We start from the raw sequence: 144179 nt of genomic DNA, 5'->3' as shown, positions 1-144179 counted from the left end.
TAAACCAAAGAGATGAAACCAAAGACTTCCAATAATATGGAGAACGATATTGAAGAAAAAGACAAACATAAATCAGGCAACAAGACGAGTAAGTAACCGCATCGACAGGGAGAGTCAGTATCCTTCAAGCACCAGCAAGAATCGTGACTACCTGACTTGAAAATGACAAGTAAAGCCTTCTGAAACAACGCCAAACAAATGGTTTTTCGCAAAACCAAAATTATTCAAGGCGAAATCAAACCAGGAAACCACAACAAGCACATTATAGATTCCGCGGAAATTTCAAATGTCTGGTAAATGAGCCTCTAATTTGTATTAAAAGAATCTGTTTATTCCTATTTCTATTAAATATTCACTTCCAGAGCTTTTGATGAAGGCTACTGGAATTTCACAGATATACGCGAAAAAAATTAGACATTGTTTAGTTACTAATATATTTATTAGCGTCAATAACATCTGGTGAATCATGTCATTTCCCTGAACTAGTTGACAAAATATGTTTTTAAATTGATCTAGCAAATCTAGGAAATTATACATATGTAATAATGTATCTTCGTTGTATCTTGTGAACATTTCTTTTTTTGTGTATACAATTGCGATGCATTAGAAAAATGCTAATTTTCATGAGCAACCTAAATGCCAAATACAAGAAGATACCTCATTACTAATACAAATACTTAAAAATCATTTAAAATAGAAGAAAATTTCAAGAGAACAATAAATAGGCAAAAAAATTATAACAGACTTCGATTTTTTCAACTAGCATGAAAAAGCGGAGCAAAAAATATGAACTTTGTAGCATCCAGAATTAAACACAAAGTCTCGTGGAAGAACCTTACTAAAACGGTTAAAACCAAATGGACCACTTTTTGCGATAAAGAACGTAGATAAAAACATTAATTTCTACCAGAAGAAGTAACGAGATTAATGCGGAAACAGACCATTGTATTTTTATAATAAAGTTACGAAACTTGCAATTAACCTTCTTCTTCTTTATGTGCCGTCTTCTACCGAAGGTTGGCGACCATCAAACGATAGGTTTCTCTGTTTTGTGCCGCATGTATTATGTTCGCAGCTTCTGGTATTTGAAACCATTCTCTCAAGTTTCTCAGCCAGGATTTCTTCTTTCTGCCCAAACCTCTTCTACCTTCAATCTTGCCTTCCACGATAAGTTGTAGCAGACTGTACTTATCATTACGGAACACATGGCCCAGCTATGACGCTTTCCTCCTTTTAACAGTTGTTACAATTCCACCTCTTTACCCATTCGTCTCAATACCTCTGTGTTGGTCATTCTGTCTGTCCAAGGTGTTCTCAGTATGCGTCGATACAGTTAGAGCCGCTTACTTCTTTAAAGTTGCTGCTGTTAACGTCCACCCTTCTACTCCGTAAAGTAGCGTAGAGAGTACGTAGCATTTCGTGGCGCGCCATCGGAGGTTAACGCTTAGGTTGCGGTTGCTTAAGAGCTTTCTCATTTTCATGAATTTGGATATTGCTATTTCAATTCGGATCCTAATCTCTACGTCTGGATCCCACTTATCATTTACTGTATATCCCAGATATTTAAATCGGTGTACTCTTTCAACACGTTCGGCTTCAATATTCAGGTCGATATGTTGAATGTTCTTTTTACTGATCACCATAAATTTAGTTTCTTTCTATTGATCTTCAGTCCAAATCGGTTGCCAGTTGTATTTACTCTATTTAGGATCATCTGTAAATCTTCGATGTTATCGGCTAGTATAACAGTATCATCTGCATATCGAAAATTACTTATTGGTACGCCATTAATCTTGATGCCCTCAGTGTACTCTTCCAGTGCCTCTAGAAATATTTGTTCCGTGTTGAAAACAGTTGAAAACAGGTTGAAAAGCAGTGGCGAAAGAATACAGCCCTGTCTAACCCCTCTAGAAATGGTTATGTTTTCACTCACCATATGTCCATTCTTTATATGGGCTGTTTGATTCCAATATAGATTTTTTATAATCTGGATGTCCTTATTGTCAAGTCCTGAAAGATGTAATAGTTTAATTGTGCAATTGACCAAAAGACTAAAAAAAGAAAATGGTGGGATGGAACATAGATGAACTTAATAACATTGCAGGGCAATGTTGCCCCACTGAAGACGTCTGGAGAGACAGAAACGTACGTATGGGGATAATGAATCACCTCTGAACTGAAATGAAACATAAGGTCTTTTTAATTTTTCAGTTTTTAATTAAATAACTCTTTTAAGTTTAATTATTGGTTGAAATAAATTAAATATACAAAGAAAAAATGTTCAAAAAATAGTAGTCCCAAGAGGATGTAGATCAAAAATAGGGTAAAACGGGACCAACTAAAGGAAATAATAAAAAACACTGCAGGAGAAGTTCTTGATAAAATTATGCTCCGTTTAAAAATTAATAATAACATAGTTTTTATGGCATATTATGCACATTTCATTTGCATTTTATGTTCTTACATGGAATAGTTTTGTTACCAGCATGCAAATATTAGAATCAGACAAATCTCAACTAAACCGAGTAGGTTCAACAAGGAACCAAGGAATATAGGATAGAATATAAAATGACGAAACAGTGCGAAGTTTGTAAACAAGATATACAATAACGACTGTTTAAAAACTTAAGAAATATAACAAAATGGACCAAATTCACAACTTAAAGCAGTTTTATAAAAATATAAAGACTTTGACACATCACACAAGGATTATCTAGTTTAAGAAAAATAAGAGATAAGCTAGAAAGAATTGAACCGGATCCCACACAAGTAGACAAAGAGAAAGGAGTATATCAGCAAAACCTTTAACCAGCAGCATCGAAAGGAGCTCGGAGCTGGGGAATAGTCTTAAAGCTGAAGAGGATGACAAACTTATAGCAGAACTACTAACTAATGTATGACTATATTCACTAGCAAAACAAATACGGCAGGGGAAAAATGCCAATATAGAAAGGATAACTTAATGAATGACAGCGATCCGCAAAAAAGGAGATAAGGAGAGATTTTTTTAGTATCAGGCCATATCATCTCTGAATACATATTAGATGTTAGTATACATATGTACTGAATAGAAACAAAGTTTAAATAATATGTAATTTGGTCATTGGAACACAAAATATAGATATCCATAAAATATATCATCAATATTCACATCACTTAATGATTGAAGAAACACTTTCGATACGATAGATTAGTTTAAAATGAAAAAGAAGTTAATAAAGTAGGAAACAGGGCGAAGTTCGTAAACAAGATATACAGTAACGACTGGGTAAAAACATAAGAAATATACCAAAATGGACCAAATCCACAACTTAAAAAAGCAGTTAGAGAGTAAAAATATAAAAACCTTGAAACACATCACACAAGGATTACCTACTTTAAGAAAAATAAGAGATAAGCTAGAAAGAATTAAACCTGATCCCACAAAGGTAGACAAAGGAAAAGTAGTATATTAGCAGCAAAACTTTTAACCAGCAGCATCGAAAGGAGCTCGGAGCTGGGGAATAGTCTTAAAGCTGAAGAGGATGACAAACTTATAGCAGAACTACTAACTAATGTATGACTATATTCACTAGCAAAACAAATACGGGAGGGGAAAAATACCAATATAGAAAGTCTGACTAAACGAATTACAGCGATCCATAAAAAAGTAGATAAGGAGAGGTTTTTTTATTATCAGACCATAGCATTTCTGAATACATATTAAATGTTAGTATACATATATTCTGAATATAATCAAAGTTTAAATAGTATGTAATTTGGACATTGGAACACAAAATATAGATATCCAGAAAATATATCATCAATATTGACATCACTTTCAATGATTTCAGAAACGCTTTCGATACAATAAATAAGTTTAAAATGAAAAAGAAGCTAATAAAGTAGGAAACAGTGCGAAATTGGTAAACAAGATATACAGTAACGACTGGGTAAAAACGTAAGAAATATACCAAAATGGACCAAATTCACAACTTAAAGCAGTTAAATAGTAAAAATATAAATACCTTGAAACACATCACACAAGGATTATCTTCTCCTTCTTAAAGTGCCTATCTCTTCTGGATGTTGGCGATCATCATGGCTATCTTGACTTTGTTTACCGCAGCGCGGAACAGTTCAATGGTAGTCGTGTTATACCACTTTCGTAAATTTTGGAGCCAGGAAATGCGTTTTCTTCCCGGTCATCTTTTACCATTTACCTTCCCTTGGAGAATCAGTTGGAGAAGGCCGTAACGTTCTTGATTTCTCATTACATGTCCTGGATGTTCTAATTTTTTTGTTCTGATGGTTATGAGTAGGGAGCGGATTTTATGCTAAATGCATATTGCATGCATATTTCGCATATTTGAACACTTTACTAAATTTTGCATATTTTTAAAGAAACATGCATATTTTGTGCATATTTAAAAACATTTAAGTCAAAAAAAATATAATTTTTTCATTCGACACAAAATATTTTCCCGCACAGGCTGTCGTATCTATTAATTCGAGAACTACCTGAAGAGAGACGGTTCATTCATTGCCTCCTCATTTTTTCTTAGAAAATACCCGATCTTTACACAAAGTACTTATAGTGCCTATAGAACGCCGTTATAAAATGATTGTAGGATGTTAAAATGATGAAGGATGGTTTACCGGGAAATCCGAATTTTATTTACTTTTATTATATTTAGTACAATTTGTATCCCAATTTAGTAGGTACCTATAATTCTGGTGATTCTTTTAAATCCCCTATTGTTAAGAGAATTTACACATTTAACCATTAGTCGAGGAAATGAAGCATTTTGGCTCGCAATTTTTTCGTCCAGAATGGATTTACTTGAAATTTTCACAGAAGGTAGGAAATAGTCCAAGGATCATTTTCTATATCATGCCGCTGTACGCTAAAACCTTGGGGGTGGTTGCCACCCCATCTCGGGGGCGGGAATTTTTTATTACATTTTAACTACCTATGTAAATCGATGTAAAAAGTAATTCTAAGAAAAAAATGTTTTTTAAATTTTCTTCGTAAAACTAATATTTTTCGAGTTATTCGCGCTTGAAAGTAATAGTTTTCGATGAAAAAATCGACTTTTTTAGATGATTTTTTGAGAATACCTCGAAAAATATGCATTTAATCAAAAAAACTGTAGATATCAAAATTGTATCCTTTAGTAACACAAACCAAATTGTTTTTCTGTAATATCGCTAAGACCAACACAAACTGAGATACGGCATGTTAAATGTTAGCTTTTTTCGTCAAATGCATAATTTGAAATATTCAAAGTAAAATAACGGAAAAACTTTGCATTTTTCGAGGAAAACTTAAATAATCTTTTTTCAAGTATACAGTTAGGTCTTTCAAAAAAAAATAACAAAAAGTTTCTAGTCTGAAAAGAAAGCGACTTATGATCAAGAAAAGGTCGGTACCTGCTATTCTTTATGAAAAAATCAGAGAAAACAACCCCTTAACTACCCCCCTGATTAAAAGTTGGTCTTCTGCTTTCTGTAATTCCTCTTAAATTTGTATTATCAATACATCCAAGAAGTTTGACCTATTTAAAAGGGCTAATTTTAGAAAAATTTGAGTTTAAAAGAAAATTAATTTTTTGGAATTTCCCATTTTTCACCTTTTACTTCAAAATATCTCCGAAAATACTGGAGATACGAAAAAAATGATTGACTACTAAATTGTAGCTTCTTTAATAGCTAAAATCTTCTTGTGTATAAATTTTCATTATAGTGAACAGTTAGCGACATATAGCTGTTTAAATCCGCTATTTACGAGCAAACACCCCCTTATTCGAGCCATTTAAACCCACCCTAATTAAAAACTGAGGGATCTTACGGAATTTAGCTTACACACTCTTATAACTCTTTAAAAATCCTACAAAGTCATTTTTGAAAAAACTTTTCACCGCCAAAAATAAAGGAGCTATGTTTATAAAACGAATTTTTTTTTTCGAAAAATTCGGATAGTCCGCTTATGGATAATTTTCAATGTATGTATAATACCACAGAACCGGTTCGTATACTGGAAGATGACTAAAAAACTATTTTTGTTTGTATTTGTACATATTTGTAAAGTCGTATTTTGGTGTAAATAAATGTTTTTCTAATTCTTTAATTCTACTCTTTTTTTCTGTATCGACCTATTAAAATATCTACTTATAAAAACTGTAATGTTATTAAGGGTGGTTTTTAAGGCTTGAAATATTATGATATTATACCCTAAAGTATAAAACAATCATTATTTAACCAATCAAAACCAAATTTTACCCATATTAAAGTTTACAATGTTTTTATATAATTTTTGACAATAAGGGGTAGTTTACACCCCTAAAAATAATCAACGCCTTAAGCATGATATAGAATATGAAGTAAAGGGTGAGATGATCCTAATCACAAATTGTTATGTAAATCGATGCAAGCCGAAATTATTCTTTTAGGATAAGTAAATTTTTTATATATAGCTCAAACAAGGGTGGTTTTAAGGGTTGAAATATTATGATAGTATATCTTAAAGCATTAAATATTCATTATGTAACTAATAGGAACCAAATGTTGATAATATTAAAGTTAAAAATGTTATTTTATAATTTTTTAAAACTAGGGATAGTTTTCACCCTTCCAAAACCAAAAGCGTACAACGGCTCAATATAGAAAATGAACTAGAGGGTGTAATGAGCCTAATCCCAAATTTTTGTACAAATAGATGCTGGACGAAAAAATTGCGAGGTTTTACCATTTTTTCAGCTTCATTTCCTCGACTACATAGATTTACGATTTTCTAACGGAAATTGAAATATTCATGCTTTAGATCAGATCCCGTCTTTAAACGGCTTTAAAACTTTGGAGGACATATATGCGAAATTTTTAATGGAAATTTTGAAATTGATTTTGGTGCAGAATTTTCGTCTTTAACAAGGTATTTTAATGCGCCCCAATTACTTCTGTTGATATTGAAAGGAGTTTTTCAGGTTATAAAAATATTTTATCTGATCAAAGAAAATGTTTCCTCGTGAAAAATTTGGAAAAACACATCGTAGTGAATTATAATCGAAGATATATATAGTGATATTGTTGTTTTATTTTAAATAGGTAACTATTGGTATCAGTTTTTGTAAAAATTGTGAATAAATTGCATTGTATAAAAAATAACGATTTTATTTGAAAGATAATAAATAACATTGCCGCCCCCTGTAAAAGAACCCCCTAGAATAGAATAGAACAGAAAATTTGTGGTTTCTCGAAATGCGCATTTTTTGAATTTTTGTGCATATCTTGCGCATATTTCGTAATTTTTTACTGCATATATATGCGCATATTTCATCAAAATTGATCGCATAAAAATCCGCTCCCTAGTTATGAGAATTCCACACTCTTTCTCCATTCCACTAAGGACTTATTAGTAATTCGGTCAACCCAGGATATAAGTAAGATGCGGCCATAACACCACATTTCGAATGCTTCGAGCCGATTCATGGATCCAACAGTTAGTGTCCACGCTTCCATTCCGTAGAGCAGAACTGTGAATATGTAGCATTTCAACAGACGGTATTTTGTTTTTAATGATATGTGTCGACTGTTGAATATGGGTCTCATTCTAACGTATGCTGTTTTCGCTTTTATTATTCGTTGTTTAATTTCTGTTGAGTGGTCCCATTGGCTATTTAAAATCGTACCCAGATATGTATATTGCTTAACTCTTTCGATATTCTGTTGGTTGATTGTAAGTTGAGCGTTTAGTATTGGTTTATTACTAATTGTCATAAATTTGGTCTTCTTTAGCTGTCATCTGTTGCTGACTTCTGTTATACGATTTGTTAATATCTGTAAATCATTCAGATTATCGGCAAAAACTATGGTGTCTACTTTAAGAAAAATAAGAGATAAGCTAAAAAGAATAATTAAACCTGATCCCACACAGGTAGACAAAGGAAAAGGAGTATATCAGCAAAACTTTTAACCAGCATAATCAAAGGAGCTCGAAGCTGTGGAATAATCCTAAAGCTGAAGAGGATGATAGAGTTATAGCAGAACTACTAATGTATGACATTTATATGCAATGGTAAAACAAATACGGGAGGGGAAAATGTCAATATAGAAAGGATGACTGAAAGAATGACAGCGATTCACAAAAAAGTAGATAAGGAGAGGTTGTTTTACTATCAGGCGATAGCATTTCTGAATACATACTAGATGTTCTTCTTCTTATTCTTCGTCTAGCCATTTACGTCCACATCTGAACATAAGCTTCTTCAAGTATTCCTTTCCATTGTTTTTTATTGTACGCTACTTGTAGCCAGTTTTTCCGGCAGTCCATTTCAGATCATCTGTCCATCTCATAGGAGGTCTGCCTCTGGGTATTTTGTATTGATATGGTCTCCAGGTTGGAATTGTTCTGTACCATTTGCTTAGATCGCTCCTAGCTATATGTCCAGCATATTCCCATTTCAATTTTAATGGTGACATCGGTAACTTTTGCTCTTTCCATCGCGTGTTGAGTGACTCTGAGTATTTCATACTCTTTTTTTTGTAATTGTCCATGTTTGTGCCCCATATGTTAATATCAAAAACTTTAGATCAAAGATGTATCTGAATTTGTTGAGTTCTGTATATAGTTCAGTTTGCCGAATGCTGCTAAAAATCAAATAAAAATCTAGGAAAAGATGGTCACCAGACCGAAGAGGAAATAAAGATAATAAAAATATCAGACTAGAAACATATCAGAATTGAAAATGCACAACCAATGCTGCATAAACAATAATAATTACAGCATACTATATTATAATAACTAAATTAAAGAGGAGTAGTTGACCTCAAAAAACGACTGGTATTGCTATATTCTAACATAATTGAACGTCTGCAATAACAATATTGATGAAGAGATGCCTAAATGTATTTTTGTATTTATACTGTCTACATTACCAGCAATTCATAATGTAGACAGTACCTACTTATTGTACTTATTCTACTTATTGATGCTGTTTTATAATATGAAATAAACTAAACAACCTGACTTAATATCATGAACTGTAAATGATTAAACATATTATCTTCCATCTCTACATTTTTATGGATGACAAATTCCTTGTATGTATACCATATTATTATACGACCAGCAATCAGTTCCTTACAAATGGATCCTTAAATTTAACTCTATACTCCGCAGGTATAGTTATAAATTAACGTATTAAGTTGTATTACAAGATTATAAAAATAGCCGAAGGTTGGGAAGATTCACGTCTTTTTTAAAAAATGTTTTCAATGCCACCACAAAACTGAATATTAACTTTACATTATACAAGGTATGTTCTATATATTTGCTACTACTTGTTTGACAATAAAGATTTATTTTATAACATATAAGATGAATAATTTTAACATGAAGACTTATTCCTAAATTACTTTCATATGAACAGATGCTCATACTGGTGTGGACATCTAGAATATATAAACTGCTCGTCAAAAGCTAGGGATATAGAAAATTATGCTCATTTTCATAGCTGATTTTTTCGAGAGCAGATTAACGGATTCCGCTAATTTTTTTTATTATTTTAGATTTTTCTTGGCAGTTAAATGTTGGTAAGGAGTCTCAGAGGCTGTATGGAATGCTGATATCTATATAGCAATAAAACTCAGAAATGTTCACTGGTACCTGACATGAGTCAGGGGTTTGAGAAATCAAACTCAGCTCTGCCAACGAATCCTACTCTCACGTCCTCGAAGATCCCTTTATGGGTCGCGTAATTGCTGGGGGCATGGTGCTGCAGACGAGGGAGGGTGATGAGCGAGTATCCAGCGCTCGAAATCTGGATCACATCAGCTAAGGGTAGAAGACCCCGACAGAAATTCTTGCTGGTTCTCCAGGTTGGGGATTGTGACAATGAGCCTGCTCCTCATTTCACGTAAAAACGATAAAATGCAAAAAAGCCTAATGGTTGCCTCGGAAGTAAGGACGGACAAAATGGAAAAAACAACGGCATAGAAAAAGGATGATGAATTTTGGAACTATCAATACGCAAGGTTGCAGAGGAAAACTAACAGAAGTAGTACACGAAATTGATAAACACAAGTTAGAAATAGTGTCACTAACTGAAACAAAGAAGAAAGGAAGCGGTATCGAAATAATTGGCAGTTACCTTTATCTTTACAGTGGCGTCACAAAAGATAAACATGCAAGTAGAGGTGTATCGGTATTAATTAGAAAGACATTAGAGAATAAAATAACAGATTGGGATGCAATAAATGAAAATATCATACGAGTAAACATAAACATCTTGCATCATCAACTCACTGTTTTTGCAGTATACGGTGTGTCAAATGATGGTGTCGTTAGTGAAAAAGAAATATTCTTTCAAACGTTACATCAAGAGATATCGAAAATTGGTGACACTAGAGAAATAATTATATTAGGAGACATCAATAGTCGAAGGGGAAAATGGAAAACAACAACATAATAGGACCTTTTGGTGAAGATATAGTCAACGACAATGGCGAAAAACTTATAGACTTATGCGACCAACTTCAGTTAAGAATTAACAACGGCTATTTTAACCACAAAGAGGTACATAAGTATACATGGACACAGCCGACAAGAAATTTAAGATCAATAATTGACTACGCAATACTAAAACAACAAACCTTATTAAAAGTTGAAGATATACGAGTATGCAGAGGAATATGTAACATATCAGATCATCATTTCCTAAAAGCTAAAATATTCTTCCCGATAAGACACACAATAACGAAGACGAAAACAATCCCGGATGCAGACAAAAATACTTCAAATATAACGGACGAGAAATATAACTTAGAGAGCCTATTACATGAAAGTGTTAAATATCTCTATCAAACGAGACTCGACAATTACATACTAAGCCCGAATAATCTAACAACAGAAGAGGTTTATAATAATATAGTATACAGCATAAAAGCAGCTGCAAAGGAAGCCCTTGGTATCAGAGAAATTAGAAAAAGTAACAAATACTGGTGGAATTCAGAGACAGAGAGACTAGTCAAGGAAAAAAGATACTATACCAAAAATGGCTTAACACAAAAAATGAAGAAGACTACAACAGATATAGAGAAAAGAAAAGAGAATCAAGACATAAAATCATTCAAAGTAAGAGAGAGACCTGGGATCGAAAGTGCCAAGAAATCGAAGCACACATAGGAGGACGAAAATGCAGTGAATCATGTAAATTTCTGAACAAGATCAAGAATAACGAAACACGCAACGACAAACTACAATTAATACCAACAGATAAATGGGTTCAACATTATAAGGACTTATTAACTGAACAAAGGCCCGAATACTCACAACCAACAGAGACGGAAACACAAATTGTAGGGGAAGAAATAAACATAAACACTGTAGTAGATAAACATGCAATTAAACAACTAAAAAATGGAAGATCTCCTGGTCCAGGTGGAATCAATGCCGAACTACTGAAAAATGGACCTAAAAAACTTTTCGAATCTCTGGCATATGTATTTACAAAGTACATCAATGGCGAAAATGTACCCAGTGACTGGAAAATAGCTTATATATCATCGATTCATAAAAAGGGCAATAAACTAAAATGTAGCAATTATCGCGGAATATCAGTAACAAATACAATAAGCAGAGTATATACAAAAATTTTAAGAGAACTGATTGAACAAGAATACTCAGAATACGAAGAAGAAGAACAATGCGGGTTTAGAGCTGGAAGGTCCTGTACGGATAATGTATTTTCGTTAAAGCAAATCATCGAAAAAAAATTAGAACGGAATAGGCCGATAGACCTAGTTTTTGTAGATTTACAAAAAGCGTATGACAATATACCGATACCGAAACTATGGGAAGTACTGCAAAACTCCAACATTAACTTTACTCTCATAAAAGCTGTCCAAAATGTATACAGTGACATGAAATCTGCAGTAAAATTAGGAAAGAAAATAACAGATTTGTTTACAGTCAACAAAGGTCTACGACAAGGATGTTGCATATCACCGAGTCTGTTTAAGATTTATATCGCCAAAGCCCTTGCAATATGGAAAAGAAAATGCAGTGGAATGGGCATCCAAATCGACGACAACACCTGCCTGTACACCCTTCAGTTTGCAGACGATCAGGTAATATGTGCAAACGATAAAGAAGATTTGGAATATATGACTCGCAAATTGAAGGAAGAATACGAAAAATGGGGATTGCAGATAAATGTAGAAAAAACACAATGTTTATGCCTAGGTGAGGATTCAACTGATATGATATTGGACAATAATCAGAAAATAACTAGCTGTGATAAATATAAGTATTTGAGCATTAATTTCAACAAGGAAGGTACTGACGATGCAAAAATTAAGAGCAGAATAAATAAAGCAAGAACGATAATTAAATCATTGAACGGAGTTTTATGGAGTACCGAGATAGGGAAACAAAGAAAAATGCAAATATACAACACCATGATTAAGAGCACATTGGTATACGGATCCGAAACATGGAGAATAAAGGAACACCTAAAACGAAAATTAGAAGCTACTGAGATGGACGCCCTAAGAAGAGCAAGTAGAACATCGAGATTGGACCGGGTTAGAAATGAGGAAGTAAAGCGAAGAATGAATTTACAAGAAACGGTTGTAGAATGCATTGAGAAGAAACAATTAACGTGGTACGGACATGTTCAGATAATGGGGGAGGAAAGACTGCCAAAGAAAATTATGAAATGGATACCCACAGAAAACAGAAAAAGAGGAAGGCCAAGAACGACATGGATACAAGGAGTAAGACGATCAATGAGTGTACGAGGATTAGAAGATGAAAACTTCAATGATAGAAGATATTGGCAACAAGGCATCGGACAACGTCGGAGGACGTTTTGAACCCGAATTATTATATATATAATGATGTTTTCTCACTTGTATTTATTTAAAAAAAAGCTTTATTTCTGAATTTTACACTGAACTTATACAATAACTATAATTAAATGATTCAAACTAAAAGTTGACTGTTACAAGTTGAACTCTAACGTAAGAATGTTTGCATTTTTTCCTAGTTCCCTATTTTATAACATTCTAACTAATAAATTAAAAACTAATGGGTTCATTGCGTCTTTGCTGCGTCTTCCGTCCAGGTGGTCCAGGCGGGAGTCGTATCGCGTTGGTATCCATGAAGGGTGATATGGTTACATTTCTCCTCCTTCCTTGGGACTAAATTCCGACCTCGGAATTTCGAGAAGTTCTTGTAGAGCTGCTACTTGGTGTTGTGGCATTCTAGGTCCAAATAACAACTTGTAGATTCTCTTTTTCTTGCGAATTACAATGTATGAGATGAGTGCTAGAACAGCCATAATTATTATTATGAAGGTGAGGCTGATGCTAGTGGTCATCAATGGTTGCAGATTTGGTAGTTCAATGGGCTCAAGTCTGTGATGGGTCTTTGGAATTTGCAATTTTTCCAATATAAGTGAATGTCTTGGATTAAGTTTCATTTGTATGATGTTGGGCATCTGTAGTTCTTGAATCGTTTGTGGGTTTATCTTTTGTCCCATAATAAATAGCGTTTCGTTTGTGGAAATCACGCTAGAGTGGTTGACAGTTGTTTCACCAATTCTGAGTGGGTTTGCTAATCCTAGCAGAACGACGTGGTCAGTCTCTATGATGAAATTTTCGGTGACGTGTGCAGTAAGGCATCTTTGGACGTCTGGTATTTGGCATTTTGAATATACTCTGTTTTGGCAAATAATAATGTTGGATTTTGGCGTGCAATCTTCGTACCATGTGTTGTTTGCGTAGTATTTCACAGGTGGTATTACCATTGCTTGTTCGTCGTTAGGTATTGAATATATTTTGGAAGTTGGATAAGAATGGATGTGGAGAATAGGAATTTTAAGGATTATAAGCATTTTTGTCTGAGTTATACATACTACTGAATGTGAAGCTTCTAAGAGTTCATAGGGATGTTCTTCACTAAGTATTAGAGCGTCTCGAGAATAAATTTCAAGTAATTTATTCTGAAGATGGAATATCTCATGTAGAGTGAAAAGTTCAATATTTGGAATATTGGATTGTGAAATTGTTACTGTTCTTATTAATTTTTTGATATATTCGTTTATACTTTGTATTTCGAATATTTCATTAATTATGGCTAGCTGTTTGGAAAGGTGATCTAGTCCATTTGACAATAAGACATTGTTATCATTCAGCTTTTTAAGAAGTAGGTCGAATCTAGTATTAAAGGTTTCGCCATAAGAGATTTGATTATTATATTTTTTAATAATTTCATTTTGTTTAAGTTCGATTGCGGCGAGATGAGATTTGAGAAGTTCTAAGTCTGAGTCGTCAGGATTTCCAGTAATATATTTGATAGTTGTACCTAAGAAGTTGAAAAGACCTCGTTTTTGTATTCTTTTTCGGGTAATTTTGTGCAAATTATCTTCTGCTTCTTTGAGTAGGTGTGTGAATTGGTTGTTAAGAAGTTGTATCATAGGTACGTTAGGTATGACGTTGTGGAAGTTGTTAGTGCAGTTTGTTAATGTTTGTTCAAGTTTGTCTAGGTCAATTTGTAGTATGTGTTTATGATAGTGAGTTATGATTTTTGAGTCGCCTATGGGTTCTGTATAGTAGCCGTTATTGGGTATCTCTTGGATTTTGACTAGTGCTTGCAGATGTTGAAGGGCCATCCTGCAAAAAGGGTTTGTTGTAATGTTTTCGTTGTCTTTTAACGTATTTTAAGTGTGTGCTAGTTTTGTTATTTTTTGTTGTTAAACCAGTAATTTTTGTTTTATTTTGTGAAGTGGGAGTTATTGTCTGGTACAAAGGGTCTAATTTGGGTTGAATTTTCTTTTTTTTTTGCGTAAATTTTTTGTGTTATTGTGGGTATTTCTTCTGCGTCTTTATTTATTTTTTCTAGTGCTTTGTCTCTTTTTTCTTTTGTTTTTGTGTAAATGTGTTCAATGAATGGGAGTAATTCGTTTTTGTGTTGTTCATTGTAAGTGTCGTAAATAGGTAAGTCAAAGCAAGCAAGCAAGCAATTTGATTTAACCCGACCTGTGGGATTTGTTCACCCTCTCGAAGGAGTACATTCGGGTGTAACAAGTCATTGGGGCGAGGTGTTTTGACCCGAGTTATACAGGGATCACCCCACCTCGCTCCAATGCCCCAGGCCATCCCTTTCCCCCCCATAGCACGCTGATGCGCGATGGGGGCACAACTATCGTAGCCAAATGCTCTTCACAATGGAACCCTGGGTAATAAGATTCCACTGTGGTATCCTAATCGAATGCAAAAAACTAGGCCCAGCGTGATGCGCTCTATGCCTTTATCTTCTTAATAACTTATCCGCGGTACTAAAAATTGCTTGCTTGGGCCCCGAGTCATCGTGCCGAGCCCCACTGAGCCCTGTTGGGCCCTGCTGGGCCCCGCCCGATGACTCGATGCTCTAATTTTTTTGTGTTTTTTGGTTTTTTTAATTTTTTTGGGGGCTTTCGCCATTTTTTTTATTTTATATGAATTTTTTTGGGGGCTTAAGGCCCTTCTAATTTTCTAATATTTGCTTACCTTGGAGGTGGTCGTGGTACTTGGACTTCGTGGGTAACGCTATCTTCGGCACTTGTTTCGAGCTACGAACACACTACTATCACTTATCACTTTTAGTTTATCCTATAATTTGTTGTTTCGGGCGTCTGTGCTTCCATCGGTGGAACTCGTCGTATCTTAGCGTCTCTCGCAGTATGTAATTTGGGTGATGTTCTAATTCTGCGAATTTGACCCTTGCCTTGTCTGTCATGGTTTCTGTGACTCTCACCTGTTGGAGTTCTCTGAACAGGAATCTTTCAGCTACATATCTTGGGACTCTGACGGCCTCCCTCAAGCTGTTGTTATGGACTGCTTGGATCTTCTTCTTGTGTGTATTACATACGTGTCCCCATGCGAGAGACGCATAAGTTAATACCGGTAGGATTATACTATTTATCAATCTTAACCTTGTTTTGAGTGTTAGTTTACTTTTTCTGCCTGTGAGTCCTCTTAGATTCGCTCTTGCTATGTTGGCCTTCTGAACTGTGGCTTCTACGTGTTTTTGGAAGGTTAATCCTTTATCCATAATGACTCCTAGGTATTTGGCTTCGTTTTTCCACTCGATGGGCCTGTTCTGCACCCTCAATTGTTCCTCTGGCTGCTGTCTCCCTTTCTTGTATAGAACCGCTTGTGTTTTCTCTGAATTTATGGCTATCTTCCATTTGATACACCATGCTTCAATTTCTTCTAGTGCAGTTTGTAGGTTGGTCACTGCTATATCTGCGTTTCTATGCTTGGCCGCTATTGCTGTATCGTCGGCGTAGAGGCTCATGAGGGTACCTGGTGTTCTAGGTACATCTGCGGTGTATATCGTGTACAGCAGGGGTGACAAGACCGCTCCCTGTGGTACTCCAGCCTCCGGGATTCCGAGTTCGGACAGGACTTGTCCTATCCGAATCCTGAACCTCCGGCCGCCCAAGTACGACGAGATTAGCCTCGTCATCGCTCCGCTGTACCCGTAATCCCGCATTTTGAATAGGAGCCCCTTGTGCCAGACTCTGTCGAATGCCTTGCTTACATCCAGGAACGCTGCTCCAGTGTACTGCTTATCATTGAAACCGGCTGCTATGTACTCGGTTAGCCTGAGGACTTGTAGTTCGCTGGAGTGCTCTGCTCTAAATCCGAATTGAGCCTCTGGGATGATATTTAGTCGGGTTGTTTCCGCTTGCAGTCTGCTGAGGATGACTCTTTCCACTATCTTGCTGATCGCTGGAAGTAAGCTGATTGGCCTGTAGTTCTGTGGGAATGTGTGATTCTTGCCAGGTTTTGGAATCATGATGACACGGGCCTCTTTCCATCTGTTTGGGAATGTCTTGAATCTTAATATTGCGTTTATAATATTTGTGAAATACACTATAGCTTTTCTGGGCAAATATTTTAGGGCTCTGTTGGTTATTTCGTCGAGGCCAGGCGCTTTTCTCGGTGAACTATTTTTGATATGTTCATTGATTTCTTCCGGTGATGTTGGGGGGATGAAGTCCTCTGGGTCTTCTGGTCCTTCTTCTTGTTCTTCGACTTCTTCCAGGAAGTCGTCGTCTTCATCTTGGTGGAAGTTCAGTCTGCATTCATCTTCGAGTGTAGTCCTCATTGCCTCTGCTTTATCTTCTATGGTGTATACCATGCCGTATCTTCCATGTAGTGGGGGGATGGGTTTCCTGTCGCTTCTCAACATTTTCTGGAGCTTCCAGACATTTCTCATGTTTGAGTCTTGTTCTTCCATCTCTTGTACAAAGTTGTCCCATTTTTCGCTACGGTGGAGTTTTAGGGCCGTTTGGACCTCCCTATTTAAAATATTTGCCCAGGATTTATCTACTCTGTTTCTTGTTCTTTTTGCTGTTTTCTTTGCTCTATTTTTTTCCCTTATCAACTCTTGCGTTTCTTGTGGTATGTCTTTGAACCTTCCCATGAATATCTCGACATCTTCCTCTGTTGTGCTGTTTCTAATTGCCTCTTGGATGATATTTTCGAACTCTAGGACTTTTCCTTCTATTTCTTCTGGATTGTTTATTACTGGCACTATGTTTATTCCTTCACTTACTAACCTTTTGTAGTTAGTCCACTTTATTTTCTTTTTTGTTCTTTTTGGCGGGTTTGTCTCTTCCCATGTTCCGATTTCTAATAGGATGGGGTGGTGGTCAGTTGATCCTTCGTCCAGCGTGATTAATTCTGATTGCAGTCCTAGGTTTTTGGCTACAACTAAGTCGATGTGTGTCGGAAGTGCGTTTCCTGGGTAGTGGGTAGGTTCTTCTGGGCCCATTGCCATTGTGTCTTCGTTGTTTTCTATGTATCTGTTTAGTAGTCGTCCATTCCTGTTCGTAGCTCTGTCGTTCCAGTTGGGGGATCTTGCATTCAGGTCTCCTATTATGATCGATGGTTCGGCGATGTTTAGGAACGCATCTAGGTCATCGTCCATTAAAGGGTCTTGTGGTCTTACGTAGGCTGATGTAATCCTTATTGCGCCTTGCCTCATGTTAACTTCTATTGTTGTGGCTTCCATGTTGACCAGTGGTGGAGTAGTGTAACTGGTGTGTCTAATACCCTTCTTTACGAGGATGGCCGTTCCTCCTGATCTTCTAGTGAGGTCGTTCCTATATACGTCGTATCCAGGAAACTTTAGGTTGAAGTTGTTGGTCAGTTTTGTTTCCTGAATTGCTACGATGTCCATCTCGTATCTGTTGGCGAGTTCATCTAGTATGTTCTGATTTGTGGTTATGCCGCCCGGGTTCCAGGAGCCTATCCTCAAGTATCCCCTCTCTGCCATTAATTCTGTGCCTGCCTGGTGCTGAGTATCACCTCTTGGACTACCTTAGTCACGATGTTTGTGACCATCCTGACTAGGTACTCTTCATCTGGGAGGGTTGGTCGGTTGGACGGTGTGTTGTTCTGCGCTGGTTGGTCTCCCTGCGTGGCTTGCGCGTAGGATACCCCGGTTGCCTGCTGTCTTCGGTTTGGTGGTGGTCGCTGTTGTGACCTCTGTGGTGGAGGCCTCCCCCAGGTTGGGCACCTAGGACATCCTCTGTAGTTGGCTGGGTGGCTTCCATTGCAGTTGGCACACGTTGCCTTGACTTCTCTGGCTCTCTGGCACTGCTTTGAGTGGTGTTCTTCGCCGCACTTCACACATCTCGGGTCCTTGTGACACGAGTTCTGGGCGTGATGGTACCCTTGGCAGTTGAAGCACTGCGTCGGTCCTGCTGCCTTGTGTAGGTCCTCTACCACAACTTTCATGTGGCACAGGTTCGTTACCCGCTTTGCTTTTTCCACGTCTTCCTGATCCAGTGTCATGACAAACATGGGTAGTGGCCTCCTTTTCCCTACTCTCGTAGACATGTTACGTGCTGTGTGGCAGGTTATTCCATATTGGTTTGCCATGTCTTCTTGGATTGCCTTCTCGGTGGTATTCGTGGGCAATCCTCGTAACACTAATTTTGGTTTCCTGTCTTCGTCGAGTGGAAAGGCTATCCATTGTAGCCTCTTTTTCTCTTTGGCGGCGTATGCTTCTGCATATTCCTCCACTATCCTTGTCATCTTTCTGTAGTCATCCGGGCTTTTAGCCTGGATGAGCGTCTCTCTGCCACTTCTGGAGATTTTGTTTGTGGTGATGATGCCTTTGCCCTGGGCTATGGTAAGAATAGCCCCTGTCTCGCTGACACTCTGTAACTTAATTACAGGCGGTTTTCTGTATGGTGTTACCTGGTTTTCAGGTAACACGGCTTCTTCTTCGTTTTGGTTTGTTTCCATTGACACTGTATCAGTTTGACTGGAAGCGGCAAGCGCGTCCCTATCTGTGCTCGTGGATGGCACTGGTTCTTCGGGGAGGGGTAGCTGTACCTGGGGAGCTAGTTTCATGGCTTTTTCTTGGTTGGACGTCCATGTGGCGTCTTCCTCGTCGGTTAGTGTCACCAGGGGTGGAAACTCTTCCTTTCTCTTTTTCCTCTGTTGGGTGGACGCCTCCTTCGTCGAGGTGGTAGCCTTCTGGCTGGGTGGTCGAGTCTGCTCGGTGGTCATCTTTTTGGTGGCAGGCTGCTCTACTGGTGGTTTTTTGTCCGTCTTTTCGGGGTTTTTCTTCTCCGGTTTCTTTGCGAGTTGTTTCTGGAGAGCTATCAACTCGTCGAATCTGGCATCCATCTTTTCGCTCATTCGTCGAATCTCCGTATTCAGCTCTTTGATCTCTGCCTTCTGTTGTGCGATCACCTCTTCATATTTTTTGTTGTTTGCATCAACGTTTGCTGCAAATTCTTTCATCAGGGTTCTGAGTCGGTTGATTTCTTCGTTGGCCCTTGTCAGCTCGTCTTCGCTGGCGGCATCCTCTTCAACCCGCTGACGTTTGGTAGTGCCCCCGCCTTCGGCGCCTGGGACGTCTTCGTCCATGTCCTCAACTTCCTGGGTGGCCTCGATGTTCTGGGAATCCTCGACTTCCTGGGTGGCTTCGGTGACGTTCTCGGTGGTCTCGACGTTCTGCGTGGAGTCCTTGCCTTTTGACTTCTTTTTCTTTTTTCTTATTCTACGATTTTGGATCGTAAAACCGTCTTTTCCATCTTCCTGGTCGCTCGAGTGGTCATCACTGCTCTCTTCAGGGTGCTGTAACAGGAGGGACTCTTTAGAGTCTGCATATCTTGGCGAGGAAAGCGCCTTGGATCTGGGGGGTGACCGAGATCTGACTCGTGTCATCTTTGGTTGGGAGCGGTAACCTAACTTTTAGAAGAAGCCTTTTTTTCAGCCGATTGGCCCGACACCACATCGACTTCAGGGTTGGCTCCCTGCACAACAGCGCGGTAGTTCTCGTACCTAGACAGAACTAGGTACGGGATCCTCTTGATTTTCTCAACTCTCTGACCTTAGGGGCCGGGGCTGCAAGATGTATTCTAAATAACTACACCTTGCAGTGTCGAGGCACAGTGTTTTAAACTGTACCCATTCCTAACGGAGGCACAGAGAGTATCCCGTAGCGGGCTCACGTCGAGCCCGCTATTGCTTATTCTGCTTTCCAACCCTTGTTTGCAATGTCTCAGAAAATTCAATGAAATCAAACTTCCTGAGTTTCACCACATCCAAGAGGTTGGCTTTTGCCTCTGCTTCCACGTCTTCGCGTCTAGCGAGAGCGAGCGCTCTAGTGTTGCTGTGCTTACATTCACAGCCGTACTAAGAAGTACGTTACACCAAAGCACTTCCCTCTCCTCGACTTGTTGCGCTGCTACTGCTGCTCGTCCGCACTCTGCACGTCTTGTCTCTTCGGCGGCTACCGAGAGACTCTAGGTAAGTCAAAGTCAAAGTTGATTTCATTTAAATAGGGTCCGTAGAGGATTGAGAATGGTGAATAGCCGGTAGAGCTATGAAGAGATTGATTGTACACAAGGACAGCTTGCGTAAAGGTATCGTCTAAGGAATTTTGTGGGTTTTGCGCTTTTAATGTGCGAATTTTTTCTAATAAAGTAGAGTGGAAACGTTCGACTGGGGAATTAGAAGAAGAGTTGTTAACGGTGGTTGTATGTGTCTCAATCTTATGTAGATTTAAGAATTCTTTTATAACTGAGGAGTTGAATTCTTTTCCACTGTCGAATACAATTTTCTTAGGGTGGTTATGATGTGAAAAGTAGTGTCTAAGTTTGCTTAAAATTGATACGGATGCTTTATCTGGAAGTTTGTAACATTGGGCGTATTTTGAAAAGGAGTCAACTAATGTTAGGAAATAAGATTTGTTACATTGTAAGATGTCTATATGTAAAATATCGAATGGTTTTTGTCCTAATAGTGGGCCTAGTTGGGGTAGTTTGTAAGGTTGACGTTCGTATTTGTTTTGTAAACATATGTCGCATTTATTAATAAAATTTGCTATCGTGGTTTGCATTGAGGGCCAATAAAATTTTTGTTTTAAATGTTTATAAGTTTCAATTATACCGTTGTGATTCATAATGTGGTAAGTTTTTGTACATTCTATTTGTCTGTCTTCGGTTTCTATGTCTTGTAAGAGCTTTTCGCAAAAGTTTGCTTTAACACTGTTATCTATATGTGTTCTAAAGAAATTACATATAAAAGGTTGGAAATCGTGCGGAGCTTTTATGCCGAATTTTTGACTTGGCTTTAAAATAGCTTTAAATGCGTCGACGAGACAGTCTTGCCAATTTTCAGTAACTTTAACCGTATATCTGTATTTTTTAAATATTCTCTTGTAATTTACATCGTATTTTTCGCTATTAGGTATAATTATTATTTGGTTGGTTGATAAATTTAGAGGTTCTTCAGATATGGGTATGCCATTAATGGGGTCTTCTAAAGAAGTATGTTGTGTTTGAGTTTCATCGCAATTATTTTGGATGTTATCGAATGTTTCTAGAAATTCGTCTGCGTCAAAGTCATTGGTATTAGGTGGTTCAGCTATAACTGAAGATTTGGTGAGTGCATTTATTTGAATTCTAGATAGAGCGTCGCTAACTTGGTTATCACGACCTCGGCGATATTTGACTTCGAAGTCGTAGTCTTCTAATTTTAATCGCCATCTGGCTAAGCGAGATGTGGGGTCTTTTATTTTGTAAATCCATACTAAGGGATTATGGTCTGTTTCGACTATAAATCGGGATCCATAAAGGTAAGGTCGAAAATGTTTGCATGAATCTATGATCGCGAGTAATTCACGTTCTGTCGTGCTATAGTTTTGCTCGGCTGAATTTAGAGTACGAGAGTGATATGCAACGGGGTGACCGTCTTGAGTTAGGACAGAGCCTAATGCAACATTAGAAGCATCGGTTGTTAGTGTGAATTGTTTGGTAAAGTCAGGGTATTGCAGAACGGGGGAGTTTGAAAGTAATTCTTTGCATTTAGCAAAAGCTTCTAAATAATTGGAATTGGATGGGTCGATAGTTGCATTTTTTCTTGTGCATCGTGTTAGGGGAGAAGTGATTTTTGCGAAATTTGGGATGAAGCGTCTGTAATATCCGATTAGACCTAAGAAGGATTTTATTTCTTTCACTGTTTTGGGAAGTGGATATTCTCTTATTGCTTTAAGTTTCGCTGGATTTGGTTTTACTCCTTCGGGGGTAACAACGTGGCCTAAGAAGGTGACTTCTTTTGTTAAGAATTCGGATTTATCAAGTTGGACTTTTAAATTGGTTTCTTGGAATTTTTGGAAAATTTGTGAAATGTGAAGAAGGTGCTCATGTAGTGACTTGGAAAATATGATTACGTCATCCATGTAGACGAAACAAAATTTATTTAGAAAGGGGCGTAGGATGTTATCCATTAATTTTTGGAAAGTTGCTGGACTACATTTTAGACCGAAAGGCATTCGAAGAAATTCGAAATGACCATGGGGTACTGTGAATGCGGTTTTTTCTATAGAGTCGGGGTGGACTTCTATTTGATGGAATCCTTGGGCTAAATCTAGGGTTGTGAAATATATGGCTTTACCTAAGTTATCAAGAATTTCGTCAATTTTTGGAAGAGGGTAGTGATGTGAGTTGTAAAATTACATAACTTACGTTACATAAATTACACGTAACTTACGGTAATATTACATGATACCCGTAACTTAATGTAATTTATGTAATTTTTGGAATTTACGTAATTTATGAAATTTAACGTAACTTATGATAAATTTACATAAATTACCGTAATTTATGTAATTACTGGTAAAATTACATATATTATGGCAACTTATGCGCGCGCAATTGTCGTAAGTGCGGTGCGCCGGTGCCGGCGCGCGCGAACCAGTGGGTGCTATTACGCTCGTCGCTCGTTAGTCGTTCCTTAGTCTGAGTCAGGCAGGTTATGTTTACATTTCTGTTATTGTATGTGTAATGTGTATGTATAAGTTAGTTTTCGACTGTTCTTTCTCTATTCATTCACGCAGCGTTGGTTACTTTACATTTATTTATAAGGAAGCACAGAAACTATAAGGTAAGAAATATATTATTTCTACAAACAGCAAAACACGTGCCGGTGATGTCCATAGCAACCTTAGATTGGGAAACACAGGGGCGGGCCTATCGCATATCGACTGTACGTTAAATCTAACGCGCGTCATTTTATATGTGGCTACAGTACTTAATTCTGAATTCGGTTTACCAAGTTTTATTCGATTTTTTAGATTAGTTTACTGTACAATAACTATAAGAATGATAGGAGCAACGGGGTACTTGTGCATGTAGCATGTGTAATTGAATTACACTGACATAACTTACTAAATAAAAAATTTTGATAACGTTGAGGGCAAAATAATGTAGTTGTCCGATCCAGTATTCTGCTTATTCGAATTTCATTAAATTGTTACACAGATTCAATTTTAATCTTTCTTCTATTTAAGGATGCCTAACAATTTTTTATGCCCTCGTGCCCATCAAATACTTTGAAAAATAATGTTTTTTCCCTTCTTAATGTTTAAGTCTACCTGAATATTTTTTTTAGGTCATAAAACATGGTGAAACGTAAGACAGATATCTGGCTTTATTTTGAAGTGTTACCTGCGGGTTCTTCTAATCAAAAGACCATAAATGTGAGGTGTAAATTTTGCAAGAGTGTACATGCAAAAAATGCTACAAGAATGAAATCTCATCTTCAACAATGCACTTATGTGCCGCATATGATAAAACTTAAATTCAATATTTTAACTCCAAAGTCAAAGGGGAATCACTCTAAATTTCCATTTGAAACATCCATGAAAAAGATCACATCGGCAAAATTGGATAACGATAACACTGATGCTGCTTGTACATCATCAACGGTTTCCACAGCATCAACATCTGCTTCTGATAACATTCATGTGGAAACACCTGTTTGCACAAAAATCAACAGAATACAATCATTTTGTGATCGAATGACACACGAACAAAATAACGAATTGAATATTTTGCTTGCTAGAGCTATTTACACCAGTTCAGCACCACATTCAATTACCGAGAATGAAGATTGGAAATTGTTTTTTAAAAAAATTAGACCTTCATACACCTTACCATCGAGATATATGTTATCAAATCGTCTCCTGACCGAAGAGTACGAGCGAGTTGAAGTTCAAGTTAATGATAAAATTAAGCAAGCTGACAATTTATCATTGCAATGCGATGGTTGGTCCAACTTGCGAAATGAAAGTGTAATTAATTTCATTGTTACAACACCCGAACCGTTATTTGTCAAATCAGTACTAACAAAAGCAGAGAAGCATACCGCAGAATATATAACAAAATTAATGGTTGAAGTTCTGGAGGAGTATGGACCTAAAAAATTTTTCGCTATTGTGACTGATAACGCAAAGAATATGAGGAAGGCTGTGAGACAATGTGAAGAGATGTATCCCCATCTTGTATCATACGGCTGTTTAGCGCACACATTACATTTATTGTGCAGCGATATTTTGAAATTATCTTCAATAGAGACACATTTGTCACATATTATACATATCGTTAAAACTATTAACCAGTGTCAAGTACTGAGAGCTCAATTCACAGAAATAAGAAATGAGATGAAGTGTGGAGTGTCTCTTAGCCTACCTGTAAAAACAAGATGGGGTTCACATGTAAAATGTCTTCAAGATCTGACTAAATGCAAGTCCGTCCTACAACGTCTAGCAATATCTCCAGATAAAACAATTCAAGATAGAATACGCAGCGCAAAAGCAAATTTACTTGATGAAGGATTCTGGATAAATTCTAGCGCTCTTGTTGAATTGCTTAAGCCAATTACTGAAGCAATAACACGTCTTGAAGGAGATTCTTCGTCAATTCATTTGGTTTGTGAAACTTTCGCGAAAATCGGTAGTAACATATCTACTCATTTAGAATGCGTGAAACTAACGGATTGCGAAAAAACAGAAGCGATGGATAAATTTATATCAAGGAAGGAATACGCCCTTCAACCGATCCATTTTGCCGCAGACTTACTAAACCCTCGGTCTGTTGGTGCAAATTTATCATCAGCCGAAAGGATTGAAGCGATGAAATACATTACTACTATGTCAACCACGACCACGATAGAGATTGGTGATGAAGGAGTGTCAAAGATTACTGAGGATTTAGGAAACTATTTAGCTAAAACAGACTTTTTTGGCGAAACATTTTTATGGAACATACTCGATAATGTCTCTTTGGTTACATGGTGGAAAGGATTTTGTGGACATTCATGCCTCTCCAAAGTTGCAGTCAGGATATTGACAATGCCGTGCACTTCTGCGGCAACAGAGAGAAGCTTTAGCTCCCAGAGCAGCATTCATACGAAGAGAAGAAATCGCCTAACAACTCAAAGGGCAGCAAATTTAAATTATATACAATATAATTCAAAATTGCTGAAACGTTCACGACAACATCACATACAAAGTCAATATCCTATAGAAGAGACTGTACAGAACAACGTTTCGATAGAAGGTAGAAACTTACAGAAGGAGATAGAAGTAATTGAAAACCATATTTCCGAAGAGGAAGAATTAGACGAGGTAATTTTAAATTTAGGCATTTTTTAGATATGTGATATGTGCATGTGATATATGCAGTTTGCTTCTTTTCCGATTTTCCAATGCATTCCACCGTTTTCGAATAAAAAATTATAAATCTTATGTTTTCAGACAATATCATCATGGCATTCAAATACAACAGGAAATGGAAATTCCGACGATGATTTTAATTTTGCTGACTTTGCAATGACCGATGATGAAATTGATCAAAGAATGGAAACTAGGGAACAGAGACCAGCACGCATTTTGAGACAAAGCAAAGTGAACATTTTAGAAAACGTCTTAATGAAATCGGTAAATTAGTGTAAACACATACATATTTATTGTTTATATTCCAAAATTATCAATTTCAGGGTAAAGGCACAGAACAACCCCAAAAAAAAACGGAAGTCGAGAAGGATACTTCAGATGCCGAAAACAAGGTAGTTAGATCTGTATATATTATATTATAAACCCATTATTTTTACTCTCTATGTTTACACTTTCCTATTTAATTTCAGGATGCAGTTCTGGATTTGCCGGAGATAAAAAAAATTACACAAGGCTCATTGGAAGAGCAAACAATTGAAACTTCGACGTTTTATAACAAGAAGGTCTCCAGTTGTCTGCGAAAAAGGAAGTTGTGATTTATAAAAGCCGCTTAAAACAAAACTAAAGAACCTATGTTTTCATTTCTTTATTATTTGTATGTATTTCTTATCCACTTTTCTTTATTTCATAAGTATGTAGTTACTTTGTGTTTATTATATTCAATATGAATGCAAACAATTGATTTTTTAATACAATGAACATAAATTACATAAGTTACATAAATTACATCTGGTTTGTAATTTTTGGGTAATTTTACACGTGTAACTTACAATTTCTGAAATTACACGTAATTTCACATCGCTAGAAGAGGGTATTTGTCTTCAATTGTATTTTCATTTAACTTTCTGTAATCAATTACCATGCGAAATTTCTTTTTACCGGAAGCGTCAGTTTTCTTTGGTACAATCCAAACTGATGCAGAGAATGGCGATATACTTGGACGTATAATATTATTATCTAATAATTTGTTTATCTGACGTGTAATTTCTTCTTGCATTGCTTTGGGGTGTCTAAAATTTCGGGAATAAATGGGATTTTCGTCTTTAGTTCTAATGTGATGTTTAATTTGGGATGTAAATGTTAGTTTGTCTTTTTCGTCGTAAAATATGTCTTTGTATTTGTGGCATAGTTTTAATATTTTTTCTTTTTCCTCTGGGTTTAAGTGTTCTGTGCGAATTATACTGGGGTCAAAATTGGAAGGTATGTTATTAGTTATTTCGTAGTTATTTAAATTTTCTACGTGTATGGGTTTCATTTGAATTGGATAGTCGAGAGTGATATTATCAATGTATCCGTTAGTGACGTGGTGAATGGATTCTGGGAAGATTTCATTATTAATTGTTGTCTCGGGAAATAGTACTTCGCCTTGTTCTATGTCAACGGGTATTTTAAAGGAAAGGGTTTGAAATGGTATCTCAATATTATAACGTAATAATGTTAATGTCTTATTGGTATAATTTAGAATGGCTTGAAAAGAATCTAAATCGTAATTTCCTAAAAGAATGTCGAAATCTTTGCTCCAGTCAGCGATGCGTGCGTCGATAAAATCGGGGATATTTAATTCTTTGAAAAGGGGAGTTTTGATATTGTCGGAATATTTAGTCGTTTTTTTCATTGATGTGAGCGTAAAATCTTTTTTGTAAATATGACGGGGATTGAAAAATTTGGAAGCTTTAGGTGAGATGATTGTATCAGATCCACCGGTATCAATTAGGATTTTTAGTCTGCTTTTGGGTAATGTGAAAAAGGGGAGTCTTGGATGATTTTTAATATTATTTAGATCGATTGAGGAGGAGGTTGTTCTTCTAATAAAGTGTCGTGAAAATTTTCGTCTTGGGGGAGCTCTTGGGTATTATCAATGTCATAATATTCGGTCTCTTGGGGGTCGAAATATTCTAATTCGTTATAATTATTTTCGAAAGGTTCAAGACAATTTTCGGATTCAACATTAAAATTTTGGGTCCATCTAGTAGATGTTGTCATGGGTTGAGCTTCTGTTTGAATGGTTTCTACACCGCTCATGGGTCTAGGGTAGTTTTGAGGGGTTTGTGGTTTTCTAATTGGATTCGGGTTTTGATATTTATTTGTTGGATTTCTATAGAAATTTTGATTGGGTGTAGGTCTTGAGTTAAACCTATTATTGTTGTTGTGCGTGAAAGTATTTCGATTGAAATTCGCGTTATTTTGTTGGGGGATTTGTCTATGTGGATTTGTGTTAGTATTTTGAGGAATTTGCCTGTTAGAATAATTTACGTTAGTGTTTTGAGGAGTTTGTCGAGTAAAGTTTGTGTTGTTATTATGTGGTCTAGGTTGAAAATTTGGTTTTGATTTCACTTGTTGGTTTTTCAAAAAGGTCATATAAGAAACTTGGTTCCTATGGTTATCGTAAGCTATACATTTTTGTAGAGCTGAATCGAGTGTATCTATTTGAAAATGTGAAAGGTATTCACAACAAGGGTTATTTATACCTGTACAAAATGTCTTAAGTGCTAAATTCTTAAAATAAGGTGACTTAAATTGTAATGTTTCCGCATTGTTATGCAGACAAATATGTTGCAATAAATCGTTTAGATGGGTTGTAATTCTTTGATAGTAATCATCATAATTTTCGTGTGGTTTTTGAACTGTTGTAGTTAGTTGTGTGACTAGGATTTCCTCGGATCTCCTGTCGCCGTATTTAGCTAATAATGCGGGCCGAACATCGGTCCAAATGTGTTTATTTGAAAAATTCAAAAAATCTCTAGGTTCTCCTTTAATTCTAGAAAGGATATTTGCGTTTAATATGAAAGCTTGAACTTCGCTAGGATTTTGTCCTGCTAAAAATTCTATAAGTGCATCTACTGATCTAATAAAAGTCGATAAATTATAACCTGTGGTATATTCAGGGAGGGTAGCACATAGGCTGGAAATATCGCTATTTGAAATAGGCATTTTATCTTTCGGAATCTGAGAAATTTCTTTGACAATAGGAAGTCTACGTAAAGGGCTTCTATCGCGAAGATGATTTCGTGGGGATTCAGAGAGGATAATATTTAATTCAGTTTCAGTTAACTCAGAAAGGTTGCTCATAAAAACAAGTAAAATTAAAGATAATTGTAAAGGATAAAAGACTTACAGGAATACAAGCAGCTTCTGCATGTCTCGGTCCGTCGAATCTCGCTACCAAACAACTGAAGTTGACCAGGAATTATCGGCAATTCTGTGTAGGGATCCTGTTCGCAGCGCCAATGATGTTTTCTCACTTGTATTTATTTAAAAAAAAGCTTTATTTCTGAATTTTACACTGAACTTATACAATAACTATAATTAAATGATTCAAACTAAAAGTTGACTGTTACAAGTTGAACTCTAACGTAAGAATGTTTGCATTTTTTCCTAGTTCCCTATTTTATAACATTCTAACTAATAAATTAAAAACTAATGGGTTCATTGCGTCTTTGCTGCGTCTTCCGTCCAGGTGGTCCAGGCGGGAGTCGTATCGCGTTGGTATCCATGAAGGGTGATATGGTTACATTTCTATATAGATTTTTCTTTAGTATTTACACAATTGTGCAAAAGTTTTCTCAAACTTCTTTTTTGTACCTATACCGGGTGGAAGAAAGCTGATTTTCTTATGTTAAGTTTGAGACGCCCTGTAGGGAGGACAAGGTGCAAATGTGAGTATTCATCAGAATCGTACTGTACCCTTATGTTTTGTGGACATTTTGTTTTTCTAATGTCCGCGTTATCTTTAAAAACAAATAAAATAGACGCTTTTGTAGTTAAACATGTGTTTTAACCAAAACAAAAGTTTGAGACGCCTTGTAGGGAGGAAAAACACAAAGGTGGGGATACATTCATATTATGTTGTAGTCTCATATTTTGCGAATATTTTATATTTTTAATTTCTCTGATATATTTAATAACAAAGAAACTAGACGGTTTTATTCTTTAGTATGTGTTTTAACTGACGACATACGGTACGTGAAAAGGCCATGTCTTGTCATGCCACTAAGAAGAAAAAATTTTCTACATAATATACTTAGTATGAAAGGAACAGAGTGTTAAAAGAAAAAATATGTGTAATGTACCTCTTGCTATTTAAAGAGTCTCCAAGTAGACACCAAATCCGTACTTATTCTCAAGGAAATTCTGCCCCAAAACATCACAGGGTCTCCATTAAACAATATCGTCTCTCTTGTATTGCGCTGTGCATACCGCTTACCTGATCGACAAATAGCTCTTATAAGTGTGATAAGAATTGTTTACCTTATGTGCCTTTCTATTTTTAAAGTTTTGTTAACTTTTATTTTTTATTGCTAATTTAGTTTTGTTTCAGTTAAAACATCTTTTAAAGAGTAAAACCACCTATCTTCTTTGTTTCTAAAGATATCAAGGACATTCAAAAAAGAAAATCTTCACAAAACATAAGACTATAATACGATTTCGATGTATACTAACATTTTTACCTCATTTTTACTACAGGGTGGCACAAACCTAACAGAAGAAAAACATTTCTTTAACAGAAGAAAAACATTCCTTTTCTTCCACCCGGTTTAAGTACAAAAAAGTAGTTTGAGTAAACCTCTGTACAACTGTGTAAATACTAAAGAAAAATCTAAAATAATAAAAAAATTAGCGGAATCTGTTAATCTGTTCATGAAAAAATCAACTATGAAAATGAGTATAATATTCCATTTCCCTAACTTTTGACGCAGTTTATATCGAAATGACATTAAAATCATTATTACTATAAACAAGAATAATACCAAATAAAGTTTCAATGAACTTTGTAAATCTTTTGTAAAGTGTCTTGTTATTTCGAAACGAAATAATCTTATAAAGGTTTAGATGGATGCAACTGAGCAAAGTATTTAATACTGCCAGATTAAGCAACCTTTCCTTAGTGACCAACGGCTTCTGATGGATGAGTTAGTAAGTAGTAGGGCACCCCCTCTTGTCCTGGGGTTGAGAAATCTGACCCGAAGATGGATGAACCAAAAATTACTGGTATAAGGCTTTGGAAGGCAAGGGTAAACCAATACCAGAAAGTTGTTCTGAAGCTATTTCCTTGTGGCATTTTTATAATTACGTATTTTTTATGGGAAATAAGCCACAATTTTACTAAAAAATGAATTTATTAACGTTTCGAAGCCCAAATCGGGTTTCGTTGTCAAAATACAAAATACTATTAAAATAAACAAACATGTTGTTGCTAAGTAAAAAAATTCTTTTAATAATTTATGTAATTTGACTCATTTATATTGGCAATTCAGGCGTATATTATACATTTTAAAGTAGAAGACTTTAAAATTATATCGCCAATATTTATGAGTTGCGTTCCTGGGACGACTTTACTAAAAGATAGTTCATTCGATTACATGAAATCAATCCCAACTCAAGAATATCCGTCGCAAAAAAATCATAGCATGTGATCTGTCTTTAAAAAGATAACCAAATGCAACGATGACAGTAAAATTCTCGCGTTAGAGGTTTCATAGTAAATCACGAGGGAAAACCAGGAAAAAAACTCGTGATACTATCCCGACATCGTAAGAATTTGGTCTTACATTTAATCTACCTTCAAAAAACTAATACCAAATTCTGACTTTAATATGTTTAAATTATAAATAATATTAATATTACATAGATATACAATAAGAAGTATTATATTATTATATTATATTATATACACGATTAGAAGTCAATAACATATCGAGTTAATACAAATTTTATATTTTAGTATTACTTATTGTATATCTATGTAATATTAATATTATTTATAATTTAAACATATTAAAGTCAGAATTTGGTATTAGTTTTTTGAAGGTAGATTAAATGTAAGACGAAATACTTACGATGTCGGGATAGTATCACGAGTTTTTTCCTGGTTTTCGCTCGTGATTTACTATGGAATCTCTAACGCGAGAATTTTACTGTCATCGTTGCGTTTGGTTGTCTTTTTAAAGGCAGATCACATGCTATGATTTTTTTGCGACGGATATTCTTGAGTTGGGATTGATTTCATGTAATCGAATGAACTATCTTTTAGTAAAGTCGTCCCAGGAACGCAACTCATAAATATTGGCGATATCATTTTAAAGTATTCTACTTTAAAATGTATAATATACGTCTAAATTGCCAATATAAATGAGTCAGATTACATAAATTATTAGAAGAATTTTTTTACTTAGCAACAACATGTTTGTTTATTTTAATAGTATTTTGTATTTTGACAACGAAACCCGATTTGGGCTTCGAAACGTTAATAAATTCATTTTTTAGTAAAATTTTGGCTTATTTCCCATAAAAAATACGTAACAATACCAGAAACTATTCAAAATTTGAACAAAATTTATGCTCCTACGCTACGGCGAATGAAGATGAAAAATAAATTGAAGTATTTTATCAAAATACTGAAGAGGCACTAAAAATAACGAAAACTCGAGAAATCACGATAGTGCTAGAGGATCTGAATGCAAAGGTTGGAAATAAGCAATATGGAAAGTATGTAGGAAACTTTAGTTTGGAAAATCGCAATAAGAAAATGAAACGACTATTACAATAATGAATTTTAGCTGAAGTTATATTTTGCGATGACCATGTGTTTTAGATAAGGAACTCCGTAGATTTTCTTAGAATTACGTTTGACAAGTATATAAAATGGAATGAAGTAAAAAGAATTGAACTTCGTCATTACTCAAATTTCTAAAGAGTGATGTGAACTTGAAAGTAAGGAAGATGGCTTATTTTACAAATCTTCAATTGTTAGTTGGGTGTGAGATTATCTATTTTTTTGGATAATGCTTTCTACAGCAAAGCGATCTTTCTCATACAAAAGTAGGCACACAGAATTATTCTGAATTTCAAACACAGGAAAAGTTGTAGAGGTCATTTCAAAGCATTAGGGATTTTAATGCGTACACCCAGGACTTTATACTTACAGATTATTCTTGGTCCATTACAAATGTCTTCTTTTCGGAAATTTATTGATAAAAGTATTATTGATATTGATGAAAACTAGCCAAATGATCTACTACTACTTTCTTCCAATGCATTCCAAAAAAACTATTTGTAAAGAGTAAACTGCCACAGACGTCTAAAGGTGAGAAACTTTGACCTCTCCTGTATGTGTGTTTTTTGTTTAAATGTTGTTATTATGTTGCAGATCTTCCCTGTGCTTTTTAATTTGTCTGATAAGTTCTTTACATGGTATTGTTGTCAACCTTGGATCCCTTTTTTTTGGTATAGCTGGAATGCTTGTCATGTTTTGTCGTTTCCTTTGTTCTATCACGTGCACAATGTGCTTTTGTCCACTCCTGTGTTAAGTCATCTCCTTTATAGAATAAGATGAAAACATACGCTATTAATTCCCGTAATACTCAGAGGTTGTGTTTAATCCATTCGGTATAGCTTGTGGTCCGCATGCTTTTCGAATTTTTAGAGTTCCTACTGCATCTTACATTTCCTGTACTGTTGTTTCATTATCTTCTTCGTATTTCACTTTATAATAATATGTTTGTGACGTATTTTGGAATTGCGATCTTGTTTCAATAAGAAGTTGTGAGTATTGCTGGATCCAGGGTAGTTTTCCTATTCCATGTATTATTCTACCCGTTTCTTTTCTGCTTGTTCCCATGGTTATTACCATTTTACATGCTTCTTTTGATCTTGTAGATCCGATATATAAATATTGACTTCTTCTCACACAGGACGTATGTTTTGCTTTAGTTACTGGATTTTTTTACTTCTCTGTTTGATCCTGCATAAGATCTGTTCATCAATCATCTGGGTCATTTTTACTTGCGGCTCGCGGCCATTTTCAATATGCTTGTCTGTTGTTGTGTACTGTATTCTTGATATCAATAAAAAATGTAATCAAAGAAAAACATGTCAATAAATTGCGATAATTTGACATTTAGCTTTTTTTTAACTGTAAAGACGTTATAAAAAATGACTAGTAAAAAATATGTATAATGAAATTAAAAAAAAATATTAATTCATCCTTCTATAATTTATTGTTCGATAAAATCCCAAGAGTTCATTCATGACATTTTATTATTTACGTAATATATCAATCGGACAGTCTGTTTTCTTAATTGTAAAATATATTTCAAGAAAAATTCGGTGCAGGATATGGGATCCTGATGATGAATCCACGAAGAGAAGGGGAAAACATCATCGCGGATTCCAACTTATATATAGAAGATGATTACGAAAATGCTAAATAGTAAAGAATAATTCGGTGTTTATCCTTATTAAGTGAAATTTTTTTACTACGAAGTGTACTGTGTGGGAGACAAAAAAAACATGAAGAATCTGTTGTTCTTGGTAAGTGAAAAAATAGATGAACACATGAATGTTTCGATAAAAGATTATAAATATTAATTACGTACTAAAGGATAAAGTCATTTATATTATCCTTCGCTTTAAAGTATACTATTATCGGTAACCACATATTTCTAAAGCTCTGATATGCAACTTTCTGTTATTCTTAAATTTACTGATTTAATGTAATGAAGTAGTGGAATACAAGTACATAAAACATTTATAGATATTAGATTTTAGGTTATAGATAAACCGGTATTGTACGTATCTCCTTTAGGATAATAGTAATACTAAGTTTTTAACCTACGACTAATCAATTTCAATTCATTAAGATCTTTTTCTCTCAATTTACATTTCTTTGGTCCAATTTGGACGAAACTCATTTCTTTGAGACGTCTTTTTAAAACAATTGTAATATTTTTAGTTTATTGTTTTTCATTTTAAGGAATAACGAAATTTAAAATCATTAAATTGTCTCCTTCATTGAAATATCTGTATGACAAATTTACAACTATTATTACTATTATATCGTTATGGCGAAATACTACTCTTCGTTTAAAAATAAATAGTATTTTTTTTTTCAACAAATATATAAAGTGGCTGTTTTCTTTTGAACCTATGGTGACAATTCCACAAGCGAAAAACACTGTATCCTTATATTGCATGGTATATTTTTTCTACAACTCAAATTAAACCATCAAAATAAATAATACATATTGGTCATAATAATAAAACTGCTATATAATATATAACAGCTAATAACTATAAGAAAGCATAAAATTAAAAGTAAAATTATATATTTCCTATCTGAAGTTGTATCTCTGTTTCGTTGATAGTAATTTGTATCTAGGTGTTTAGTAAAATGATAAGTAAATAAAAGAAGCAGAAAAATACTTTAACACGCTGTATCTTTTCCACAACAACTCTTCAAGTAATATTTGGTCTAATAGCCACATTTTTGTTTAAATAACCTCTTGACTATGTTCCAGTAGTTATAATGGTTTATATGTTTCTCTTGCAACAAATTTAAAGCAATCAGGTTCGCTTTTAACGGTCTTCCTCTCCTTCTTCCTTTTTAAGCAATTTTGCTTTATCATTGGCGGGTTTTTGCCTCTATGACCATGTGGTGATCTGTCCCTTGCTATTTTAACGACTGTGTCAGTTCCGACATACGGAACCGAAACTTTGACTTTTAACAACAGAATAGTCCACAAACTTCAAGTGATCCAGAGAGCTATGGAACGGAGAATGCTCAACATTAACCTCAGTGATCGCAAGTCCAATGAAGAGATAAGAAGGCGATCAAAAATAACAGATGTGATCCAAAAGGTTGCCATATTAAAATGGAACTAGGCAGGACACATAGGAAGAATGGAAGACAACCGCTGGACAAAGCGAATTCTCGAGTGGCGACTAAGGGCAAGCAAAAGAAATAGAGGCAGGCATCAAACAAGATGGACTGATGATATCAATCGAATCGCTGGCCACGAATGGACGCAAAAAACAGCAAACATATGAATGGACACACCTAAGGGAGGCTTACATCCGCATGGATGGAATAGCTGTTGATGATGATGATTTTAACGACTCTGGTATCCGCCATTCTACTGGTGATTATTCCGTTATTTTTTTTTTCTGTTTAGTGTCCTCATGTTTATACCCTGTAAATTACATTTTATTCTGATCTTATCAGTCCCTATTTGGTCTCTTAACATGGTTCTTGTAATTGTTCTCAGTGTATTGAGTATTCACAATTCTGCTGTTTCCATAATACTCTAGGGTTAGGCTACCAGGTACTTTTTCTAATGCATACGTCATCATTGGTCTTATACTGGTCTTTAGATTCTTCACAGATTTCATCTCACAACTAATGTGTCTCTTACTCCATTTACTCGTAATGTTATTAAGGTCTCCTAACAATTTATTTACTTCTTGTACTTGATCTTTTAGTCCTTTTTCAACGACTCAATAGCTAGACAGTGTAATTCTTAGGTTCCTTATGTCCATATTTCCAATTATTTCCAAGTTTGCATCTCATTGGTTGTTTACTATGTACTATTGTTTTATTTTTCTGAGTTGAAATCATCATGTTAAATTATTTTGTCTTGTATTAGATCTGTGAACTTGTCTTTGAAGGGTATCTTCATATTGGACTATCAAAATTGCATCGTCTGAGTAACAAAGAATTTTAATTTCTTTGTTTTTCTTTAAGCTCTTCTGTTTTTTAGCTTTTCAAGTTGTTTTGTACATCAGGATAGCTTGTGTGAACTTCCTCGTTTATGATAATCCTTTATTAATAAAAGTTTATGAGAACTTCCTCGTTTATGGTAATTTCTTATAGTTTTGATTTCAACGTTACATTTGTTGTTCTTTTGTATATAACTGCTTTATAAAGTCAATCCATGCATCCTTTTTGATGTGTTTCAAGTCTATTAATTCCTTCTCGCCGCTTTTTGACCTCTCATAAAGCACCATATTTCTTTGCGTAAACCGTAAAAATTGTGGTCCAGTGTCTAGGGCTTCTTTAGCTGAGTCTAAGATTTTTGCTTTAATTATTTCCCAGCTTTCGGATTTTGTATGATACTATCTTATGATCGCTTCCTATCTTCTTCTTCAGGTGCCATCACCGCTACGGAGGTTGGCAATCATCATAGCTATTTTAATTTTTGAGGCAGTAGCTCTAAATAGTTGTTTTGAGCTGCATCCCAACCATTCTCTAAAGTTCTTCAGCCATGAAATTCGTCTTCTTCTGATGCTTCTTCTGCCATCTATCTTTCCTTGCATTATGAGTCGCAGGATGCCATACTTCTCGCCCCGCATCACACGTCCGACATACTGCAGCTTTCTTTCTTTCATTGTTAGTTCAACTTCCTTCTCTTTACCTATTCTTATCAGTACTTCATTGTTCCTAGCTCTATCTGCCCAGGAAACCCTCATAATTCTTCTATAGGTCCACATTTCAAAGGCGTTAAGTCGTCTCATTGTCTCTATATTTAACGTCAATGATTTCACTCCATAGTATAGTACACGGTATACGTAATATTTTGTTTGGCGTACTTTAAGAGCTAATGTTAAATCTTTGCTACATAGGACCTTTTTTATTGTCATAAAATTAGAACGTGCTTTTTCGATTCTGAATTTGATTTCTGCAGTGTAGTCATTATTTTCTGTTATCAAGTGTTCCTAGGTAAGTGTACTTTTTTACTCTTTCGATCTGCCGGCCCTCTACTATCAAGATTTCGTTAGTATTATGGTTGTTTTTACAAATTTTCATAAACTTCGTCTTTTTGATATTGAGAGAGAGTCCATACTCCCTACGACACCTTACTATTTTACTCATGAGTCTTTGCAGGTCTTGTAAACTATCGGCTATTATTACTGCATCATCTGCATATCTAAAGTTGTTAACTAAGACTCCATTTACTCTTATTCCGACTGTTTCATCTTCCAGAGTTTCTCGCAATACCTCTTCAGAATAAGCGTTAAATAATAGAGGTGATGAGAGGTGATAGTATGCAGCCTTGCTGACTCCTCCCTTTATTTCCACTTCTTCAGATGTTTCTTTTTCAATTCTTACTATCTATGCCGATGTTATTGCTCTTACATACAAAATTTGGGAAGGTAGCAGCTTTCTATTTAAAAGAATGAGGTCGATGAAATATCTTTGTCCTCTGGTATTTTCGAAGGTATTCTTATTTATTCTTTGTGAGGGAAAAATATTATTAATAACTAATTTATTTGTGCTGCAGAAGTCCTTCAAAAAATCACCGTTTATTTTTCTGAAATCCTCGTTTTATCGTTGTTTTTTCCCTAGTACTATATATCACCATTAACTCTTACGTTATAGTTACCTATTAATGACCATATTATATTCGTTCTGTGGAATCTTGTCTACTGTGTACAGGAGGTATTTGTAGAAGATTTTTCTTATATTTACATCTCCGTTGTTCTTTTCTTTTTCTATTGAAGTGCACAGATAATATCAATACTCTTCTCTTTAATTTCTCTTTTAATTTCTACTTTCAAAGGTTAACTCGATATTTTCTTGAAATTAGTGTGTGAAATTATTGCACGAATCTTAAAATTATCTGAAATGAAGTTAACATTACCATTGTGGCACTTGTTTTCTAAATAAATATCATAATTCTACAAAAATTATATTTATGATGCTGTACTTTTTTGCTAGTAACTTTCTAGGCTTGTTCTATAATATAGAATTGGCGTTTATTATTAAGCTCTAAGCTACTCATTATCTTAAAGCATTTGGTTCAGTCGTTTAAATTATTTAAAATCAATAAAACTTCATTTTTCACATATGTGCTCAATTTTTTTAGTTTGGATTTACCAGTATTTTATCAGTATTGCTAGCCGCAGATGTTCGCCTGGTAGACTTAGATCCACCAGAAGCTCAACAGCAAATAGAACAACAGGACCAGTCTCTTCACTATGCGCCAAAAGTAGAATCAAATGTTCCCGCAGTAAGATATTTGGGAAACGAACCTCACAATGTAAGTAAAATAATTATAATAATTATTATTAATTTCTCTTTTATACAGGGTACCCCAAAAGTAGCGGCACAGTCGAATATTTTGCGAGATAAACATCAGATCGAAAAACTCAAGAATACTTTTTCAATAATTTTCAAATATCTTTCGAATGGCACCAGACACGACAGCCCACAGTACCCTCTGGATGTGGGATGGGGGTAACTTTAAAATCTTAAATGAAACTCCTTAGTTTTTATTGCAGATTTGGATTCCTTAAGTAAAATTAAGCAACTTTTATGCGAGACATTTTTTCGAATTGTGGATAGATTGCGCTATAATCGGAAAAAAATTATTTATCGTGGTACCATAAGTAAATTATAGAAACGGTCTAATATCTCGAGAGCTACACTTTCAAATGAAAAACCAAAACATACGTTTTTAATGTTTTTCAAAAACCTATCGAATAACACCAAACATGACTCCCCAACCCATCCCCTGGAGGAGGATAGGGGGTAACTGTAAATTCTTAAATAGGAACCCTTATTTTTTATTGCAGATTTGGATTCCTCATGAAAGAATAAGTATCATTTATTCGAAATATTTTTTTAGAATTGTTAATAGATTGCGCTATAATCGAAAAAATACGAATTATTAGATATACCTATGTGTAAATTAACTTTTATATAAAAAATTTGCGAATTTTTTAAAGCTACACTTTTTTTAGGTTCTGGAAGATATTTACTTAGCTAGACAGTATCACGGACAAGACGGAATAGGAGGATACCTTTATGGATACAACATCCCAGATATTGCCAAAACTGAGAAAAAAGTTGCTGGTGGAGATTTAAGAGGGGCGTACAATTACATTAATGATGATGGAACCGAAATCAAGGTAATGTTATAAACAATACTAGTATGCGTAAATTTTACAACAAATAGCAGAAAATATAGAAAAGTGGAGAACTTATGGGGACGCGTTTGTCCAGGAGTGGATGCAAACAGGCTGAAGAAGAATAAGATGAAGAAGATTTTACTCTAGCTCTTGGACATCTTGGACATAGGTCTCCGTCAGCTCTTTCCATCTGTCGCTGGCTTGTATCCAGTTCATGCTAACACTCTCAGGTCGTCAGTTCGCATGTTTGATGGACGGCCTCTTCTCTCTCGTGGGAAAGCTCTTGTGTCAAGAATTCCATTGCCATTACTTATTATATAATTTTGTTGTTTACAACCAGTTTACATCTTCTTGGTTCTGATGATATCACAATTAATTTAGTTTTCTATCGTTATCTGTTGAAATCACGATATTATAATAAATGATCGCAGTATCTTCGAACTCTTTAATTAATGCTTGTAGGTCATCTTCATTCTCTGTTATTATTATTACGTTATCAAAATAATATATCTGCATATCTATTTCATCCATTCTACATATTTTCCTTTTTTAACTTTCTTTATGATTTCATCCAGAGTAATTTTGACCGGTACTGTTGTATGGTGCAGAAGTGTGAATGATAAAGGTATCGACCATGAACAGCATTGAAGCATTGAAAATGTGGATTTATAGTCGGATGCTGAAGATACCGGTAAAGGATGTTATACACCGAGACATGTCTTATCTGGGACAGATAGTGAGGGGAAATCGATATAAATACATCTGATCCTTAAAGATAGAATAGAGGGCCGTAGAAGTACCGGAAGAAAACCAATTTTTTGGTTAAACAACCTTCGTGAATGGACTCAGATATCAAATGCAGGACAATTATTTCATATTGCAGAAGATCAAAAAGCCTTCGGAATGGTGATCGCCGACGTCGGATAATTCTGAGTTCTTCTTAATGGTTTTAGAGAATCTCCTTGTCTAATGCCTATGTCATCCTTTATAGGTTGCGGGAGCTTTCGATCAAACCTTACTATCGCTATGTTTTCTTTAATATATTCTTAATGGTTTTACTAAATTTAGTGGCATTCCCCCATCCTCATAATATATATCGCGTCTCTATATTGGCATCTATCAAACGACTTCTTTAAATCTATCATGTACTTAAAAAACATCTCGCCAGAAATTAAATCTAAAAGCTATAAATGATTTCCCCAAAAAAAGACAAAATGCATGGTTATAGCAGCAAACCCAATAAGATGTAAATTGGAGCTGGAGGGTCAGATAATAGAAAAAGTGATGGAGTTAAAATATCTAGGCATCACATTATCTAGCTACGAAAAGCTCGAAATAGAAATGAAAGATCAGGTGAATGGAGCAAACAGAGTGGCACGTTGCCTGAATGACACAATATGGAGAAATAAACATATCGGAAAAGAAACGAAAGGCAGAATTTACAAAACAGTCATCAGACTAATAATGACATACGCGGCAGAAACACGACCCGACACAGAGAGGACAAAAAGATTGCTCGAAACAGCCGAGATGAAAACCCTTCGAAAAATCGATGGTAAGACTCTATGGGGCAGAGCTAGAAGTACAGATATACACCGGAAATGCAAGGTGGATAACATTAATAACTGAAAAGTAAATAGAAGAGTAGAATGGAATGACCACATTAGCCGCATGACAACAAATAGAGTAGTAAGGGCAACGAGAGACGGTTCCCCAATAGAAAGACGATTAGTCCGTTCTTTAACGGTAAATTATTGCAAAACCTCTAAGTTTTAAAGAACCGCTTGGATTGACATGAAATTTGGCATGTACATAGCTAACAAGTCAAAGAAAAAAAGTGATATTGTGCCGATATGTGCTTTTGCCCTGGGGGTGGTGTTCACCCCCTTTTGGGGGTGAAAAAATATTCGTCCAAAGAAAGTCAGGAAATGGATAAACTGGCTAATTTTAAGTAGCTTTTGTTCTATAGAGTTTTTTCACTAAGTCAATACTTTTCGAGTTATTTGGCAGTAAATATTGTTCATTTCTTTCAACAAAATAACCACGCTTTTAGACGGTTTTTCGCAAATAACTCAAATAGTAAGAATTTTGTCGAAAAAACATTCTTAGCAAAAATATAGCCTGTAAAAAATTTAAAAAATGGTGTATATATCACGTCTCTACACCTAGTAGAAGCAGAGTTATAGCTAATGAAAAATAGGTTCATATTCGTCAAATTCCAAATGGAACATTTTAAAGTGAAATAACCAAAAATAAAACACATTTCGGGGAAAACTCATGACAACTTATTTAAAGTGTTTAAAAAGTGTTTTTAAACACTTTAAAAAAGTTATAATGGGTTTTCCCCAAAAAGTGCTTAATTTTTTGGATATTTCACGTCGAAATATTCTATTTGAAATTTGATGAATATGAATCTATTTTTCATTGGCTATAATTCTGGTTCTACGAGATCCAGAGACCTAACGCCTACACCAATTTTTTTACTTTTTTATAGGCTACATTTTTCCTAAGAACGTTTTTTTCGACAAAATACTTACTTTTTGAGTTATTTGCAAAAAACCGTCTAAAAATGTGGTTATTTTGTTGACAAATAAACATATTCACTCGCAAATAACTCGAAAAGTGTTGACTTGGCGAAAATGCTCTATAGAACAAAAGTTACTTAAAATTAGTCAGTTTACCCATTTCCGGACTTATTTTGGGCATATATTTTTTCACCCCCAATAGGGGGTGAAAGTCACCCCCAGGGCAAAAGCACACATCGGCACAATATCAGTTTTTTTCTTTGACATGTAAGCTATACGTATGCCAAATTTCATGTCAATCCAAGCGGTTCTTTAAAATTCAGAGCAAAAACCGTGAAAGAATGGAATAGATCAGTGGTAAGACCACGAAAACTATGAAAGGACAACTTACTGGAAGCACATTGAAAAAACAAAAAGAGTGATGTCTGTATAAAAAGAAAAAGAAGGAGAAGAATTGTTGTTTATGAGTACTATGCCATCGGCAAATCTTAGATGACTAAAAAATCTACCATCAATTTTAATTCCACGTTGTTCCCAATTTAACTTCTAGAACACATCTTTTAATGCAAGAGTACATAATTTTGGAGAGATAGTGTCTCCCTATCTAACTCCTCTCTTCGTTTTATTTTGCTTGTTGTTAGACCTTCTGATACATTTATTTGCATAGTTGCACTGTCGTTTATGTATTTGAGGAGTATTATACAGGGTGTTTCATTAATAATTGTCCATATAGTAACTGGAGAGACCTTAGCACAAAATACGAAGATTTAACCTAAAACACTTACATAAAATGTGGTTCCTTACTGAGTTACAGGGTGTTTTATCTAAAAATTTAAAAACTATTTTTGCTCAGCATTTTAAAACTATTCGACGTATCCTTTTCGTACTTGCCAGAAAGTATAGGTACTGTACAAACTACTAATTTATGTTAAACAAACGTTTCTGTCTATTACCAGAGGCGTACGACGGGGGAAAGTGAATGGTTGACCCTTTCCAAATTCTACGCCACTGGCGGAATTGCTATTTTAGTTCAATTTTTGTATTCTCCAATACTTTCTATGAAAATAATATACTCTTCATTCGTAACGATAAAGTCATTTGTTTTCGAGATATTTGAAGTTAAAAATGAAACGACACGGTTATTTTGATTAATGTATTGTGTCGCTTCATTTTTAATTTCAAATATCTCGAAAACTAATAATTTTATCGTTACGAATGAAGAGTATATTCTTTACATAAAAAGTATTGAAAAATAAAAACATTACACTAAAATAGCAATTTCGTCAGTAGCGTAGAATTTGGGAAGGGTCAACCAGCCACTATCCCCTGTCGTACGCCTCTGGTAGTAGCTAGAAATGTTTATTTATCTTAATTTAGTAGGGTGTACAGTACCTACACTTTCTGCCAAGTATGATAAGGATACGCCAAATAGTTTTAAAATTCTGAGCAAAAATAGTTTTTAAATTTTTAGATAAAACACCCTGTAACTCAGTAAGGAACCACATTTTATTTAAGTGTTTTAGGTTAAATCTTCGTATTTCGTGCTAAGGTTTCTCCACTTACTATATGGACAATTATTAATGAAACACCCTGTATATCTGGAATCAATCATTGCGTTATTAATTCCTTCTAATACGGCTAGTGTTCTATGGAATCGAATGCCTTATTGCAGCGTTTCCCAACCGGTGGGTCGCGACCCACTAGTAGGTCGCTGACGGATTTCAGGTGGGTCGCGGCGTGGCTCTTACAGTAGCTTAGTAGCGTACAGTGGCCGTGTTCCTTATTTTTTTTTCTATCATCATGGGTAGTCTATTAAAATGTTACATTTAGGTTGCATTTCTTAGAGGAGTCAATTTTATTTTTTTAATGTGCAGGGGGTTCAGTAGAAGCTTAAGTTCAAGTTTTTGGGGTCGCCATCCTTGTCCCCCGGCCGCCATATTTGAAAAAGGGTTGCTTTCGCGCTATATCTCCTAAACTAGCAAACCTACAGAAAATTCCATTATACATAAAATGTATCAAATTAAATTTTCTACAATTTTATATCTATTACTTTTTATCGTCAAGTAACCACCAAAAAAGTTATACACAAAAAATATGAGAAAATTTTGTAAGAAGTTTCCTTTTGGAGGTTATAACTTTTTTTTCGTTCATTTCACAATAAAATAACATCATAGCGATTTTGTAGAGGATTTTTCACTGAATAATTTTCACTATAAAGTTGTCTAATTTTATTTATTATCTAGGTTTTAAAGCGCTCCAATATTGACCAGATTCTCGAATTCTCATAGGAATACAATAAAAAAATACTTTTCTATCTATAATATTAGCCAAGCCGCAGCAATGGTTATGCCTACCGCGAAAATCAAATTTAAGGTGAATGACCAATTTTGGCCTATTTTTATGTTTTCGAGGTCGCTGAATCCGAATATGAAGTTTATTTTTATCTAGATTTGGTGGAACATGTTCAAAAATCAAATTTTATACAAAAATGCCGAAAATCAGTTTTGATGATTTTTCAAATTTACCTCGCTGTATCCTTGGTCGCTGTAAATATTTCCTTTTGAAAATTTCACTGTGTCTTTGAAGTATTTAAATAACAATTGAATTTGTCCAAAATGTTTAAACACATTAAAAAAGGAGTTGTTAATTTTTAAACATTTTGTCATCATATTTCGTTAGTTTCATGTTTACTTAAAAAAGTTGAGTGACAAATTTTTTAGTTTATAATTTTAACCAACACAACAATAAAATATAATTCATGAAGAAGTTTTTGGGAAAATTTTAAGTCAAAATATATAATAGGAAAAACATTATGTTACTTCATAGACAAGCGGCACACCCCAAAAAACGCTTGTATCTCGAGATCCTGACCACGGTGTAGTGAATGGCTAATTTTGATCATACTTTATGATTTTGAAATCAAAAATTCGTTTTTTGCTCTTCTTAAGAATTTTTTATTTTCGGTTGCGTCATTCTTCTTCTGAAACGGCAAACAACTTTTTGGGCCTTTTCTATATATGCTTAGGGTTATAAGTTTTATAGTGGGGAGAAAGGTCACAAACAGATTAATAATAGCATAAGAATGTTAAAATCATAATAAATTGTATGAATAAAAAATATGTATAGATAGAAAAGTAAGCCTAACTTTTTTTATTGTATCCCTATGAGCATTCGAGAATCTAGTCAAGTTTGGAGCGCTGTAAAACCTATATAAATAAACAGAATTAAACAACTTTATAGTGGAAATTGTTCGCTGAAAAACCCTCTACAAAATTGCTATAATGATAATGTTATTTTATTTTAAAATGAACTGAAAAAAAGTTATAACCTCCAAAAGGAAACTTGTTAAAAATTTTTTACATATTTTTGTTTATATATTTTTTGTTAGTCACTTAACGATAAAAAGTAATAGAAACAAAATTGTAGAAAATTTAATTTGCCACATTTTATGTGTAATTAGATTTTTCGTAGGGTTGGTAGTTTACGAGATATAGCGCGAAACCCCTTTGCACCCCATTTCCAAGATGGCGACCGGGGGATAAGGGTGGCGACCCGAAAAACTTGAACTTAAGCTTCTACTGATCCCTCCTACACATTATAGAAATAAAATTGACTCCTCTAACAAATGCAAGGTATGGCTTAAAGTACAGTGGAACCCCGATAAGTCGGCCCCCGATAACCCGGAACTCCGGCTAACCCGGACCGATTTTTATCAGACAAACATTTCAACAATAAAAATGTATTGCTGTTACAAAATCTTGTGAACCTAATTCATTCATTTGGTGACGTCAATATACGAACGAAACGATTGATGAATCCGACATTACTGAAAATATCAGGGTGCAGATGGGACCCTGTCGCGCAATTCGCAGCAAATAAAATAGTCGTATATTTTTGGCTTCATTTTATTTCGGTTATACATACGCATTTTCAAGGTTCACGAGGTTTTGTACCAACTCTATGTAATATAATATTTGAGAGATAATGGAACCGGATTGAACTACATATAACATAGTAAAAATGACTCATGGTACACCACATTCATTGTCGAAAACAACATGCACGTGTATTATCCTTTATTTTTTTGAAACTGTCTGTGTTAGCATTGTTTAGAAAAGACTATTAAAATTCTTTTTTTAACAATGGTCTTAGTAATCACTTTTATTAAATAACATAACATCAGAGACGGTATTATGTGTAGTAAAGTCGTATTATTGTTCGCTTCCGTTTTGTAATCGTTCGTAAATTTATTCAGATTTTGTGTTTGCGTGTCTTTTGTCTATAAGGGCAACAAAACGTAAAAATGTTGTAGTGACAATGGAAAAGAAACTAGAAGCATTAAGTAGAATTGATAAAGGTGAATCTTGCAGCATTATATTATGGTGTCGGTACATCTACAGTATCGGATTGGAAGAAAAATAGAACTAAAATCGAAGAATTTTTTTTTTCAAAATGATAAAAAAAACAGTTTAATCGGTGCAAAGCTAAGAAAGCTAAGAATGAGACTTTTGACGACGCTTTGTATGTCGTGTGGTTTTGTGTGGAATGCGAACGTGGTTTACCAGTGTCTGTGTGACAATTATAACGGAGTTTATCTGTAAGCATACCATATTTTATTAATTTTTACCATTTTCTCCGGCTAACCCGGATTTTCGATAACCCGGATCGGCCGTGGTCCCAATTAATCCGAGTTAACGGGGTTCCACTGTATGTAACATTTTAATGGAGTAGGGTGAGGGATGGGTCGCGAATATGAAAAAACATCAGAAGTTGTAGTCTAAGAGCTAGTGAACCCTTCGACTAACGGTCGTCCTGTAAGGCTAGAAATTTTTCTAGTGATAATTCATAGTACACCTAGGCTAAAAATCATCTGAATCGAACAGTGGAAATTTAGGGGGTAAAATAAACTTTCTCCTGTAAAGTTTAAATTTAAGTATGTGTTTGAGTAAGTCATTTAGAAGAAATGTGTACAATGACAGGCGATTCTGAAGAGCATAAGACCTTGCCAGGCGAAGGGAAGAAAAGGTCTTTAGTGATTTTTCTCTAAGTTAATAGTTTTTGTTATATAAGCGATTAAAAATTTTGAAAATTGCGAAATCGGCCATTTTTAACCCTAAATCGGACATTTATCTAAAAATTTCAATGTTGCCAAGGTAGGTAGATATTCTTTAAACATTGATTGATGAAATCCCGAAGAGTTTTTTGCAAGAAAATATCGAAAACCCCTTTGTTTTTTTAATTGCTAATCAAGCGTGCGCGACACTGTAGTGTGAGGACGTTTGAGTTTGCATAAATTCATTATCTCGAGAATGGACAAATTTCAAGAGAAATCCTCAGACAGGTCGATTTTTATTTTTGAATTAGGACTTTTTGTATTTTGTTAAAGCATTCCAAAACTACTACTACGACGAAATATTTTTACACAAATGCACATGGTTTCTCTATTATTTTTATTAAATAATGCAAAACAACAATTATGATTGTTATTGTGTTAAACCATTCAATAAGTAATTATTAACTATTTTATAGTTTTTCTACGTATTCTATGTGATTTATTTAAAAACAATTTCATACGCTATTGCTAATTAGGCGTTCTCATCCTCATAACTAACCACTGTTTGTATTTGGAAAAATATCTATTTGAAAAATAATTCTCTCATGATGATATAATAGATATAATTATCTAATACGTCGTAGACACTAACCAATTATTTAAATAAACTAAAAATATTTTAATACCTATTTATAATTTATTCTGATTTCTATTCTCGTTATATTTATGTAAAAAAGTGAAATTTAATAGTCGGAGAGATAGAAGCGGATTTTGTGCGTGATAAGTAATATGGAAAAACTATACGGGGATATGTTGAATTAGTTGTGTACATGACTTTCACCAACTACCGGAAACCAGAGTTGGGGCCGAGGGTATTTATAAGGGGTCAAAGTCGCGGATTTTATTATTCTTTTTATGACGCTCATGATCGAGATAGTGCACCAAAATTTGGGAATAAGTAGGTCATGACGTAACTAAGTAAAATCTCTAGGGGCGGAACGCTGCATCGCCGACAAAGGGGTGGGGGTAGGGGTGAATATAAAAAATATAAAGGGTTTTTTGCGACGTTCGTGATTGAGATAGTGGACCAAAATTTGGTAATAAGTAGATCATGACATTACTAAGTAAAATCCCCAGAGCCGGAAACCAGAGTTGGGGATGAGGGTAGTTATAAGGGGTCAAATTCGACGTTTTTATTATTTTTTTTTGTGGCGCTCATGATCGAGAGAGTGCACCAAAATTTGGAAATAAGTAGGTCATGACGTAACTAAGTAAAATCTCCAGGGGTGGCACGCTGCGTGGCCGACAAAGGGGTGGGGCAGGGGTGAATACAAAAAATATAAGGGGTTTTTTGCGACGTTCGTGATTGAGAGAGTGCACCAAAATTTGGGAATAAGTAGACCATGACATAACTAAGTAAAATCCTCAGAGCCGAAAACCAGAGTTGGGCATGAGGGTAGTTATAAAGGGTCAAAATCGCCGCTTTTATTATTTTTTTTGTGACGCTCATGATCGAGATAGTGCACCAGAATTTGGGAATAAGTAGGTCATGAGGTAGCTAAGTACAATTTCCAGGGGTGGAACGCTGCGTGGCCGATAAAGGGTTGGGGATAGGTGTGAATATAAAAAATATAAGGGGTTTTCTGCGACGTCCTAGATTGAGATAGTGCACCAAAATTTGGGAATAAGTAGACCATGACTTAGGTAAGTAAAATCCCCAGAGCCGGAAACCAGAGTTGGGGATGAGGGTAGTTTTAAGAGGTCAAAGTCGCAGTGTGTATTATTTTTTTTGTGACCCGGCACAACATTTGTCCCCCACGCAGCGTTTTGCCCCTGGAGATTTTACTTAGTAATTTCATGATCTATTTATTCCCAAATTTTGGTGCACTATCTCGATCACCGACGGCAAAAAAAAACCCATATATTTTTATACTTACCCCTATCTACCACCCCTTTGTACCCCAAGCAGCGTTCCGCCCCTGAAGATTTTACTTAATTACGTCATAACCTACTTACTCCCAAATTTTGGTGCACTATCTCCATCATGAGCTCCACAAAAAAAATAATAAAAACCGCGAATTTTACCCCTTATAACTACCCTCGTCCGCTCCTCTGGTTTTCGCCTCTGGGGATATTACTTAGTTATGTCATGGTCTACTTATTCCCAAATTTTGGTGCACTATCTCAATCACGAACGTCGCAAAAAACCCCTTACATTTTTTTATATTCACCCCTGCCCCACCCCTTTGTCGGCCACGCAGCGTTCCACTCCTGGATATTTTACTTAGTTACGTCATGACCTCCTTATTCCCAAATTTTGGCGCGCTATCTCGATCATGAGCGTCACAAAAAAAAATAATAAAAAACGGAACTTTGACCCCTTATAACTACCTTCCTTCCCAACTCTGGTTTCCGGCTCTAGGTATTTTAATTATTTATGTCATGGTCTACTTATACCCAAATTTTGGTGTACTATCTCAATCACAAACGTCGCAAAAAACCCCTTATATTTTTTATATTCACCCCTACCCCCACCCCTTTGTCGGCCACGCAGCGTTGAGCCCCTAGAGATTTTACTTAGGTACGTCATGACCTACTTATTCCCAAATTTTGGTGAACTATCTCGATCATGAGCGTCATAAAAAAAATAATAAAAACCACGACTTTGACCCCTTATAACTACCCTCGGCCCCAACTCTGGTTTCCGGCCGTTGGTGAAAGTCATGTTCACAACTAATTCAACATATCCCCGTATAGTTTTTCCATATTACTTATCACGCACAAAATCCGCTCCCAGCTCTTAGACTATAAGTAATATGTAGAATTAAAAAAGTAAACATAAAATTATTATTAATAAATAATATTGCTTTAAAGCTACTTTTTTCACGTAATACCTATTATTTTATTACTTGATAATATTTTTTTCATTTTCATTTATATTATTCGCACTGTTGAACCCTTTTTTAAACTTTTTTAAATCTGTGCAATTATCGGATCACATTTTTGCTAATTTTCGACCATATTTCCCACTTGTGTTTTGACCTAATCATTTTAAAAATAAAAGTTTGATCATTTGAATTTTATGCGATTTATTCAATCTTTGAAGCACTTTTCTTACGGAGGTATAATTTCAAAACTTAACTTTTGATATTGTTAAATTAGAACCTAAGGGTAGACGATCGCTTAATTCGGCATTTTAAGTACCTACCCAAAATCCTACGGAGTGAGGGATAAACATGAAGTATATATATTAGGACTAAAACAAACAAAGGCCCAGGTCCTGATGACAATCCAGAAATACAGAAATTCATTGAAGTAATAAACTAAATCTATTAACATGTTCATCAGAAACATCATTTCGATATCTAAAAAAGTTCTTCTTCTTCTTCTTTTCCTCTTCTTCCTCTTTATGAGCAATTCTGCTTGTTCGTTGGCGGATTGTTACCTCTATGGAAAATTGTCACTCCGTCTTTTGCGTGGTCGGTCGATATAATTCTTAGTCCGGAGAAATAAGGCTTTTTTCAGGATACTCAAAGATCCAGGAAGCTGACTACTTTTTTTTAGTTATTGTAGACCTATAGGAACAAAACCTACCTGCTTCCTGCCTAGAGTTCACGTCCATTTTTAATTATTAACAATTTAGTGCAAAAATCGCGATTTTTTCGATTTTTTGCACCCCATTAAAAAGCTAAATAGTTGATATAAGATTACAAAGTTTGATTTTTTAAAACATTGAAAAAGCTTCAAAATACCGGTTTTTGAATATTAAAAGACAATTTATTGCTTCGCAAATTGCAAAATAAATGAAAACGGATATTTGTTAATAACTTTTACTAAATTTAACTTAAAATTTTAGGGTTTCACTCAAAGTTAGGTATTTTCGCAATTAACAAATCCTCAAAATTTGAGACCGATCCATCGGTTAGTGCAGACATATTTTAATATTTTAACAAATATGACATTGGTTCAACATTCTTTATCCTTAAAACGACGGACAAGTTTAACATTTCACTAGGTATATCCAATTTATAGTTCCAATTTTAATTTTAAGATTTTTAGGTCGAATATTGGGACGATGGAACTGGATTCCATCAAATCGATAATGTTCCTAAAATCTTACCCAAGCCAATTGAAGAGTCTCCGGAAGTTAAAGCTGAAAAGGATAAGTTTCTAGCAAGATGGCATGAAGAGGCCGAGAGAAATCAACGTCCAGTTGCGTAAGTAAAAACTTTGATGAATTCTATAAAGAGAAATTAATCATATATCCATTGATTATGTTCATCTATATATCTTTGTGATTCTCGTTCTTCTTGTTCATGTGCCTCATCCTTTAAGGACATTAGCAATCATCATGGCCCATTTTACTCTATCTGCAACGGTTCTGAAGAGTTATATTATTAGTTTTCCACTCCAGTGCATTAAATTTTTCAACCAGGACTTGCATCGTCTTCCCATTCCATCCTTTCCTTCCACTTTAACTTGACCAAAATAGCTCATTTTTCTTTCCTTCATAGTGTTGAGTAATTCTGTTAAGAATTAAGAATATTGTATCGTCTGTATATCTGAGATGATTGATGATCTTCATTGATGTCCTCTATTTTCCCTTTAAGCGTCTCTTCTCTCTCGCTCTCCTATGGCGCTACAGCCCAGTCCGGGCCCTGGCCTTCCCCAGAATCTGCCTCTAAGTATCTCTGTCCCTAGCTGCTCATTTTCCCACCTCCAATATATCTTTAGCTCAACATCTCATCTTAGTACATCTTAAAAAGTAGAGGGGATAGTACACATTCTTGTAGTACTCCTCTTGTTATTGGAATCTCATTAGATTTTAGTTGGTCTACTCAAATTATGGCTTTCTGATATCGGTTTAAATTTGTAATGATTTCTACATAGTAGTCAATAATGTTTTTCTAGTGCCAAAGCCTTTTGTAAATCCCAGTTGGTTTCTTGTTATGCTATCGTCTACTTTTTTGTAGACGCGTTCATGGATGTCTAACAAAAAAAACTTTTAAAACATGGTCCATCAAACTGATAAATATTCGTCCTATATACCTCACATTGCACTGCGTTGAATTTTTTGGCTATTGAAACGAACTCAGATATTAGCCATTCTTTCGGAATTTCTTCGTTATAGTAAATTTTGTTGAATAATTATTCTACTTTTTTTTTAATTTTTACAATGGGAAATACGCCACAATATTATTAAAAAATGATTTTTTATTAACGTTTCGACGCCCAAATCGGGTGCCGTTGTCAAAATACAAAATACTACTAATATAAACAAAAATGTTGTTGCTTAGTAAAAAAATTCTTCTAATAATTTATTTAATTTGACTCATTTATATCGGCAATTTAGATACATATGATACATTTTAAAGTAGAAGACTTTAAAATGATATTGCCAATATTTATGAGTTGCGTTCCTGGGACGACTTTACTGAAAGATAGTTCATTCGATTACATGAAATCAACCCCAACTCAGGAATATCCGTCATAAAAAAATTCATAGCATGTGATCTGTCTTTAAAAAGACAACCACATGCAACGGTGACATTAAAATTCTCGCGTTAGAGATCTCATAGTAAATCACGAGGGAAAACCAGGAAAAACCTCGTGATACTATCCCGACATCGTAAGTATTTGGTCTTACATTTAATTTACTCTCAAAACTAATACCAAATTCTGACTTTACTATAATTTTGTTTAAATTATAAATAATGTCAATAATACATGGATATATAAGTAATACTAAAATATAAAATATGTACTAACTCGACTACTGACTTACTAATTGTGGTATTTTCTTTCTATTGACTTCCTCTTTTAGTATGGGTATCCACATCCTACTGCATTCCACCGAGGAATTTGCGACACAATTGGTTTCGTTTAGCATAATTAGAGCCGCTTCTTTGATTTTTCTCTTTTTACTATCTGTTTCTTTCAGGACTATACTTGAATCTCTTTACTGTTTCTTGAAAGAAACAGATAGTAAAAAGAGAAAAATCAAAGAAGCGGCTCTAATTATGCTAAACGAAACCAATTGTGTCGCAAATTCCTCGGTGGAATGCAGTAGGATGTGGATACCCATACTGAAAGAGGAAGTCAATAGAAAGAAAATACCACAATTAGTAAGTCAATAGTCGAGTTAGTACATATTTTATATTTTAGTATTACTTATATATCCATGTATTATTGACATTATTTATAATTTAAACAAAATTATAGTAAAGTCAGAATTTGGTATTAGTTTTGAGAGTAAATTAAATGTAAGACCAAATACTTACGATGTCGGGATAGTATCACGAGGTTTTTCCTGGTTTTCCCTCGTGATTTACTATGAGATCTCTAACGCGAGAATTTTAATGTCACCGTTGCATGTGGTTGTCTTTTTAAAGACAGATCACATGCTATGAATTTTTTTGTGACGGATATTCTTGAGTTGGGGTTGATTTCATGTAATCGAATGAACTATCTTTCAGTAAAGTCGTCCCAGGAACGCAACTCATAAATATTGGCAATATCATTTTAAAGTCTTCTACTTTAAAATGTATCATATGTATCTGAATTGCCGATATAAATGAGTCAAATTAAATAAATTATTAGAAGAATTTTTTTACTAAGCAACAACATTTTTGTTTATATTAGTAGTATTTTGTATTTTGAAAACGGCACCCGATTTGGGCGTCGAAACGTTAATAAAAAATCATTTTTTAATAATATTGTGGCTTATTTCCCATTGTAAAAATTAAAATTGTAAAAATGCCACAAGAAAATAGCTTCAGAGCAAAATTGTTCTACTGGTACAGGTTCTATTGTCAGGTTACAGGCTACTAGTACAGGTTATTTCGTCTTCTTCAAATAGGTCTTTAATATATTCTTCTAATCTATTTATTTTCTCGGCACTTTCAATTATTATTTTGTTGTTTTTGTCCATTATGTTTCCAATGCTTCCTTTTTGTATACGCCAGCTGTTTCCTTAATTTTTCCTGTATACAATATAATAAAGCTGTCATGTTGTTTATCTAATCTTTCTATCTCTGCACATTTTTCTGATTGCCACAATTCCTTCGCTTCTTTGATATTTTGTTTGATTGTTTAATTTACGTTTTTTGTATTATTGCGAGCTTTTATTTTTACATTTTAGGCTTTCCCATATAAATTATTTTATTTCTTCTGTTATCTATTGTTTGCTTATAAGAAATGTATCGATCTCCAGTTGTTGCTGTATGATGTTCCTCAGGATCTTCTTTAACTCTCTCCATTTTTCTGTAGCATTAAGTTGTCAATATCTCTCTACTTTCTTGACTTCCTGGTGTACCTATTTGTTTTTTGATCTGTAGGAGATCAGCTCTTGAGTGCTATTAAATTAATTCAATGTGATTTTGTGACTAATTTTATTTTCTTGAATTTGAGTTTCATGTCTAGTAAAACAAGGTTGTGGTCACTTGCTTTGGTTTATAACGATCTAGTCAATCAGGTTTCCTATTATAATCTCACCGTCATCTCTAGGGGCTTTCTAGATGTATATACCCACATAACAATGATGTTCGCTTCATGTTCAAAGCATATACTACCAACATTCGTCGGAGTATATTCTTTTTAGTATATGCGTAGTACATGCATACCATGTACCTTAAAAAACATTCTAAATTTCATGTTCTTTGCATATTCTTCAAAGAATATTCTCGTACCGAATATACTGAGCACATTCATGTCGGTAGTATCTCAGAATATTCGTAAAAGTTTATTCTTAGAATATACCTTTATCGAATATTCTTAACACATACTTATAAGTACATACATAATTTTAAAATATTTTAAAAATATTATATATCTAATAATGTTAGCTTTATGGATTATTAACTTCGATATTTATATAATAATTAATAAAATTTATGTATGTATTTGACGAATTAATTTCTTAAAATTGTCTTAATTGTATGTTAAAAAAGTTTAAACATTAATTGTATTAAAGAAACAAAAATATTCTTTTTCATATTTGAAATGAATTTACCATTTCGAGTTTACCATGAGTATTTTTACATCGTTGGATTAGGTACATTCAGTTACAAAGAACTGAAAGAATACATCATCCACCATTTTTATCACAAGATCGTAAAAGCAAGTATTTATAAGAGATCGGATCAAAATTATATCGACGTGATATGGGCCATTCCATTCAACTGCAAACGGCCAGTCTCATTCTCATTCTGACAATTTCCTACCTGGATAGGGATTAAGTACGTAACGGTAAAATATGAAAACAAAAACAGACATTTCTGTCTATGCAGTGATGAAGGCGAACGATAAAGTATTAAAAGAAGTAGGACTATTAGGAACATACATAATCTCTTTATTTTGTTTACGGTGCTTCAAAATATGATTCATTTTGTTAACTCAATATTACTTAAATAGTAGGTAAGTAGGTAAGTACATATACTTAAGTATATAAATTTTAGTTACTTATAGGTTAGTTTAGATAAATATTATATAATATTTATAATAAATAACTAAAATTTATATATACTTACTTTTTAAATAATATTGTAGGATGTATTAACTTCATTCTCATATGCAATTAGAATATGTAACTAGGTACTTGGTAGAACCCGTAGAACCTAAGATGAGATTAGGTGATGCTGAAAACATACTTCTGAGCAACATAGCACTTCCTTGAGATATTCTTAAAAGTATGTTCTTCCAAGATACTAAAAAGATGTACGGTAGTACGTTCTAAGTATATAAATAGAAGGTTTATAGCACGTCCTTGGAATATCCAAAAAAGTATATTCTTAGTATATACTGAAAAGAAGTTCGGTAGTACATTCTAAGTATATACATAGAACGTTTAAGTACTGTAATGTAGTATATACACAGTATGTGCTCTGCACATTCCCAATGGTAATTACATATATTCTCAGTATATACTTTTTCTGAAAAGTATGTTCTATGAATCTACTAAGAACATGAAATTGTTATGTGGGTTCTTGAGGCTGCGGCTGGTAGTTTGTATCATGTGTTCTTGATAATGAGATCGTTGTCCTTGCAAAACCAAATTACCACCTCTCCTCTCTCATTGCGTTTTTAATCTCTCCTCTCTCGTTCTTAATGTCTTAAATCTCATCTATGTTGAATCTGGTCTGTTTAAGTTCTTTTTTTCGAATCTCATGAAATGAAGTTAGTTTTTGTCCTTGTGCAATCGGTACTCACCGGAGGGATTGCAGACGTTCGGATACAATTAGCGTCTCTGCAAAGACAATGACGTCGACTTTGCAAAGTAACAAGGCACTGACTCAACACACACACTACACATGAGACTAAGTACCTCATGTTGTGACTGGCTGAATGACATAAAGTCCATGCCATTAAAAAAAGTTGCTGTTTCTTTTATGCCAAACTGGCGGTTTTGTAATATTTTAATTCACGAAAATTACTTTTTTTATTAACGAAGTTAATATCTAATTCAATGAACACCTTGACAACACTATTGCGTAGAGATGTGACAACATATTATAATAGCAATATTATTAGACAATAATATTTTGGAAATGTAGATCAAAACGTCAAGTAAACTTAAGTACTTCAAAGTTAAATTGTGGTTTATTCCCAATAAAAATAATAAATTGCTTTAAAATGTTGATTTAAATCAACCATTACATATTGATATTGATTTCAGTTCCCCCTACGATGCTGATGGTAACTACGCTAGCGGACCATTATCGCTCCAAGGACAAGCTGAATTTAAGAAAATGTTTGAAAATCAACCCCAAGGTCAGTACTACCAACAACCTAGCTCTAGTTCTGGAGTTTACCAGCAAAACGGACAATATCAACCCGCTGGACAATACCAACAAACTGGACAATACCAACAAACTGGACAGTACCAACAACCTGGACAGTATCATCAATCTGGTCAAATTAAACAAGGCAAGAACATTAATAACACATATAACCCGTCGGTCAATACTTCCCAGGCCTAACCAGGAAAATAACAGTCTGTTGCAAATTATGCTTTATTCATCAAAATAATCTCATTTAGCGGCTATGTAATCATTCCAAAGCTTTTCTAATTTATTGATGCCGTCGTTGGAAAACGATTTTTCTTTGTCTTCAAAATAGGGTTCAGTTTTGGCGATTACTTCCTCGTCGGAACGATATCTCTTGCTACTGAGCAACTTTTTAAAATCGGAAAAAGGTGGTAATCGCTGGGCGCCAGATCTGGATTATACGGTGAATGTGGAAGCAATTCAAACTCCAATTCGTGCATTTTTGCTATTGTTTTCATTAGCGTGTGACACGGTGCATTGTCTACCTGCAACAACAATTTTTTCTTTAACAAACGAGGCATTTGATGGCGATTTTGCTCTGCAAATTCTCCAATAAACCAATATAGTAGTCGTTCTTCATTGTTTCTGTATGTTTTAAATAGTCAATGAACATAATAATTCCTTGCGAGTCCAAAAATACAGAGGCCATAACCTTGCCGGCGGTTTTTTGTATCTTTGGTCGCTTTGGATGGCTTTCTCCGGGTGGTAGTCACTCAAATGACTACCGTTTTGTTTCCGGAGTGAAGTGATAAAGCCACGTTTCGTCCATTTTAATATACTATACTGATGCAACAACACCGACCTGACTTATTCCGATTAAACTGCATCATTTTGCCTTTTTAGGGTGCTCAGAATTATTGGTGTCGGTACCACCGCCTTTTAATTAAGCAAACCATCGTTTAACGGTTGTAATCTCATGCTTTTTATTTTTGTTTTAGTTCAACAACCAGGACCCCTTCAACAAGGTCAATATTATCAATCATCTAAATCGCAATCTTCTGGTCAGCACCAACAACCTGGTCAATACCAACCAACTGGTCAATACCAACAAACTGGTCAATACCAACAACCAGGTCAACAAGGTTCTGTTCAGCAATTAACCAATCCGAATCAAATCGATTACACTGGAGCATACAGTGAAAGCCAAAACTCCTACGCAAACCCAACTCAAAACAAACCATCTGGTCAATACACGCCAGTTGCTTCAAGCTCCAACCAGTACAGCCAACAAGGAGGATATCAACAGCCTGGACAACACCAACAAGGTGCATATCAACAAAGTGGAACAAATCAGCAACCAGGATCATACCAACAAGGTGCATACCAGCAGAGTGGAGCAAATCAACAACCAGGATCATACCAACAGGGTGGTCAATACCACCAATCTGGACAGTACCAGCCCTCCGATAACTCAAAATCAAACCAAGTTGATAATTCCGGTGATTACGATAAAAGCTGGGACAACGAGGGCCAATATGATAAAAAATACGATGAAGAAGAAGGCTCCACTGGGCCCCCAAAGGGATTCTTCTATAAGTTTGATTACCCTGTAGGAAAAATTGTTCAGAAAGGAGAAATCGCTAGAGTTGGAGATCTGAAAAATGCGTATAGTCAAAATAAAGCTGCGTACGAATCCCAAGTAAGTTCAGGCCACTCGGGTTCAGCTGCTTCCCAAAGCAGTTACTCATATGGTTCTTAACTTTAAGCTGTGATAATGTATTTTATAGATTTTTAGGAGAATAAAAAATATATTACTTTTACTTATTATTGTGATTGAATTATTTACCCCCAGTTTACCAAATAAAAGTTCTGACAAAGCATACATGCACACGGTATGCTTCTGTAGTTTTTATATAATGTATATTTTTCTTCTTCTTCTTCTTCTTCTTTTTGTATATACATGACTCTGTGTCGTATATCTGTATTCCTAGCTCTGTCCGATAGTCTCTTACCATCGATTTTTCGAAGGGTTTTAATATCTGCTCTTTCTAGCATTATTTTTCTTCTCCCTGTGTCAGGTCGTATTTCCGCCGTGTATGCCATTATTGGTCTGGTGACTGTTTTGTAAATTTTGTATTTCGTTTCTTTTCCGATATTTTTATTTCTCCATATTGTTTCCTTTAAGCAACTTGCGGATCTGTTTGCTCTATTCAATTGATTTTCCTCTTCCGTTTCGAGCTTTCCGTAGCTAGATAGTGTGATGCCTAGTTATTTAAACTCCATCATTTCTTCTATTCCAACTTAGTTTGTTTAAATGAACTTGGCAGCCGCCGCATTACGCAAAATTATCAACCAGGGCTCAGAGCTCATGCCAGAGATCACACTAAGCGAAATCCCGGACGCAACGAAAAAGATGAAAAACAACAAAAGCACCAGGAGAAGATGGAGTCGTAATAGAGGCTATAAAGACGGGCAGACGTGTCCTTCTCAACCAAATAAAAATTTTGTTTAACCTTTGTCTAACATATTGTTGCATACCGGAAACATAAAACATTGCAGTAACAATTTTACTACACAAGAAAGGAGACAAGGCGCACCTAAAAAACTATAGACTAATCAGCTTATTGAACCACATCTATAAAATGTTTACTTGAATAATTACGACAAGACTAGAAAAAAAATTGGATTTCTACCAGCCCCGAGAACAAGCTGGCTTCCGCTCAAAATTCGGAACAAACAATTACCTACAAACAGTAGAAACCTTAATAGAAAAATCAATAGAATATAACAGATTTGGCTTATCTTCATAGACTTTTACAAAGCCTTCGACACTGTGGAATAAAACAGCATTATAACTGCTCTGAACAATAGTAGAATAAACTACCGGCTTACAAAGTTAGTACAAACATTGTACCAAAACGCCACAATGCATGTAAAGCTACATGATACCAACATAGGAACTCATATCAAGTGAAGTGTGAGACAGGGCGACACTCTCACCTAAATTATTTATAACGGTCCTCCAATATATCTTTAAAATACTACAGTGGGAAAATAGAGGAATAAAAATAATCGGGGAAATGCTCAACCATCTGCGTTTTGCCGACGATATAGTACATATTACCGAAGATCTGGGTGAAGCACAACAAATGCTACAAAAATTAGAAAACGTATCTTTAACAATAGGTCTAAAATTGAACATCAGTAAGACCAAATTTATGACAAATTTGGTTCCCAGTGAACACCTAACCATCCAAAATCAAGTGGTAGAATTGACAGAAAAGTACATATTATTTATATCTTTGTCATGAAATCAGAATAAGCAAGGATAATCAGACCTGTGAATTTCAACGACGAATAACACTTGCTTGGGTGGCGTATGGTTCACTAAGGGACATATTTAAGAGCAACATCCCGATAGCTATGAAACGCAAGACATTTGATCAATGCGTTCTTCCTATTATGACATACGGAGCAGAAACTCTCACGCTCACAAAAACAACAGCACTAAAAATGCGAGTGGCACAAAGGCGCATGGAAAGAACGATTCTCGGCGTGACAAAAAAAGACAAAATGAGAAACCAAGACCTAAGGAAAAGAACAGATATCACTGATGTCGTCGAACGTATAGCCAAGCTGAAATGGAATTGGACAGGTCACATAGTGAAACTAAAAGACTCAAGATGAACCAGAAGACTAATTGACTGGCGCCCAAGAGAAGACAAACGCAGCAGAAGATGACCACCAACAGGCTGGATGGACGACATTTAACGAATATCCAAGAAATGACAACAAGACGCACAGAACCATGAAGAGTGGCGAAAAATGGGAGAGACCTATGTCCAGCAGTGGACATAAGAGATTGCATGATGATGATGATGATGATGACTTCTTCTATTATCTGACCCTCTAGCTCCAATTTACATCTTAGTAGATTTGCTTCTTCTTCATGTACCATGTCCTTTCAGAACGTTGGTTACCATCATAGCTATCTTCATTTTATTCACTGCCACCCTAAATAGCATGCTTGTATCAATACCATACCAATCTCGCAAGTTCTTCAACCATGAGGTTCTTCTTCGTCCTGGACTGCGTTTGCCTGCTATTTTTCCTTGCATGATATTTTGTAGCAGCCCTCTCATTACATGTCCAAAATACTCCAGCTTTCTCTGCTTGATGCTTTTTATGATCTCAGTAGTCTTGCTGAGACGTTCTAGTATTGTGGAGTTTCGAATCTTCTCCACCCAGGAAACTTTTAAAATTCGTCTATAGCACCACATTTCGAAAGCCTCAAGGCAATTTAGATCGAGTTTATTCACAGTCCAGGACTCGATACCATAAAGTAAGACCGAGAACACGTAGCAGCGAAGTAGGCGGATCCTCAATGCCAATTTTAGGTTTCTGTTACATAACACCTTGGACATCCTTCTAAAAGCTCTCTAGCCTGCTGTATCCTAGATCTAATTTCGCCGTGACTTTCTGCGTTACAATTTAATTGCTGTCCAAGGTAAACGATTTTATCAACTTGCTCAAGTTCGGTATTATTTACATAAATATACAGGGTGTAACAAAAATACAGGTCATAAATTAAATCATATATTCTGGGACCAAAAATAGTTCGAATAAACCTAAGTTACCTTAGTACAAATATGCACATAAAAAAGTTATAGCCCTTTAAAGTTACAAAATGAAAATCGATTTTTTCGAATATATCGAAAACTATTAGAGATTTTTAATTGAAAATGGATATGTGGCATTCTTATGGCAGGAGCATCTTAAAAAAAAATTATAGTGAAATTTGTGCACCCCATAAAAATTTTATGGGGGTTTTGTTCCCTTAAACCCCTCCAAACTTTTGTGTACGTCTCAATTAAATTATTATTGTAGTACCATTAGTTAAATTTAATATTCTTAAAACTTTTTTGCCTCTTAGTATTTTTTCGATAAGGCAGTTTTTATCGAGTTGAGGCTTATTTTTTAATATGTTTACATAAAAATTTTATGGGGGTTTTGTTCTTTTAAACCCCCCAAATGTTTGTGCACGTTCCAATTAAAATATTGCTGCGGTACCATTAGTTAAACACAGTGTTTTTAAAACCTTTTTGCCTTTTTGTATTTTTTCGGGAAGGCACCTTTTATCGAGATATGGCTTCTTTTTTAATACGGTTCAAAATATACCTAAAAATGTAAATCATACATAAATTTTCATATTATTACCAAGTCTCCATAATCGTACTTAACCATATACAAATATGTGGTGGATTTGACAAATATTCAAAATATCTCGATAAAAACTGACTTTTCGAAAAAGTACTAAGAGCCAAAAAAGTTTTAAAAATATTGTGTTTAAGTAATGGTACTACAAAAATAATTTAATTGGAACGTACACAAAAGTTTGGGGGGCTTAAAGGAACTAAACCCCCATAAAATTTTTATGGGGTGTCCAAATTTCACTATAATTTTTTCTTAAGATGCTACTGTCACAAGAATGCCATATGTCCATTTTGAATAAAAAATCTTTAATAGTTTTCGATATATTGGAAAAAATCGATTTTCATTTTGTAACTTCAAAGGGTTGTAACTTTTTTTATATGCACATTTGTACTAAGGTAAATTAGGTTCAATCAAACTATTTTTGGTCCCAGAATATGTGATTAAATTTATGACCTGTATTTTCGTTACACCCTGTATAGACGGTTTTATATGCTGTTGTTTACTTATTACGAGTATTTTGGTTTTCCGTATGTTCTGATTCAGACCTGCCTCCCTACAAATCTCAACGACACTATCAAGTAGTGTTTGCAGATTTGCTGTTACAACCATACATTTTATCTTTTTTGGGGAAATTAACATGTTAAATTTTTTGGCGGTTATATTAAATTGGTGCAGCAAACGTTGCAAATCATTTTCACTTTGAGAGATTACTATTACATCGTCTGCATAGCAGATTATTTTAAGCTGTTTTTCTCCCATTTGGTATCATTTCATAGTTCTTACTTTTTTTATTATTCGACCCATGACTAGGCTAAACAATAGAGAACTCAGGGAATCTCTCTCTTATCCCATTGCCAGCTTCAATTGTGTCAGTTAGCTCCCCTTCTTCTTTTACTTTTATTATGTTGTTCTGACAGATATTTTCGATCGATTTAATTATCCCTAGAGGTACCATTCTTGCGTAAAATAAATGGATAACATCCTATAATTTGACCCTGCCAAAAATGCCTTCAGGGTCTACGAAACGTAAATAATATGCAGGTGACTTTTCTAATTATTTCTAATGATTTTTCTTGAACCTGCCTCATTATAAATATAGAGTCGGTACATGATCCTCTCCACCTAAATCCTTGTTGTTCTGCTGCTACGTTATAATTTTTGTTCAGCTTGTTTGGTATCACTTTGGTTGTTAATTTTAATGTTGTGTTTAATAAATAATTAATCCCTGTGCAATTCTCCGGGTCCAACTTATTTCCCTTTAGTAAATGATCTTAATATACATTATGAAAATAAATATTTAAAACTAAAGTATTAATAATGTTTATTTGCATCTATTTCATCTTCTTTCTTTTTATTTTTTGTCGGTAATTTACTTCCGCCACGCTACCCTTGACAGTTGCCGTTTGACTCTTCTTCATTTCATTCTCTGCTTTAATATATGCCAAAAGAATTACTATTTCGTAAAATTCTAAAAAAGTTATCTTATATTTCATAGCACTGGATTCGATATGTCCAAGTGTTGGGCATATAATACTAATTGTTTCTAAAATAACTTTTTCTCCAAGTACTCGAAAGGTGTATAACGTATTATAAAATTTATCCTCTCTGTATTCTGTTTCTTCAATCTTTTTGCCGAATATTGGTTCAGAATCTACAATAATAAATCAAGTTAGAGGATGAACATACAGTATGATGCAGAAATATGAAAATAATTCATTATTTCAGAAACAGGCGAGTTTTAAAAAAGTTTCAAGGGACTACATCAGCGCGTCATCAAAACGAAAACGCGTTCTAAGATTGCAGATTTAAGCGCACATATTCGTAATATAATAAAGAATGGCCGTACAGAGCCCAGTTTGAGAAATATGTAGTATACTGAAGTATACTGAATTCGCTCAGCAAGATAGAAAACAAAAAATCCTACCTCACACTATTAACTGTTAAAATCAACTTAAGGCCATCGGTACATAATTCGCAAATAGTTTACGGCTATCCCTACTTTTTCTGTCTTTACACGGCAAATTACGTGTAGTAAAATTCTCACTGGTATGGATATGTAAATATTACTAGAATGTCATTCTACTTGACAATGTCATAATTAACTTTAAAGAGATGGCTTTTGAATGTTCTTGGATAACTGTTATTTGTATAATTGCAAATTATTAATTCAGTTAATAAATGTGATTATTTCATTCATAGGAGGTTCTGACCAATAGAAAGCTACAGAAATCTAAATTAAATTGATAATTTTTGATAATTTCCCGTCGTCAAGTATATTACGTCAGATGCCCTTCGTTGCTACGAAAAAATGCATTCAGTGACATTAATGACAATTAATGTTTTGAAAATTATAAAAGTGATGACTTTAAACCGTGAAATATTTAACAACTGTGTGTTTAATTGTACTAATTTTGTACTTACATAAATATATTACAATAAAATTTTGGTTTTGAACAGTTTTATTCATGAAATATAGAAATTTAGAGCTCTTGTGCAATTACTACTGATAATTTTTTCACTAACTATTGTATGTATTCAGTGATTGTAATAATTTATATGTACAACAAAAACTAATACTCAATCGAGAAAAGAGGAAAAGTGTTAAAGTGATTTTTAATGATATATTGTTACTATGGAACGCTTACAATTTTGAACATCTTTAACAAAAAAATACTTGGATCACAGAATATATCCTGATGTATTCTCTGCTTGGATCTTCCATAAATAATAAACAATAAATAACTTTTTATTAAGTTCACGTCTTAAATCAATTATTTATCAAATACACTATCAATATTATTTAATCAACAACTCAAAATATTCCCGATGCCATCTCAAATATTTAAAACTGTCACTGTCTTGTCATCATATTCTATTTGACTCAGTGCGTTGTGTGACAAAGATATCGATTTGGAAAATATCACCACGGACATGGTGTCCATTTTTATTTGAATCCTGAAAAAACTAATAATTATTTTAAAAAAATTTAAACGCAGAATCAAAGACTAAATTATTGTCGCGGGCCGAAAGTCCCTTAGAATAAATAAAAAGTTTCTTTTGAATGAGATATTTAAAATTAAAATTCACACTACATTTTCTATTAGTTTTTCACCCCTGTAATTTATTTAAATAAATATTATAGAAGTTTTCAGGGACTTTCGGCCCTCGGTAAGAACGTAATCTTTCATTCTGCGTTTAAATTTTTTAAAAATACTTATTAGTTTTCTCAGGATTCGAAAAAAAATGAATCCCCGTTTTTGAAAATACGTACCCATGCCCTTAATATTTCATTAAAAAAAGAAGAATTATTGGAAATAGTGGAAGTGTACACTAAACTCATAAAATTTTGTGAAATTAATTTCAACAAAATATTTTTATTTTGTACAAAAAATAATTTAAAATAAAATATAAAAATAATTATTGATTGGCGTAATGTTTATGTTATGTATGTCTGTTTACTATTATAAATATTGGTTATGAGCAGATAAGTTTGGTTGTGTAGTAATTTTCAGTCACTTTCGGCAACCTTACTTCCCAAAAAATAGATTATCAACGTCACTAGACAGTTGTGTCTCAGATAAGCAAATCGACTTTATGTGGAAATTACTCTATAATAACGGGTACATAAAATATTACAAAAACGAGCCTGTACCGCTATTATTAAGAACAAAAAAATACACTTTCTTCAAATAAACTTTTTTTATAAAAAAAACTCATACAGAACTTAAAACTTCAAGTTGTACACTGGTATAAAATAGTTTATGAAAAAAGTATAAAATGTCGTGCAAAACGTTTTCGTTCTAATTCAGAACATTTTAAGTGCCTCGAATGAAGTATTTCCACGTTAGATTAAGGCAAAAAGGTTAAAATTGTGACTGTTAATAAGAAAAACTTGTGGAGAATACTATCATTCTGTTATGTAGTTGTAACTAGCACACTAATTAAAGTGGTATGGTAACTTAATAATATATGGCTTACATATTAAATGTTGTGAAAGTATTGTGACTACCAGTCACATTCACATACTCAGTCACATATTCTCCACATGTTTTTCTTATTAACAGTCACAATTTTAACCTTTTTGTCTTAATCTAACGTGGAAATACTTCATTCTAGGCACTAAAGATGTTCTGAATTCGAACTAAAACGTTTTGCACGACATTTTATGAAGTTTTTTAATAAACTATTTTATACCAGTTTACAACTTGAAAGTTTTTACTTCTGTATGAGTTTTTTAAACTATGGTATACAGCCAACTATTGGAATTTTTCCATTGATTTTATTTTAAACTTTTTTATTTCGTGCCTAGGTTTTGTCTCACATTGAGTCTAGAACTACTAAAATTGATTCTCTATAACAAGAAATCGAAAATATTATAACTAATAACTGGTTAGGCAACATAGCGAAATAGTCACTGTCATTTTGACAAACCTCCTCCTCCTTTCCTAAGGGTAATAGCACGATTCTCTGCTCTGTTCTGTTATCTGTAACGATATAATATGTTCAGTGCAGTACTGTATTATTTTCTAAGATAATGGAATTCGTTAGTGTAGATCCATAGGGAAGTAGTGTTTGTTTATAATAAAATTAATTTATTATATTTTTGTGTCACAAAAGTTGTGGAACTATTTCCAGGTTTTATAGGTAAGTTTATTTTACGTTTGTAAACATTTTTCAAATTCTAATGCGAGTATATGAAGTTGTAGAAGGATCTTTTATTCTAGAAATATCATCCATAGTTTAAAATTTGAATTTTAAATTTAAATAAAAAAAATCATAATATCTTTTAATAAAATTTTCACCTATTTCTTTTATTTTCATAAATATTTATTTACTAATAAAATTGTTTTCTATTACTTCAATTTAGCGCGCCTATGAGTATAGTCACAATATCGAGCCTTCATCTCATCATAGTGTCAAATACTGCCGACGCACTGTTGCTAAAGTTTCGCAGAACTTTCGAAAAAGGGTGTGTTACTATCCCCCGATGTAATATTGATAAGCGCTGATGTGGCCTCTTAAAACACGTCGATTTTAATTTTTGAATTGTCATCAGTTACTATAGAAATATGTTGGGCATAACGTCATCAATGTTGGCGTAATGATGTAATCGACTATTTTTTTTTAATACAAACCGAGAGCACGGGAGACATCACTTGAAAGGTATCCTAATCGACTTTTCAACGATGTATCATTCAAATATGTATTTCAACCATTCAACCAAAGATTAACCAAAATGATGTACTTAGTTAAGTACGATGAAATTACAATAAATACTTATTCACTTAAATAAATTAAATTAGAATTCACTGCCCGTATATTTCTCATTGCATTATTGCTGAAGTTCGTAAATTTCAATATTTCGTACTTAACTGTGTGGCTTATTAAAATTAATGGTAAAAATCTAGAAGATGGGAAAACGCTAATTTTTGCAATTTTTTTTGGACTTAGCCAAAAAAGTGGAGAAAACGTGTTTTTTTCATGAATTTTGTTACGGAAAATGAAATAAAGACTAAAAAGTCCTTGGAAAACAACAAAATTCATGAAAAAATCGGAAATTAATTAAAAAAATTGTTATAAAAATAAAAAACTGCTTACAAAATATTATAAAAGGCATTGAAGTAAACATAAATAACAGTATTCATACTATTAAATCATGGAAAAATAAAAAATATCCCAAAAAGGAATCATTTTTCAAATTGCAAAACGAACTCCCGCGCAGATGCGTAAAAGTTCGAATTTGACATACATGCACAATGTTGCCACGTTGTAATATATAGAATTTGGCAATTGGAAGGTAGAAACACAAAAAAAATCTTAAAAACTTACCCTTATTCGGCTGGGGGAAACAGCTCGACGGCAGCCATGAAAAAGTGATGCAATCTTTCGGACTTACTTGGAAATGCGCGTTTAAAGAAAAATTCGGCAAGGTAACCTACAAAGTGGCTTCGTCGTACACCGTACTTGGGAACGGAGGCCCGAACTTCCCTCCAAAGCCGTTCAATATTGTTGGTGTGTGTGCCGGTAACGGGATCGACAAAATGTTTGGAATGGTTAACTGTTTGGTGAATAAATCCTTCATGTGACAAACAATCGTATGCTCTCCAGCAATCAGAATAAATTGTTGTCCCAGGAAGAATCCATTCCTTAATCACTCCAAGCAAAGTGTCTCTATCTCTTTTTTCGACCGGCACTAAAAAGAACTTCTTGGAGTTTCGATCAATGGCTCCCCATACCCAAACCCCGTCAACGATTCTTCCGACATTGTACTTTCGCTTGCCGAATTTTGCTTTATCCAATTCAATTAAACTGCCTTCTCCACCCAATTTCTCTGAGTGTTTCATTGCGAAACTCACAAAGACCTCACGTGAAAAAGAGTACCAATCAGTAACAGTTTGTTGAGCAATTTTCAAGTTATCCCGAATGAAGCCATACCTAGGAGGATTTAACCATAGCAAAATCGACGCCAAAGTAAACACTTTCTCTATCGGCAATTTAGCTGACTCAAAATAAGTCCCCTTTTTTGCCTGTTTATTTTTGGAGACCATTTTGCTACACTTAAATTTTCCTTCCGTATTCACTTTTAATACGCTGCCGCAACCACCACACTTTCTCGTACTTTTTAACACCCCGTGTGCATATAAAAACGCGAGAATTGCCTCCCTATCCACAGCCATAACACTGCCCTCTAAAAATGTTATGTCACATCCAGTACACGGGGCCATTTTGTACGCTTGGCTTCACTTTCACTTAAAACGACAAACGACACTAAGACGAGTTCACTCCGTGAAAGTTAGGGACAGAAAGGGCTTAAAAAGACAAAGATCAACGCTACGTCTTAACTGTCGGTGTATTCGTAAATTTTCGGCAAAACAAGGGTTGATTAGGATGTTGCCAAATTTAAATTTCGGAAGACTTCATGGTGGTTATTATCTAGCCATATCAAAATAACTCTTAAAATAATCTAATAAAACACCAACCTGTAAAAAAAAATATCTAAGCTAATATACGATGAATTTAGAAATAAAAACCATAAATATACGATGAAGTACCAAATAAAACAATGTACCTATTCAATTAGACGGCAACATGGCCAACAGGAAACGGAAACTGGAAATTTGTCGGTTATTATATATTCTTAAAAAATTCTGTAAGAATCAATATTTTTTTAAAATATGGCAACATTGTTAGAAAAGTGACATGACCTTAAACACAGAATGTGACAGAACGACAAATGAAAGATCAAGATGGAGGATATATTTGAAAATTAATGCCAAAATAGAACATTTTGAAATGAGAATTATAAAAAAAATAGGCATTAAAATCTAGAAGCCGTGATTTTTTTAGCATTATAAAGTGAGTACAACGACATACATAAGATTTCTTTTGTGTTTCCACTTTCCAATTGCCGAACGCATCTCCTAGATATTATCCAAATTAATTATAAAATTTGGTTAACCCACATAATATAGTAATAACGCGCTATAAGAAGTAGTCACTTCCGTCGGCACTCACCAAGTAACACGCACCGTTATTTGTTTTCTTTATTTTTTTAAATTCATACCTATATACAATAAAAATAAATTTGAGGGAGTCAGTAAAAATTTTAAGGTGTAAGGAAAAATTAAAGGAAGTAAGGAAAAATTGGAGTAATTCAGAAAAAATTGGAGGGAGTGAGAAATAATTTGATGGAGTCAGAAAAAAATGGAGAGTATCAGATAAAATTGAAGGCTGCCAGAAAAGAAAATGAGGGAGTTAGAAAAAAAATGTAGGGAATGAGAAAAAATTGGAGGAAGATCCGACAAAACACAAGGACCGGAAGAGGAATCCAGAAAAAATTATTGAGTGCTGTGACTATAGAAAGCAATTGATTGTATCCTCCGTCACATGGCGATGGACAAAATTACTTCTTCTTTTTCTTCGACCTTAAGTAATCCAACTTTGGACATAGGCCTCCCCCAATTCAATCCAGTGTTTTCTATTTTGCGCCATTTGTTTCCAGTTGTGTCCTCCAATCATCTTACTGTCATCAGCCCATCTTATTTGTGACCTTGCTCTGCGTCTCCTTCCTAACCATGGTCTCCATTGTTGTATTTCGTCATTCCATCTTTTATCCTTCAATCGGGCACTGTGTCCAGCGAAGCTCCATTTTAATTTGGCAGCATGTTCTCCTGCATCTTTTACTTTGGTTTTGCCTCTAATCCATTTATTTGTTTTTTGTCTATGACTCAATCTGAGCATTGATATTTTTATCTCTCTTTATGCCTTTACTATTTTATCCATACTGGCCTTGGTCAGTGTCCACGTCTGTGAACTATACGTGAGTATAGGGAGCATGCACTGATCGTAAACTCTGGTTTTCAAATATTGTTCTATTTCAGTGTTTTTCAAGATCCAGCTCAGTTTTGCAAATCCTGCCCACGATAACCTTATTCTTCTGGTAATTTTGGTAGTTTAATTTTCTTTGTTTACTTTCATTATTTGTCCCAAGTAGATGTATTCACTTCACCATCATGGCATCCACACTCCTAGCGGAGTGATTGCCGCCCTCTTTGGGCTCTTCGGCTTCATTTGTCGTGGTGAATCAATCCGCATCAATATTTTGGTTTTACAATTGGTTGTGTGACTTGGCATCTTCTACAATTTTTCTCCATTCGTTCCTGTTTTTTCTTATGGTTACCCATTCTCTGACTCCCATCTTCTTAAGGTCCTGGATTATCTGGGTTCTCCCATCTAGTTTTGGGTCTTCCTCGTGGTCTGCCTGATACAGGTCTCCATTTGGAAATTTTCTTGATGACGGCTTCTGGATTTCTCCTTTCTATATGTCCCATCCATCTGAGTCTCTGTGCCTTGATAAATCTGACGATGTCCTCTCCTTTCAGAAGTCCTCTTACTTCGTGGTTCATGAGTTTTCTGAATTCATTATTACCTAAGTCTAGTGGGCCTGCTATCCTCCGAATTATTTTCCTCTCTAGGATCCTAAATATTTCTTCCTCTTTCTGGGTCAGACACATTACTTCAGGATGTATTCACTTACTGTTTCTAAATTTATGTCGTTTAATGATATTTTTCTAATGTTCGGTGTATTCGTCATTATTTTTGTATTTTTCTCAAGTTCATAGGACAAAACCACTATTCTTTTTCTCATGATCATCTTTCAGTGCGTCACAGTTTTTCGATTTCTTTCTAACGCATTAAATTGTATGTGACAGAAAAAAAGGCACGTCGGTGATTACTTCTAGTTCTGTGATTATTCTAGTTGTCGATAGATGGCGCCATAATTAAAAAAAATAATTTTTTTTAATTAGATAATAATATTACAAATATAATCTGTATAATTTATAAGACTATACAAATCAAAGAAAATACCATTTTATAAATGCAAGAAACACATTTGATTTGTTTTTATTCTAAATTGAAAATAAAATGTGACAACTGTCAGATTTAACTAAAATGTCATGTTAGAATAAATGTCATAAATGTGTATTATCACGGACTTACCCTTTTTCCTATCATTTGTGACGCACTGAAAAATGATCATGAAAAGGACAATAGTAGAATAATAAATTACAAAAAGAAAAACTTAATTTTTTATAAAGAGGCAGAAAATTTTACTAATTTTAACGTAAACAGGTAATTACCATGCAAATACATTATTTGATGTGCTATTGGAACAGCATTAAACCCAATACTGGGAGTTGTCGGAGTTTTCGTTAATGCATTAATTGCGTAATAACAAGGAGGATCTTCACCATCTTTCGTACAAGTTGCGTTTAAAAATGCTTTGATTGTCATTGGTTCACCAATGCTGGTATAAGTTTGATACATTGATTGTAGTGGAGCAGTATGCAAGTGATCTAACATGGCAGTGTCTAAAAAATAATACATTATAGTCAATCAATAATTGAATTTATCTACGACTGATACATAATATATGTATTATACTTGTGGTGTTTGCAATATAATGCCATATAATAATCCCTTAGGGATTAATAATGCGGGATTAACAGCTATGGTAGGGGAGCAAAGTATGCTAAATGTGCAGTCACTCGAGCGCTTTGGAGACCTATTGGGTTGTGAAGAGTAGGTCCTAAAACCAAAAAAAGTTAAGTAACATTTTCCATTTTAGTGGGCGCTTGCCATTTTTTAATTTAATTTTCCATTTCCAACAATCGTTTTTTCCGATTATAACGCCATCTATGCATAATTCGAAAAAATGTTTCGAATAAAAGTTACTTATTTTGTCGTAAGGAATCCAAATCTGCAATAAAAAATGGGGACTCCTATTTAAGATTTTAAAGTAACCCCCCACCCCAAATGCGTGGGGGGTCGTGTTTGGTGCCATTCGATAGATTTTTTAAAAATATTAAATAAGTGCATTTTACAGTTTTTCGATCTGATGTTCATTTCGCGAAATATCGCGAGATTCGTATTTAAAATATTAAATTTACCCCCCACCCCTCTCCGTGGGAAGTCGTGTTTGGTATCATTTGATAGATTTTTAAAAAATATTGAGTACATATTTTTTAGTTTTTCGATTTGTCATTCATTTCGCGAAATATTCGCTTTATTCTTGTGAAATTTTGGGACTCGCCCATTTCCTTACGCCCGGCTCAAATCGTCAGATTTTTGAAATATACTTTCTTTTGCATGTACTTAACTTACCTTATCTTAATCTGACAATTTCGAGTTTTTTTAAGGATACATTTTTATTTTCGGGCCCCCCTTAACGAACTCCCCTGTGTTACGAGCCAATATATGGTAGAGGTACATCTGCAGGGTACCAGGTTTCTCCCCATATGATAATCTGACGCGCTCGAGTAACTGCAAAAATCCCCGCTTGGGCTCCCCTACCACTATTAATCCCTCTGGCACAACAATCACAAAATTCACCACGGAAACAAAATAATCAACCTCAAAAAGTGTCACTGTCAAACGAATAGTATATTTGACAGTTTGTGTTGAGATGGACGAAAATGAAGAATCTTTGAATTGTACACCACCAGAAATTGTAGAACTAGCTACAGCAACAGCATCTACCTTAATACCTGAAACATCGAAATCCATTTATAATAAAACGTACGCAACCTTCAACGAATGGCGTGTTCGAAATAACGCGAAATCATTTTCCGAAAATGTTCTGCTGGCCTATTTCGCTGAATTAAGTGCAAAATATAAACCGTCTTCATTATGGTCATTCTATTCAATGATTAAATCTATGTTGAGAATAAACCATGACGTTGATCTGGAAAAATACGGCAAACTAAGAGCGTTTCTAAAGAGAAAATCGGAAGGATTTCAAGCAAAAAAGTCTTCCACTCTAACCCCAGAGCAAATTAGGAAATTTATTGACAAAGCTTCTGATGAAATTTATCTTTTACATAAGGTAAATATACATATTAATTGTACTATTACTAATTTTAATGTTTTTAACAAATAAAGTTGTTCATTAAAAATCTTAAATTAATTAATTTGTCGTAGATAAGGCTCTCATTCCCTCGGAATGTTACTCCCTCGCCGCTAACGCGGCTCGGTTCGTAAATATTCCTCGGGAATAATAGCCATCATTATTGACTCGTGGTATAATCTACTATTAAATGGCAAAATTATATAATTTAATATTAAATAATAATACAGGGTTATCGATTAGTGGGGACTCACTAGACCCGAGATAGTAATAAGTAATAATAAAAGTTGATAACAAAAATTGTAGACAACTTTGAGATTCATATTACCAAATTAGTTAGAATGATACAGGGTGTTCGATAACCTAGTGGCAGACGAAACTTATGTTTTTTTTTTTAAATAGAACACCATGTATTTTATTTTATATCCGAAATCTCCTTAAATGTCCCATCACAAAAATATAAAGGTTTCTTACGTCATACAGGGTATGTACAAAGTTATAACTAATTTTATATGAAAATCCTACCGAGTTCAACATATCCTGTATAAAAATAAAAATAATCACAACAGATGGTTTATTGGTGCCATATTTTTTGTTGATGGTTAGAATTATTAAGAATAGTTAATATTGCTAATTTTCTTTATATCGAATACAGGGTGAGTCAAAACGCAAGTACATTATTTTCTCAGTAATTACCATTACCAATTAAAATACCATTATCGTTCTTTAATTTATATACAACATTCCCTATATCTAAATTTATTAGTCTTTGAGATATTTTCATTTTTCAATGGACCAGTGGCGTGGCCACCCAGATCACCAGAATTGAATAAACTGGACTGATTTTTTTGGGGTTACGTTAAGAATGAAGGTTATAAAATGCCTCCAAAAACAAGGGATGAGATGAAAAATAGAATACAAAGTATATAGAGTGTTAATTTACAAATTAATGCTTCGTAGTGTAACTCATTCGATGGCAATTTTTAAGCATGCATAAATGTGTTAGGGAGTCATTTTGAACACCTTATGTAATTAAATATTTTTAAATTAAATAATGTTGTATTTAGTGTTCATGTTTTTTTTTGTAAAATTGTTTACTGCTAAATTATTTTTCGTTCTTTATTTGTTACATTGTTACGTTTACATAAAAAAGTAGTTTTTAATTGTTTTGCCAAAATGTTGCATTTGGTGTTTGTGTTTTTTTTTTGTAAAGATTATAAAAAATTAATTATTTTTCTTATTTTCCCATATAGCACACAACGTCCGATGGACGTCCATATAACGTACATTTAAAGTCCAAACGTCCATGGACCAAAACTGGACGTACTATGTACGTCCATTACGCGACGTCCATTGGACGTTTGATTTCAACGTACATTGGACATCCATTTGTGGTCCATGGAGATTTTACACAAAATGCGACTATTATTATGAGTAATTATATATAGCTTCTTGTTTTAATCAAAGCAATATTATTAGTAGAATACAAGAAGCTTCTAATAAATGTAGTCACATATTTTTTCATCATCGAATTAAAACACTGAACCACTAAAATTATTTTAATTAAAGCCATATAATATTAGATGATCATAAAACGATGGTAAACTTTTTCAGAATAACGGAGCTACATCGCGCATCGGTAATTATAGAAGTTACAATAATAATTAGACACTACCAATTTAAATCTTAAATGTGCATTTTGTAACTCTTAAATTTCCCTCCAAACTAAATGAGAAACTTCTTGACAACGTTGTCGCTCTTCACGCTATCGGTCGTAAAAGGTAGCACTAGGCAGGTACTTTTAGGGGATTATCGCTGTTAATTGTTGTGGAATACTGAAGGAGGATTTATTTATGATAATTCACAGAATGGCAAACCCGCTTGCAATATACAACCGTACGAAAGTTTCTAAGAAATAATGTTTGGAAGGAACAGAACAGAAATAAACCTCTTTTAATGTGCATGTATTATAGGACGCCATTATCTGAATTTTGTCTTTATTAAGTTAATTCATACAATATAATACTGTTTATCATTGTACTGTGTATACATACTGTGATATCTTTGTGTTTGCTGTTTATCGTGCAAGTGCAGTCGTGCATTAATGAAGTTCCTATAATAAAGTATACATAATAAAGTTAATGTTGTTCTGAAGCTATTTTCTTGTGGCATTTTTACAATTTTAACTATTTAGAATGGGAAATAAGCCACAATATTATTAAAAAATGATTTTTATTAATAGTATCATGAGGTTTTTCCTGGTTTTCCCTCGTGATTTACTATGAGATCTCTAACGCGAGAATGTTAATGTCACCGTTGCATGTGGTTGTCTTTTTAAAGACAGATCACATGCTATGATTTTTTTTGTGACGGATATTCTTGAGTTGAGGTTGATTTCATGTAATCGAATGAACTATCTTTCAGTAAAATCGTCCCAGGAACGCAACTCATAAATATTGGCAAAATCATTTTAAAGTCTTCTACTTTAAAATGTATTATATGTATCTGAATTGCCGATATAAATGAGTCAAATTAAATAAATTATTAGAAGAATTTTTTTACTAAGCAACAACATTTTTGTTTATGTTAATAGTATTTTGTATTTTGACAACGGCACCCGATTTGGGCGTCGAAACGTTAATAAAAATCATGTTTTAATAATATTGTGGCTTATTTCCCATTCTAAATAGTTAAAACATAATAAAGTTATAATAAAGAGAAATAAAAAAGGTATTTTGTGTAATACTTTACAGTATAAGTTTAGTATTATAGGAACTATTTCCTATACCTAAAGGCTTTTTGCTATGTATGTATTCAAAAAAATATGGACACTAGATTGCTTTCTGAAAATTGCCCTACAAAAATGTCCATAAGACGTACATGGAATGTACATCAGATGTACATTGAATGTACATAAAATGTACAGTGAAAGTTTCAAGAACGTACACTGTACGTTTGTAGCGGACGTTCTATGGACGTCCAATTTTGTGAACTCTGGACGTTCGTTGGACGTCCATCGGATGTCCATAAAACGTACTTGTGCTATCTGGGTTATTTGTTACATTTACATATACCTCGTCCAATTTACTTACCGTTGCACGTAAGCCGCGCCATGGCCTGTGACACGATACCAACACGAAATATTTAGGCGGTGGGTGTGTTCTTTTTTAGAATCAAAATGATTCTAAAGGGGAACACACCTACCGCCTAGATATTTCGTGTTGGTATCGTGTCACAGGCTATGGCGCGGATGACGTGTAACGGTAAGTAAATTGGACGAGGTATAGAAAAGTAGTTTTGAATTGTTTCAAAAATGTTGTATGTTGTGGTTGTGTTTTTTTGTAAAATTTATTAATAATAATTTTTTTTCTTTCTTTATTTGCTACATTGTTACATTGATATCAGTTTGAATTTGTTGGATTGATAATCAGTGATCGTAAATTCTCACTTTTAGACAATTCAGTCATGCCTTACTTAAAATTTGGAAAGATTTATACCCCTAATTAATATTTTACTCTGAAAACTGAAAATATCTCGAAAACTAATAAATTTATACATAGGGAATGTTATATAAAAACTAAAGTACGGTAATGGTAATTTTTGATAGTGATATAAAATACAGGGTGTTCCATCTAAAGCTACTGAGAAAATAATGTACTTGCGTTTTGACACGCCCTGTGTTCGATATAAAGAAAATTAGCAATATTAATCATTTCTAAAAATTTTGATAATCAATAAAAAAATATGGCACCAATAAACCATTTCTGTTGTGCTTATTTTTATTTATACAGGATGTTGAACTTGTTACGATTTTCATATAAAAAATTTTATAACTTTGTACATACCCTGTATAAAATAACAGTCCTTTATATTTTTGTAATGGGACAGTTAAGGAGATTTAGAATATAAAATAAAATATAGGGTGTTCCATTTAAAGAAACAAAAGTTTGGTCTGCCACTAGGTTATCGAACACCTTGTAACATTCTAACTAATTTTGTAATATGAATCTCAAAGTTGTCTACATTTTTTGTTACTAACTTGTATTGCTATCTATTATTATAGCTGATCTATTCAGCTTTACCCCACTAATCAATCACCCTGTATAGTCGGTTCACTCAGGGTTGGAAGTTTTGATTGTGAAGACAGTCAATGTCGGAAACAAAAAAAATATCTTAAAAATTGCTATCATGCCATATTTACAGCTGAAATCAATTAAGTAGAACATACTTACGTAGTAGAAAAGAAAATAATATTGTTGCTCTGACGCTGTTTCTTTGTGGCATCCTATACAATTTATTATTTTATTGAGAAATAGTGATGTTTTACTTAATAATTTTAAACTTTATTTTTAATAATCACTCCTCAACTTTTCTATTGAGTAACTTACCTTTCATCATTACTATAGACTCAAGCTTTTTGTCTAAAAAGTCTCTAAATATTTTTGATGGATACGAATATTCACTGTCAGTCAGTACTTTAAATTTTCCTGAATATTTTGTTAAAAAAGTCAACCAAGTACATCCCATTAGATACATTAAAAATTGGTAAAAGTAAATTGGTTCGAATGGATAATGAGCAGTGGAAAGGCAGCTCTCTGGATTTTTCCATAAGAGTTCATCTATATCAACAAGTTGAATACCTTAAAAAAGCAAAATATTGGTTAATAGGATATTGATTATGTACTTTAGAAAGGAACTACAACGTTCAAGGGTTTTTATTGTTTCATATGGTTAATGAACCTCTAAACATGAAAAACCGTGGGGTACTACCATTTAAAAGGGTACGTTTTTGAGAAAGGGGTGAATTAACACCTATGCACCCTAGTGCATAGGGGTTAATTCAGTGAGCTCTATGCACTTTTCGTTTATATACTGTTGTGGTTTGCTCAAAAATGTATGTTTATATTTATTTTAAACTTCTCCCTCTACTTGGACTTATATATTTTTTTAAACAAATTAATATGATATCTCGGGGCTCTTTTACTAATTAAAACAAAACGTGGTTTCAGAGTACTTTTTGCTAGTTGCCTTTAAGGAAAGGGACAGACAATAGGAAAATAAATTTACAGCAAAATATGAAATTATAAAGCAAATGTTATATTTTAAAACCAATCAAATATTATATAAAAGTAAAAATATTAAATAAACATATACCATATACAATGATCAGAATAATAAAAAATTTCAAACATCCATCAAATCATACATCCAAATTTATCAATAAAAATTAATTAAACTTATATCCAAATCAAAGATTTCTTAATTTTAGTGATTCACGATAAATTATAATTTATTTTAATTCTCAATAAAAAAACCAACAAAACGAATAACTCTAATTTAATTAAGTGGTCGTGATTGATAATCTCTGTTTACTAAAATGACGAAACTAACCTTTTGTACCCAAAATTGATGACTTCACCTCACTCTCCTTTAATTGTGCCTTGTCTACCTTGCTCGTTTCAGTTTCTCCAAATACTCCTGCTAACTCCTCTGCTCCAAATCTTAAAGCATGTCAGTTGTTTCTTCTGTCTGCTACTACAGTTGGAACTCTTTCCACAAACACAAACACTACTTTCACAACATATACTTTTTTCAAAACTTGGCTAATTAGCAACGTCGTCTCCGCAGAAACTGCAGTGTTCTCGCCCGGTATTCAATTAACAATGCCCTTTGCCCTTTCCTCTCTGGCAGTACTCCATCCAAATCATTAAATCTCCCTCCTCTTTTTTATTGAACCAATCAGGACCTATCTCCATCCAAACAAATTTTACTGTATTCTCAAAAAAACAACTTTCTACTATCCCATAATCCGTAAGTCATTCTTAGTAAACACATAATAAACATTCTCAATTTCTACGGAAAAAGGGATAATTACCTATCCCCGATGACCATTCACTAAACCTACTCTTTTTTATAATTCTTTTCATTTTTCGTGGTAATCCATAAAATAGAAAGTTACACGTTAAATGTTTACAAAATGTCTATCTAACTAAACGGTAGAAAAACCAATATATTGTTTTCTTATTTTCCGGGAATGTCTTTAACCAAATAACTACTACCACTAATTCCGAAAAAGACGTTCTACATCTAGGCCTTAATAGTACAATATACAGTGTATTGCGATTTCTGTTGGTCGGTGATTTGATTTTCGTCTTAATATTTTCTGTTTTATTTATATAAAATAACGAACCTTATGAATACATCTACAGAAAATTCTTCCAAATTAAATTTATTATCGAAATGTCACCTTTTAAAGTCAAAAATATTTTTTGTTTGCAAAAATATATTTAAGAAAGCCCAAAAAAAAACAAGAAAGAAAGCAATTTTGTTTTTTGCCTTATAACTTTTTTCAAGGAGATATAGGTATAGATATTGCTTCACAGAAAAAAGTTATTTAGGAAACTTTAAAAAGTCTTTAGGATTTATAGTTTCCTAAATATGATTTTTCAAAGCTCACAGCATTTTTGGGTCATTTTCCCTATTATTTCGCAAACATGCAAAAAACTGTAAAAAACTGCAAAAACTGTAATTTTTTTCTACGTAATTTTAGGTACGGTACTTAATAATGGTACATTCAGTAGGAAGAGAAATCAATTGCATTTAAAATGGTCTATTGTAGAACTGCCGTGCTAGGCCCAAAAGCGGTAACTAACGTTTGATAAAATGGTGGCAAAATCGATTTCAAAATTGAATGCTAAAATTTTGGCCCGTTAGGGATTTATCGACTAGCTAATAGTTTTTATGCATGGATATATGCCCCAGTTTATTAAGGGAACTATTAATTATATTTTAAAACAAAGTTTTATATAAAAAGAGGTAGATACCGCTAAAACGTTTTATCAAAACTTACTATAAAACTAACATACCTTGTGTATGGTACATACACAAAACCCATTTAGTATTACAATGGTATTACCTCATAATTAACATTTTTTATAAAATCTTTTATAGTGCGTCTAATAATTTGGGCAGAACTTACTTATACTAAGAAAAAACAGAATCCGTTCAGATTGTTATAGATGTTTAAACAGCTGCTGATGTTAAGCGTTTTAAAGAATGCTTCAACTGTGAATGTGATTGTAAACCATACTTTTGACTTTCTCAGCTATTTTTATTTTATTTCTTAGCGACAAAGGTTTGCGATTTTACGACATGCTATTATAGAGCTTTAATATTTTTATGACACTTTTTAGGCCTACACCTACCCTAATATTATTATGCATTTTTATATTGTTGGGTATTTCACAATATTATATTCGGAAAAATACCATTACTTACAGTAATTAGGGCAAATTTTAACATGTTATTAGTTGTATTGTACAAACTAGTTATATGTTATAATTAAAATATGATGACATTGTCTTTTAGACCGAAAAATAACTAATTATGGGATACATAAGATTTTTAAAATATGCAAACAAATTTTTGGAACATTATCCAGGTACCTGACGTATTCTTAGAAAATTTATAAAGGAATAAAACCAGCATTTTTGTATAAAACTTAGTAAAGGATTCTTAAAATATTCAGTAAAGATATCCCAAATCGACAATCCCGTATGTATAATAGCATTGTATAACTAGATTACTAGACATCGTCTAGTTAAACAATGAAAATAGCTTGTATTTAAACAAAAAAAAAATGCAATCAATGGGACTGCTAATCCCATGTACGACCAACAAAGGGTTTAAACATACAGAAAACTTTAAGTATGAAACAAACATTGCGCCTGTACAAGCTGAACATAATTTTTTCCCACCTCTTGTAATTGCTTTACAATAAATTTTTCTTTTTCTACAATATTGTCTTCAGTGGTTTCACCTCGTGTTTCACAACTCTTACTCGACTCTATTTGATTTTCTAAAAAAACAAAATATTTTAAGTCCCTTTTTCTAAAAATGTTTGTGGACAGCGTGTGGATATATTTTATTAAGTTTTTAAAACCTAATTAAAAAAAATGACATATTTTTTGAATATGAAAATCTCTTACCGCCTAATTCAAGATATAAATCATCCACTTGGCGCAGATTCATATTGTTTAGGACAACATAATTGGTTAATTCTTGAAATACTATAACCAAAAATGAAAATACATTTCAATAGATATAATAATCTCGAAAAGTTCTTACCATCCTCGGTAATTATTTCTTTTACTAACACAACTCTTTTAACTAACACAATAATTTAACCTTGTAAAGTTAGTCCAAATTTACATTGTAATACTAAGGCGATTTGGCGGTTTCTAAATGTAGGCGCAGCATTCTTGAAAGTATATTAGCGCTAAGTGCAATATGCTAAGGTATATGGACGGCAACTGTAGCAGATACCGTCAAAACGCCATAGTATTTAACATTTGCCGCCAAATGGCTTAGTATTTTAACTGAAAAGTGTAGATACCGCTAACAAAATTGCAATTTTATTTAAAATATAATGCTTGTACAACTCCAAAGACTTTATAAATATATACTAAATACCCTATTCTACCTAAAAATACAGAAATCTCAATTTCGATAAAAAATCAGTTCCCGCCTTTGGGCTTAGCACGGCAGAGAAGGTTGTATGACTATTTTTAAGCAAAATATAATTTTTCACACTTACATGTATACTTTTAACGATTTTTGATATGTTTAACGATTATTTTTAAGTTTATTTTTTTATCTGATGAGCGCGCTAATAACAGGCAAAATAACGCAAAAGTTGGAAAATACATTAAGTGGAAGTGGGGGGGGGGAAGAAAGGGAACTAATGGAGGTGGGAGATTTAGCGATAAAAACCTAAATTTACATTCTACTTATTGGTTCCCACCTTTAGATGTATCAGACGAGTTTGGCAACTGTCACTGTGACAGTGACAGTTTTAGTTAACATATTCCGCTGATACGTCTAAAGGTGGGAAACAATAAATATAATGTAAGTTTATAGGCTTTTATCGCTAAATCTCCCACCTCCACTAGTTTCATTCCTTTTTATCTCACTACTTAATATGTTTTCCATCTTTTGCTTTATTTTGCCGGTTATTAGCGCGCTCCTCACTGTATAAATTGTTGAATAAAAAAAGGAAGCCTACGTTCTTTACTTTAAAACGGTGTATTTTAAAAAATTCTAGGACTATTTTTAAACAAGATATGCTTTTTCAAAATGTGACATATACATATACAATATGTCCCACTAACTTGGAACCATATGGAAAACTTTTTTATTATTAATTTTATGAAAAAAAAATATTCTTCATAAAATGCTCTACATACTCTAAAACCTAAGATGCAATCATCAGATATCAAATTTTGTCAACAGTCTACGAGGTAGGTATGTTAAACAGTGGCGTAGCTGACAGGCCCGCAGGACCTACAAGGCGGGGGGGGCGACGTTAGGATGGGCCCCTTAAAGCCTTTATGCTCAATACTTCTACATTCTTTAAATTGGGGACCAAAACATATTTCCTAATAAGCATCAAAATTAGGAATTTGGAAGGAAGTTATGAAGCGGGTAATATACCTAACTCTTCTCTTTCCGGTTGCAATTTAGCGTTTCGTGGACATGTTGGTAGTTTAGATGAAAGTCAATCCCAAAAAGGTAATTTTTTGTAGGTGGTTCATTTACTAGCTAAATATGATCCTGTTTCAGCTAAATTAATCGATAAAAACAGTAACTTAAAAACAAATTACTTGAGTCCCCCAATTCAAAACGAAGTTATACATTTGCTGGCTCAAGAAACTGAAAGTTGGATTAATTTAATTAAAAAAAGTTATTTTTATTCAATAATTCTTGATACCACTCAAGATGTTTCAAAACACGATCAGCTTAGTTTTATTTTCCGGTATGTAAAAATAACTTTCCATAATAGCTATTTGTATAACAAGGGAGGAAAGTGCTACTTTTCCTTCCGAGAATGTAGTTTACTGCCCGACGCGTAGCGGAGGGTAGTAACCATTCAAGAGAGGAAAAGGCACTTTACTCCCATGTTATACATATGGTTTTTCAACCTTCCACAAATAACAAGTAATTTTTTGATTTTTACTTAATTTATTTATGTAACTAACCAACAAAATTTATTAGAACTAAAACTAACAAGTAGGTACAATATAACTGTCAAATGTCAAATATAAGTCAAATTATTAATTTGCAAACATTGTTAAATTAAAATGACAATGTTTTTTACCATTCTGCAAAATACAGGGTTTTATAAATAAACGTTAAAATGTATAGATACTTACGTAATAGAAAATAGATATTGTACAGGGTACAGGGCGTCAATAAGTTATATTTCATGAAAGAAATACCATGGCGACACTTTTACTTTTCCTCCGTACAACTTTGCTCCCTACGATCAGGTCCGGAAAAGTATACTTTCGGTAGAGGTAGGTGTAAAAAATAATTCACCTTCCAAAGCAGAAGTTGTTGAAAGTTTTTTGGGATTTATTTGCATATTAGACCAAAGTGCAGAAGGTCTTGTAAATGAAATTTTAAAATTTATACAATGGGTCTAGGACGTTTCATCGCCGCCGTTTCGATGCCGCCAGTTCATCGCCGGCCGATTCATCGCCAGTCAATTAATCGCTATCTGATATATTTCCGAATTTTCGACAGTTACAATTATTATTTATTTTTAGTATGAATTAGGAATTCTAGGAAATGCGAGATATGACGGCGATGAAATGGACTGGCGATGAACCGGCGGCATCGAAACGGCGGCGATGAACCGGCGGCGATGAACGTCCCATTCTGTTATACAATGAAAGCACATTTTCATACACAACTGCAGAGGAAAGGGGAATGATGGGGCAAACGTCATGAGTGGTGTATATTCAGGCGTACAAGGCGCATAACTGACATTGAAAAAAACAGCTTCCTATGTTTATTGTATTACATGCCATAATCTGAACCTAGTGTTAAATAATGCCGTTGCTGGTGTACAGGAGTTGGTTTTTTTACGATATAGAGAGATTATATGTTTTTTTAATGCCAGTATTAGAAGATAAGATGTACTATGTACTATTATAACTTTGTATTCATCGCGTTTGCCAAGACTTAGAAGGTTATGTGAAACCCGGTGGTCATCCAGACATTATGCTGTTAAGGCTTTCGCCGAGCTTTTTATTGCTGTCTAAAAAACGATGAAAAATTTGAAGTTAATGCATTTTAGAGCATATGAATAATTTTGAATTTGCCGTTAACATAACTATTCAATCTAAATTAGTTAACTTCATTAATCTAACATCAAAACTTTTGCAATCTGAAACGGTAGAGTTTTTAAAAAAACTCGTGATAATCTTCGAGAAATGAGAAATTCGTTTTCCAAAACTTTAGCAGAAGCAGCGGAAATAGCAGAATAGTGGGGTATTATATCGAAATTTAAAAATAAATGTATAAAACGTATAAAAAAATTTTACGATGGGCTCAGTTGCGACGAAAAAATAACTTATCTACTTGCGACAGTAGAAAAAAAAAGTTTTGAAGTTAATGTTTTCAATGTAAATTTAGATAAAATGTTGCAACAACTTACTAATAGGTTTGTCGGATTAAAGAGACATGTATAATAGATTTTCATGTCTATTCCCCAAAAATCTATTAACACTAACTGATGTAGACTTATTAAAAATAAAAGCCAAATAGTACCATTTACATACAGTCGGAAAAATGAACGAATACCCATGAACGAACATATAAAACACGCTGTATTTTCCTGTCAACGTGTCACAAAGAAAATTGTCCAGCGCAATTACAGGTAATAATAATTATTACATGTACTTGCGCTGGCCAATTTTTTGTGTGACATGGTGCCAGGAAAATACAGCGTGTTTTATATGTTCGTTCATGGGTATTCTTTCATTTTTCCTACTGTATATTTCAGTAATTATACTGTTATTAGTTGTAGTTATGTTTATAATACGGGGCCCCACAAAAATTACCGCGGGAGGGCCCCCCAATCTTCAGCTACGCCACTGATGTTAAAAAATATAAATTTCGCTCAAGAGTAAAGTACTTTGATGTTTCACAATATCGAAAAGTGTTATGAAGAAAATTTATTTGGGATTAAAAGTTATTTCCTAATTTGCAATTATATTCTTCTAATTAAAAAAATCAAAAGATTTCTCAAACTACAAATACATTTGGATATCCTACGGATATCTTGTTTAAAAATAGTCCCAAATTTTTTTAAGATACACCATTTTTAAATAAAGAAAATAGGCTTTCTTTTTTATATGTTATATTCAATACGTATCACGACCCAATAATAATTGTACTTACCATTCTCAGGTATTTGGATGTCTCTGAAGAACTGCCACAAGAAAATCCGTACTAGTACAGGCTTGAACTTTAATTTAACATCAGGTTCTTCTGACAAATATTCATAACAAGTAGAATATCTAAAATATACTTACTTAGTGAAAAAATAGTGGTTTTCTTGTAGTAGAGCAACGAGTCTTAGAAAGTAGTTCTCGAAACATAATTTAAGTCTGTTCATGGAAGTATATTATTCTAATATAGGGTGTCCCAAAAGTAGGGGAACGGTCGAATATTTCGCGAACTAAACATCAGATCAAAAAACTGAAAACTACGTTTTCAATCATTTTTAAAAATCTATCCAATGACACCAAACACCAATCCCCACTACACCCCCTGGAGGTGGGGTGGGGGGTAACTTTAAAATTTCAAATGGAAACCCCCAGTTTTTCTTGCAAATTTGGATTAAAGTAGGCAACTTTTATTCAAGAAATTATTTTTGAACTGTGGATAGATGGCGCTATAATTGGGAAAACGATTTATCCTGATACCATAGGTAAATTATAGAAACGGTCTAATATCTCACGAAATACACTTCCAAATAAGAAACAAAAATACAAATTTTTAATTTTTTTCGAAAATCTATCGAATAACACCAAACATGACCCTCCAACCCACCCCCTCTGCGATAAAAAGGGGGGTTTGCTATTTAAGATTTTAAAGTTATCCACCACCCCACACCAGGGGGTGGGTTGGAGGGTCACGTTTGGTGTTATTCAAAAGGTTTTCGAAAAAGATTAAAAATCTGTTTTTTAATTTCTCATTTGGAAGTGTATTTCGTGAGACATTAGACCGTTTCTATAATTTACCTATGGTATCAGGATAAAACGTTTTTCCCAATTATAGCGCCATCTATCCAAAGTTCGAAAAAATGTCTTGAATAAAAGTTGCTTATTTTACGTAAGGAATTAAAATCTGCAAGAAAAACTGGGGGTTTCCGTTTAAGATTTTAAAGTTATCCCCCACGCCACTTCCAGGGGGTGTAGTGAGGGTTGGTGTTTGGTGTCATGGGATAGATTTTTGAAAATGATTGAACACTTATTTTTTAGTTTTTAGATCCGATGTGTAGTTCCCGAAATATTCGACCATTCCACTACTTTTGGGACACCTTGAATAATAACTGTATTGTTTTATAATCTACATAAAATTTTATAAAATATTTTCAAAATATATGTTAGTACATAAGTGTAACATATCTCTATGGAATAGTACTGTAGGTACTAATAATTTAAAGCGTTAATATTTACTATAAAAAAAAATTAACAAAATTTCTTCTTCTTTCTCGAAACTCCTTATGCCCCTCACGGTTGTCGTTTTAACAAAATTTAAACCTTAATATATTGTTTTATTGAATAGAATAGAATCGATATTATATGCTTGATTGTAATGGAAAATTGTAAAATTTTATCGACAAAGCTTATAAAAAGTCAAGAAAACAAAACAATAACAAATCAATTTACTAAAATTACATAAATCGTCAATATAATTAAAAAAATAATAGTAATGAAGTAAAACAGAAACAATCAATTGCAAAATTTAAAAATTTAAATAAATTGTAAATTGCATAGTCTACGTATGTAGTAACTAATAAGTTTAAAAGTTAAGCTGCTGCATATGACACCCAAATATAAGTTATAATAATTACCTACTACTTGTGCAAAGAGTACTGTAATTTCTTAGTTATTGATTAAGAAACTCTTCTACTGAATAATGTGGTCTTTCAGATAGGTAGGCTTTTGCCATTTTATGGAATTTGAGGAAAGATGCTGTAGATTTAAGTTATAGTTGGAGATGGTTGTAAAGTTTTTGTGGAATATAATATAGATTTCTTTATTAACTCAGAGGACGGGGTCGGTAAATAGACGTCAAAGGTAGAATTTCTCGTGAAGTAGTCATGATTAGGACTTGCTGGAAAGGCATGTAGATGTTTACGAATCAAGCAAACAGTTTCTATAATATACAAAGATGGAAGGGTTAAAATTTCATGATCATTGAAGTACCTTCTGCAATGTGTTGTTCTTCTGAAGCCAAACAGATATCTTATTGCTCTTTTTTGTAATTTGAAATAACATCGAATTGGGTAGCCGTACCAGAACCCCAAAAAGGAAGACCATATCGAAGATGCGAGTCGAACAAAGAAAAATATGTTATTTTGGAAGATGCTAAATTGAGTTCATTCGAAACAGATCTTATATCATAGCAAGCTGAAAATAATTTCTTCCTTAACAAATCGATATGAAGGAACCATTTAAGGTTGCTGTCTAAAAAAATACCAAGAAATTTTACAGAATCGACGGTACTGAGCTGGCTGTAATTAAGAGTTAAGGGTTGAAGAGCTTCTTTATTCTATCGTATAAATGCTACTCTTCTATCTACGTTAAACAAGAGTAAATTAGAGTCAGACCAGGTTTTTATTGTAAGTAGATCAGAAGTTATAGTAGCATGATGAGTAGCAATATTTGAATTGCTCCAAGTGATACTGGTATCATCAGCAAAAAGAAAGTTTTTTCCATCGATTTTTAAACTAGTGATGTCATTAATAAAGATAAGGAAAAAGTAGAGGACCCAATACTGAACCTTGAGGTACCCCACATACAATGTTTTTGAGACTAGGGTCTGTATCATTTGCTCTAACCAGTTGTTTCCTATCATCCAAGTAAGATTGAAACCAATTTAAAGAAATACCTCGAATTCCGTAGAAATTTAGTTTTTTTATCAAAAATGTTCCGTAGAAATTTAGTTTTTTTATCAAAAATGTTGTGTTTTACTTACGCAATTTACAAATTTAAACTACTTTTTAGGCTTTAAAAAAATATTTTTAGTCAACTTACCTCTCGTATATTATTTTTAATTTCGGTAGATATAAAATTATAGTATTTCTAATCTTTTTTAATTCTCTGTTTTTGGCCAACTTTAATTTTTCCTCTAAACTAGTATTATTTATATCACAATCTTCTATATCTATATTTTGACATCTAAAAGTAACATATTCGTATAGGAAAGCTAAACATCAGTGAGAACAAGTAACAAAATTTATGTAAATATAGAAAAAGATAACGATAGCGTTCCACTGAAGAAGCTGTGGCAATCAATGGATATCACGAATGTTAATATAGAATTAATAAGTCGTCAAAGTACTATTAATATACAAGCAACCCATAACAAAAATAAAATCAGGGACACAAATAACAATAGGGTTTGTAACACCAAAAGGTGGAATGGAAAGATGGAAACAAAAATGTAGAGCAATGGGAATACAACTCACTAACACTGTGGTATATACGCTCAACTTTGCAGACGATCAAGTAATAATGGCTCACACTATTGACGATTTAAACTATATGGCCCGAAAATTAATTAAAAAGTATGATATATGGGGTCTAGAAGTAAATAAAAAGAAAACCGAGTACTTATGCATTGGAGGAGAACAAAGAGGTCACCACTTAGGCGACATGATCAAGATAAAGCACTGTTACGACTACAAATATCGATTACAAATATCTAGGTATAAATAATATTTCGAACGATGGAACATTAGACAAAGCCATAAGACAAAAAATACGTCAGGAAGAAATGCCATCACAATGTTAAACAGCATTTAATGGGACCAATTCATCAGTATCACTCTATGTACAGCTGTAAGGCATGGAGACTGAAAGAAAAGACCCTAGCTACGCTGAGAACAACGGAAATGTATTTTTGGAGAAGAGCTGCAGGAAGATCTAGAAGAGAAATGATTACCAACGAACGCATTAGAGAAATAATGAGAATTAAACTAACAATCACCGATAACTTATCGACAAAATAACTTATCTGGTTCGGACACATACAAAGAATGGATGAACAACGAATATCAAAGGAAATACTAAAATGGCAACCAGAAAGAAAGAGAAAATGAGGTAGACCGAGACAAAGTTGGAGCAGAGCTGGGCAATACCCGGGTACAAGTACATACCCGAATTTTGTACTCTAAGTACATTTTGGGTACTCAGTACCCAGTACCCTAGTACATTTTCAATAAAGTACTCGGTACTCGGGTACGGTTTGTACCCGTAGCGTATGGGTAAAATACCCGGTACCCGCGTTTATTATACGAGTACATTTTCCGAGTACTTTTTGCAAGTCTAAACTTGTCGCTGCATGTGGGACAGCAAATTAATAGCAACACGCAAAACGCCGTTTTCAGTATCAGTCCATTCGCAAAGTCAAGCAAACGCCTATTCTCTTATGCCATAATAATTAATAGCCCTTCAAGAAACGCTCTGAAGAACTGATGAAACTTTGAAAAATTAGTTATCTTAAAAGCCAATAAAATTAATCAGTGAGTGATCGTGGTGTTACACTGATTACAGTAAAACCTGTGTTACCGGCCACCTGCTAAAATCGGCCACCTGCTAAAATCGGCTACCTGTCCTTACGGCCGGTTTCAAAATTCCCCAAACTAATTATACATATATGTATATTCCCTTATTTATGACCTGATATTTACGGCCACCTTTATAATACGGACGCGGCCAAATAATCACCTATATTTGTAAAGCCCATTTTATAGAAATTGAATGTGAATGTTGGCCAAAATAATTTTGTTAAAATAATTTTGTCTATTTGTTGATGGAAATTCCCAGTACTACTTAAGTATTAGGACCTATTGTACCTACCGAAACAGGAGATTAAATACACCGCATCGGGTCGGTGGCAACAATAGGTTCTTAAAATCCTATAATAAAATGTCGTAAAAGTGTTGTAAAAGAGAAACGTTTGTCACTATTTATAAGTATGACTACAATTCACATCCGACGCCCTGAAGGGCACTAAGGATTATGAGAAAGAAGAAGGAGACTACAACTCACAAAAGTTGGCCGAAAAATATGGTATAAAAACTCAAATTATCAAAGGATATAAAAAAATAAAAGTGGGTTGAATAATTCTTTAAAAAAGCTTAACATCAATCTGTTTTTTCCGTAGTATAGTTTTGTTTTATATTAGGATATTAAAGTAATTTTAGTAGTTTCCGTTTATGTACCTGTAGAATTATATTTGTTTTTATTGTTAATATATAACAAAATAAACAAATTTCCAATTATCTTTTATATATTTGTAACTACAAAAACTGGAAATACCGGCCACCTTTCTATATCGGCCAATAGTTCCTTCATTTTTAGTGGCCGTTACTGACAGGTTTTACTGTATTAATCAATGATCAATTTTTAAAATTCTTATTTTTTTATTTAAGTTGGAGTTGTACGTTATTTTATGTTTTCATTACTCATAAATAAATATGTTTAGAGAGGCAGAGATAATTATTACTAGCATACTAGCATACTAGCATACTAAATGCATATTGCTTGCATATTTCGCATATTTGACAACTTTGCCAAATTTTGCATATTTTTAAAGAAACGTGCATGTTATGTGTCTGTTTAAAAACATTTTTGTCCAAACGAAAAATTCAAAAAATTTTTAATTTGACACAAAATATTCCCCAATGCATGGAATCTTTTCGAGGACTACCTACATAAATTCGGCTCATTCATTACCTTTTCCGCTTTTTCTTAGAAAACACCCGATCTTTACCCATAATATGCGTATAGTACGCCGTCAAAAAAATGATTGTAGGATAATAAATGCCCTATTGTTAAGAGAGTATTTACACCTGTAAACATCGTGTTGCGGTTCTCTAACGGAAATTTAAATATGATTTAAATCAGATCCTGTAATCAGTAAAAGTAGTCACCTTTAGTCGGTCAATGCGAATGTTTAGTTTTTAAATAAAAGTACTTGTGTTTGTTAATAGTGAAATATGCCGAAAGATTTTAGCCTGGTTTATTCCTGGATCATAACCTATCCCCAACTTCTTTACACCAACGGAAAATTATTATTCTGCAAAGCATGAAGTAAAATGGTTAGTTTAAAATTGCTTTCTTTTTTTTTTCTTTAATAAATAATATTTGGCGGCTTTCTCTTCTTAACATTTTACGTTTAAGCAGTTTGAAAAAATATGTATTATTGTCGCAGATACCATCTCAGAAAATTTTCGGTTATACAACACGTCGGAATAGAACTACATAAGTCAAAATGCAAGAAGATGAGCGAATCGAAAGTTGATCAGTTACCCATTGATAGTAGACAATAGTTGATGACTTCTTCCAATGAAAAATGTATATTTAATTCGGGTTTATCTGAGGCGATGATTTGGGCAAACATACCTTTGAAAGAACTGGAAAAGCCTATGTTAAAAAGTTTTTTGGAAATATGTTCCACGATAAAAATCAAAAGATGATTTGTGGAAAATCGATACATTTATTCTATTGTAGATAAATATGTGGTTTCTCAAAATGCGCATTTTTTGAAATAATTGTGCATATCTTGCGCATATTTCGTAATTTTTTACTGCATATGTATATGCATATTTCATCAAAATTGCTCCTATATAAATCCGCTCCCTAATTATTACCCTCTTACCTTTTTTCGGGTTCTATATTCGAATGTACTCGAAATAAGTATCCGAGAAATTCGGGTAATTGTACTTTGAGTATTGTACTCTGAGTACTTTTTTGAGCAATGTACTCGGTACTCTGTACTCGTTCCTCAAATATGAAAAGTACCCGATACTCTGTACCCGAGTACAATTTATCAGTACCCGTCCCAGCTCTGAGTTGGAGCGAAGGAATAGACAAAGAGCTGAGAGAGAAAGATAGAAGAGGACCTATGGAACAACCGAACGAAGTGGCGATTGGAAGGCGAAAAACGGCGGAGAACGTTATAAATCAACATGTCCTAGCATAGGCGCCCATACCCCTGGGCAAGGGGGGACCGTGGCCCCCCTAGCTTTTCGGGAAAGAACAAAAAATTTAATTTTTATTGTATATACATATATAGACAAACGTATTTTTGTCAAAAAATACGTTTGGCCCTCCCTAAAAATTTTTATATGGGCGCTCTTGTGTCCTAGTAGAAAAAATATGGGCTTCGGGAGGCTAGGTTATATTTGAAAAGTAAATAGATATTATTATTTATCAAGGCTAGTAACGACTTTCGAAATTTTGCGCAGAGAGCACACAGAGAAAGTATTCGGAGAGAAAAAAATGGATGAACGAAAGGACTCGTCTGCCTGATTTTTAAAATAGTGCGGCGGATTCGTGCAAATATTATAAGAATTGTGCATTTAACGATAGAAGCATATAATGTGGGCCACATATACTACACATATAAGGGTTCAAAATTAGATATGAGGCCATCTCAGATTTTACTTTTTACAAAAATGGCGGGCATTCAACATGGCGACGATACATATGTGACTAATAGCACGATAACTTTTAAACGAAAAGTCCGACTTCAGCCTAATTTGGTATATCGGTTCTTTTTTTGATGTGTAAGATCGAGCTCCTGAACCGGAAGAATCGGTTTACCAGAAGTTAAGTTTTTCCTGATTTTTTATGTAAAAATATGTTGTTCTTTTTTTAATTCTTTTACCCTGTGTATATTAACTTTTCAAAAAGGTAATACCGGCATTGAAAAGAGCGTAAAAATATTTTTTAGGAAATATGCTGAACTTTTTAGTTAGGTTAATTACCATGTAATAAATGCATAACTTATCTTCAAATGTACCTATGTGCGGCAGATTCGTGCAAATATTATAAGAATTATTGTACATTTAACGGTAAAATCATATAATTTGGACCACAAATAGGTACTACACATACAAAGGTTCAAATTTAGATATGAGGCCGTCTCAGATTTTGCCTTTTACAAAAAAGACGGGCATTCAAAATGGCGACTATACAACTGTGACTAATAGCACGATAGCTTTTGAACGAAAAGTCCGATTTCAACCAAATTTGGTATATAGGTTATTTTTTTGATGTTTAAGGTCGAGCTCTTGAACCGGAAGAATCGGTTTACCAGAAGTTGTGTTTTTCCTGATTATTTGTAAAAGTATGTTGTTTATTTTTTCAATTCTTCACCCTGTATATATTAATTTTTCAAAAAGTTAATACCGGCGTTGAAAAGAGCGTAAAAATATTTTTTAGGAAATATTTTGAACCCTTTAGTTATATTAATTACCATTTAATAAATGCATAACGTATCTTCACATGTAAGTACCTATGTGCGGCAGATTCGTGCAAATAATAATATAAAAATTATTGTGCATTTAATGGTAGAAGCATATAATTTGGACCACACATACTGCACATCGCAATGCACCGGGCAATTGTCATGTTGGAAGATGAAGTCGTTGTTGGGGAATCTCTGGATCACCGATGGCAACATTGTTTTCTCAAGAATATGTTTGTAATGTAATCCTGTTAATTTTCTTCTATATGATATAAAACGCCCGGGCCTTCAGCACTTATCCATCTTCATAAGGTTTATAAATTCATTGCAAAATGCAACTCGTCCCCTCTTGTGATCCTCAGTCAAAAAAGGTTTCCTTGCAGCTCCACAATTTATCAGTCCACTTGCTTTAATTTTTCTACGTGCAATGCAAATACTGCCCGGAAACGTTGTCTCTTCGCTAGCTTTATGAGCTGTGGTAAAAGGAGATTCTCTCAAATACTCTACTAACATCTCATCCTGTTGATCAGTGGAGTAAAAATTATCCCATCTTTGTTTGATTTTCCATATGCACATATGGCTCACGTTCAAATCTACAGCAACCTGCCCTAGTGATTAACCGTCTTCAAAATTGGCAATTGCTCTTGATTTTTGCACATCATTCAAATGCATTCTAACCATTTTGGAGGAGCTTGATATCGTTTTATTTTATTTTTCAACACTCCTGAAATTTTTGACAAGCATTGTTTTTTTGAAATTTTTTGACTTTGACATTTATCAAATCCATACGACACTGAAATTTTACAGTATTACAATATAAAAATTAAGGTGTAAACTATTCAGTGATCGTAACTGTACATGTGAACATACGTTATGCATTTAATAAATCGTAATTAACATAACTAAAAAGTTCAAAATATTTTCTAAAAAATATTTTACACTATTTTCAATGGCGGTATTACCTTTTTGAAAAATTTATATATACAGAGTGAATGAATTGAAAAAGCAACAATATATTTTTAGATAAAAAAAAAACAGTAAAACACAACTTCTGGTAAACCGATTCTTCCGGTTCAAGACCTCGATCTTATTCATCAAAAAAAGAACCTACATACCAAATTTGGTTGAAATCTGACGTCTCGTTCAAAAGTTATCGTGCTATTAGTCACATAATATGTATAATCGCCATTTTGAATGCCCGCCATTTTTGTAAAAGGAAAAAAAGCTGAGATGGCCTCATATCTAAATTTGAACCTTTATCTGTGTAGTGTATGTGGTCCAAATTATATGCTTCTCCCATTAAATTCACAATAATTCTTATAATATTTGCACGAATCTGCCGCACATAGATACATGTGAAGATACGTTATGCATTCATTAATTCTTAATTAACATAAATGAAAAGTTCAAAATTGTTTTTTTTTAATATGTTTACGCTCTTTTCAATGGCGGTATTAACTTTTTGAAAAATTAATACATACAGAGTGAAAAAATTGAAAAAAAAAACAACACATTTTTACACAAAAACCAGGAAAAACAGAAGTTCTGGTAAACCGATTCTTCGGGTTCAAGACCTCGATCTTATTCATCAAAAAAAGAACCTACATACCAAATTTGATTGAAATCTGACGTCTCGTTCAAAAGTTATCGTCCTATTAGTCACATATGTATAGTCGCCATTTTGAATGCCCGCCATTTTTGTAAAAGGCAAAATATGAGATGGCCTCATATCTAAATTTGAACCTTTATATGTGTAGTATATGTGGTCCAAATTATATACTTCTATCACTAAATGCACAATTGTTTCACATATCGGCTGCACTAAAAGTACTTTACAGCTCGAGTTTACTGCTCTTAAATTCTTAACTAAAAGAAAAATAAGGAAACAAAAGGAAATTAACTGATACACAAAGTCATCATCATTATCATCCTGCTCGCTTTGGTATTACAAAAAATATTTATTTATAAAGCATAAGGGGCCTTGAAGATCTAGAGATATTTATAATGACGACATAGCCGGTCTTAAATTGCTTTATTTAAATAAGTAAGACAGTTTTTAAGAAAAAACTTTTGCGGTGAAATCAAAAACTAAGTGAAATGACAAATGACAGTGAAAACTATTCTGCATCCTTAATTTAAGGTCTTAGTCTGACAACGATAATTTAAAATTCCACAAAAAATAATATGTTGATAAATGTGAGTTACAAATGCTAAAACAAAAGGAATACAGAGGGTGTAACAAAAAGGCAGGTCATAAATTAAATCACATATTCTAGGACCAAAAATAGTTCGATTGAACCTAACTTTCCTTAGTACAAATGTGCACATAAAGAAAGTTACAAAATGAAAATTCGATTTTTTCTAATGTATCGAAAGCTGTCAAAAATTTTATATTGAAAATGGGCATGTGGCTTTTTAATGGCAGGAACATCTTAAATAGTGGCAACAACATGAATAAGAAAGCAATGAAATACGATCTATACAGATGGGTCAAAATCAGTATATTGTACAAGTGCTTACTTTGTAACAAAAATAAATTTAAAAAAAGCATTTACTCTAAATAATCAATCCAGCATCTTTTCCGCCGAAGCATGTGCTATATATAAAGCTCTTGAATGGTGTTGTGAGAAACAATGGAACAAAATTATCAGTATTAAATGCATTACAAAGCTTTAAAGTCACAATTAACAGCAATATATTTATATTAAAAATATTGCAGCAATTACTAAAATTATCAGCTTCAACATATAGTGTTAAATTTGTGTGGGTTAAGGGACATTCAGACATATTAGGTAATAGTATTGCGGATGCAATAGCTAAAAATTCACTAAAGTACCCTCAAATATTGATTGAAGAACTTAACACATGTGATCTTTTTGCATACGTTAAACAGCATATTAAATGTAAATGGGATAGACGTTGGAATCAGTTCGGTGAAAGTACAGGCACTAATTTGTTTAAATTACAACCAACAGTAGCTGTTAACCAATTTTACAAAGCTGTTGCACTAAGTAGAAATACAGTGTCGACCATCCTAAGATTAAAAGTAGATCATGGATTTTAACTATGGGAAATAAGCCACAATATTATTAAAAAATGATTTTTATTAACGTTTCGACGCCCAAATCGGGTGCCGTTGTCAAAATACAAAATACTATTGTAAAAATTGTAAAAATTATAGTTAAAATTGTAAAAATGCCACAAGAAAATAGCTTCAGAACAACATTAGATCATGGATGTTTTTCGAAGCATCTACATAAAATTGGATTTCTCCCAACAGGCAGATGTGACTGTGGAACTAGCATAGCTAATCTAAATCATATATTTTTTAACTGTCCCTTACATCTCAATGCAAGTATGTGGCTGCTACAAGAATTGTTGAAAGCAGGTTTAAGTACTCCCCTAGACTTAAATGTACTATTAAGTGAGGATAACATTAAAATTTTTAAACAAATTATGACATTTCTTCAAAAAATTAAATTAAAAGTGTGAATGTAAAACTAATCGTTTGAATGAATAGGTATTTCCTTTGTATTATGTAATGTATGAATGAGATATTTCCTGTAATTAATTATATTATTTTGTAACCTATGTATGTTCAAAAAAAATTATATATAAAAAAAAATTTAAAAAAAATAATAATAAAAAAATATATTATAAAAAAGAAATAAAAAAAATAAATAAATAAAAAAATAAAAAAAAATAAAAAAAAATAAATAAATAAATCACTAAGAGGTTCTAAATCTCCGCGAGGATGAATCGGATTTAGTTCTTACCGTAGTGAAAAAAAAAACAAAAAAAAAACAAAAATTAATATAGTTGTATTTATTAACATAGTAAGTAGGCATTGTTATTTGTAAGCTTTATTTTTTATTATTATTCTTTATTTTTAAGTGTATCTTGGGCAATTTTATACTTATGAACGAATAATAATTTTATATGTAGTTACGTGGCTAAAGGTTCTGAACCAAGGCCAGAATCAAAAAAAAAAAAAAGCAAGGAAATTTGTGGATCCCGTAAAAATGTTATGGGAGATTTTGTTCACTTAAACCCTCCAAACTTTTGTGTACGTTCCAATTAAATTATTATTGTGGTACCATTGGTTAAACACAATATTTTTAAAACTTTTGCCCCTTAATATTTTTTTCGATAAGCCAGGTTTTATCGAGATACGGTTTCTTTTTAAAGATGTTTCCATAAAAATTTTATGGGGGTTTTGTTCCCTTAAACCCCACATATTATTATGTTTGTGTATGTCCCAATTAAATTGTTACTGTGGTACCATTAGTTAAACACAATGTTCTTAAAACCTTTTGCTCCTAGTATTTTTTCGATAAGCCAGTTTTATCGAGATGTGGCTTTTTTTAATATATTTCAAAATATACTTAAGAACTTGACAAATTTTTTTCAAATTAAGTTCTTGGGAATTAAATAACCTATAATTTAATATTAATTTAAAATATTTTTCGTATCTCTGATGGTAATCTTTCTATTCTGAAGAAAATGGCATTTTTTACCAAACAACAAAAATTCGTTATTCGATTTTAACACCAGTTTTTTAAAAACTAATCATTCTAAGCCAGTCAAACTTCTAGGATCTATAAATAATACAGCAATAAAGAAGAATGAATAAGGCCAACGACTAAAATTACCGCTAACTTACATTATTATGCTTCCAGTTGGATTTCTCCTTTTTTGTTTAAAAAAACATATTGATTTTTTAACCGTAACTTTTTATTTTTTATCTTAGAAAGTTTGGAAAAAAAATTTTTGTAGGTTTTTACAAGATCTATAAGGCTATTAATATTAAATCCTTTTAGTATCCTCAGTCGCAAAAAGAGGTTACTTTAAAAGGGTTGGTAAAGGTGGTTTTTGCAGGTTATTACAAGTTTTAATTATCAATAGGTCACTCAATTTTTGCCGTAAAAAAATTTTTGCAAACCAACTTCTTGGGAATTAAATGAGCTATAATTAAATATTGAAATATTTTCCCGTGTCTCTGATGCTAATATTTCTATTCGGAAGGAAAAGGCATTTTTACCAAACTACAAAAATTTGTTATTTGCTTCTAACTCCATTCTTTTTAAAACTAATCATTGTAAGTTGTAAGCCCGTTAAACTTCTAAAACCTATTAATAATACATAAATAAAGAAGACAAAATAAGGTCAATGACTAATTTTAATTATAGTGGTGATTATGGGGTTGACTCCGATCACTTTTTCGCTGAAAAAAATAGGGACTGACATTCTTTTCATTATAAGTCACTTAATTTTTGAGCCAGAGACATTTTTTTTATTTCTGTAGATAGATATGTTTAAATACTTTCAATTAGTTTCAACAAGTTATATTCAATAAATGCATAGTTTTCCCGTCTTTTGACTTTGAAACTACAATATTTAGCATTTGACGAAGAAGTCATATTAAGTGACATATAACATGACATATAATAAAGTATAGCTCGATTACTATTGGTCTTAAAGAAAATAAAAAAACGGTTTTGTTTATTTTTTCAAAAGGTACATTTTTCTTAAGCAAAGTTGTTTTGATAAAACGAAAACTTTTTGAGTTATTAACAGAAAACTGACTAAAAACATTAATTTTTTCGATATAAAACTAACAATTTCGATAGAGAATAAATCGAAAACTATTAATTTTATCAAAAAAATTAATAGAAAGTTTTTTGCTTAGAATGAATGTTTTTACCAACTTTGCGGTCAAAATATAATAAAAAATTGTCACCCCCGTGTTGGGGTGGTAACCACCCCCATGGTCAAAGCCCCTTTCCGCATCATATACAGGGTGATTGATTATTAGGGTAAAGCTCAATAGCTCCGCTATAGTAATAGATAGCAATAAAAGTTAATAACAAAAATTTTAGCCACCTTTGAGCTTCATATTACAAAATTAGTTAGAATGTTACAGGGTGTTCGATAACACAGTGGCAGACCAAACTTTTGTTTTTTTAAATGGAACACCCTATATTTTATTTTAAATTCAAAATTCTGTTAACTTCTCCATCACAAAAATATAAAGGTTTGTTATGTTATACAGGGTATTTACAAAGTTATAACCAATTTTAAATGAAAATCGTAACAAGTTCAACTCCCTGTATAAATAAAAATAAGCAAAACAACAATGGTTTATTAATGCCACATTTTTTAACGTATTGTCAAAATTTTGGTCGATATTGCTAATTTTATTTATATCAAATACAGAGTGAGTCAAAACGCAATTACTTTATTTATTTTCTCAGTAATTTTAAATGGAATACCGTGTATTTTATATCACTATTCAAAGTACTATTACCGTACTTTAATTTTTGTATAACATTCCCTATGTCTAAATTTATTAGTTTTCGAGATATTTTCATTTTTCAATGGATCAGTAGCGTGGCCACCCAAATCACCAGAATTTAATAAACTGGACTGATTTTTTTGGGGTTACGTTAATAATGAAGTTTATAAAATACCTCCAACAACAAGAGATGAGATGAAAAATAGAATACAAAGTGTATTTCGATGTGTTAATTTACAAATGCTCCGTAGAGTAAGTAGCTCATTCAATGATCGTTTTTAGGCGTACATAAATGTGTTAGGAGATAATTTTGAACACCTTATGTAATTAAATATTAAAAATATTTTATTAAAAGTAGCTTCTAATTTTTTCAAACATGTTTTTTTGCAAAATGTATTACTGATAAATTATGTTTCGTTCATTATTTGTTTCATTGTTACATTTACATACAAAAGTAGTGTTTGTCTTCACAAAATATTTTATTTTTTGTTTGTGTGTTTTTTTGTAAAATTTATTACTAATTTTCTTTGTTTATTTGTTGCATTTACATAAAAAGATAGTTTTTAATTGTTTCAAAAATGTTGCATGCAGTGGTTATGTTTTTGTTTGTAAAATGTATTACTAATAAATTATTTTGAATTTTTATTTGCTACAGTGTTACATTGATTACCGGATTGATAATCGGTAATCTTAAATTGTCAAATCAGTCATGGCTTACTTAAAATTTAGATAAATTTGAACACCTAAAATAATTTGCTCTGAAAAATGTAAATATCTCGAAAACTAATAAAGTTGGGCATAGGGATTGTTACATAAAAATTAAAGTACGTTAATGTTACTTTTCAATAATGATATAAAATATAGGGTGTTGCATTTAACATTACTGAGAAAATAATGTACTTGCGTTTTGACTCACCCTGTATTTGATATTAAGAAAATTAGCAATATCAATAATTCTTAAAAAATTTGACAATAAATAAAAAAAATATGGCGTTAATAAACCGTTGCTATTGTGCTTATTTTTATTTATACAGGGAGTTAAACTTGTTACCATTTTCATACAAAATTGGTTATAACTTTGTAAATACCCTGTATAACATTACAAACCTTTATATTTTTGTGATGAAGAAGTTAACAGGATTTCGAATATAAAATTAAATATAGGGTGTTCCATTTAAAAAAACATAAGTTAGGTCTGCCACTGTGTTATCATCTGCCACTGTAACATTCTAACTAATTTTTTAATGTGAAGCTCAAAGGTGGCTAACATTTTTGTTATTAACTTTTATTGTTATCTATTACTATAGCGGAGCTATTGAGCTTTACCCTACTAATCAATCACCCTGTAGATTTTGATCCTTATGATATCCACTACTTATTGTAAAATTTTCAAGCAAATCGATCCATTCTGTAAAAATTGCGAGGTTTTGTCCTATTTTAAGCTTCATTACTTGGACTAATATGCTAGTATCTGGTCGGCCTGTGGGGGAGCAGTACGGCAAGAAAGAAGAGCGGTTCAGTGATACTCCTCCATAGATCCCTACCGGAAGGGAGTTGACGCCTAATGCACCGGTGTGTAAATACATACATCAGATATCCTAGAAAGTTTCTTGCCCTTTTCTACCCACCAAACTGCTAACCGTTGATTGATAAATACGGATAGTATATTTATCAGTCAACGCTGCTAACCTCATGTATATTCCTGATGAGTAGATCTACTACCACATATAGTTAAACAGCTTACTTAAAATTTTGTAGATGGACAGTGAAGGATTGTTTCTGTGTAGTTTTCCTACCACATCGTATAATTAAAGCCTAACAGCCACAATTTCCCTTCATAAAAACCAAAAAAATCTTAAAAAAGCCGTTTTTTATGCGCATTTATTCTTCTTTGCAAACTTGTTATAAAAATGTACGAGAAAATGTCTAAACGGGACATACATACGATGACAATGAGTACCATCTTTACCTTTTCTGAGTCCTTAAAGTGACTTAAATACGAAACCCAATATTTTATGTATATAAAAGAGATAGACTTACGTTCTGCTGGGGTTCTTAACAATATTGCTCATAAACTTGACATAGTCATCAGATCGTAGATTGTCTACATGGTACGTGAAAATAATATCCACGAAATATTCCAAGTTTACATCTTCGGTTATACAGTGTGTTGGAATATATAAAGGACACCACCCAGTGGCATTATCTATTGAATTAACAAACATGTGCTCTGGTATATTCTTGCTGTTATGTGTAATATTTGCTAATAGATGGTCATCAAAATCTGAGTGAGCTATCTAGAATTAAGGAGTAGATACATTTACAAAGGGTGATATATAGACTTAGGCAAATATGCAAATTGCATATTTTGCATATTATGCATAAAAAATGCAAAAATGTCAAATTTTGCATATTTATATAAAAGTGTGCATAAAGTGCATATTTGGAAAGCTTGGAAATCCCAATTCTGTTTTAGAATCCCTTTGTATTCAAATTTGTGGTATCGGAAGGTAGCACTAAACTAACAAAAGATAGCGGTCTCTAGTTGTGTCAGGATTTTTACTTGAATATGAGAGTTTCAAAATCTGCAGTTTATACAGAAGGTAAAAGTTTTTATTTTGAGGGTCAGTTTTGCTATTGTAAAATGACACGGCCTGACCATGAACGTGTCTTTGTAATTTGTGAATAATTATTGTGCTTTGAGAATGGCGAAAATAAACTGTGTTTTTACTTGGACAAAACCTTCTTTCAAAGAGCTATCTGTGGATATGGAATGGATATAGTCGAGGAAATGAAGCTGAAAAAATGGCAAAACCTCGCAATTTTTGCGTCCAGCATTGATTTGTACAAAAATTTGGGATTAGGCTCATTACACCCTCTAGTTTATTTTCTATATTGAGCCGTTGTACGCTTTTGGTTTTGTAGGGGTGAAAACTACCCCTAGTTGTAAAAAATTATAAAATATAATTTTAAACTTTAATATTGTCAACATTTGGTTCTTATTAGTTACATAATGAATGTTTTATGCTTTAAGATATACTATCATAATATTTCAACCGTTAAAACCACCCTTGTTGGAGCTATATATAAAAAATTTACTTATCCTAAAAGAATAATTTCGGCTTGCATCGATTTACATAAACATTTGGGGTTAGGATCATCTCATCCTATAGTTCATATTTTGTATCATGCTTAAGGGCGTTGATTATTTTTAGGGGTTTAAAGAACCCCTTATGTTCAAAAATTATATAAAAACATTGTATAGGTACTTTAATATGGGTAAAATTTAGTTTTGATTGGTTAAATAATGAGTATTTTATACTTTAGGATATACAGAATAAGCCAAATAAAAACGGAACATACGCAGTTAATACAGTGTATCGGAACTATGTTTGAAATAGTCGACCAATATATGACAAACATAAACCATAGCAACTCAACTACCTGTCTCCTTTTAGGCTAAGGCTATGGCCAGAAAAGCGACAATTTACGGCGCCATAATAACAGTAAAATGAAGCGCGAAAATGGGTCCTGGGAAGAAGGATCTGGGTCCAAATTTGTAGCTCATCTAACCACAACAACGACCGAAACACTGTATTTACATCTCGCAACACGCCGTAATTTACATCCCCATCTGGTCATGCTTTTTACTGCCGCTTCATTTTACTGCTCTAACTGCGCTGTAACAGCAGTAAAATGAAGCGGCAGTAACTGCAGTAAAAAGCATGGCCAGACGGGGATGTAAATTACGGCGTGTCGCAAGATGTAAATACAGTGTTTTGGTCGTGGTTGTGGCTAGATTAGATACAAATTTGGACCCAGGTCCATTTGTTTGCAACACGACGCCGAAGATGTACCCGTTCGATATTGCTTCGCGATATTTTACAGCTCAGTCTGGCCATCCACTACACTCACCGCGGGACCCATTTTCGCGCTTCATTTTACTGCTCTTATGGCGCCGTAAATTGTCGCTTGTCTGGCCGTAGCCTTAACCTAAAACGAGACAGATAGTTGAGTTGCTATGACTTATGTGTGTCAAACTTTTATATTGGTCTACTATTTCAAACGTAGTTCCGATACACTGTATTAACGGCATATGTTCCGTTTTTATTTGGCTTATTCTGTAATATCATAATACTTCAACCTTTAAAAACCACCCTTAATAACATTACAGTTTTTATAAGTAGATATTTTAATAGGTCTATACAGAAAAAAAGTAGAATTTAAAATTTACAAAAACATTTATTTACACAAAAATACGAATTTACAAATATGTACAAATACAAATACAAATAGTTTTTTAGTCATCTTCCAGTATACCAACCGGTTCTGTGGTATTAAACATACATTGAAAATTATCCATAAGCGGACTATCCGAATTTTTCGAAAAAAAAAATCGTTTTATAAACATAGCTCCTTCATTTTTGGCGGTGAAAAGATTTTTCAAAAATGACTTTGTAGGATTTTTGAAGAGTTATAAGACTGTGTAAACTATATTCCGTAAGATCCCTCATTTTTTAATTAGGGTGGGTTCAAAGGGCTCGAATAAGGGGGTGTTTGCTCGTAAATAGAGGTTTTAAACAGCTATATCTCGCTAACTGTTCACTTTAATGAAAATCTCTGCACAAGTGAATTTTATTTATTAAAGAAGCTACAATTTGATAATCTATCATTTTTTACGTATCTCCAGTATTTTCGGAGATATTTTGAAGTAAATGGTGAAAAATGGGAAATTCCAAAAAATTAATTTTTTTTAAAACTCCAATTTTTTTAAGATTAGGTCTTTAAAATAGGTCAAACTTCTTGAGTGTATTGATAATACAAATATAAAAGGAATTTCAGAAAGGTGAAGACCAACGTTTAATCACGAGTGTAGTTAGGGGGTCGTTTTTACTGATTTTTTCATAGAGAAAAGCAGGTTCCGAACTTTTTTGATCATAAGTCGCTTACTTTTTAGACTAGAAACTTTTTAGTTTTTTTTTAATACCTAACTGTATACTTGAAAAAATGTTATTTAAGTTTTCCTCGAAAAATGCAAAGTTTTTCCGTTATTTTACTTTGAATATTTCAAATTATGCATTTGACGAAAAAAGCTAACTTTTAACATGCTGGATCTCGGTTTGTATTGATCTTAGCGATATTACAGAAAAATTATTTGGTTTGTGTTACTAAAAGATACAATTTTGATATCTACAGTTTTTTTTATTAAATGCATATTTTTCGAGGTATTCTCAAAAAACCCTCTAAAAAAGTCGATTTTTTCATCGAAAAGCTGTTACTTTCAAGCGCGAATAACTCGAAAAATATGAGTTTACAAAGAAAATGTAAAAAACATTTTTTTCTTATAATCACTTTTTACATCGATTTACATAGTTAAAATGTAATAAAAAAATTCCCGTCCCCGAGATGGGGTGGCAAACACCCCCAAGGTTTTAGCGTACAGCGGCATGATATAGAAAATGATCCTTGGACTATTTCCTACCTTCTGTGAAAATTTCAAGTAAATCCATGCTGGACGAAAAAATTGCGACCCAAAATGCTTCATTTCCTCGACTAATAAAGTTTGTTGCTCATTTTGTGGAAATATGTACTCAGATAGAAGCCATAAGATTTGTCAGAAAATTTTGAACAGCATTTGATGATTTATTGTTACCACAATTCGAAATAATATTATTTATTTGTTAAAATACTTAAATATTTAAATACATAAACTTAGTTTGTAAAATACATACATCCATGTTAATTAATATAACATGTGAAGATATTTCATAATATATAAATATTTTTGTAAATAAAAAAATATTGTGAATTTTTTTTAATTATATGCATATTTTCTAGATAAACATGCATATTTTTACGTAAAATACTGCATATTTATGCGCATATTTTATACCTTTTTATTTGCATATTTGCCTAAGTCTAGTGATATACTTTCTTCTTTAATAATAGTAAAATGAAGGCAGATATTGCATATTTGTTGAATTTCAAAAGCTCCCAAAAGTAAGCTGCCTACATGCCTGAAGAGAAAGATATTTTATCAGTGCATCCTTCCAATCGTGATATATGGATCAGAAACACTTACCTTAAAAAAACCGCGGCTATTAAACTGAGAGTCAAATAGAGAAAAATGGAGCGATCCATGTTAGGAGTAACTGTGCTAGACAAAATAAAAAAGCAGAAATCAGGAGAAGAGCCAAGGTGACTGACGTCATCGAAAGGATATTCAGATTGAAGAGAAGATGGGCAGAACACAGAGCCAGAATAACAGATGGGCGATGGACACAGAGATTATTGGAATGGAGAACAAGGGAAGATAAGAGAAGCGTCGGTCGACCATCTACAAGATGAACTGACGATTTAAGAAGGCTAGATAAAAACTGGATGAGAGAGGCACAAGATGGACAGGGTTGGAACACGAGGATGAGGCCCATGTTCAGCAGTGGACTTTGAGTCTGGACGATTATTACACTTTTATCCGATATTTTGTATTTAGATAAATAAAGCAGTCCGAGAAAACAAAAAATTATTTCACTAAAAAAGCTGCTAATTTCAAATTTTTTAGCGCGTTGATTCCAGAAATAGCATTAGCCTTATTTTGTAGACTGTTGTTGACATATGCTGCTCCCCCTGATCCAAACAAAACAAACTCCGACGTGCAGTCCCGGATGGCAACAAACGAAATGGCATAGATGCCCTAACGGCAACTGCTAGCAAAAGACTAAGTTTTCACTCTAATGGCATATAAAACAACATAATGTTACTCTACATCCCACCAGACTGAAAACAATGGGAACCTTCTCTGGTTACACCTCCGAGGCTTCTACAATTTGCAAGCCATACAAATGCTGAGACTAAGGAAGATGAGGGAATTTTACAATTTATAATTCACGTCCTATCTGCTCAGTGCGGTAAAGGTCCAACGAGAATGGTTCCCTTCGTACTCCAATCAGAGTAAACATGTAAATCAAAAATGAATAACCATTTTCAATTTCGTTGCAAAACGAAAATGCAGCCGCACCATATTCTAGTCCAATCAGAGAGTGCAGCAAGCACCTCCACCGGTTTCGAAACTTATTAGTCTCTCATCAGGAGGCACATATGCTGCTCTCCCTGATCCAACTAAAACGACTGCACGCCGGGGTTTGTTTTGGTTGGATCAGAGAGAGCAGCATATGTGCTTCCTGATGAGAGACTAATAAGTTTCGAAACCGCTAGAGGTGCTTGCTGTGCTCTCTGATTAGGCTATTTTTCGTTTTGCAACGAAATTGAAAATGGTTATTCATTTTTGAATTACATGTTTACTCTGATTGGAGTACGAAGGGAACCATTCTCGTTGGAACTTTACCGCGCTGAGCAGATGGGACGTGAATTATAAATTGTAAAATTCCCTCATCTTCCTTAGTCTCAGCATCCGTATGGCTTGCAAATTGTAGAAGCCTCGGAGGTGTAACCAGAGAAGGTTCCCATTGTTTTCAGTCTGGTGGGATGTAGAGTAACATTATGTTGTTTTATATGACATTAGAGTGAAAACTTAGTATTTTGATATATATTCCTATAGAGAAGATATCTGCCATAGAAGCAAGGTTGCAGAATTGTTAGAACTTATTTCAAAAATTACTGGCAATGCGTAAAACATGTAGCTCGGCAAGAACAACTCAGCTGGCACACTGGCGACTAAAATAGACAAAACGTAGCTTCGGAAGGAAAACTCTACTAACACACTGGCGACCAAGATAGAGAAAACGTAGCTTCGGAAGGAAAACTCTACTGGCACATTGGCGACCAAGATAGACAAAACGTAGCTTCTGATGACCCCAGCTGAGATGGCTTCATAATATTAAAAAGTACAGAACGCAGTGGTTTTAAATAACATAGTACAGCGAAGATAAATAAATATGAAAGAGTCCTATGTTCAGGTGTAGAAAGAGTGATTAAAGACGAAGATGTGCGTTGCATAAATAACTTTTAGGAATTGAGTTTACATTTGATCAAAAAAGAATATATAGATATTATTATATACTAATATTAAATCTAAAAAACAAACCTCGGAATTAACTAATTGTAGAATGCCTTGATAAGAACACTTATTTTCAATAAACTGTCCATAATCCGTGTCCACATTCTTCTCGCACAACTCACTTAATGATATTTGGTGTTTTTTATGCACTCCCTTATTAAATTCAAATAGTGGATTACTCTCCAGAACCAGTCCATTACCGCACACCATCAAACCAGGACCGTGCTTGAAATTTTTGCGCCAAGTACCTGCATAAGTTGCGCCGCAATCTGTTCCAAAGTTCATTATTCCTAGAGAAATTAAAGCAAATAATAGTATATTATTCAACGAGCATGTAATAATGGCCATTAGTCTCGATGATGAAGTTGCGAGGCGAGCCGAAGGCGAGTGTTGTAATTCATTATAGTGAGCAATAGCAATTACAAGAGAATAGAATACTATACTTTTTCTACGATCTATTTATTTTTAATAGTATAAAAATATAATTATCAACTACTGTCGGCTAAAATTAAAATTTATAAAAAGGTTGTTCATAAATAATTGTAACCGGCTGGATAATTGGTTATCTACTATTAGGAGGCGTATTCTCTGTGTGCAAATATTTGAAAGGGATACGAGAAACGATCGTGAGCGTGTAGTGGCGAAACTTTGCATTATTTTTAGCACATTTCCTAAGGACTATCATTGAGGAACATGGAACTTCGCAAATGATTATAAGCACAAATTAATGCAAAGGGGAAATTGGACTTCTATCATAATAAAGCAAAAGTAAGTCACATAACCTAAATTTTGCGTTCTAAGTATTGCTCCATTATGTATTGCTCCAAAATATAGTGTTATGCTCTACATTTTCTGTTTATTTAGATTAATTAGCAAATTATTAATTTGATTAATTATCCAATTATTTTATTTATTGCCTATGTAAAGACATAACTAAATTCCAATTAAATTTTCCAATCAATTTTATTATCAGGGCTAATTTTGTATTTGATCCAATACCAGTAATCTGTGAATTCTAGTATTTCTGGTTGCTTACTTCTTCCAGGGTAGAAACAGGGAAATTGACAACAGTCAAATTCATATAAATGTAGTCTATTGTTTTTATTAAATGCCGTGTACATATGATTCAAAATTATTAAAATTTAACTTTGTTGCAACAATCTCTAACTTAATAAATTAAAACTCTAACTCTGATATCTCCTTGTTTTGACAAAATTATTTATTTAATTAATTTCTTATTTACTCATACTGAATTGAATGAATTTTACTTTTCTTCTTTTGAATTGATTTCTCAAATTTGAAATGACCAACTGTGTTACAAAAATATTGTTCAATAAACAAGTAAAAAATGGTCTTGATATAAATAACTTTTCTCCATTCAGACAAATAATTTGACTAACCTTTTATTCTTCACTCCCTCGTTTTCTGGATTGCGATGTCCTTGATTATCTCAACACGTACTCTCTGGTTGTTGCGAAAAAAATCCCCCTCGTCAAAACTGCTTCTAAGAAAAACAAACAGGACTTGCTCGAATATCTAGTGCACAAACGGATAATAATCAGCGACTCGTTCTAGACAAAACAAAGGAATCTCCCTCGGACCAGGAAAATCAACTCTTCAACCGGTCGACGATTTGGTTTCAACTTGACTCTGCTTGCAAGGGCTAATCACACCACTCTACACTGAGTATACACTTTTAAATCTCGACTGCCTTCTTCTGATGTCAATTACACAGTGACTTTCTTTTTCTCTCCAATCCATACTCTCACATCCATTATCCCTTCTCCCGATATTTTTCGTCCACTCAACAACAACCTCTCTCCAACCATTTATTTCTTAAAAAACCCAATATTCTTCCACATAACTTTTCCAATTTGTCAAATTTCAAGGAAAATCATAATTAGTTATTTTCTACTTTCTACTTTTTACAACTAAAATAATACAGTTTGTATACCACATTAAAATACCTTCCCGGAAGGATCTTAAAAACGTTATTGTCCCGTCAACGCTCTCTCCACTTTCTAATCACCGAAATGTTTTGTTAATGCCCCGTCCATTTCGTCAAATAATTATCACTATCACTAATCGTTTTAATTTTTCTGAAACACTTGTTTAAAAGCAAACTTAAATTCTAAACAAATTTGGCCATATACAGGGTGATGAAAAACTATCATTTCATGGTCGTTGATATAAATTTAATTTTTTTTTAATTTCCTTAAAAAAGCAATTCCACAACAATAGGTATTATTAAAGTGAATTTAAATATTTAATTGTATTTTACTGTGGATATGAATGCAAAATTGGAATTCTAAATATTTTTGTTATTTACGTTGTTTACGTATTCAGATAAAATGAAATTATTAGAAGAATTTTTACTGAGTAACAAAAACAAAATTTGTTAATTTGTTAATGTATTTTGATAACTATATGCAAAGTGGAAATCTAAAAGTAAAATAAAATTATTTTGAAGTAAAATTGTGACTTACTCCCACTTAAAAATAGTAAAATACCTCTTTATTTGTATAACTCAGTTTGTATAGCTTTTAATATACATTTTAATTATTGTATAAGAAAGAGATACAATAAATTTAATTAAACTTTATTGTATTACATATATTATCTAGATGCACAAAAAATCAAACTTCCCTACTCATCATTTCTGAAAATATATTACAGAATCAAATAATTAATACAGTTAATATACAGTAGGAAAAATGAAAGAATACCCATGAACGAACATATAAAACACGCTGTATTTTCCTGTCGCCGTGTCACACAAAAAATTGTCCAGCGCAAGTACATGTAAGAATTATTATTACATGTACTTGCGTTGGACAATTTTCTTTGTGACAAGGTGACAGGAAAATACAGCGTGTTTTATATGTTCGTTCATGGGTATTCTTTCATTTTTCCGACTGTAAATACTAAAAAAGTTATTGAAAAAAAAATTAATATAAAATACCTATTCCATCTCGTTCTCCAGTTTTCCAGGATCCCTTGTACCAATTGTATAAAGGAAAACAAAACGTTTCATTAAAAACAAGGTCCCAAATATATTCACCATAGCCATGAGGTTTATTGTCATACCATTCGCCAAAATAGTACTAAAAAATTCATTTAAACTATTGACAATAGTACTATCCTGGGGTAATCGATCAACAGTATTACATAAATAAATTGTTAAATGTCTTAAAATGTTAAATTATAAACCTGTATATGAATGAGCCCCTAGTCGAGAAGTAAGCGACTCGGTTGTTTCGTCACCGTACTTTCTGCTATTAATTGAGAGGGATAGTAAAGGATAAAATAGCATAGGCTATGTGAAAGTGGGAATAATGTCTTGCTGAGGCGCACCGAATAATAATATATCGCTTGTACTATTTCGGGGACTTTAAAATAGTACTTCTGCTTGACAAATTCCTAACCAACAAAATCAATAAACTAACAACTTAATCAAATGAACAGCTGGGATTCAGATCCGGAAGATCCTGCGTAAACGCCGTATTTGTACACTTCGCGTCAAAAAAAACTGGTACACTTTTTTTCCCAATGTAAACCTGTGTTCAGACTGGACACAATGGCTCGTGAATCACGGCGTTGTTGCCAGCACAGATAATGGAATTGCACTAAATCTAAATACAAAAAATAACGTTAAAAAATCATGGTGGTGAATCGTAAAACGGGCCATAGGTAACTCAATGTAAAATTTTAAACTGTTAAATTCCTGCTTCAATAATCATTTTACAACAAAAGTCATGAGAAGCTATTTGTAGGGGATTAAAATCTGGATTAAAAACAAAAGCTAAAATTGTTCTAGGATTTAAACACAGTAGGCATGTGTGTAGAAGTTAGGCCCACGTTATTATTTACCTGATTGTTCGCACACTATTGACTGAATAAAAAATCGTTATTATTATTACTTTCTCCTCAACTGAGACTATTTTATCAATTTTATTATTTTTTAAACAAGAAATGATAAAATAAAAATTTTGACAGTTCAAATTGTCAATATTTATAATAACTTCACTGTGACCGAACGCAACCGATACACATTATGGTAATGTGTATGGCCTAACTTTGGCGTAGTTCTGTGAAAAATTCTTATTATATTTCTCATGATTCCAAAAAAATTAATACATTTAATAAAACACATTGAACATTTTGACAGGCGACATTTTCCACCTATGTGCTTAATATTTCAGCAGCTTCGAATTTTATTGTAATACATAATATTTAAGTTCCACACTTGTTCACTGTAAAAGTTAGATATTCATTTTGTATTAATTTCAAATTTTAATTTTTCCAGTGTGTTTTATTTATTAGTATCCCACAACTTTACGAGAAACCCTTCACATTTCTCGATTTTAAATTAAACATAATAATTTAATGTCATGTCTAGAGTTATTATCTGTCATTCATGTCATATCTGTCATAAATTATAATAGAACACGAATTAATTTATGGGTACTTAATTGAGATGATGGAACATTACAAAATTAATAAGAGAATTTTTTAGGGTGCATGTTTAAATAAATGTGACTGACTAATCGAGAATGCTCGATGTTGTTTTAATTTTTAGTAAACCTAATTAAAAACTTGCGGTCTGCCGCACAGCCCTGCTTTTACCTGGTTTGATATAATATTTTAGTTGAACTGGCAACGTTGCCTAGAAATAAGAATGACATGTGACAAGACTAATTTACACAACTAAAAAAACACGATTTTCGGTTATAAGACTTGTACCAATTTTTTTTTTTGAAGCGAAGTGTAGTAAGAAAACTCACAGAAAAGACCATCGAGTACAATAAACCAGCATATGTACGTTTTATAGACCTGACCATGGCTTTCGATCGCATCCAAGTCGAAGACGTCTTACACTTACAATATAGCAGAAACATAACAATAAATATTATACAAACCATGGAAAAAATTTATTGTTTTGATTCTGGGCTTGGTTTAGAACCTTTAGCCACGTAATTACATATAAAATTATTATTCGTTCATAAGTACAAAATTGTCCAGTATACACTTAAAAATAAAGATTAATAAAAAATAAAGCTTACAAATAACAATGTCTACTTACTATGTTAATAAATACAACTATGCTAATTTTTCTTTTTTTTTTTCTTCACTACGGTAGGAACTAAATCCGATTCATCCTCTCGGAGATTTAGAACCTCTTAGTGATTTTTTTTAATACTTTTTTTATTTATTTTTATTTTTTTTTATTTTATATATATTTTTTTTTATTATTTTTTTTTATTTTTTTTTATTTTTTTTATTTTTTTTTTAATCTTTTTTTTTTATTATTTTTTTAACCTTTTTTTATATAATCGTTTTTCGTACATACATAGGTTAAAAAATAATACCATGGAAAATATCTACTTCCATAATCCAATACAGGCAACGATAAATGGAAAACCAACACACTGTAAGTATACCAGTACAAAGCGGAGTCAGACAAGGTGACTCGTTAAGCCCACTGCTCTTTAATATAATAATGGACGAAATAATAGAAGCATTACATACAGGTCATGGTTACAGAATGGGAAACAAAGAAATCAAAAGATTATATTATGTAGACGAAGCAGAAGAAATAAAAGATGATAATATCAGCAGATAAAACCAAATGTATGACAACATCTAAATACAGTAAAATAATAAATCAGGAAGCAAGGTTTAGATATCTGGGAATAGATATAACCAGTTACGGAGATATCGAAGACAAGATAAAAAAGCAAGAATCCGTGTATATTGACATACACAGCGAATACAAGACCTGACACATCTACAACGAAACGACTTCTAGAAACAACAGAGATGAAAATACTTCGACAAATATCAGGGAAAAGTATGTTGGATAGGGAGAAAAGTGAAAGCATAAGAAGATTATGCAATGTTTAAAACATAAATGGATGGGTGATAAAACGGAAACAGGAGTAGAACGAACACATTAGTGAATGACAGAGGATAGGATAGTAAGAATAGCACGAGATAAGTCACTAAATGGACGAAGAAGTATTGACAGACCAAGAAAAATATGGTGCGATAACTTAAACAATTTAGGAGGCTAACATTGAAAAAGAAATGGGATTTAAAGCCTACGTAAAGAACAAGTAGAATACTTCTGATTGCAATTCTGAAGCTGAGAGTCTGGATTTAAAATTCTCACCTTTCGGCTAGAAGCTCTCATTCTACACCTCATTTGTCATTCTATCTGTTCTACTAACGGAGGAATTGTAGTGATGGACAGACAGAAAATATATCAAACAAGGTTTCCAAATCTTAATGTAAAATGGACCACATAAAAATGGGCTAAGCAGTATAGATCATCATTTCTTCTAGTGGTAGCAAGATAAAATGGCCATAAATTTTGTGTTTTATAATACTTTTTAATTCATAGGTTTTTTATAAACAGTTTACCATCTCTACAAGAGTTTTTATATCCTCAAAGTTAACTGTTATGCAAACTATGTTATCTCCATATCATAATATATACTGTTAAAAACTTCTCCATTAGATTCAAGAGAAAAAAGATTCACTGCATAAATGAAACAGAAGAGGAACAGAAATACAGTCCCACCAATAATAAATATTTATAAAATAAGATACTCACATCATCATTACAAAACAAAATCTTTCCTTTTCCTTGCTTTTTGTTACCGACCCATTCACCACTGTATTTGCTACCGTTTTTGTATTTTCTCAAGCCTTTGCTATGTCGTAAATCATTGCTCCATTCACCCTCATACCAGTTACCAGGCTCATACATCATCCAGCCATAACCTAAAAAAGAGATTTTCAGGTTTTTCAAGGAAATATATTTATTTTACTTAAAAATGGAGTATTCGCCAAATAAAGAGTCGTCATCATAATAATTCAGATTTTGTGTTGTAATAGTTGTTGTCCTTTATAGTTACAGTATTTTTAAATGCTTGGGCTCCATTCTAACAGATGGTTTGTGCCAATGTCAATTTCATCATCGCTATGTATGTTATTTTAACCGATTTAGGAAGTTAAACGATGAGAGTAAGACTTAAAGCTTATTAACATCGATGGGCAGAAATTACATTTGACCATGACATTGTCCTCATAACAGATGATTTAGACGAAGCCAGAGTTATGCTTCAACTACGCCAAAAGTAACGCAGAGAGACGGTTTGAGGATAAACTATAGAAAATCAAACATAATAAATCTCGTCTCCAATGAGCTAATGGAAATTGAGAAATAGCCCATATAATTTGTAGAAACATTTGTGTATTTTAGCCAAGAAGTAAGATTAGCGCAAGAAAACCAGACCCTTAAGCTACTCAGAAGAGTAAGTTTAGGTTGAGCGGCATTCTCAAAAATGAGAGACGTGTTGAAAGAGAACGTCCCAGCTCATTTAAAAACGAAAGCTTTCAAGTAGTGTGTTCTACCAGTCATTACATGTCATAAGGAACAGAAGCCTTAACTCTCACAGAAACATCAGCGGAAAATTGAGGACACAAAGTAGAATATAGAGGTGAATGCATGGAATAAACTTGAGAAATAGGCTAAGAAAGAGGAAGTTTATGGACTAAATGAAGTGTAAGACATTATCGAGCGCATTATGAGGGGAAAATGGAGATGGATGGGACATGTTGCAAGAATCAAATAGGCTAGGTGGACCAAAAGTTCCTTAAGTGTAGACCATGGGCAGCCAAGCAAAGTCGGAGAAGACTTTTAACACGACGGACCGACGACACCAAAAGAATTGCGACCAATTGGATTGCAGAGACGCAGATCAGAAATAGATGAAAATATCTACATAGAGTTTAACAGTGGACAAATCAGGGCTGATTCAAGATGCATGTTATGGCATCAGTGACTTCAGGATATTCACGTAATACCTAGTTTAATAATATAATTTTACTATTAATTGAATGTCAAAAAATGCGCAATAACTACCTCTTCCATCCATCCAATGGCACTACAGCCCAAATCGAGCCTTGGCCTCCTTCAACAAGCTTCTCCAATAATTTCGATTTACCGCTGTTCTTTTCCACGAACGCGTTCCCAGGAAGTTCCTCGCATCCTCATCGACTTTGTCTTCCCATCTCTTTTTAGGTCTTCCAACAGGTCTTTTTCCCTGCATTCTTGCATTTCGCAATTTTCTGGGGATTCTATTCTCATGCATGCGAACCACGTGCCCTGCTCACCGTAATCTCTGCAGTTTAGTGTCATGTGCTAGAGTTGGTTCGCTATATTGCTCGTATATTTTATCGTATATTTCTCGTATATTTCTCTATTATACCTAATTCGCCAGTTGTTATTTTCACTTATTGGGTCCAGTATCCTACGTAATATTTTTCTTTCAAACACATCTAATGCATTGGCAGATTTCTGTGTCACCACCTATGTTTCACAGCCATAACTTACTGTGGGCCTGATTATTGTTTTATAGACCCGGAGTTTTGTTTTCCGGTGTACGTCTCGCGATTTGAATATGTGGCCCATCGCGAAATAGGCTTTATTTGCCAGCACAAGCCTTCTATTTATTTCCGGTTCTTCTTCATTGCTTGCGACTAGATCCATTCCTAGGTACGTGAATCTATTCACATGTTCTATATCGTCAATAAAGTGTTGTTGCGCCGGTCTAGTTGATCTGGTTTGTATGAGTAGTTTTGTTTTATTTGTATTTATTGCTAGCCCTACTGCTTCTGCACTCTGTTTCAACTCAACGTAGGTTTCTTCCGCTGCATTCATTGTTCTGCTCATTATGTTTATATCATCTGCGTATGCTGCTAATTGGGTAGATTTGTTTGTAAGTATGTTATTTCCGCTCACCGTCAACCTTATAATTACATATTCAAGAACAAGATTAAAAAGCGTTGGAGCCAGTACGTCGCCTTGTTTCAGTCCTTGCGTTATCGTAAACGCATCAGTGATCTGTCCTTGAATACATACTTGTGCTTCTGTTTCTGACCAAATGTTATTTGCATATCTTAACCGATTTCAATCAATATCAGTACAGAACAAACTGTCATTGTTTTTTCATGCAGAATTACCACTTAAAAACGCCCTGTATTGATGAAAAACAAGGCTAGTTCTTAAAGTACTAACTTTTTTATTATCCAACATACGCTAATGAATCATATGTTAAGAAGACAGGATGTTGTATGAAACAGAATTAAGCAATCAGAATGTTAAGAAAACGTGAGGCTGAAGTTGGGTGTTAATTTCAGTATTTTATAAATGCTAGAATATTCCACAGGGTGACGCGAACTTTGAAACAAAATCACAGTTTGATTGGTACACCCGGTATACAATGACAATTTACCTATCTAACAATAATATTCTTTTTTTTAAGTTCCGTCTCCTATCGGAGGTTGGATATCATAATGGCTATGGTCACTTTGTTGGCTGCTGCTCTGAACAGTTATAATGAACTGCAGTTAAACCATTCTCTAAAGTTCCTCAGCCAGGAGATGCGTATTTTTCCTATGCTTCTTCTTCTTTGGATCCATTCTTGCATAGTAATTCTCAGCAACTCATATTTTCCGCCTGTGGTAATGTGACCCAAATATTCCAGTTTTCTTGTTTTTATACTTTTCATATTTTTAACTCCTTATTTAAAGGCCGTAGCTCTTTAACATTGGTAATCCTTTGAACCCACTGAATTTTCAATATCCTTCTGTAACACTACATTTCGAACGCTTCTATTTTTCTTATGTGTTGTCTCTTCAATAACCAAGCTTCCATTCCGTATAGTAATATAGAAAATATGTAGCATCTGAGAGGCAACTGAAGGTATTTTTTTGTAAGCAGTGCCTTCATTTTTATAAATGCCTGTCTTGCAGTTTCAATTCGGACTTTAATTTCTTTGCTTTGGTCATTTTTGTCATCAACCCAGGTTTCCAGATATTTGTGTGTCTTTACTTTTTCTATTTGGGTTTGCTCTAGCATTAACCTTTCATTTCCATATTGTGTTTTTGAAACAATCATAAATTTAATTTTTTTCTTGTTTATTTTGAGTCCATGTCGAATGCAAAAATGGTTAATTCTATTTAACAATTCTTGTAGCGATTCCAGGGTGTCTGCCATTATAACGGTGTCATCAGCGAATCTTATGTTATTTACTATTCTTCTGTTTATAGAAATTCCATCACTTAGTTCCACTATCGCTTTCTGAAATATGGCTTAACTGTACACGTTAAACAGAAGCGGCGACAGAACACAACCCTGTCTTACTCCTCTCTTTATATTAATATTCTCGGACTCTTGTTCTTCTATCTTTATATTGGCATTTGATTCCAATACAGATTGATGATAATTCGTAAATCTCGTCTGTCTATATCTCTGTTTTTCAATGATTCTATTAGTTTTTCATGTCGGACCCTCTCGATCGCTTTTTCGAAGTCGATGAAACAGGAATAAATATTAAGGTTCATATCTAAGCATATTTGAGAGAGGACATTAAACGCAAACAATGCCTCTCTTGTTCCAAGTCCTTTGCGGAACCCAAATTGGGTATCATCCATATCAGCTTCTAGCTTTCTGTATAATCTTCCAGGAATCACCTTTAGAAATATTTTGAGGGTATGGCTTATTAATGATATTGTTCTATAGTCCGAACAATCTTTGGCATATATTGTTTTTGGTCTTGTTACAAAGGTGGACAACAACCATTCCTGAGGGACTTTTCCGGTTTTATATACTTCATTAAACAGATCCAGTAGTACAGGTAGAGGTCTAGACATTTTAGTAATTCCGCAGGTATTTCGTCTGGACTTACAGTTTTTCCGTTTTTTGCGTTTTGTATTGCTTGTTCGATTTCCTCCATTATGATCTCTGGTCCCGTTTCGCTGTCGATTTCTTCCGGTTCTTGTCTATTATCCTCAAACATATTATATTCCACTTTTTTAATTTCTCTTTGACTTCTAACAATAATATTACAATAATATTATTACAGCGATATGGCTAAAAAATAAGGCCATAACATGTTAAAAAAATTACTTAAATCGGACAACAGGTTTAGGAAATTCGAGACATTCAAAATTACCATTTTTTAAGGTGGAGCGTTAATTTCTTTAAGAAGTGTAGTTAATGTTTTACATATTTTAATATAATTGATAAACTTAAAAAATAAAATATAACAAACCATCTTTCTTTCCATTTTTCCATTCTCCGTAATAGCATCTGGGGCTATTTAGAATATTCAGGAAACCGTTACCATGGAAAAAGCCATTACAAAATTCGCCTTCATATTTAGTCATATCTGAAAGGACTGTTTCTCCTTTTCCAGTGATATAACCATCTTTAAAATCACCCTAAAAACAGTCTACAATTTTTGCATACCTATCAAATATTTAACAATTTATTAGACTTAATCAAGGGTTTCTATCGAAGTTGATTATTGAGAATGAGTTAATTGGAGATTAATAGATAAATATACACTAACGACTGAATTACAATTTTAAATCCTCTATTCATATTTAGTCATGGCGAATTAACTGGTTTCGCCATGGCGAATTAACTGGTATACAAAAAATTTAAATATCTAAGCGTCACACTCTCTGGCTACGAAAAGCTCGAAGAAAACAGAAATGGAAGATCAAGTGAATAGATCAAACAGAGCTGCAGGTTTCTGAATGAAAAAATGTGGAGAAATAACGATATTTGAAAAGAAATGAAAGGAAGAATTTACAAAACAGTTATCAGACCACTGATGACATATGCGGCAGAAACACGATCCGACAAATTGTCACCAACAACCCTAATAATACCAAACATTCCATGTATGTTCCTAGAATGTACACACAGGATATTAAAAACATTCCTGGAATATCCTCAAAAGTACAAGAATGTCCCCTAAATGTCCCAGAAAAGTCCTCTGTCAGCATTTTAAACACTCCTTGAATGTCTTGTTGGAACATTCCATGAATTTCTACGAATGTTCTTTGGACATTCACAGTATATTTTTTATACATTCCTTGGATATAGTCGCTGATGTGACATAATACCTCAGATTTGTTTTTTCGTGTGTTTTGTAAGAGAGACTAAGAACTTTTTTCCAGTCACCTCCTATTTTCATATGATATTTTTTGACATGTTTTGTAGTAATTTCAACTATCTATTTACTACAAAACATGTCAAAATTTACATGTGAAAACAGGAGATGATTCTAAATGATTAAAAAGCAGATAGGAGGTATTGTCACATCACCGACGATATACCAGAAGTATATGTGGCCATACCAAATAATACATCCTTGATAAATATAAACATTTTTATTGCACAAAATCTTGTCATATATTTTTTTCCATAATCACTAGGCTCTGCTTTTAATTATCATCTATCACTCAAACTAGTTTAAAAGGCTTCGTCCTCTTCAATCTTCTAGTTTGCCCAGTAGTATCGAGGAGCTGGATTTCCTCAATATTCTTGTAAGTACTTATGAAGTTGCTCGTTATTTCCAACTTTACTCCCTTTACTCCAACTTTAAAAACAAATCCAGCTGTAAAATATTTATGTGCCTGAAGGCTTTTGTATGCTTTCATCTGCTGCTTAGAGTAGTAATTTGGTGGAATGCACTTTACTGTTCAATCCAATTCTCACTGAATTTTATATAAATCTAAATCCCAATTATTTTCAGCTTCAATAAATATCTAAAACAATAAATTAAATAATGTTATTCCTTGCAAAATTCATCAATATTGATGAATATCAGGGAAAAATGAACAGTAAATAAAAATGGTTTCCCCTACCTTTCTCCAACATCTGGAGTTTCCAATAATAATTTCCTTAAATAATCACTTTGCATTGTGGTAAAGTTTATAAAGTTCCCAAAATACAGCAAACGAAATCCAAATGAATACAAAATAGACAAAATACGACGATAAACGATGAAAAATAGATATTACAAACATAACCTCTGTAACTTTTTGTATGTCAACCAGAAGTCACGTGGTTTGTTTTACCTAATACATAGATACACGAGCGGCAAATTTGAAAATGAACGCAAATTGAATAGTAAATGGCCTCTCTTAAAATCTAAGACATTGGTAGTATGTTCATAGAATGTCTTGTGGTAACATTCCACCAATAATTTAATCAGATGTTCACCGAATGCTCCTTGAATGTCCAGGATATTTAAACATTCATAGAACTTTAATAGTACATTATATTTCTTACTTTATTACTTATATTTTGAGAACGACTCCCGATGTTGAAATCGAAACGTCAAAATAAATTTATTTTAAAGTAAAATCGTTGCCAATTCCCAATAAAAACATTGCTTTATTACATATAATGAAAAAATTATAAGTTAATAAAGATTATTTCATTCATAGGAGATTCTGACCAATAGAAAGCTACAGAAATCTGAATTAAATCGATACTTTTTGATAATCTCCCATCGTTAAGTACATTACGTTAGATGCCCTTCGTTTCTACGAAAAAATACATTCAGTGACATTAATGACAATTAATGTTTTAAAAATTATAAAAGTGATGACTTTCAATCGTCAAATATTTATAAAAACTGTGTGTTTAATGGTACTTACATAAATAAATTACAATAAAATTTTGGTTTTGAACAGTTTTATTCATGAAATAATCGCAACAAATTGCACTCGACCTCTAAAATTAATATAGAATTTTTGCTCTCGTGATACTTTGACATAATTTAAAACTGTCAAAGTGTCACTCAGGAAAAATTCAATAATTTCAGAGCTCTTGTGCAATTACTACTGAAAATTTTTCTTTAAGTTAATTAAATATTCTAAATGGGAGATAACCCAAACTAAATGTATCAGCTATATTATCAGCTGACATTATGTATTAATAATACCTATTTTCCACTAAATAATGAATTCTATAAACAAAATTTTGGCCTAGCAATGGGCTCTTCTTTATCTTCATTATTGTCTAATATATTTATGGCAAATTTCGAAAATAATATCATTTCTAAACAAAATTTAAAACCCACAGTATGGTGGAGATATGTAGATGATGCGTTTTCAATATGGCCTCATAGATCAGAATTGTTGGATACATTCCTAAATATTATAAACGATCAAGAAGAAACAATAAAATTTACAATGGAAAAGGAATATACTAACACCCTGCCTTTCCTCGATGTTTTTGTCTCAAAGAAGGATACTGGATATGAGACTCAAGTGTATAGAAAACCAACACTTACCAACAGATATCTCAATTACAAAACAGATCACAAAATCAACGTTAAAAAGGGAATCATTAAATCCTTATGATAGAGCCAAAATTATTTGTTCTAACAAAAATTCATTTTTAGAATAAAAAGTATTGTTAACATATGTTTTATTAAAAAATGGTTATCCTTTATCGTTTATAAATAAGGAATTGTCAAGATTGGATCAAATGGAACAGAACAACTTAGAACGAGATCGTATAACATTCACAAGAAATAATACGAGGAAAATATCAATACCATATTAAAAGGACTATCCGAGAAACTTAAAACAATAGGAAATAAATTCAATATTTCAACAACATTCAAAACAACAAACACATTGAGATCTATTCTATCTGAAACTAAGCCTAACAATGAACACGAAAGAACAAAGAATTGTATTTATAAAATACCTTGTGAATGCGAACAATTTTATTTAGGTGAAACATCAGGACCATTAAACGTTATAATAAGTGAACATCAGTCTTATATTAAAAATAGAGAATTTAATAGATCTGAAATATGCCAACACGCATGGGATAATGAACATAGAGTTCAGTGGAGAGATTCAAGTATAGTCCTGAAAGAATCAGATAGTAAAAAGAGAAAAATCAAAGAAGCGGCTTTAATTATGCTAAATGAATCCAATTGTGTTGCAAATTCCTCGGTAGAATGCAGTAGGATATGGTTACCCATACTTAAAGAGGAAGTCAATGGAAAGAAAATACCATGATTAGTAAGTCAATAACATATCGAGTTAGTACATATTTTATATTTTAGTATTATTTATATATCTAATAGGTATTATTAATATTATTTATAATTTAAAATAGCATAAGTATATATATTAAAGTCAGAATTTGGTAATAGTTTTGAGAGTAAACTAAATGTAAGACCAAATACTTACGATGTCGGGATAGTATTACGAGGTTTTTTGCTGGTTTTCTCTCGTGATCTACTATGGAATCTCTAACACGAAAATTTTACTGTCACGGTTGCATTTGGTTGTCTTTATAAAGACAGATCACATGCTATGATTTTTTGTGACGGTTTTCTTGGGTTGGGGTTGATTTCATGTAATCGAATGAACTATTTTTCAGTAAAGTCGTCCCAGGAACGCACCTCATAAATATTGGCAATATCATTTTAAAGCCCTCTACTTTAAAATGTAAAATATATATCTGAATTGCCGATATAAATGAGTCAGATTAAATAAATTATTAGAAGAATTTTTTATTAAGCAACAACATTTTTGTTTACCTAATTTAGTAATATTTTGTATTTTGACAACGACATCCGATTTGCGCGTCGAAACGTTAATAAAATCATTTTTTTTTTTAGTTAAATTGTGGCTTATCTCCCATTTACAATAGTTGATTACAAAAAATGCCACGAGGAAATAGCTTCAGAACAACATTAAGTTAATTAAACTTTAAGAATATCAATCTGCTTTAATTTTAATATTGTTTGAAATCTTAGCTGTGTGAATCAATTTGTTAACACCAAATTTTGATGTTAGTGACCTCTGTTGTACAGGAATTTAAAGATGTATTAATAAACAATACTTACTTTGTAACTAGTGTTATCGGCCCAAATAAATTTCCCATTACCATGTATTAAGTACTCATTGGTTGGTCCTTCATAAATGTTTCCATTAGGAAAATATATTTTTTCAATTCGAATGAAAACTGGATCTTCTAACGCTACATGTGCTTCGGATATCTACAATAAGCCATAGAAAATAATATCAAAGAAAAAGGAACAATATTAAATGTTCGCTCCGTCTCACTGTGGTTCCAAATGCCGAAAAGGTGGTCTTGAACCTTTAAAGGCGTATATATAGAAAGAAATTGAAAATATCAATCAAAACGCAATTTTTTTTGTCAAATTTGGTAGTTTAAAGTCGTTGATTACAAATCTAACATTATTTTTTCAAAACAATATGGCGGATCCAATATGGTCGAAAGAATTTCAAAAATTTTATTTTAAACGCACACTTTTTTGAAATTTTGTATTATAAGGACCTTTTGAAATTGCTGATTATCAATACATTTTCTGTTTGAAGTACAATATTTAGAAAATATTACTTAGGTACAACCTCCCATATGTACGCAACAATCACCAGAATCACGTAATATGCATCATTTCACGCTTTTGATCTTCTGACTGTTTTGAGATTAATAAACATTAGTCGCAGAATTATGCAGAATTGTGTACTTTGTATTTTTACAAAATTTTAATTATTTCAAGTATATTGTTACGGTTTATTCATTAACAAATTTTTTGCATTTATTGTTAATACATCTTTAGTCAACTTTAATCTTACATTAACACATACTTGAAAAAGACGAATTTGCTTTACAATAAAAAAATTAATAAACTACAAATCGTTTTACAGCGTTTTCAATAAGTTCTATGCGTTGTGTTTTACTTTCACTGCCGGCCAAATTAAGGTCGTACATGGCTCACTTATCCCGGAGTTATGAATAAGAAGAGATCCGATCTGATCCTTATACCTGCGTATTACGACTCTACGATAGTATGAGAAAACATGAAAACATGAAATGTATCTTCTTCTTCAAGTGCCGTCTCCTAATCGGAGGTTGGATATCATCATCACTATCTTTACTCTATCCACCGCTGCTCTAAAGAGTTCTATAGAACTGCATCTAAACCAGTCCCTTAAATTCTTTAACCATGACACTCTCCTTCTTCCTATACTCCTTCCGCCTCTTATCTTTCCCTGTATTATCAGTCTTAGCATTTCATATCGCGGTCCCCTCATTACGTGTCCCAGATATTGTAACTTTCTTATTTTTATTGTGTTTATTATTTCGCATTCTTTACCCATTTCTCGCAGTACTTCCGTTGTTCGTTTTCCTCTGTGTCCATGCTATTCTAAGCATTCTTCTGTAACACCACATTTCAAATGACTGTAGCTTATTTATGTGTTCTTGCTTTAATGTCCAGCTTTCAAGTCCATATTGTAGTATCGAAAACACGTAGCATCTCAAAGCTCTTGCTCTCAGTTCTAAACTAAGGTCTTTGTTGCAGAGAACTGTTTTCATCTTTACAAACGCATTTCTTGCTATATCTATCCTGGTCCTTATTTCTGTTGTTTGATCATTTTTCTCTGAAATCCAGGTTCCTAGGTATTTGTATTTATCAACCCTTTCTATCGGCACATTTCCCAAATGTATGCTTGTTTGTATGTTTGTTTTCTTAGTTATTATCATGTATTTGGTCTTTTTTATATTCATTTTTAGTCCATATTCTTTACAGAAATTGTTTGTTTTGTTCAGTAGTAGTTGGAGTTGTTCAGCAGAGCTTACTATAATCACGGTGTCATCTGCATATCTTATGTTGTTAATAGATCTTCCGTTAATTATTATTCCTTCACTTTGAGATAGCAATGCTTCTTCAAAAATGGCTTCACTATATGCATTAAAGAGTAATGGAGACATAATACATCCCTGCCGAACTCCTCTCCTGATTTCAATTTCTGGACTGGGTTCGTTATCTATTACAATTTGTGCTCTTTGATTCCAGTAAAGGTTTGTTATTATTCGTAAGTCCCTTTTGTCTATGTTTTATGTCTTTAGAATTTGGACTAATTTTTCATGTCTTACTTTGTCAAAAGCCTTCTCAAAATCAACGTAACAAACATGCACATCCACATTCATGTCCATGCATCTTTGAGCTAACACATTAAAAGCAAATAACGCCTCTCTGGTTCCTAGTCCGTTTCTGAACCCAAACTGACTATCATCTATTTCTTCTTCTAGTTTTTTGTTTATACGAGCACGTATTATTTTCAAGAATAATTTGAGAATGTGACTTATTAATGATATTGTTCTGTATTCACTGCAATCTTTAGCGTTTGTATTTTTAGGGATAGCACAAAAGGTTGAGAGTAACCATTGTTTTGGTATGTTTCCTGTTTTGTACACTGTGTTAAACAAGTCTACGATAATGTCTAAGGTTTCATCATTTATACATTTTAAGCTTTCTACTGGGATTTGGTCTGGACCTACTGCTTTACCATTTTTGCTGTTTTTTAATGCCGATTTAATTTCTTCTTTTAATATCTTCAAAACCGTATCATCTTCTGCTTCGACTTCCATCTGCTCTGTTCTATTGTCTTTGAACAATGTATGTAAACATGAAATGTATGAAATGTATGTAAACATAAAAATCCCTAAATAGGGACTTTTTATTTTACCTCATGAAACGTTTTCAGCATTTGGAACTACTGTGCGTCCGCTTCCGTGCGTGACTGTGATGGTATCTGAAAAGGGCCGTTAACACGTTGATGGATAGAACGTCTATAGACGTGTAATTTCCACTGATGTAATGTGGCACAACCTGTTGTGCCACATATAAATGTGGATATAAATGTGACATGACGTCCATGGTCGTTGTTCACATGTTTAAAAAAAATGTGAAAAAACTCATTGTTTCCATAAACTATAAGTGCTAAAAGAAATTCAGCAATGTCCCTATTCCACTTTGCAAAATACATACAGAGTGGGCCAAACAAAAGTACCCACCTCGATATTTGGCAGTATTTATCAGATTTTAAGGAAATTACGAAACAGGTCAATCTTTGATCTAAGGGGGACACATTTTTACGGTACAAGCATCTGCCATTTGTCAACTCCCTCCCTTCCACTTCCCCCACCACTTATTTTTAAATATGGAATAGAGGTCGTGTGATAGCTCATTTTAAAGGTTATTGTATTCTCTATTCATTAATATCAACATTGACATAAACATTTATACAGGGTGTCCAAGAAAAATTATTTTGAATTTAATTAATTGACACAAAAAAAAATGTATGTAATTTATTTAATTCAAAATACATTCTACTGCTGTCACAAAACAGAAAAAAGTGTTTTTTGATAAATAGACACTGTTTTTCGCTCAATTTCAATGTTCAAGCTTCCACCCATTTGCCTTTTGGTAGGTTGAATATTGAATTTAAGCAACAAACAATGTTTATTTATCACATAAATCTTTTTTATGTTTTCTGTCAGCAGTAGAATGTTTTTTGAGTTAAATAAATTACATACATTCATTTTTTTGTGTCAATTAATTAAATTTAAAATAATATTTCTTGGACACCCTGTATAAATGTTTATGTCAATGTTGATATTACTGAATAGAGAATTGAATAACCTTTCAAATGAGCTGTCACACGACCCCTATTCCCTATTTAGAAATACGGGGTGGGGGAAGTGGAAGGGAGGGAGTTGACAAATGACAGATGTTTGTACCGTAAAAATGTGTCCCCCTTGGATCAAAAATTGACCTGTTTTTTTATTTTCTTAAAATCTAATAAATATTGCCAAACATCGAGGTGGGTACTTTTGTTTGGCCCACTCTGTATAGTGTCATAACACTTGTTGTACATTTGACGCACTGTCCATCAACGTGTTAAGATAGACAAAATACTCTCACGCCCAGAATTCAATTTTTTTCATTTTCTTGCGTCCTATGTTTAAAAAATACATAGACTTAGAGCAATTTTAACTTTTCACATAAAATCTTATGACTAGACTTAGGCAAATATGCAAATTGTATATTTTGCATATAATGCATAAAAAATGCAAAAATTTACAATCTTGCATATTTTTATATTAGTGTGCATAAAGTGCATATTATTTTAAATTTTGGTTGTAACTATACATATATTTTTATATTACTGTTACAGGTAGCTTGGATATCTCAATATTTAATTTTGTTTTATAATCTCTTGGTACATATTCAAATTTTGGGTACCTGAATGTAGTAACTTATAAAAGAGCGGCTTATTATATGTACACAGTTTTGTCACGTTTTGGTTACAAAGGTTCCAAAATCAGCCAGTTTATATCTCTAGGTAAAAAATTTTATTTTGACGGCCCATTTCGCTTTTGTTGTAAAATAAGCCGTGAACACGTGTCTTCGTAATTGTGAATAATTATTGTGCTTTGAAAATGCCGCAAATAGACATTTCAGTGTCGTGGTGTCATTCATAAAATCAAACTATAGCTTTGTTCAGAAAACTATTACTCAATTAAAATCCTCCAAATAATTATCACTGTTAGACAGTCTTTTTAAATAAAAGAATTTGAATCATTGTTTCAAAACGTTAAAAGTACTACATATTTAATAGAAAATTTTTCAAAAATTTAAAGGAACCATGGAAAAACCAGTTGTTATTACCAGATTCTTTCTCAAGTGGTTCAAGTAGGTACTAGCTGGGACATTTTTCGAAGCACTTAATTTAGAACCAACTATTATCGTAAATTTGAACAATGCCCCAATTACATCAGTTAATATCGAAAGAAGTTTTTCCATGTAATCAGATAGAAGCCATAAGTATTTGTTAGAAAATTTTGAACAGCATTTGATAATTATTTATTGTTGCCACAATTCGAAATAATATCAATTATTTATTTGTTAAAATACTTAAATATTTAATTAATTAGCTTAGTTAGTAAAATATATACATGTTAATTAATACACCATGTGGAGATATTGTAAATATGTTTGTAAATAAAAAAACACTGTAAATATTTTTTTTTTAATTAAATGCATATTTTCTAGATAAACGTGCATATTTTGGGTAAAATACAGCATATTTATGCGCATATTTCATACCTTTTTATTTGCATATTTGCCTAAGTCTACTTATGACCTTATACCCTTACGATAAAAGTGAATATACTCATCCTCAAGACTACAAACTGTTGTCCAGTACATTATAATGGAAATTACTTTTTCGCTGAAAAAAAATAGATACTGACACTCTTTTCATTATAAGTCACTTAATTTTTGAGCTAGAATCTTTTTTTTATTTCTCTATTTTTAAAAACTTTAAATTAGTTTGAACAAGTTGTCCTCGAAAAATGCATAGTTTTCCCGTCTTTTGACTTTGAAACTAAATATTTAGGATTTGACGAAAAAAAGCTAACATATAATAAAATATAGCTCGATTACTATTGATCTTAAAGAAAATTAAAAGAAACGGTTTTGTTTATTTTTTAAAAGGTACATTTGTGTTAAATAAATAAAGTTGTTTTGATAAAACGAAAACTTTTGGAGTTATTAGCAGAAAACTTATTGAAAACATTGATTTTTTCGATATAAAACTAACACTTTCAATAGCGAATAAATCGAAAATTATTAATTGTATCAAAAAAATGTATAGATGTTTTTTGCTTAGAATGAATGTTTTTACCAACGTTTGTGGTCAAAATATAATAAAAAATTCCCACTTCCGAGATGGAGTGGCAACCACCCCTATAATAAAAGCGCCTTTCGGCATCATATAGATTTTGATCCTTAAACCATTCACTACTTTTTCTCAAATTTTCAAGCAAATCGATCCATTCCGTAAAAATTGTGCGAGGTTTTGTTCTATTTTAAGCTTGATTACTTGGACTATAGATGTGAACGTGAATATTAGTTACATGCCGCAATGTAAATCTATGTATTTTAAATATTTTCAAAGAAAGGTCTAATAATACGCTGTCTACGTGTGACATGCTGTATACAATTTTTAATGTTGTGATGTTATAACCATACTTAAGGGCAGCGGCGCAATGTCGCCTGTCAACATTTTCAATGTGTTTTAAATGTAATCATTTGTTTCGAATCCTGAGAAAACTAATGTATTTTTGAAAAATCTAAACGCAGAATAAAATATTGTATCACTATCGAGGACCGAAAGTCCTTTCGAATAACCAAAAAGTTTGTTTGGAATGAGATATTTGAATTACGTATCTTTTATGGGAAATAAGCCACAATTTTACTAAAAAATGAATTTATTAACGTTTCGAAGCCCAAATCTATCTTTTAGTAAAGTCGTCCCAGGAACGCAACTCATAAATATTGGCGATATCATTTTAAAGTCTTCTACTTTAAAATGTATAATATACGTCTGAATTGACAATATAAATGAGTCAGATTAAATAAATTATTAGAAGAATTTTTTTAATTAGTAACAACATGTTTGTTTATTTTAATAGTATTTTGTATTTTGACAACGAAACCCGATTTGGGCTTCGAAACGTTAATAAATTCATTTTTTAGTAAAATTTTGGCTTATTTCCCATAAAAAATACGTAATTATAAAAATGCCACAAGGAAATAGCTTCAGAACGAGATATTTGAAATTAAAAGTCACACTAAATTTTCTCGTTTTTTTCACCCCAGTAACTTATTAAAATAAACATTATAGAAGTTTTTAAGGACATTTATCGGTAATAATGTAGTATTTAAATACTTATGAGTTTTCTCAAGATTCGAAACAAATAAATACATTTAAAACACATTGAACATTTTGACAGGCGACATTTTGTACCTACGCCCTTAAGTGAAATTAGTACTTACCCCTTTTATTACTTCCAAGCTAGTAAAAGTTCGCCGACCAAAAGATTCATTTAATTTCGGAAGTCTGTTAGCTATAAAATAGAAGATTAGAAAGTTTGAGAAAATACTTTAAAAGTAATCTTGAGGCACGTATCCACTATGTTCGCGAACCTCTTCAGTCAGTTATTATTGTTCTCAGTTATTACTATTGTATAGTATGCATAACCCGTCAAAATAGCCCTATCAAAACCGCCCCGTCAAAAAAGCCCCGTCAAAATAGCCCGAACACAAAATAGCCTCGACAAAATAGCCCGCAAACAAAATAGTCCCGACAAAATAGATCGCACACAAAATAGCACCGGTCAAAACAGCCCCGGCTAAAACAGCCTATTATAAACAATTATATAATTATTTATACAAGGTGTCCAAAAACTTTTTTTTAATTTAAATTATTTGACAAAATGGAAGAATGTATTTAATTTATTTAATTTAGAATGCCCTTTACTGTTTCCCGAAAACAGAAAAAAATGTTTATATCATAAATAAACATTGATTTTCGCTTAACTTAAATGTTCAAACTTCTAAGAGGCAGGTAAGACAGGACTCGAGTTCTCTGAAAAGACCGTTCTTATTTAATGTGGTTAAGATAAACATCTGAATAGAGGATAATTACCATTTCCGAAAAAATGTATTTTTATGAATTATTTCATGATGAAATCTGAAGGGAGCATTTTTGTCGGGGCTATTTTGTCGGGGCTATTTTGTCGGCGGGTTATTATTCCGCGGCTATTTTGTCTGCAGGCTATTTTGTCGGAGCTATTTTGTGTGCGGGATATTATGTCGGGGCTATTTTGTCGGAGCTTTTTTGACGGGGCTATTTTGACGGGGTACCGTATATTATGTATTATCTACAAACCGTAAATTATTTAAAAAAATTCTTCGTTGCTTTAAATACCTCTTCACCAGAGACGTTGATGTATTATACTACTGTCTATATTTTATTGCAATATGTCTTCCGTGTGTCAACTCTTACTTCTCAAGAGTCAATGCCAAGGTCAAGTCAAGTCAAATAAATATCAAAAAATGTATGTAAATGGTCTTCTTCTTCTTGCAGTACCGTCTCCGATCGGAGGTTGGCTACCATCACAGCAATCTTAACTTTGATGGCTGCAGCTCTGAACAATTGTATTGAACTACACCCGTACCACTCCCTTAAATTTCGCAACCAGGAAATCCTCCTACGTCTCACATTTCTCTTTCCGGAGATTTTATTCTGGATTATGTATTTTTCTTTTCTACTCCTCCTCTTCTGGATCCTATGTTCTCAGCAGGGAATTCTTTTCCTCTCTCATTATGTGGCCTAGACTATGGTATTTATGAGTTCCCGATCTTCAGCAAAACATCTTTATTTTTTACTCTCTCTCTCTCTCTCTCTCTCTCTCTCTCTCTCTCTCTCTCTCTCTCTCTCTCTCTCTCTCTCTCTCTCTCTCTCTCTCTCTCTCTCTCTCTCTGCCCATGGTATTTTAGACATTTATCTGTAACACCACATCTCGAATAATGTAATATATTGTTTATTAATAAAAAATTATACTAACCTGACGGTATACCAGATGGCTGTCGTTTTATACTTGGCACAAAATTTGTAGTCTTGAAGAGTTCAGATTTGCTCAATGGGTCATGTGGTTCCAAACTTACAGTCTTATCCAAAACTATTTTTGAGCCATTCGCCGTAATCACTGTTGCCTGCTTTAAATCCTTATCTTCTATATCTTTAAAATCTTTTTCAGTGTGTGTGGTGGTTACAATGTTCACGGATTTCTCATCGTGTAATTTTCTAAGCAACGTTTCACGTTTCTAGAATAAATTATTACAGGTTATTATAATTTTATATAAAATATAAAGTTTTCGCTCCGTGCGTGACCATGGTGGAGATACACGAAACTATGCCAGCGTCCGTAGGGGCGAAGTATGACAATTTTGGCGAATTTTTGTAATGTCCCCGATAACGCATGCGCACTTTAATTCCATATTACCTATATTTATTTAATATATTATCGTTTATTCATATATATACCAGTATACTAATAATTAATTAATAATAATTAATAGTAAATGTACCTTGTATATTTATCCATCAACGGTATATTTTGTTTGTTTAACAAGTTTTATCAAAAATGGTCAAATATGCCATATAGTCCAGGCTGTGGGTGAAAAAACGTGATGTAATTCAGGAATTTTTGAAACCTATCAGGTGTTGTAAAGGACGATGCCAGGAATAAGTTCTACTAAAATGTAACTAAAAACAAAGGCTATAACTTTTTGAAAAAAAAAATCGTAGAGAATTAATCCAATGTCCACTCTCCTTATAAAGACTTATATATTCATACTGTGATGTAAATAAATTCGTAAAACATTTTTCAACCTCTTATTTCGGGTATGAAAATAAGGGGGCAAATTTAGTGATAAACATTTAGAACTGAAGCCGCCCTGTACATCCAATGAGTTTCTATTTTGCAGATTATTGTTGCTGAAGACAAAATAAAGATTTAAAACAAAATAAAAATTGTTTACGGCCAACTGAAGTTGAGATAACTGTTTTTGTTTTCTTAAATCGTAGTGACTTTATTTATAACAATTAAGAAATTATTTCACAGTCATTGACTAAAGAAAGACATATTACTTTAAAATAAAAATTATTTTAAACGAAAATTACATTTTAATATTAAAAGTGATTTTTAAAGTGTAGTTGAGATTTATTTTTCTTTACGAATGTGATTTATTGTGTCGGTTGCCTTTAGCAACGGTTAGCAACTTATAGTCCATTGAATCACGGTTTTTGCTCAAAATTTTAAAGCACCGCTTGGATTGACATGAAATTTGGCAAACGCATAGACAACATGTCAAAGAATAAAAATTATATTGGGTCTCTGTGTGTTTTTGCCCTGGGGGTTAGTTTCACACCTAATAAGGGGTGAAAAATTGTACGTTCAAAATAAGTTCGGAAATGGATAAAACGTCTAATTCTAAGCACCTTTGGTCTATAGCATTTTTTCATTAAGTTAAAACTTTTCGAGTTATTTGAGATTAAATACCTTTATTTTTCAACAAAAAAATACACGTTTTTTAGGCGGTTTTTGGCAAATAACTCAAAAAGTAAGTATTTTATTTTATTTACTTTAAAACCAATTTTTATTTTAAATAAGCCATTTGAACCGATGATCCTTACAGATCATATAAATAATGCATGAGCAAAGTAACTTGTGAAGCGGTAACGATTAACTTGATTTATGATGGTAATTAGGGGGTGACTTTCCCGAGTTTTTGCCAAAAAAAAAGAGATCAACTTTATTTTAAGCGTAACGTGCTAACTTTTGATACTAGAAACTTTTTTAAAAAACAAGAAATAATATTTTGTTAAACAATTTAAAATAGTTCTACTGAGATTTCTCCAAAAATTGCATCATTTTTTTGTTATTTCACGTTGAAATATTCACTTCGAAATTTGACGGATATGAACATATTTTTCCTTAGCTAAAACTTTGCTTCTGCTGGGTCTAGTAAGTTCATGCACACACCATTTTTTTTAATTTTTAATGGGCTATATTTTTGCTGAGAATGTTTTTTCAATAAAATATTTACTTTTTGATTTATTTGCCAAAAACCGTCTAAAAACGTGTTCTTTTTTTGTTGAAAAATGAAGGTATGTATGATAATTTATTCATGAAATGCTATAGAGCATAAGTTGTTTAGATTTAGTCGTTTTATCCATTTCCGGACTTATTTTGAATGTTTATGTTTTCACAACTTATAAGGGGTGAAACTCACCCCCAGGGCAAAAGCACACAGAGGCCCAATATCATTTTTATTCTTTGACATCTTATCTATGTGTTTGCCAAATTTGATGTCAATCCAAGCGGTGCTTTAAAATTTGGAGCAAAAACCGTGATTCAATGTACTATAAGTTGCTAACCGTTGCTAAGGATAACCGACACTATAAATCAGATTCGTAAAGAAAAGTAAATCTCCCCTACACTTTAAAAATTTTTAATAATAAAATGTAATTTTCGTTTAAAATAATTTTTATTTTAAAATAATATAAGCATTTCTTTAGTCAATGACTGTGAAATAATTTCTTAATTGTTATACCCTAATAAAGTCAATACGATTTAAGAAAACAAAAACAGTTATCTCGGCTTCACTAGGTCGTAGAAATTTTTGATTTTGTTTTGAATCTTTAGTTTGTCTTCAGCAACAATAATCTGCAAAATAGAAACTCATTGGATGTACAGGGACGGCTTCAGTTCTAAATGTTTATAACAAAATTTTCTGCCTTATTTTCAAACCCGAAATAAGAGGTTGAAAAATGTTTTACGAATTTATTTACATCACAATATGAAAATATAAGTCTTTATAAGGAGAGTGGACATTGGATTAATTCTCTACGATTTTTTTTTTCAAAAAGTTATAGCATTCGACATTTGACCCCTTGGGATAAACAAGTAATAATATCTAAGCAACAAGTTCACCAATCGGGCTCTACAATTTTTTTATATTTCTTATTGAATGATCTTTATTTTAAAGCCTTAAAAAATAAATAAAAGTTATTTTTACAATAAATAATGCAATTCCAAAAAACGGTAATTTTGGACGTTTCGCAGGCTGTTTTGCAATAACTTATTAACGAAATTAAACTTGCTATAGCTCAAATTGTAGGTTTTTTAATTTATTACAATTTTTAATTTAAAAGTTTTTCTCTAAAATAAATATCCTAAGCTGCAAAATTAAAAATCTTTATAAATTTCAAATTTAGCAAATGAAAAACGTCATATAAAAAAAGCGCACAAAATTTTTGGTTACACTTTAGTAGAAGTTATTCCTGGCATCGTCCTTTACAACACCTGATAGGTTTCAAAAATTCCTAAATTATATCCTGAAATCGACCTATTTTTCACCCAGAGTATGGACTAATATGTGTATCATATGCTTACGTCAAATTGTGGTCGTAAAAAATGTCAGGTGATTACGTTAGGTGTCGCATCAGTCAGACACGTACATAGGCGTAACCAGGGGGGTTTTGGGGGTTGTAACCCCCCCCCCATTGGGATGTACTTTGAGCTCTATACGCTTAACACCATAGCCCTCAAAGACCTTCCAGTAGTTGTAACCCCCCCCTTTCAGGTAGTTGTAACCCCCCCTTAGGATCATCCTGGTTACGCCTATGGACACGTAGCGAATAAGCTATATTCATAAAATAGAAGACGAAAAGAAATAAAAAAATACAGATGTATAAGCGTAACTAGCTCATGGGGGAGGTTGAATTGATAAAATAACGAATCGAAAACCAATATAAGTAAATAGATGACAGTGGATTCCGTGATGACAGATCTTGTGTCGATAATTATTATGGGTGATTCCATTTCAAATCACTCAATTTTGGAGCAAAAAAAAAATTTGGATCTCCGATTTGTCTGAAAATTGGTATATAGCTTCTGCGGGATGTAAAAATAAGATATTTAAGGTCAAAAAATCTTATTCTTCTTTTTTCTCAAAATGTAATTTTATGCGATTTTACAGTGATTTGATGTTTATTTAAACAAATTTGCATTGTCTATCGTAAATTATCAATGGAAAACATAATATTTTAATAGAAGGGACTCAAAAATGTCATTATATGGCATTATAACAAGTTATTTTGATTCAAAACAAGTTTTTGATCAAATTTTATAGTGTAGATAACGTTAAAATACCGTTTTTTTTTACAATTTCCTCCATTCCCAAAAGACATCATCATCGATTTGGCTGAAAATTTGCCCACAGCTAGCCAAAATATAAGACTTTAAGTGGTGAGAAGGATTTAAATTAGATTTCGATACCAAAAAAGTTACATGCAATACAGTCAACAATATAGGCGTCTACTCTAAGTACATTTAACTCGAAAATATCGACCTCATGACAAAAATTGTTAAAAAGATATTGTAATAATTATAAATACGATTTATTTGGAATAATTTCAGTTCCTACCATTTTTGTCGAAAAGTTAAAAATGGCTGAGATATTGAGCAAAACAGGTTATCTTTTATCAAGATGAAGGCTAACGTTACGGAGGAATTCATTCGTGATTTTAAAGGCTACTAGTGACTCCCCTAAAGATTAGAAAAATAAAATTTTGGGCAGCTCGGCATGCAAGGTCAAATGATATCCCGACTGGACTAATATACTTTTGAGTCTGATATTACTGCATGTAACTTTTTTGGTATTGTAATATAATTCAAATCCTTCTAACTACTTAAACAAGTCCTATGTTTTGGCTATCGGTGGGCAAATTTTCAGCCAAATGGATGATGATGTATTTTGGGAATTGAAGAAAATGTAAAAAACGGTATTTTAACGTTATCTACACTATAAAATTTTACCAAAAACTTGTTTTGAATCAAAATAACTTGTTAGAATGCCATATAATGACATTTTTGAGTCCCTTCTATTAAAATATTATGTTTATCATTGATACTTTAAGATAGAAAATGCAAATTTGTTTAAATAAACACCAAATTATTGTAAAATCGCATAAAATAACATTTTGAGAAAAAAGAAGAAGATTTTTTGACCTTAAATATCTTATTTTTACGTTCCGCAGAAGCTATATACCAATTTTCAGACAAATCGAAGATCCAAAATTTTTTGCCTGAGTGATTTGACATGGAATGTACCTTATACATATTTGTACTTCAACAAATCGTACGGAAAATAACAGCCAGAAATATACCGACTTACTTAGTGTTTGTTGACTTAGGGCCTATGAGACAGTACCCTTAAATAGATTGTTTAAACTATTGACGAAAGCAGGACTAAGTAATGCATAGATTAATGCGATGGCGAACATGAACATAAGTACAAAAAAGTCGTTAAAATGGAGAATAAAATTTGAGAAGCATTTCCTGTCACAAACAGCTTGATTCAAGGATGTGTTTTATCCTAAACTCTATCCAAAATCTGTATTCAAGAAGCATTAAACAACTACCCAAACTATGTAGGTACGTATGTACTAAGAAACAAGAACTAACTGCAACATTTATCTTAATACAATAGGTAGTTCCCTGATAAATATATATGTTAATATTTATCTTCTTTTCTTCTTTAGGTGCCATCTCCGCGACGAAGGCTGGTAATCATCATTGCTATGCTAACTTTTGACCCTACAGCCCGAATTTCATATTTTGATGGAATTTAGTATCTCCCTGCTGTTGTCTATTCTTCTTACGACTTCTTTATTGGTTATTCTGTCTGTCCAGGAGATTCTCAGCATTATTCGATGTGTCCACATTTCTAATGTTTCCAATCTATTGAGACATTGTTTATTGAGTCCATGTCTCCACACCATACAAAAGAACAGAAAATACATTTTCAAAAACACTTTATTAATCGTTTTCTTAGATTTAGGCTGAGGTCTCTAATAATATTTGTTTCATATTATTGAACGCACTTCTAGCCTCTCTTATTCTAAGTCTGATTTCTTTGGTATAATCGTTTGTTTCATTAACGTTTGTCCCTAAATAATTATAATTCTGGGTTCGTTCTATCGTCTTATTATTTTTATGTATTATTTATCGTGTAGGCTGAGGTTTCTAATATTTTTCTTTGATATTGGTTTCCTTTATGTTCAGTGACAGACCAAATTCTTCACTCGTTGCAATAACCTTATAATATATTATATAAAAATTAGGCTATTGATTATTTATGTAGAAAGGAACTACAACGTTAACAAAGTTTTATTGCTTTATATAGTCAATGGACCTCTAAATATGAAAAACCCTCGGAGTGCTACCATTTAAAGGGGTGCGTTTTTGAGAAAGATGGGAATTAGTCTATTCACTTTTAGTACAAACACGTCTACAGAGAAATTGTTCCAGGTTAAATTTGCTATCAAAGCATCACATTTTAAAGTCAAAAATATTTTTTTTTACAAAAATATATTCAAAAGAAAACAAGAAAAAAACACGAAAGATAGCAATTTTGTTTTTTGCCCCATAACATTTTTCCACGGGAATATAGGTATAGACATTGCTACACAGGAAAATACTTCTATCATTCTTCTTTAAAATGACGTTTGGTGGAAGTCTCTATGATTTACTGTTTCCAAAATATGATTTTTCAAATTTCGCCACTCACAGCGATTTTGGTCCATTTTCCTTGGTAATTCTCAAACATTGTTCTGTAACTTTTTTCTATGTAGCTTTAGATATATGCAATGTTACATTTAGCAGGAAGTAAAGTCAATTACCTTTAAAACGTAGAAGGCTGTATGACTATTTTTAAGCAAGATATTAATGTTCAAAATTTTATACTTTTAATGATTTTTGATATATTTTACGATTTTTTTTTGATTTCTCATTATAACTTTCTTTATTGTATATTTAGGTATATACTTTTTACAATAAGAAAGAAAGCTTATTTTCTTTACTTTAAAATGGTTTATTGTAAAAGATTCTAGGACTATTTTCAAACAAGATATGCTTTTTCAAAACACATGCAATAGGTCCCACTAAGTTGGAACCGTATGGAAACCTTTTTTATTATTAACTTTATGAAAAAAAATTATTCCATATAAAATGCTCTGCATAGTCTAAAACCGAAGATGCAATCATCAGGTATAAATTTTTATCAATAATGCACGAGGTATGTTAAAAAATATGAATTTCGCTCAAGAGTAAAGTACCTTTATATTTCACAATATCGAAAAGTGTTATTAAGAAAAATTATTTGGAATGAAAAATTATGTTATAATATGCAATTATATTCTTCTAATTGAAAAAATAATAAACAAGAATGTGTGTGTACTTTGTACGCACGTAAGAAGTTATACTTCTATTATATGATTTAAACGAAATTAATATACTTTTTATTTATATTTTGTTTAAATATTAAACTAATTTATAATTACTACTTCTCAAACATTTTTATTAGAACAGTGCCAAAAATTAAAATAATAAAAGAATAAAACACACACAAACACATTAAACAAGCCACAAATGATGTCTGAACATTAATTGTCGAAAATTCTTTGACTAAATACGTATTTTCTGAAAATACAATTATATAATAAATATACTTACAATCATAAAATGTATTAAAAAAAAACAAAAAAGAAAGTTTCTATTGGGACTCGAACCAGCGCTGATAAAAGCGGTTGGTATTGGAATTCATTCGCCTTCTCCGCTTAGCCATGGACACTATGTGTCATTATTTACGAAGATCGACTAACTAAAGGATTAAACTCGTGATATTTTGATATTTTGAAAATTGATCAAATTATTTTAATTTTGAATTGAAATGATTTAGAATTGAAAAAATACAACAAAACATACAGTAAAAAAACAATATATTAGGTGAATATTGATAGAAATTTTGATGATAATCAAATTATATAAATAAAAGTATTACATACTATGTATTTTGGCAGATCAAATAGGTAGGTTTATACCCGTGATACATTAACAATTATTACGTACCTGTTGCTTTTAAAAACTATTTAAAAGTCACTACAATATTATAAACTTTTTTGTTTCTGTCCTCACAACAATAAAACTAATATATTATACATTTGTTTACCTTTACCTCCAAACCACAGCTGCCATATCGGATAATTTTTGACATGTCATTTGAACATCCAATCAGAACAAAGTTATAATGCGCATGCGCCGGGCTGATAGGTTTTAACATATAAAAAAAATCACCCTCTATCGCCGGTAAAGAAGTATAACTTCAAAAAAAAATTTCTCAAATTACGGACACTCTTGGATATCTTACGGATATCTTGTTTAAAAATGGTCCTATAATTTTTTGCAATACACCATTGTAAAGTAAAGAAAATAAGTTTTTTTTATTTCAAAATGTATATACCTAAATGTACAAGAAAAAAGTCATAATGAGAAATTTAAAAAATAATCATTAAAAATATCAAAAATTATTAAAAGTATAAAATCACGAAAAAGCATAACTTGCTTAAAAAGAGCATATATTGCATATATCTTATACAAATGACCATTTTAAAGGTAATTGACATCTTTTTCTACTAAATGTACCATTGCATATACCTAGAAATGCGTAGAATAAAGTTACTGTGTTTGCGAAATAATGGCGAAAATGGTCCAAAAATGTTGTGAGCGGCGAACTTTGAAAAATCCTTTTTCAGAAACGATAAATCCTAAATAATTTTACCGGGCTTCATTTTAAAGAAAAAGGATGGAAATTATTTTTCGCTGAAGCAACGCCTATGCCTATAATATCCCTGTGGAAAAAAGTTATGGGGCAAAAAACAAAATTGCTTTCTTTCGCGTTTTTTCTTGCTTTTCTTCTGAATATATTTTTGTAAATAAAAATATGTTTTACTTTAAAATTTGATATTTCGATAGTAAATTTAACCTGGAACCATTTTGCTGTAGACGTGTTTATACCAAAAGTGAATAGAACTCACCCTTTGCGTAAGGACGAATTCACCCCTTTCTCAAAAACGCACCCATTTAAATGGTAGCACTACGCGGTTTTTTTAAATTTAGAGGTTCATTGACCATACGAGACAATAAAACCCCGTTAACGTTGTAGTTCCTTTTAGCTCTCTTATTTTGAACACAATCAATGGCCTAAATATATAAATATTATAAATTTTCTTCAAGTGATTGGTGGTTGTTATAGGAATATAACATCAATACAGGGTGATTGATTAGTAGGGTAAAGCTCAATATCTCCGCTATAGTAATATATAGCAATAAAAGTTAATAAAAAAAATTTTAGCCACGTTTGAGCTTCACAGTATAAAATTAGTTAGAATGTTACAGGGTGTTCGATAACAGAGTGGCAGACCAAACTTATGTTTTTTTAAATGGAACACCCTATATTTTATTTTAAATTCGAAATCCTGTTAACTTCTCCATCACAAAAATATAAAGGTTTGTTATGTTATACAGGGTATTTACAAAGTTATAACCAATTTTATATGAAAATCGTAACAAGTTCAACTCCCTGTATAAATAAAAATAAGCAAAACAACTATGGTTTATTAATGCCATATTTTTTAACGTATAGTCAAAATTTTTAAGAATGGTCGATATTGCTAATTTTCTTTATATCAAATACAGGGTGAGTCAAAACGCAATGTATTTTCTCAGTAATTTTAAATGGAACACCCTGTATTTTATATTACTATTAAAAAGTATTATTACCGTACTTTAATTTTTGGATAACATTCCCTATGTCTAAATTTATTAGTTTTCGAGATATTTTCATTTTTCAATGAAACAACAAGTAGCGTGGCCACCCAAATCACCAGAATTTAATAAACTGGACTGATTTTTTGGGGTTACGTTAATAATGAAGTTTATAAAATACCTCTAACAACAAGGGATGAGATGAAAAATAGAACACAAAGTGTATTTCGATGTGTTAATAATTTACAAATGCTCCGTAGAGTAAGTAGCTCATTCAATGATCGTTTTTAGGCGTACATAAATGTGTTAGGAGATAATTTTGAACACCTTATGTAATTAAATATTAAAAATATTTTATTAAAAGTAGCTTCTAATTTTTTCAAACATGTTTTTTCGCAAAATGTATTACTGATAAATTATATTTCGTTCTTTATTTGTTACACTGTTTAATTGTCTTCACAAAATATTGTATTTTGTGTTTGTGTGTTTTTTTGTAAAATTTATTACTAATTTTCTTTGTTTATTTGTTGCATTTACATAAAAAGATAGTTTTTAATTGTTTCAAAAATGTTGCATGTAGTGGTTGTGTTTTTGTTTGTAAAATGTATTACTAATAAATTATTTTTCTTTCTTTATTTGCTACAGTGTTACATTGATTACCGGATTGATAATCGGTAATCTTCAATTGTCAATTCAGTCATGGCTTACTTAAAATTTAGATAAATTTAAACACCTAAAATAATTTGCTCTGAAAAATAAAAATATCTCGAAAACTAATAAATTTGGGCATAGGGAATGTTATATAAAAATTAAAGTACGTTAATGTTACTTTTCAATAATGATATAAAATACAGGGTGTTCCATTTAACATTACTGAGAAAATAATGTACTTGCGTTTTGACACACCCTCTATTTAATATAAAGAAAATTAGCAATATCAATAATTCTTAAAAATTTTTACAACAAATAAAAAATATGGCATTAATAAACCATTGCTATTGTGCTTATTTTTATTTATACAGGGAGTTGAACTTGTTACGATTTTCAAACAAAATTGGTTATAACTTTGTAAATACCCTATATAACATTACAAACCTTTATATTTTTGTGATGGAGAAGTAAACAGGTTTTCGAATATAAAATAAAATATAGGGTGTTCCATTTAAAAAAACATAAGCCACTGTGTGCCACTGTGTTATCGAACACCCTGTAACATTCTAACTAATTTTTTAATGTGAAGCTCAAAGGTGGCTAAAATTTTTGTTATTAACTTTTATTGCTATCTATTACTATAGCGGAGCTATTGAGCTTTACCCTACTAATCAATCACCCTGTATAATAATTTTTTACAAATTTTTATAACAAACATTATAAATAGTACATACTACTCCTTGGATGTCCAACAAAAAATCGAGAAATTTCTCAATTATGCCTCTTCTGGTAGAAGGTTCTTCTGGTACATAATACAACTGTGATTTGTGAAGTCGTATACTCTCCGGATTTGTTCTTCTTCCCCTCTTTGGTTTCCTAGGTAAAAAATTACTGGTTGTGAGTCCACGGCCAACAGAAGGATTTCTTGACGGTCTCTCGTTTTTTGACATTTGGTTATATTTGTCGTTTTAAAAATCAATAAAGACAGATTACAGTTGTCAATAAATATAAATAAGTCAGAACAAAAAATGTAAGCAGGCCAGCAATAGCGATTAACCCAATGCAGATTAAAACAGTCAATTTATAAAAATAACATATATTTTATTTATTGGCTCAGTGGTAAGAGCACCTACCTTTGAATCAAAAGGTCCGAATGGTGGTTAGTTCGAATCTCACCTGGGTAGGGAATTTTTCGTTTATTATAAATTAGTAAATGAAAACAGTTTCTGTCCTTGTGCGATCGGTACTCACAATTAGCGTCTTGAGACAATGACCTTGACTTTGTAAAGTAACAAGACACTTACTCAACACGTACACTACACATTACACTAGATACCTAACTGGAAAAATCTACTGTACCATCACCATGCCAATGGCCATTAGTTGTCGAGGCATTAGCTAAATAAAAAAAAATTAAAAAAAATATATA

At 33.0% G+C, this 144179-nt stretch overlaps 3 protein-coding genes across 3 annotated transcripts; 1 reads left to right on the top strand and 2 right to left on the bottom strand.

Moving 5' to 3' along the window:
* Positions 1-14598: 14598 nt before the first annotated feature.
* On the bottom strand, positions 14599-20214 carry LOC126890007 (uncharacterized). Its single transcript, XM_050658811.1, has 2 exons — positions 19576-20214; positions 14599-14652 (listed from the first exon to the last, which is right to left on the bottom strand). Exons 1-2 carry the CDS (start codon positions 20212-20214, stop codon positions 14599-14601), a joined length of 693 nt encoding a protein of 230 aa, XP_050514768.1.
* A 13904-nt stretch (positions 20215-34118) lies between these two features.
* Positions 34119-58921, top strand: LOC114336068 (uncharacterized). Its single transcript, XM_028286392.2, has 6 exons — positions 34119-34378; positions 38710-38883; positions 39587-39754; positions 51392-51549; positions 57006-57256; positions 58095-58921. Exons 1-6 carry the CDS (start codon positions 34358-34360, stop codon positions 58853-58855), a joined length of 1533 nt encoding a protein of 510 aa, XP_028142193.2. The 5' UTR covers positions 34119-34357; the 3' UTR covers positions 58856-58921.
* A 3809-nt stretch (positions 58922-62730) lies between these two features.
* Positions 62731-143706, bottom strand: LOC114335842 (uncharacterized). Its single transcript, XM_050651360.1, has 14 exons — positions 143485-143706; positions 132494-132752; positions 130920-130990; positions 124110-124262; positions 119490-119658; positions 114983-115152; positions 111329-111470; positions 108394-108656; positions 102390-102646; positions 88831-88974; positions 85964-86082; positions 78106-78357; positions 71952-72182; positions 62731-63961 (listed from the first exon to the last, which is right to left on the bottom strand). The coding sequence occupies exons 1-14, from the start codon at positions 143698-143700 to the stop codon at positions 63642-63644; spliced, it is 2766 nt and encodes a 921-aa protein (XP_050507317.1). The 5' UTR covers positions 143701-143706; the 3' UTR covers positions 62731-63641.
* Between the last annotated feature and the right edge of the window lie 473 nt (positions 143707-144179).

The sequence above is a fragment of the Diabrotica virgifera genome, chromosome 1 (genome assembly GCF_917563875.1).
Source record: "Diabrotica virgifera virgifera chromosome 1, PGI_DIABVI_V3a".
Classification (NCBI taxonomy): Eukaryota; Metazoa; Arthropoda; class Insecta; order Coleoptera; family Chrysomelidae; genus Diabrotica; species Diabrotica virgifera.
Note: the sequence above shows the minus strand (reverse complement) of the source record. Positions and strands in the feature narration are given on the sequence as shown.

What these genes read in the sequence shown, in the direction of transcription:
- LOC126890007 (XM_050658811.1), bottom strand. Translation starts at nt 20,214, where the DNA reads ATGACACGAGTCAGATCTCGGTCACCCCCCAGATCCAAGGCGCTTTCC. An exon ending in AGACGGACAAAAAACCACCA is followed by an intron (nt 14,653 to 19,575) that starts GTAGAGCAGCCT and finishes CCCTTTTTGCAG; the next exon opens with GATGGCCCTTCAACATCTGC.
- LOC114336068 (XM_028286392.2), top strand. Translation starts at nt 34,358, where the DNA reads ATGAAGAATCTGTTGTTCTTG. An exon ending in TGAAGAATCTGTTGTTCTTG is followed by an intron (nt 34,379 to 38,709) that starts GTAAGTGAAAAA and finishes CAATTTTTTTAG; the next exon opens with TTTGGATTTACCAGTATTTT. An exon ending in TGGGAAACGAACCTCACAAT is followed by an intron (nt 38,884 to 39,586) that starts GTAAGTAAAATA and finishes CACTTTTTTTAG; the next exon opens with GTTCTGGAAGATATTTACTT.
- LOC114335842 (XM_050651360.1), bottom strand. Translation starts at nt 143,700, where the DNA reads ATGTCAAAAAACGAGAGACCGTCAAGAAATCCTTCTGTTGGCCGTGGA. An exon ending in TTTTGTTTTGTAATGATGAT is followed by an intron (nt 111,471 to 114,982) that starts GTGAGTATCTTA and finishes TGAATTTTTTAG; the next exon opens with TACTATTTTGGCGAATGGTA. An exon ending in TCAAATAATGTATTTGCATG is followed by an intron (nt 63,962 to 71,951) that starts GTAATTACCTGT and finishes TTATTATTGTAG; the next exon opens with ATTCTGAACCAATATTCGGC.